The 144,179-nt window shown below is 31.7% G+C and overlaps 14 protein-coding genes across 18 annotated transcripts; 7 read left to right on the forward strand and 7 right to left on the reverse strand.

Annotated features, from left to right (window-relative positions):
• Positions 1–670: 670 nt before the first annotated feature.
• LOC123198563 (mitochondrial outer membrane protein porin 2) lies at positions 671–3,948 on the reverse strand. Its single transcript, XM_044613260.1, has 6 exons — positions 3,763–3,948; positions 3,568–3,635; positions 1,852–1,962; positions 1,682–1,768; positions 1,389–1,597; positions 671–1,291 (listed from the first exon to the last, which is right to left on the reverse strand). The coding sequence occupies exons 1-6, from the start codon at positions 3,809–3,811 to the stop codon at positions 985–987; spliced, it is 831 nt and encodes a 276-aa protein (XP_044469195.1). The 5' UTR covers positions 3,812–3,948; the 3' UTR covers positions 671–984.
• Positions 3,949–7,472: 3,524 nt separating this feature from the next.
• On the reverse strand, positions 7,473–8,187 carry LOC123198584 (60S ribosomal protein L26-1). The gene has a single exon (XM_044613295.1). It carries the CDS (start codon positions 8,099–8,101, stop codon positions 7,661–7,663), a length of 441 nt encoding a protein of 146 aa, XP_044469230.1. The 5' UTR covers positions 8,102–8,187; the 3' UTR covers positions 7,473–7,660.
• Positions 8,188–11,385: 3,198 nt separating this feature from the next.
• LOC123198905 (BTB/POZ domain-containing protein At3g49900-like) lies at positions 11,386–14,220 on the forward strand. The gene is made up of 4 exons (XM_044613710.1): positions 11,386–11,587; positions 11,775–11,844; positions 12,054–12,569; positions 13,295–14,220. The coding sequence occupies exons 1-4, from the start codon at positions 11,448–11,450 to the stop codon at positions 13,961–13,963; spliced, it is 1,395 nt and encodes a 464-aa protein (XP_044469645.1). The 5' UTR covers positions 11,386–11,447; the 3' UTR covers positions 13,964–14,220.
• A 4,069-nt stretch (positions 14,221–18,289) lies between these two features.
• On the forward strand, positions 18,290–25,806 carry LOC123199669 (adenylyl-sulfate kinase 3). Its single transcript, XM_044614702.1, has 8 exons — positions 18,290–18,451; positions 18,695–18,972; positions 22,232–22,372; positions 23,920–24,069; positions 24,164–24,282; positions 24,365–24,449; positions 24,564–24,610; positions 25,015–25,806. Exons 2-8 carry the CDS (start codon positions 18,747–18,749, stop codon positions 25,111–25,113), a joined length of 867 nt encoding a protein of 288 aa, XP_044470637.1. The 5' UTR covers positions 18,290–18,451; positions 18,695–18,746; the 3' UTR covers positions 25,114–25,806.
• Positions 25,807–37,279: 11,473 nt separating this feature from the next.
• LOC123199679 (peptidyl-prolyl cis-trans isomerase CYP65) lies at positions 37,280–43,704 on the forward strand. The gene is made up of 11 exons (XM_044614713.1): positions 37,280–37,650; positions 37,744–37,806; positions 37,906–38,009; positions 39,129–39,220; positions 39,320–39,409; positions 39,514–39,589; positions 39,688–40,061; positions 41,307–41,563; positions 41,721–42,009; positions 43,085–43,195; positions 43,288–43,704. Exons 1-11 carry the CDS (start codon positions 37,523–37,525, stop codon positions 43,495–43,497), a joined length of 1,794 nt encoding a protein of 597 aa, XP_044470648.1. The 5' UTR covers positions 37,280–37,522; the 3' UTR covers positions 43,498–43,704.
• A 7,114-nt stretch (positions 43,705–50,818) lies between these two features.
• LOC123198710 (protein SHORT-ROOT-like) lies at positions 50,819–53,033 on the forward strand. Its single transcript, XM_044613467.1, has one exon. It carries the CDS (start codon positions 51,320–51,322, stop codon positions 52,817–52,819), a length of 1,500 nt encoding a protein of 499 aa, XP_044469402.1. The 5' UTR covers positions 50,819–51,319; the 3' UTR covers positions 52,820–53,033.
• A 2,000-nt stretch (positions 53,034–55,033) lies between these two features.
• LOC123199412 lies at positions 55,034–61,744 on the reverse strand. 4 transcript variants are annotated; one of them, XM_044614412.1, is made up of 4 exons: positions 61,226–61,744; positions 60,084–60,669; positions 55,335–56,191; positions 55,034–55,215 (listed from the first exon to the last, which is right to left on the reverse strand). In XM_044614412.1, exons 2-3 carry the CDS (start codon positions 60,636–60,638, stop codon positions 55,346–55,348), a joined length of 1,401 nt encoding a protein of 466 aa, XP_044470347.1. In that variant the 5' UTR covers positions 60,639–60,669; positions 61,226–61,744; the 3' UTR covers positions 55,034–55,215; positions 55,335–55,345. The 4 variants fall into 4 exon arrangements, with proteins under 4 accessions (XP_044470347.1, XP_044470345.1, XP_044470348.1 ...); XM_044614410.1 differs by having other exon boundaries at positions 55,034–56,191; positions 60,084–60,690; positions 61,226–61,743; XM_044614413.1 differs by having other exon boundaries at positions 55,034–56,191; positions 60,084–60,586; positions 61,226–61,742.
• A 7,979-nt stretch (positions 61,745–69,723) lies between these two features.
• LOC123199739 (ADP-ribosylation factor-like protein 8a) lies at positions 69,724–74,020 on the forward strand. The gene is made up of 7 exons (XM_044614792.1): positions 69,724–69,850; positions 69,949–70,127; positions 71,694–71,775; positions 71,875–71,907; positions 72,036–72,157; positions 73,354–73,515; positions 73,689–74,020. The coding sequence occupies exons 2-7, from the start codon at positions 70,090–70,092 to the stop codon at positions 73,804–73,806; spliced, it is 555 nt and encodes a 184-aa protein (XP_044470727.1). The 5' UTR covers positions 69,724–69,850; positions 69,949–70,089; the 3' UTR covers positions 73,807–74,020.
• A 6,011-nt stretch (positions 74,021–80,031) lies between these two features.
• LOC123199737 (pentatricopeptide repeat-containing protein At5g67570, chloroplastic) lies at positions 80,032–85,793 on the forward strand. The gene is made up of 9 exons (XM_044614789.1): positions 80,032–80,609; positions 80,701–80,892; positions 81,374–81,455; positions 81,572–81,763; positions 81,851–81,964; positions 82,261–82,354; positions 82,432–82,589; positions 83,833–84,270; positions 84,788–85,793. Exons 1-9 carry the CDS (start codon positions 80,059–80,061, stop codon positions 85,601–85,603), a joined length of 2,637 nt encoding a protein of 878 aa, XP_044470724.1. The 5' UTR covers positions 80,032–80,058; the 3' UTR covers positions 85,604–85,793.
• A 137-nt stretch (positions 85,794–85,930) lies between these two features.
• LOC123199740 (50S ribosomal protein L7/L12-like) lies at positions 85,931–86,908 on the forward strand. Its single transcript, XM_044614793.1, has one exon. It carries the CDS (start codon positions 86,160–86,162, stop codon positions 86,676–86,678), a length of 519 nt encoding a protein of 172 aa, XP_044470728.1. The 5' UTR covers positions 85,931–86,159; the 3' UTR covers positions 86,679–86,908.
• Positions 86,909–88,653: 1,745 nt separating this feature from the next.
• Positions 88,654–93,292, reverse strand: LOC123199738 (telomere repeat-binding factor 2-like). Of its 2 annotated transcripts, none has more exons than XM_044614790.1 (7): positions 93,126–93,292; positions 92,382–92,550; positions 91,867–92,171; positions 91,334–91,418; positions 90,632–90,715; positions 89,652–90,026; positions 88,654–88,931 (listed from the first exon to the last, which is right to left on the reverse strand). In XM_044614790.1, exons 2-6 carry the CDS (start codon positions 92,529–92,531, stop codon positions 89,673–89,675), a joined length of 978 nt encoding a protein of 325 aa, XP_044470725.1. In that variant the 5' UTR covers positions 92,532–92,550; positions 93,126–93,292; the 3' UTR covers positions 88,654–88,931; positions 89,652–89,672. The 2 variants fall into 2 exon arrangements, with proteins under 2 accessions (XP_044470725.1, XP_044470726.1); XM_044614791.1 differs by having other exon boundaries at positions 89,652–90,023; positions 93,126–93,290.
• An 11,781-nt stretch (positions 93,293–105,073) lies between these two features.
• On the reverse strand, positions 105,074–111,362 carry LOC123198518 (probable amino-acid acetyltransferase NAGS2, chloroplastic). Its single transcript, XM_044613202.1, has 10 exons — positions 110,905–111,362; positions 110,719–110,806; positions 110,410–110,618; positions 110,085–110,236; positions 108,493–108,913; positions 107,373–107,470; positions 106,976–107,087; positions 106,720–106,879; positions 106,180–106,252; positions 105,074–105,541 (listed from the first exon to the last, which is right to left on the reverse strand). Exons 1-10 carry the CDS (start codon positions 111,253–111,255, stop codon positions 105,391–105,393), a joined length of 1,815 nt encoding a protein of 604 aa, XP_044469137.1. The 5' UTR covers positions 111,256–111,362; the 3' UTR covers positions 105,074–105,390.
• Positions 111,363–126,766: 15,404 nt separating this feature from the next.
• LOC123198834 (cysteine-rich and transmembrane domain-containing protein WIH1) lies at positions 126,767–128,438 on the reverse strand. Its single transcript, XM_044613621.1, has 4 exons — positions 128,285–128,438; positions 128,048–128,115; positions 127,843–127,975; positions 126,767–126,949 (listed from the first exon to the last, which is right to left on the reverse strand). The coding sequence occupies exons 2-4, from the start codon at positions 128,100–128,102 to the stop codon at positions 126,904–126,906; spliced, it is 234 nt and encodes a 77-aa protein (XP_044469556.1). The 5' UTR covers positions 128,103–128,115; positions 128,285–128,438; the 3' UTR covers positions 126,767–126,903.
• An 11,100-nt stretch (positions 128,439–139,538) lies between these two features.
• LOC123199637 lies at positions 139,539–141,345 on the reverse strand. Its single transcript, XM_044614667.1, has 3 exons — positions 140,711–141,345; positions 140,481–140,614; positions 139,539–139,934 (listed from the first exon to the last, which is right to left on the reverse strand). Exons 1-3 carry the CDS (start codon positions 140,958–140,960, stop codon positions 139,818–139,820), a joined length of 501 nt encoding a protein of 166 aa, XP_044470602.1. The 5' UTR covers positions 140,961–141,345; the 3' UTR covers positions 139,539–139,817.
• Positions 141,346–144,179: the final 2,834 nt, after the last annotated feature.

Here is a 144,179-nt window from a genome sequence, read left to right on the forward strand (position 1 = left end):
ATATAGATGATATGTTATTATATAATTGAGTGATTTGAACTAAAGATAAAATAATACATAATTATATAATAATACATCATTTGTGTATATAAATTATTTATCAAAAATAGATACACATAATATTACTCTTTATAATTGTAGGGTATGGGTTGAAAATGTGAAAACATAAACTTTTTTTTCCCCTCGACAATCATCAGAATAATATTATAATTTAATAAAATTATATATATCAATTTTAATTATATAAATTAATATATAAATATGTACTATTATATTATATAATTAAATAATTTTAAATTAAAAATAATGTAATAGAGAGAGAGAGAGAGAGAGAGAGAGATTCGCACATATTGTTTATTGTAATTTTTTAATTTTTTTAAATTCAGGCTCAATTCCTAATGCTGGGCCCGTAATTGCAGGGCTCAGGCTCTCAAGAGAGGGGAGTCTCCTCCCTGGCCAGCCCAGTCAAGGCTTGACCTTCCCGGAAAATATAAGTTGAATGAAACGTAATTTCCCTACATGAAGATTGAAATGTAATTAGATCAAAGAAGAAACTTCAGTCTGAGGTATAATACAATTTCGATACCTTTATCACAGCTGGACTGCCAGTGACGAAGCACAAGCATAATTAACAGTTTTCTCATCAATTAAACCATTCTTGCAAACTGCATAATAACAAACTCAACTGAATTACTTCGTAATAAACGTCATGGTGATGGACAAATTTCCCACTCAATCAAAATAATTAGCTCCTAGGAAAATAGAATGTGTAAATGTAAAAATGCCTTCGCATACTATCAAGGGAAATGGAAATGGGACTACCAAAGACCCTACGCATCAAAACAATTCATCCACAGTCACGAAGAACCTAGAAGCAAATGTGTCTGTGGAGCTGCTTATTGACGACACTTCTGATGGAGTATCACCATCAAATGGGAAAAGGTATCAAAATGCAACAGTGAATCATCGACAGGTAGAAAACCATCAGGGTTTGAGGGCAATGGACAGCCCAAACCTGGGATTTTTTTCCAATGCCTTGGTGTCAACCTCGCTCGAGATTGTCAATATGGACTTTGGTATGACCTCATGCTGCAGCAGTGCCCCAAGCTTTCCATGGTTATTGAGCTTTGCCTTCACCACTGTCAGGTGATCAATGGCATATGAACCTCCAACTGTGAAAGTGTTCTCATTAGTGGAAAACCTTCTGGTAATCTCTCCCACAGTAGCACTTTTCTTCAACTGATCCAGATGATGTACATATGAAGCTCTTATTGTATCTCCCTTGTCACCACTGAAGAAAACAAAAAAGGAAACCCACTTATTAAAACATCCTGTATATAAATGGACCTACTAATAAAATTGACTGATAAATGAATTAAAAAGCTTACAGAATTATTGAAGCACACGAATCTGGTTTGCTCACACTAATGCCAGCAGTGTACTTTGTAAATTTACCAGAGGTGGTATCATAGCCTGCCTCAGCACCAAAAGCAATGCTTGGAGTACCAATGGTGGCAGTCACATCAATGCCGGGCGATTGATTCAAAGCAACAGCTGTTGTGAAAGTGGCATGATCATGGAAGTACTGTACTTCCAACTGCAAAATATATAGCAGACATAAGTTTAGAAATCCATAATTCTCTTTATAGCTTTCAGCTTAAGAGAGAACAGAACTTCCTACCTTGCCTGAGTTGTAATCAGGCACTTTGAAAGATGCAATGGCCTTCGTTGATGGAAGGATCTCAGCGAAAGTTAAAGTTGTTGAGATCTGCCAGAACAAAGTGAAAGTGTAAGGAGCTAACTACTAAGCTCAACACAAATTTACTGAAATTTTCTCCAAAGAGAACTTACGTTTGACCCAGTGTCAACTTTGATATCAAATAAAACATTTTTGTACTTGTACAATGCTGCAACATCACCGGTTGAGAGTCCTCCTTTGTTCACTGCAGTTGATGTGAGGGCCTGAAAAAACAGAAAAGAGTGAATCAAATTATAAGCAAAAGCTAGCCAAGAGACATAAAATAAATAATTAATGAAAGGTGGATGTGTTACATAAGAGGAGTGCATGACCCATAACTCATTCAAATGTACCAAAGAAAGCCTCAGAAACTTCAACAAAAACAAGCATAGTATTTTTATTTTCCAGTAAATATGAATAAATCTGAAGATATACAGCCACTTCAGCCTTCTGCTGACATTGTACCTCATATTTTAGAACAAAATATAGGAGACAGTTAAAAACTTTTGAAAAATAACATGCTGCCAGAAAGCTCAGAGGTAGAAATACTGAGCTATGTTAAACATTCATTTACAAGTGATAACAATCATATTAGCATGTCAGAAATGGTTCGAATCCCTTTAATTTCCACCATTACACAAACCACATATTGTATAAATCCAAAGTTAAAATAAAAGTAAACACAATGGAATTCTAAAGATTGGTCATGACGCACAGGAAGGAAAAATCATGAGTTAGATGCCACATTGAGTTCCTATAAACTATTCAAATGGTAGCCAGATCCCTCTATGACTTACTTTTAAACAATTCAAAACTAGCTTCGTCAAAAAATACTTAAAAATAGAGACAAATTTCTTTCTATAACATAACTCCACAAAAACCACAAAGGTGGGAAACAATAAATAAATAGAAACCAACATCCGCATAAGTTGTTTTTCAAACCAATATAGTAGAAATAATAATCATTAATGAATTTAAATTTTATGCACCCCATTTTTCATATCATTAATCATCTCCTTAATTCTAGCCAAGCCCACCAGTTTTTCCTTTTTTTATTTTTGCTCTCTTTGGCTGTCTTGCGGTCTATGTTAAACTTAGACAAACCACAAACACTGACTTTCTTTTCATAACCAAACCATCATAATTATCTTTTACACTAACCTTGAATCTTCCCTAAACTTTGTGATTACTCTAAACACCAATAAAGCAACATAACACCCAATTTCCACCAAGCATCACTGCTCTTGATTCAGTAATTGCAACAAACCAAATCACAGTACAGTGTGCAAACACCCTCTTCCATATAAACACTTCAATTGCTACCAGAAGCACTTAGTAGTAAAGTTTGTCTACAAGGATATATATTCTCACTCCTGAGTTAACTAAAATAAATCCGGAATGTATTTTATCATCTGTCAAATACTACAAAAAATATAGTTTCACTAACAAAGAAAATGCTAAACAAAACCATTCAGCAAGTGACCAACCAGTCAAATAACTTAACAGAAAAAAAAAAAAAAAAGTGCTTTGCCAAAGAAACGAAGAAGATGTTCAGTCCTTTCACAAACAAAAACTCAAACTAAGCAATATAGCGTGTAACTCATCTCATCTTATCAGAATCGCAAATATATAACCAAAAACAAATTAGATCAGTTTCTTCCACTGCTTCATGATTTACAGACATTTATTCATAATCAATCACGATGAATAAGATATTCATTTAATACAAACAAATACATGAACAGAGCTTCATTTTACTCTGTTAATGAATCAAAATATAACTAAAAAATTAATCATTAGATCAACAATCGAAGCGTTACACAACATACCACTCCGGACTCGCTGAAAGTGGAAACACTAAGCTTCTGATCGGCGTTGTAGTCTCTCGTCAAAAGATCTACAAAAATACAAAAATATACACAGATATAAATTCCAATTTCCAAAAAAAAAAGTAAAAGAAAAGCAGAACACGACATAAAACGAAATCAAATAAGTCGATGAAGAGAACAATCGGCGATTATTACCTTTGGCTTTCTTGCCAATATCAGTGAACAGGCCTGGTCCCTTACTCATGATTGATTAATAGAGAGAGAGAGAGAGAGGGATCTGTGAGCGGTGGTGCTGCGAGGAGGGAGAGGTGAAGAGAAATAGATGGTGTTATTGTGTTTATTATTTTCCGTTTTTCGCCTGCCGTGGCCACGAATGCAGGAAGTCAAGTGTTGTGATTGCCTGTAACCGTTTCTAGAGTAACAGGCGCAATTTTGAGGGTTGATCTTATTTGATGTCGAAGTGGAGTGTTGGTAAGCGGGTCCTACACTCGTAATTTTGTGACATGCAATTGAAGGAAGACCGGAGCCAGACGGATATTTTGTGTAATGACCACACGAGGGCTCGTGGCATCAAACGAGCTTTGACTCGGCATTTTATTTAATCGAAATGTTGACCATACGTTCTTTTTGGAGACCCATTAATCTAAAAAAAAAAAATTAAAAATTTTATTATTTAAAAAAGAGTAATATTATGTATATAGAAAATATGTATAATTTTTTATATAAATGATAACGTATTATTATGTAATAAGATAATTTAAAATTAAAGATAAAATAATATACAATCTCATAATAATATATTATTGTTTGTATACAAAATTATATATATTATTTATTTGCATAATTTTATTGTTTGAAAAAATTTACAATGACTACCCTTGACCTATTAATTAACCACAAACAACTAAGTTTTAACAAGTTATCGATATGGATTTACGTACACAAAATTAAGTTTCATGTAAGAGAATATTGGTGATTGAAATTAGCTATTGTTGATGTAAAATTTTCTATATAAATTAAAAGCACATCATATTGGATCAGAAGTACATAATATTGGATCTTATGTAAGATTCAATATCCTAAAATAGTTTAATATGATTTGACTTTTGATTCAAAAGTCTATATCTAGATTATATCATTTGGATATCTAAATATAATATTAACAAAGTGTTTAGTTGTATAGCACAAAGAATTTTTGGTGTAAGTACAAAATTGAAAATTTATTTATATTCTAATTGTTTATATTAATAATATAACTCTAATTTAATACAATGATTTTTTTATATAGTTTTTTCGAGTATGGATAAGAGTTTTGAAAACTTTTTGTCTTTTTGCACATAAAGATGACACATGGAGACTTAGTGTAAATTTGCAATGAGTTGTCATGTTAAAATTTGTGTCAAACATTAAATGTGACAAATACTTCCGATATGTGCAAGTGGCATGATTCATGTCACAAAAAGTGTCTTGATGAGCACATTTGTGTGAATCACCAAATTAAAGACACGATTCATAAGTTTAACTCAAATGGTGAGAATTGTTTCTCACTAAAAGTTTATTTGTCCAAAAAAGTACAATGATGATTATTTGTTGTCATATTTATCCTAATTTTTTTTTTTTGTAGTTTTTGACATTTTAAAGTCTTTTGAAACCTTAACACGATCTGTTTGTTAAATATAATATCAAAAAGTTATTTGCATTCATTATTATGAAAACGAATTTTTAACTCCAATTATTTGTATTTCCACTAATATATTGATTGAGAGTAGTTTCTAGGCTTTCTTTTCAAATGTGATAGATTTATGATATTCCATGAATTCATGCAATATGTTGTTTATTACACATTAATGTGTACAACTTTGAAAAATGTTAAATCCTCATGTGTTTTAATGTGACAAAAAAAAGAAAATGATTGAAATTGAGTTAATATTGTTTAAGGTATAACATAAGTTATGATCAAAATGTGTCCAAGTATGAAAATGCTAGAATTGGCATAGAATGATAGTTCCACAACTAGAATGTATATATCACTTCATAAGGGTTGATCGTTCCACTAAGGAATGACCTCGTTTCATAGTGAAAAAGAAGATTGTACATAGAACATCGGTTCCAAAAGATTTCGAGGCAAGCCATTCAAGCAAGCCGTTCCACATCACTCTTAAAAGTTGAAGAAAAAACTAATGTTTGTTTCATTCACATTACACTAGTCGCAATTCAAGAATGAGAATGTTTCATTCACAAAGTATTGATCTTTCTAAAAGGTTCCAAGTTGTTCTGTTCAATAATGAGTCTATTCTCACGCTTGCTCAAAATTCAAAAAATTGGAACACTCATTCCATAAAAGATTTCAAAAGAAATTTGATCGTTGGAGAGCTGATGAAATTCCCCTTTTTAGAAAAGCAAAATCTTATAATTAGGACCACTTGAATTTTCATTTCTAATTACCGGAAAAAAAAAAAAAATCTTATAATTAGGACCGCATACCACAAGAATCTCTTGCAAATTCAGTAATCTTTTTCATAGTCAATGACTTTATTTTCAAACTAAAGTTAAAAAAATGACTTTATTTTCAAATGTTATTAATTGCATGCTGGTGAAGTTTGCTCTAAGTTGCAATGTAAAAAAATTTACAACTTTTTTAACTTTTTTAACGCAAATCAGGGGTTAAAACAATTCAGCTTTATACCAAAACCCTCTAAACCCCATATGAAGTTTTCAATTATAAAACCAAGATAAATTTGTGATTTGCATCACATTCACCTTGTGGCTCCAAGATATTGTCAAAGGTATATAAGTAATTTAAGCTGTTACATTAATATTATGACTTAAAAAATCAAACTACTAAAAAAATATTTTCTTTTTAATATTTTTATTGTAACAATTAAATAATTTCTCAGAATGAAAAAGTGTGAGAAACATTCGCTTGTACACTCCTCATAAGGTTATATTTAATTATTAACCTAAAGATTGCTAATTCCCAATAATAGACCTCATTCAAGAGATTCTAGGAAAGTTTACTCACATCCCAAATGAACTAATAACAGAATATCCATATTATAGGGCTAAATAGTTAACTAAATTGCACCTGCATTCATTGAGGATTAAATGAAACCATTTATGCAAGTTTCTATACATAAAAAGAATATATGGGTTTGAATTTCAACTCAAAGGCCGCCAACAATTTTTTTAAGTAACAAGAAAACTTTACTTGAGCCGGATTGCCCTTTCACACTAACCCAAACACACAAGGGAAACCCCTCGAAGGCTGCCAACATTATTCACAATAATCCAGGAAAGCTAACCTAAAGCTTAATCCAAAATAACTTCACAAATGTGGTGATGGCAAAAGAAAAGGTACCATGCTAGTACTCAACTTTAAGTGATTGTTTTGGCAAAGCATGCATTAATAATTTCAATAGGAAATGGACTCAAGGGATTTTACACATAATCAATAAATAATGTCAAAACATAATCACAGCAGCTTCATTCTCACTTACAAGTCTATATTTGCTTCATCAAATAAGATAATCACATTATGCAACATATATACATTGAATGTAATGGCAATCAGAAAACAGCAAAATGTTAAATTCAAAGTAACAATTTCTTGAGAACTTCTAATTACATAAACATCTAGGATCCTTCATCAACAAATTGCTGTAGTAGAGTCCACAACCGTGTACAATTTAACCCAAAAATGAAAACCATCATTCCTCACACCAACATAATTTTTGACACAGAAAACAAATTACCCTGTTACTTATATTCTAAATAAAACTAAAACTAACTTCATTTCTGAATTTCCAAGTACTAGAAAGCACTCAACACAACACAAACCATAACCAATAGTACTTAAGAATCACACTATATGTCTGCATATTCATCGAAACACATAACGCAAGAAATTCAAAACAAGGCATTGAACTATTAAAACAACGACAAAAATTCCCATTGAGGTCAATTTAATTTCTAGGATAAGACCCAATATCCGCCGTAAAACATGACATAATCATAAAATATCTTAATAAAAGTTCCAAAACAAAGAACTTGGTAAACAAAAAAGGGACAAACTCTTCCTTGAAAGGCATCATAATCAGTCAACGCTCTGCATAATATCTTCAGGGGTGAACTTGGTTCCCTTCTCCTTGTCAGCTGCTGCACGACCCTTGGCCTTGCGCTCCAGCAACGACTTGCGGTCCTTGTCCAGTCTGAGTTTCGTGATAACAACCTTTGAAGGGTTGATTCCAACGTTCACTGTAGACCCGTTAACTTTCTCGCGAGTGATGCGCTCGATGTGGATGACCCATTTGCGCCTATAGACTTGGACCACTTTGCCCTCGCGACCCCTGTAGGTTCCACGGACAACCTGAACCTCATCGTCCTTACGGACGGGCATCGATCGAACGTTGTACTTCTGGCGGAGGTCGGTGGAGAGCGGGGCGCTCATAATGACACGGCGCACGCTTGAGGGCGCCGTGAAGTGTGCCTTTCGGTTCTTGCGGCGGGAGGAGGACACCCGGGGATTGTACTTCATGGTTGCAGATGGAGTCTAGGCTTACCTGATGCGGGGAAATGGAAATTCGAAGAGAAGCGGCTCTAACAGAGGCCGAAGGTTAGGGTTTGTGGTGAATATATAGGGGTTCAAAATTGAGGAAGATTAGGGACGCTAGGGTTTTGTTTTTGGGCTGGGCTTACTATATAAGCCCATATTGTTACATTTCACAAGACCCAACCCAATCATGGTTTTTTAATCTGTTTATTCGGGAATAATAGTGTAAAATAAAAAGATAGAACTTTAATAACTCTTATAATTGAAGAACAATGTTATGTGTACTCCGTTTTAAGTTTTTAATTAACTATTTAAATGTATATTATTATATAATTGAATATTATTTTATTTTTAATTTAAAAATATTTGATCATATTATTATATATTATTTAAGTACCTAATTAAATACTCAAAACTAATACTGGATTTAAGTCAAGTTGAGTTCAAATCGAACTTTGAACTCAGTTTGATACGAAAATAATGTTATTTTGATATGTATTTGTCAAAAACAACATTGTTTAAATCAATTCATATTAAAAATTTTTCAAGTTTACAAGTTTGCTGAACCGAACACTTGAAGCTCTAGCTCAAACTCAAATTTAAAAATATTTAACTCTCAAATGAGAACTTAAGCTTGAGTTTACTTGAATTGAGTTTATTTTTTTGAATTGAACTCATTTTAGACTCATTTGAATCGAATTTTTTTTCAAACTTAAATAAACTCAATTCGAATAACCTTTTTTTCAAATTCTTCATGGTGATTGGGTGATTGTCCTTCGTCATCGAATTTAGAAGATGGGTGGAAGACGCTAATTGATGGCTGGGATGGTGGTGGGCGAAGACGCTAAACAAATCCTATAGGTGAATTTTAAACTTTTCAAACTTTGAAAATGATATTAGTTTTTAAAACCTTTAGGGGGGAGAGGAGTACGGGAAAATTATATTAACTTTTAAAAAATTAAAATTTAGTGGTGAAATAATAATTTTACTTTCATTTCAAACTAAAAGTTATTAAGATATTAGTTCATAGATGAATATTTTAAATTTTTATCTATTATAGGTATGATTTTGAAATTAAGTTAAAATTTGAGTGGAAAATTGTCCTTCGCCCAACTATAAATAACTACAAATTATAAAAAAAAAAAAAAAATAGAAAACAAAACTTATTTAACATGTTTATGGGACATATTTACAGTCCGCTAAAATTTTAGATTTCAAAAACTTTTATATAACAAAATTTGCCTTCTATCTTTTGTTAAATGTTTAATAGCCTAATATTTCAACAGATCTATAAAAATAGCTTCTTATATCGTAATAATAATAATAAAATTACGTGTACTTATTTTTTATACATAATTTAAGTATATAAATAATATATCATCATATAATTAGATAATTTTGAATTAAAAATTAAATAATATCTAATCATATTATGATACATAATCTATATACCCAAATTATATATATAAAAATATGTACATATAACATTACTTATATCATAAATAGAATTCTTTCACATGGGGTAAAAAGTGAAACCATCGATATTTTGTAGTTTTAAATTAGAGGTAAAATAACACTCAATTACATAATAAAATATTATTGTTTACGTATATTATTTATACATATAATTTTATTATTAAAAATAATATTATACAATATTAATTATGACTTTTAAATATAATATTAATTGTCCCTTTTATAACTTTTAGAGAGCATTTGAGAGTTGTTATAAGATTTCTTTTAATAATATATTTTGTATTACAAATATTATCTTAATTTATTAAATAATAAAATATTTTAATAATTTAATAATTTAATTTCATCAATAATAAAAAGTTTTGATAATATCTTTTATTCCATTCCAAAACATCTCTAATCATATTTATATCAATTTTCACTTAAAGTTAATAATTACTAAATCTAAAATTTATATCGGATATAATATTTATCTAATATATAATATAAAGAACAATGTTACGTATATGTAAATATGCATTTACATAATTTGATGATAATATATAAAATTTGATATGATTTAAGTCAGATTAGTCTTGAAAGTAGATTCAGTTCAATTTAGTTTAATTCGAATTTAATCTAAAAGATTTAGTAAAATCAAACTAAAAGGTGGTTAGCTCAGTTCGATTTGAGTTTAACTAGAATTTGAAGTTTGAATCAGTAGTTTAAATTTGTGATTCAATCCAGTTTAAATTCATGATTCAAATAAGCTCAAATTCGTAGTTTGAGTTGACAATTCAAATTTATGACTTAATTTGACTTAAATTCATTGTTCAAATATATGATTTTGAATATTTTTGAATAAAACTACGTCATTTTCTTAATAAACTATAAATTTAAAATATAAAATTGAGTTGTAAATTCAAATCATAAATTTGAACTATTGATTCAAACAATAAATTCAAAGTGAATTAAGCAAAAAATTCAAATTATTATTTGAACAATAAAATCAAACTAAATTTAAATCATCTTTAATTTTGACATAATAAATTTTATTTAAATTAAATTCAAATAAAAAATATTAGAACCCGATCTTGTACACGCCCCTATAAAACCCCGACAGGTATGTGTTACAAAGTCACACTGGCTTGGAAAAAGAACGCAACACTTGTTCATTAATTTCAGCGGCCTTATTAATATCTAGAAATGTGACACATGAATTTTCACTATCAGGAGACTAAATTGTGATGGTAAAAAGTCAACCGCCACTTTGAGGAGGTAAATGGAACATGGATTTGTCATAAATCTTATTAAGGTACGTACCCACACATACATACAAGTACTCACATAACAATAATATTATACATAAATTTTTTATGTATAAATAATAATATATTATTATATAATTAAATATTATTTTATTTTTAAATTTTAATTATTTAATTATATAAATTTTAATTTTAATTACATAGTTTTATTACAATTATAAACCCATTTCACATGAGTTATGCAAACATTTGAATAGAATCATATCCACAATTGTTAGGCGATTTTCATGCAAATGCTTGTCCTTTGAAGGCATATAATTACAGAGATTAAAAAAAGATTAGACTGATATTAATTAATTATTATCTTTTTATTACTTAATCGTAATCCAAATCTTAAATTGAATAATTTAAATCAGATTTTTCCTAAGAGAATTTTGGTCATGATCTACAGTAAATTCGTTTGAAGCAAGAGCATTGATGAGCAGCATTTATGATTCATCACATGCACCATTAATACACAGCAGGAAGAATTCCTCTTATCTTCTGAAAAACCCTAATGGTAGATAGAAAATTGTGAAGAGAAGGTGAGAGTGGAGAAATTTTGAGCGATGAAGCGTTGGGGAAATCTAGGCGTAGTAGAGACTATCTATGAAGAAGAAAATGAGTACTCCAACTGTACCTCTTCTCCTTCGCCATCTCCATCTCCTTTCTCTTCTCCTGCAACTCTTCGTTCTAGAGTTGAAGCATGGTAATGCTTTATTCATTTGTTTTTTCAGCTTTGTTTTTTCACCATTTATTCTTGGATACTTCATAATTCGTCAGTTTTCATCTGCTGAATTGATTTCCCTTGTGGAACTGATATATGAACAATTTCTGTAAATCTGCCTTTAAATTATATTTTCTTGGAAGCATTTCATATTTCAAGTTTGAATTAGGTCATTGGCGAGGGGGCGAAACACAGATGTGCTGATTCGAGTTCAAGGCACAAGCTTCCATCTTCACAAGGTATGCCTATTTTTCGAATCGGATCATTCACTCGGATCCGAACCAACCACATTAAGATGTATAGATTAAAGAATCGGTTTGAATATTGAAGGGCCGTCAGTTTCTCCGATATTTTTCCATTAAAACGTAAACATTCAATACTGCTTAAAGCAATTAATGCAGTATTTATTTTTTTAGGTCTGTTTTTTAATTTAATCTTTTTCTCATAGGATCCCCTGGCATCACGGAGCGTTTACTTGAAACGGCAACTAACGGGCGTCACCGACTTAACTCTCTCCCCACCGTTAAACATAACTGCTCACACTTTCTCTCTCATCGCTGACTTCTGTTACGGGGCCTCCCTTGTGATGACGCCGTTAAACGTGGCAGCATTGAGAACAGCTTCTGAATTGCTTCAAATGACGGAAACTAATGAGGACGATAACGACGACCTGAGGAAGATAACGGATGCATACTTTTGTCAGGTCGTTACTATCAACCGAGAGTACGCTCTGATTGTTTTCCGTTCTTGTTTATGTTTACTCCCGGAAGCCGAAACGGCAGCGTCTCTTGTCAGCAGATGCATTGAAGCTTTAAGTTTGACGGATGGGGGTTATAACATGGTTAACTTGTTTGACGACGTTGTAACGCTCTCCGCCGAGGAGTTTGAAATCGTAGCTGAGTCCTTAAGCGTACGTTTGAAGGGCCACGACGTGCTTTATCAGATCGTCGATCTTTATCTCAAGGTAGAAGATGAAATCTTCAGTTTTCTTTCATGCTCATATTTCTCTTCACCAATATATAGTTTTATCTGTGTGAATCACGTTACCTTGATGCAGCCAATATATATACAAAAGAGTAATGTACATTGTCCCACTCAAGGTTGCCTTAAAACATTTTTCCACCCTCACTTGATATAAATAACTTTTTCACCCAAAATTAAACAACCAAACAACAACATTAGGAATTGAGATTATCATTTTATCTCTATTACTTTATTTTTTAAAATTATCCTATAATTTTTTATTAACTTAAAATTATTTTTAAATATTTAAATAATATAAAATATTTCCTATTTCTTATTTCTTTTACTTTTATCCTATATATAGGACATCTTCATCGCGTGAGGTATTTAATTTTTGCAAATATGCGTGATTTTATAATATTTTTAGGGGTTATTAAAAATTTTAAAAAAAGTTTAGGGTCTTTAAAAATTTTTGAAATATCAATTTGTCTCCTAATAGTTTAAAAAATAATAATTATACTCCCAATAAATTGAACAAAATAATCAAAATTTTTAAAGGTTAAGTTTTTTATTTTCAAAATTGATAAATAATAAAATGAATATTTTACCTATATGCAGATAGTTATTTTGTGGTGTGTGTATATGTATACACACACACACACACACATATACATACATACATATATTCTCATGCTTTGATTTACCTTTTCATACTTGTTTGTCCAGGAACACTGGGGGAAGATACCTGAGGAACATAAAACCCATATATGTTGTCACATAGATTGTAGAAAGCTCTCATCTGAGCTCCTCTTACACGCCGTACAAAACCCTAGAATGCCACTGCGGTTCATAATCCGAGCCATGCTGACGGAGCAGCTCAATACACGCCGCTCTATCTTTTCAGCGTCTTTTAATCACGATTCTCACCGGCATCGTCAGTACTCCAGAGACCCTATAACGCTTGGTGCAATTCTCCAGCGGGATGCGGCTCTTCGCGAAGCAGCCCAACTCAAAGCTGCAATGAACGCCACAAGTTCGCGTATCAAAAACTTGGAAAACGAAATTAATGGAATGAAGAAGCTGTTGATTGAGACCGAGAAGGAAAGAAGTGAGTTGAATAAGGTGAATGAGCTCCTGGTTGAGCCTGCAGAGAAGGAAAGATGTGTATTAATGTCAAGCAGGTCTGCGAGTTTTCATCTTGTGAACGAGAACTGTAAGATTGAACGAGGTGAAAGAGGATCGGTTTCTTCTTTGAACATTAGGTCTTCATCGTTTGAGGGTTCACGCAATGGGACTCCAAGAATGAAGAAGAATATTGCTCGGAGGTTGATAACGGGATTAAAAGGCACTTTTCGGGGTTCTAAACATGGCTCTGATCAAAACGAGATTTCGTGAAAAGTGAAAGGTGATAAAAAAAAAGAGATATTGAAGCTCATGCATGGAGATGAAATGAAGAAGTTATGGTTATGATTATGGAAGATGTTCTTGTGTAATTACCAATTTACCATTCTTTTCCCTGAATTTAATCGGATGGATAGATGTAGGTATCAAGTTCTCTTTGTGGACAGAATTAGTGTATGAACTTTTTATGTAATTTTACCTCGGATTAAAATTATAATTCCATAGCCCAAGTGGAGAGTTTGAGTGGCTAATCGTGGAGTCTCTTAGTAGTATGATGGCTTGTGAGACTTTTGAATTATATAATTTAATAATTGTAAAACTAATAACTAAATTTAATATTTTATTTGTTCGGTATAATTGGTTTGTCTCTGAAAAGATAGTCCAATTCAGATGAAGTTTCTCGTTACATAAAAAAAAAATTATAGTTCTATAGATAGAGCATCCTAGGTAAGATATATATTGTTGCATTATTTCAAAAATGCACCTTATAAATCATATATTTATACAATTTATTAATAATGCTATTAATTTAATGTGAATTAATTTACTAAATCAATTTTCATAGAGATTTGGATACAAATTTAAGATTTCAATTCTGTATCTATAATATCACATGTAATTTATGTACTAATCTATATCGTGACTATATGATCAAATCTATAAAAATATGATTTTAAATAGAGTATTATTATATATGCAAAAAATAAATATACATAAACAATAATATATTATCATATAATTAGATGTTATTTTATCTTTAATTTAAAATTATAATTATACAGTGACATAATTGCACTTATTATTTGTATACATAGATGTATAGTTTTAAATATAATAAAAAAAATTATATTTAAGATATAAAACAATAATATAACATGATTCCGTTAATAAATAACATCAATGGTCTATTTGTGCATCAAGTCTCTGATTTCTATCGGTTGGGTACAAAGTTTAAAAGTGGTCCTATTGCACAGAAATTAAATTTGACCGTGACACAAGATTCCACCAAGCCCAAGCCCAAAATTATAAAATATAGACAAATAATAGATATATGATAATGTCAAACGGCAAAATTATCAATCAAGCATATTTATATTGTATTATATAGTATGTGCTATTTCATTAAAAAATGATACAAAGTATCAGCACGTGATCAATTTGATAATTGATACACATAAATCCTCTTAATCCCTTAATCCCGATTTGCAATATGGTTAGAAGCAGGGTTGAACTAGAATTGTGCTAGCTTGAGCGCAGAAGTTTTTTTATTTTATATTTAGTTATTTTAATAATATTTTATCGACTGAAACTTAATTTAAAAATATCCAATTTCAAGGGTTTAAGCAAAAATATCCAATTTTTATGAACTTAAGAAAAATGTCTCATTCTTTTTTAAATGTCAAAAATACATTTTACTACTTTTTTATAAACTGTCACATTTATATCATTTAAATTTTCAATTTTATTCAATATCTGACACTGTGGGCTGGGTGGTAGGAGGCAGAACTGATGCCTTGACCAGAGCAGGATCAATGCTGAGAGAACCAACGTTAGGACAAACTAATGCTAGTTCTACTGTGGAGGAAAATCTGGATGAAGAAGATGTGATCAACAATCCTGTATAGCAAACGATGTCCTTATGACAGTTTATGCCCTCTTCCTCCAGAGTTATAACGAGAGGGAAATTAACATCATACTCTCAATTAATTAAATGCATTAAACTTCTACCTATGCAATCTTTGTGACTTTATTAATATTTCTCATGAATAGCTAGCAATTCCTTACATTGAAACCGGTGAAGATAATTTGTATATCAAACCAAACCAATCTCGGATGTCTCTTGTACGCCAACACAACATTCGTGGAAGTGCACCCAACACTACATCCGCCCAACGATACAATATGTCCAACGTCTCGTATATCTAAAATTGTAATTTTAATGTCAATAGGTATTTCAAAAGTAACAACCCTATTTAATCACTTTTATTTTAATTATAAAAATTTTACTTTACAAGTTACATAAAGATACCATTACTTAGAAAGTGAGTGAAAACCCCATTAAACCATATTGTTTAAGGGAGTCTGTCTTATTGATTGGGTTGGACTCCAGACGCATTCGAGTGAGGTTATCATTATAAAATGATGCATCATCTACTATACTCGTACTCCCTATAGATATGCATTGAAACCATCTATATGATCAACTAATTGTAATACTGGTTGAGAGATTTTTTTTTCTTAAATCACTCTCTGATAACCCATAGTGAAGATAATACAGTAGGGCTAACTTGACTTATCTTCGTCATTCTCTTGCGAAGGCCTCTGCTTGAAAACTTTACTAACATCTTCGTAACTGATTGACTTCTTCCTATCAAAATATGTATATCGGAACCTCTGTGTGTCATCTGACAAAATATACTTGCCAACATCTATCAATCGACAAAATCGAAGGGCTCATTATTATGGCAAACTCATTCAGGCTAAAGTTGACATCAACTTCATTCATCTTGAACCATAACTCATTCATCGAGTTAACGTTGTTGACAACTCTTAGAAGGAAGGAGTGTACCAATACTCTACTAAATCTGTTATCTTCGAGATCAAGGAAGTGGTCAATTTATGTGCTATAGAACATTTTCAACTACCTCTGTATTAATATTTTCCTAACCATGTCTATCGTATCTTTACACTTGCATTGATTAACTTGGACTTTAAAGTGTTGATCAATGGGGATTGTCATTTCACCCTTTGCCTCATATATTTTTCTTTTCTATAGTAGTCTTTAAAAGACAAACACAGTAATTACATCACTTATATAATAAAAACGAGGTCAATTATCAAGATAAGTATAATATTCAAAAAAACGAATCTCAAATTTGAAATCTACATGTCTAAAAATTTTAAAATAAACCTCAAATTTGAAATATATATGTCCAAAAACTCTAAAATGAAAAAAAATTGACCTCAAAATGAAAAATATCACTTTGCCCTCAAAATGGAAATTATCATTTTGCCTTCCATCTCCACCTTGAGAAATCATGTGGTAGGAAACTTTTAAAAATGACAGATTGCCACCCACTTTGTGAATTTGCATGGTGGGAAAACTTTAAAAAAGCACAATTTCCCCTCCACCACATGTTATCGCAAGCTTATTGTTTGGAAACTTACACTTTGCTCTCCAACCTTGCGAATTTATCGATTGTGAAGGTTTGAAAAATTCACATCACCTCCCCATCTGCAAATGGTGTCGCCTTATGAATTCACAAGGTGACACCGATTTATGTAAGGTGAGATTTCTTTATCCAAACTTCGTTTTTCAATTCTGATTTTATCATAAATCAACTCTATACTTTAACACAAAAAACCTAATAAAATTGATCTAAAACACTAATGAATCAAGTCATTTCATCAAATCGTTTAATTAAAATAATATTATTTATCCAAACTTACAAGATGCTAGATTAAAAAAAAGTCGACGGATTTTGACGCAATTTCATTACGAATATCTTAATAATTTAAAATAATATTACTTTAACACAAATAATATATTATACCGTATTTCAAAATTTTAATTTTTTATATCGTATATCATATATGATGTCATATGATATTGTATAATAAAATTTTTAAAATAATAACAAAATATTAAAAAATTATAATTATAATATTATTATTTAACAAAAAATATAAAAATACATTTTAAAATTTTAAAATTTCTTAAATTAGCCTTTTATCACATCATCCTTTTTTTAAAAGGTGTATAAATTTACATTGGTAATATATATCATATTGTTTAATAAATTTATTATAATAATAATTTTTTAATATATATTATTTTTTATTTATATTATATTATATAATATAATTCATATAATTTATTCAATAAGCTAATAACCATAGTTAAAATCAATATTTTTAAAACCAAATCTGTGATTGAATAAGTTATCTTACTAGTTCACGATTCGATTGATCAACTGAACAACTAACTAATTTAATTTATTATCAAATTATTATATATTTTTTAAATAGTATCAAATATTTTAAACATAAAATATAATTTTAAATTATATGATATAAATTTGATTTTTTTATTTTAAATAATTTTATAATCTAACAAATTTAATTAAATTTTAAATAAATCAATATTTATATATAAATTTATTGAATCTGGATTTGGTTTAAAAAAGCGGAGTAGAATATGAATAAAAAAATTCATTCCAATAATTAAAGACACGCATTAGTGGGGCCAACAACTGCCTCCACGTTACCAGTCGAGTCGACAAGCACTTCCATTCCATATGGAAAATATCATCACTGCTCGGCTTGCTCATCCAATCAATCAATCATAAATCAAACCTTTCTCTCTCATATTCAGCTTCCGGTCCAATTCCAAACACCACCACAAGCCGCCTCAAATTCATCTACCAAATATTCTGTACACAAAAGAACAATAACCAATCCATTTCCTCCAACGTACAACAGGTGACCTCCCAGATACTGGACTTTTGATCATTTTCATTTCTTGACTACGATTTTTGAGGGAAAGAAATCTTTTCTGTTACTGTTTTTCTCTGTTAAAACGTGACAGTAAGTTTGTTAATGGATTTAGCTGTTCAAATTTCAACAGTATCATCAACAGTTCTTCAACCAACCTCTCACTTTTTCCACCAAAGCCGCTGCACATTCTGCTGATTTTTTATTCGCTAAATTTTCTCGTCTTTCTAGTCAATTTGTTGTAATAGGTAGATTTCGTTGCGTCCGTACGTTGATAGACTCTATGGATATCGCTGCGGTTCAAGGAGTGCGAGCTTGGTGGCCCTCGATTGGTGGACCTTGGCCGACGGAGCTTGAGTCTAGACCTGCGTCGAAGAAGGTAGGGTTTGCTATGGCTACTCGGTTTGATCGTGTTCGTTTTGTTAGATTAAGGTCGGGGTCTTCGAAGCTGGTCCAGGCAATGGAGGAGTCAACGGCATCGGTGATCAATGAATCCACTGCCATTTCTGGTATTGCTTTAAGCTTTTTTTCTTTGATTTCCTTTTTTAATTATTTATTTGTTTGTTTTCAGTGTTAGATTCAAAAATAGGGAAAACGTTAAAAAATATTTTAAGGTCGTGGATGTTAACTGGCCTCGGTGATGTTTGGATGCCGATAATCAAGGTCAGATCATTAATGCAGTTGTGGTGTTAAGATTCTTAAGAAGCTTGCGTTTCTTAGTTGCCTGGATTTTAGTGGGATAAGAGTCTTATCTGAGACTAGTTTGGCATTGAGTGGGGGTAGACGTGCTTGTTTTGTTGGGCAATGCTAATTTTTAATTGTACATACTGCTACAGATAATATATAATTTGCTTAAGTATTATTTTATTTTTAATAATAACAAATTACATATATATTTTTTTAATTAAAAATATATATTTATTAATTTATTTTATTTTGTATGAGTCATATATATATATATACCTTTATTCAAAGTGTATATACTAGGTTTTATCAAATTTTGTTGGAGTGGTTGTGAACGGTATCTTTTGCAATTTTGTTACTGTATATTTGACCCTACAAAAGGAACATTAACAGTCTGCTTTTCAACCATTTATTTGGATTTTATTGGAGTAAAAAAAGGCTCGTTCTCATTTATGGTATAGTAAAATTTTAAAATTTTATTTTTTAATTTTTAAAAATTTAAATACTCTCTATTTTTATTAATAATTTTAATTATAGATAAGGATAAAATTATTATTTGTTAAATAATTTTAAAATATATAAATTTTATCATATTTTTCTTTCCAAATTTAAAAATTTTATAATTTTTTTTCACTTAAGATTTGAAAAGTGACAATTCTCCCCTCAAGTCCCTAGATTTTTTTCTTCTCTAACGATGGCGACGACGACAAGTTGAAGAAGAGACGACGACATCTCCGACATCATCACCGTCTCTTCCTAGATGAAAATTTGTCAATGAATATGTCATTCGTCTCTTCGTCAACAGATCTCTGCCCAAAAAGAGATGGTAACAATGTTGGAGATTTGTTGTCTCTTTTTCTCTTTTTCAGTTTGTCATTGTTGCCAAAGAGGGAAAAAAGAAAACTTAGAGATTTGGGGAGGGGGAGGGGGAGGGGGGGGGGGGGGGGGGGGGGGGAAGGTCACTTTTTAACTTTAAGTGGAAGAAAATTGTGTGATTTTTAAACTTGAGAGAAAAAATATGATAAAATTTTTATTTTAAAATTTTTTTTATTAAATAACAGTTTTATTCCTAATTTTAACTATAATTTTTTATAAAAATTAGTTTATAAATAAATATTTAAATTTTTAAAAATTTAATAATGAGATTTTGAGATTCCACTCAACCTTTGATAAAAACAAGTTCTTACGGCCTTTTATTGGGCTGCATTGGGCTTGACTGAGTAATACGTCAATAGTAGATAGCTACGGGCTATGCAGGTAGTCCGGCTTTACTTATCTTACTTTTGATTTATTACAAAAGCTTGCATTTCTGTTGGACTGTTTCCGGTCAGTCATTTCACCCTATAAGAGGAATACTAACAAGCTGCTTTTGGACCATTTATTTGACTGTAATCGGGGCAGCATTGCCTATTTGCCTTTGCTAACATCCTAAGAGTAAAGGCAAAATCACTATTTCCCATGTAAGGTTTGATGAATAGACTTCTTATATTTTAAGTTTGAAAAATTCATTTTTCCACCCTATGTCAAAGTCAACTGTTTATTATAAAAATTAAAGGATATTTATATTATTTTATTCAAATATTATAATAAGATTAATTTTACTTCCTTAGTATTACCAATGAATTATCTTTAATGTAAATTACTTTATTTTTTTCTTTTTTCTCCTCATTTTCACTTTCGCGCCATAAGTTTTTCTTTTCCAATCATTCTTGACGTTTCCAATGATACAATAAACATATCACCTTTTATCCTTAAATGTTTTATTTTTCTCTTTTTCCTCCCCATTTTGGTTTCACCCCTACAACTTCTCTGGTCGAGAATTGCACCATATATATCCAATGATGAATATTGCTAGAGACTATTAAATTTCATTTTTCTTTTACAAATTTTGATTAAAATTAATATAGGTTAAAGGTAAAAATATATGTAATAAAATTTTTGGGTAATTCTTATTTAGCTTGAGTCTTTCTTTTTTTCAAAGATTTTATAAAAAAATTAATAGTAAATAAATTTAACAATCAGGTTAAAAAATATATTTTTTAAACTAAAAATACGACAATCGGTATGTCATCAGACCTTGGGTGGGAAATAGTCATTTGGCCTAAGAGTAACTAGGAATGGACTACAGGTAGCTTGGCCTTACCGGTTTTAATTTGGATTTATTTTCCGACTAAAATAACTTATTTATAGAAAACTAGTATTCTAATTAAATTATTAAAGTTATATATATATATATATATGAATAATTATTAAATATAAATAAAAATATTATATATATGTTTACTACAACATTTTTATTAACAGTGGTCAACTACAATCATGCTACTTGATTTGCGATTTTATGACATCTTTTTAAAGTTAGGCGCAGGCTGATTAATACAGTCTCATCAGTCATAAGGCAGAAGCAAAGATAGGCTGTTGCACATAAAACCAGCCAATTATAACATCTGTAAAGTACTGTCAATCAGGATTTCTTTTGCTTGCTTGTATTGGATTCACATTATTTTATGCTCTTACGGACTGTATATGTTATTATCTTGCGTTCTCTATTTAAGAGAAGCACCTGTATTATAGGAAGGTATTCTTTGTTTTGTCCATTGAATTAATGTTAGAGAAGTGAAGCTAGAAGAGGGCACTTCATTTGATTCTTGAACAAACTCTTCTGAAATTTATTTAGCTTCTGCATTTGGATGAAAAGTATGCTTAGATGATTAGGGATTTCAAATTAAAAGGTTTATGCTTCTAGTACCTGCAGATATACGTGATTATTATAGTTGCTATTATTGTGGTATGCCTGGAAATGTTTTTGAACAATTATGTGCCTCAGGATAGCTATTGGGACTATTTTGTATTGCATCTTTTGGTTTTACAGGCTGCATCTGGATATTTGGGGGTTTAATTGCTTGTATCTTTTATTTTTAGTCTTTTAAAATTAAGAGATTTGCATAAATGTTAATTACTCTTTTTATGAAAAGGATTACTTAATAAAATATAAACCACGGTTGTAGAATTCTGGTCCAGAAGTGTGAAATTTTTGCTCTCATGTGCCTTTTTAGACTTCTAACTTTAATCATATCTAACTAGGTAACAATCTAAAACATATATCTACTGTTGGAAAGTCGACAAACATCTTGTGGCACAAATGTTCGGTGGATAAATTTGATAGGCGAGAGTTACTTCAGCAGAAGGGATGTGTTATATGGATTACTGGTCTTAGCGGTTCAGGTTTGTTAGATGTTACTTCCAATACATTTTATGTGTATGAATTAATATTCGGCATCAGTAAATACATATGACCCATTAATTATTCTCATGATTATATTTTTATCTCATTCTATTCGATCTGACATTCTAAAATAAAAACAACTTTCTCCGGACAATTGTCTTAGGAAGTTTCTTGATACTCTGAAGAATTTGATAGTGTAAAAATGATTTGTCCTTAGTATTCGATTGGTTAATTTTGCATTCATGATGATCCTAATCTTGCCTCTGGAATTGAGCAATGGGAAATCTTTAAGAAATTTCCCCCCACTTAACATCAATTTTGTTTCTTTGGTCTTATTATTTTCTTTTGTATATTTTTATATATCTATTGGTTTGGTGTTCTGTTCTATGGGAGCTTGGAGGGAGTTGTAACTGAATAACCATACACATCAGTTTCACTTACCTTTTCCTCTGGCAGTGGCATAATTCATGATTATTCATAGGCTAAGTTTTCCGGTAATAATGAATATTTATCTATTAGAGGTTTTATATGATGCATTTTTTAGCAAGTCTACCAGAAAAAAAAAATATAGCTGTAGATTGATTATGCTTGCGAAACATTTAGATGCTAATTAAAGTGTTATTTCTAATTGTATGCAGCAGATTCTGATAAAGGAAGTGGATAGCTTCTGATTAATCAAAAGATGATCCTCACGAAAATCTTAGGCAATTTAACGAGAATGATTAACTGTTCTGGTTAGGTTTCTGACAATGTTGAATAGGATTTTTTATATGTTTTTCCATTAGATTAGATTCTTATAAAATATAGGGAGAGGATGATAATAATAATAAAAATAAGAATATATTTGATTAGGATTATACATTTAATTATATTTGATTAAGATAATATTTGAATTTGAAGATTAGGATATTGAAATCGTAATGATAGTTGAATTGAGTAAAGAAGAAAAATATTGTCTTTTTGAGTTTAGGGCAATTGGGACCTATTTGTATTAGAGTAGAAGTTCTTAGGTTCTAACAATTGGTATCAAAGCATTGAGATTTGGATAATAATTGATAAATGATGGAGAGTTGAGTTGGTAGCAGTGAAGAAGTTGAACCATGAAATCCATGTTGGATACCCGACCAATTCATTTAAGGCAATGAAATTGTGTTTGAAGAAATGGAGGACTTGTGTTTGTCACCACCGTCACCATTGTCTAAGGAGGTAGTCATAAAAAGGAGGTGATTAAGGAAAACAAGGAGATTGAGACTTTACCAGCATCGTTGATCGATGAGGAGGAAACCATAAAAATGGAGGTGATTCTGAGGAGGAAGACAATATAATTGAGGCTGGATCTGGAGTTTTTGGTGTGTTGTAGATCTTAACTAGTAACCAATGAAAGATAGAAGTTAAATATGGAATGACTTCACGTTCTCAGTTAGCAAGGCACAATCTTCTTCTTCCCATCCCTTTGCTTCAACCTTATTTGTGCAACTTGATGTTTATTCATCTCAATTTCATATATTGCTCTCTCTCTCTCAAATATCTTGAACGTGGATTTCAGGAAAAAGCACTTTGGCATGTGCTTTGAGTCGCGGCTTGCACTCAAGAGGAAAGCTAACCTACATTCTTGATGGTGACAACTGTCGGCATGGACTCAACCATGACCTTACTTTTAAAGCAGAAGATCGAGCTGAAAATATACGACGGATTGGTAATGTTACTGTTCATTTCTTAAATTGGTGTCCTTAAAATTGCTTTCTTTATTCTTTTCTTACTGTATGTTTGTTCATATTGTAATATTTCAGGAGAGGTAGCAAAACTCTTTGCAGATGCTGGTATTATTTGCATTGCCAGTTTGATCTCTCCTTACAGAAAAGACCGAGATGCCTGTCGTGCACTATTACCAGAAGGAGAATTTATTGAGGTATGGCACTGGGTTCATTTATGCCTTGAATGGCAGGCAGTAAATGGATAATGAGACAGAAAAGATGCACCTTTTTTTATAGGTGTTCATGGATGTCCCGCTCCAACTGTGTGAGTCGAGAGACCCCAAAGGCCTTTACAAGCTTGCACGAGCTGGAAAGATCAAGGGTACTTTCTAATTTGTATATAATTTGTGGCATTCTTAATATTGTTTGTTGTCTTCTGAGTTGTATTGGTTCTCAACTGTAAAATTTATGATGTAATTGTTTTGCAAATCTGTAGGTTTTACTGGGATTGATGATCCATATGAACCGCCATTGAACTCTGAGGTTTGTGTTGTTAAGAATAATTTATGCTAAATTAATTGCTTAGTTCCAATCAATTTACAAGAAAATACTTGATTTATGTAGTTTGCTCGTTTATTTATGCCCATGAGACACGATAAATAAATTGATAAAGAACACCAGTCTATGGTGATAGACTTGATATCAATTGATATGAATTTTAAAGAAACTATACGTTAAAAGCTAGATATTAAGATTGTAGAGTTTCAGACCATATAAACCTTATCATGTTAGATGTGTCTGATGTTGGCAAACTTTCATTCATCTATGCAAAATCTGAAGCACCTTTTCAGCCTAGTGATATTACCATAAATCACTTCAACTTCTACCAGTCATGCCTTTCTTTTCTCAAAGTCAAGTAATTGACATTAAGTGTTATCAATTTGCAGATAGTACTACGACAGAAGGAAGAAAATTGTACTTCTCCATGTGAAATGGCTGAAACCGTGATATCTTACTTGGATGAGAAAGGGTACCTTCAAGCCTAATTTTGTGGAAAAGGTATGAGCATCTGTAACAATACTTTGATCGAAGCCTCAGATGATGGAAACTGATTCTTTCCTAAGGTAACAAAATCGCTCCTGCATTTGTACTTGAACCATTTATGTCTTCTTAAAGCTTCATAGTGTATCTTGTAATTCAGCTACCAGATGATTAGGCTGATCCATGGGATCGGGAATAAATTTGGAGTAATACTGTTTGTACAAATAAATAAATTTATTTATACGAACTGAGTTGATTGTATCTGACTAGTAGATTTTAAATTAAGAGAAAAAATAAACAATCACAACATCTAATAAGAAATTGTCACGTTAATTTGTATAGATAAGTTTGTACAGTTTGGTTGTACCAACTTGACTACGTGATATCTCTTCCACAATAAGATTTGTTTTAGTCTCTGGTTTGCATTAATGCTTGTACATAAAGCTGTCTTTGGATTTGTAGAGCGGTATCAAAATACCAGTGCTTGTACATCAAACCTACGTGGACTCAGCTGGAAATGACCCAAACGACCAAGTCCTTTCATTTTTGTGTTTATCGTTCAGGAATAGAAAATTGCTGTTATCAATGTAAGTGAAGCCCCGGTTAATTCAATAGTCTAGAGCTTTCATTTCATATTTGCTTACTACGGTGCTTGTGATTTTTAGCATATCTTCTGTTATTTAAATTTCTTTCATCTCTCTCTCTCTCTTTTTAATATAGTTTAATTATATAAAATCCAATAAATAGAGATGACAACGGGGAGGTGCAGAGAGGGGATCTCAATCCTCATTCCCATCCTCTTAGAAAATATGAATCTTCGTCCCAGTTATGGGGATGAAAATGATTATCCGTTCTCTCACTGTGAAGAAAACTTCCATCCTCATCCCCTCCCTGTCTCTATGGGAAAAAATTCTTTCTTCGTATATGTAAAGAAAAATTTCTTTTTTATACCCTTTAAACACAATATAAATATATTAAATAACAAAATTAAGTAAAATTAAAATCAATCCACTATTTCAAATATCACAAAGATAATATATTAACTACTTTAATATGCACAACAAAAATCTAAATAAATTTGAAAAATATAAAATATATAAAATTATAAAAATATATTAGTATTTTAAGTAAATATATTAATGTAAAGAGACGGGGACGGAGGCGGGGTGGGGAAGAGAGACTTGTCCCCTATTACGGAGATTTTTTTCATATTCACCCTATCTTCTTTCCCGTTAGGCTTAGGTAGGGTTGGAGTCCCTAAAATCGAATTGAAATTGCTATCTCTACCAATAAAGAGTTAGAATATGAAGCTTACCCACGAGAACCAAAATCATTGGATATCCAGCTGTTGGTTCTATGTCCTAATCAGAGTCAACCAATTTTAGTTTGGGTACCCAGCTTTTGGTTTTATGTCCTCCCCAAAATCGACCAATTTTGGGTTGGTTTTAGTTTAAATTTTTATGGAACCAGTAGGTTTTGGTTCTAGTTCCACCACCAAGGAATTATACCTGAGACCGGACCTATTTTTTAAAAAAATTTTGTTGAATCAAAACGCATATTATTAAACACCTTCATAAGCCATGGTTCCACCTCTCATGTTTAACTTTAGAAACTTTCACTTTCTTACTGATGCTAGACAATACATCAAGTGTCATGGATTCTTCTTCTTCTTCTTCTTCTACTCAGGTATGATGTTTTTCTTAGTTTCAAAGGAGATGATACTCAGTGAGAAATTTACCTACCTATATGTTAGGAGATTTCTCTATTTCTTCTAAATGCAATTGAATGGTCTAAGATTTTGATAATCATTTTCTCTAAAGCTTATGCTTCTTCCAAATGGAGTCTCGAAAAGAAAAGTAAACAGGGATGTTTTGAGATTATTTATTGAGCATAAAATAGAAAAAAAATTCTAAACAAGTCAAAGCTTTTAAAATGTTAACTGGGTATCTAGAATCAAAATCGAAATCGAAATCGAAATCGAAATCGACAGTACGAGTAGGTTTCAGATAGAAACCTATTCGTACAAGTTTCGATTATGATTCCTAAATCTTAGGAATAGATGGGTTTCAATTATTGTTCCAGTTCCAATTTTCTTAAGAGGGTGGTGATCGGACCTGCCGACCCTTAAAAAATGCTACTTAAAATTGATGAGACCAAATCTAGTATATAAAATTATTGTCCTTAAACAATACTAGACCAAAATCAGTTGGTTCAAAAGCAGACATATCGCATGTGCTAGGGCCCCAACATGTCTCTCACCGTTCACAAAAATGGGACAGCACAGAACTCTGCTTTTGCATCCAAATCTAATACCACACTGTGTTGGAGCAAGTTTTTGTCTATCCGCATCCATCATTTAAAGGAAGTCGGAATATCCGAGAATAAAGCTTCTTCGTCAGCGTCTAGGGCATGTTTCAACTACAAGAAGCATGATAAATTTGGATTTAGTTATCGATCCTATAATTTCTGGTTTAGTGATCAACTTTACACTCTGGAATGCTCATACACTCATTGACATTGAGCGTTTTAGTATCTGAGATATATGTGCGAAAACAAATAAGACTTGAAGTCTTACTATTTTTATGATATGATAACCATATCCTAAAGTCTGACTAACATGTACATTGAGTACACTTTATAATAAGCATCTGAGATATTTTACTATTCTTATAATATGGTATCCAATCTTTCTATCAGATTTAAGTAAAAAAAATTCAATTCAATGCAATCCTAAGTAATTGTTGGGTTGATTACTGAATCTATTAAGTTAAAAGTTTGATATTAATATGTTAAAAGCTATATAAACCCATACAAAGAGCTTCATTTTTTTTCCATTAAAATTTCCCTTGAGGGTTCTTTTTAATTGTTGGAAACTATGTATACTAAATTGAATCACGTAAAAATTACATGTTAGAGAATTTAATAGAGAGAGATTTAAGAGAAGGATAAACCATCTAGTACATAAGCTGAAAACGTGATAACATGGGGCTGGTAAATGTGTTTAGAAATAAAGGTGACCTAAAGGTTTTTTATCTTGGTAATTTATTTTTTATTACTTATATTATTTTATTTAATTTGTTAATAATAAAAAATTATAGTAATATTTTATTATCAATAGTAATATAACAGATAATACATGTAATAATCTGATTATCACTTTTACCTTAGGTATTAAAAGATTACTTAGATAATCTTAATTTTATTATAATTATATTCTTATTTATTTATTTTTTAGGACAAAAATAACTTAATTTTCAATTAATATAACATGTAATATAAAAAAATATTTTAGAATAATTATATTCAAGGGTATTTAAGTAAAAAATTTACTAGTATTCTTTTATTATCTCTAACAAAACACAATAATTATTTATACCTATCAAATTTTATCAAATATAATAATCATTTATACCCAGTAATTCTCTCAGTAATATTATCAAACTAATCTTTTAATTTTGATAATAAAATATTATTCAAACCAAACGTCCTCTAAATAAAAATCATTATTAAGACGTGTTTAGTTATGATAACTTTTCATTTAAAAAAATAAAAAATAGATTACATAAAATACTATTATATAAAAATTATTATTATAGTGGATAAAATTAAATAAATATAAACAATTATTATATTTAATTAAACGTAATAAAAGAATATTATATTATTATTTTAATTACATGTCTTTGGATATAATTAATTTAAAATATTTTTCATATTATTTATTATATTAACTAAAAATAAATATATTTTTACTTTGTTAAATTAACAAATTAAGATAGAACTATAATAAAATAAATATTGACAATATTTTAATATCTAAAACAAGGTGATAATCAAATAACCTTTTATACAAACTCAAATTACATTGATAATAGAATTACTTAAATATTTTATTATCGAACAAACTAAATAAAATAATATCAGTAATAAAAATAAATTATTAAAGTAATTTTTTAATGTTTGAACCAAACACCCCTTTACTTATATCTTCTATTTTAGTTCAGTTTTAACTATGAATGAGTGGCACACCCAAGGGGGTTCATCTAATCCTCTTATGTTTTAAAAATGTGCAGTTACCCTCTTGATTATGAAAAACGAGTATTTTAATATCCTTTTAGATTTAAAAAACTATTTGTTCAATACATTAAAAATATAAAATAATCTTTAAAATCTCGTATCGATCATTCTTAGATTTCACTTTTTTTTATTAATCCCTTATATTTTTTCTTTTACACAATTTCATCCTTTTATGTTATTTTTTTAGATCTATTGTTATTATCAGCCAAACACAAATAAGGGAAATGATAGGTTTGTGGTTGGAAATATAAAAAGTGGACTCATATGATGCATTGCATTCACATCAATTTCCTTTGATCGGCATTTGATTTGAACATTCAACAAACTAGCTTCACTATAACCAAACAAATGAACCGACAATGTTGAATTTTTCTTATCCTCCTTCACACTTTTTATATAGCCATTATTATTGAAAGCAGTAATTGATGGCTCCATCTCATTTGGCAAAACTCTCATGCAATTCATCATTAATAATATAACATCAAAAATGTTAGACTAAGTAAAATAGAATGATCATTTACAATTGGTCAAAAGACTTATTTCCACCCAAAATTTAGTGTAAACTCAAACTCATATTTATTAATTTTTAAAAACTTAAATATTTATTCGTCTATTAAATTTTATTGTTATTATCATGGGTAAAATTATCTTTTAATAAAAATATTTAAAAAAACTAAAAATTTATCGTATTTCTCTCATATTTAAAAATCTAATAAATTCCTTCCACCCAAAGTTTTTTTTTAAATTTTCTCCTTAGGGTTTTTCTAGCCACCACTGAGTTCTCTCTTCCTCTCGACTTCTTTCTCCATGTTGGTCCATCCTCGACCATCACCAATAGACAAAATCAACTAACAAAGGCTCCCTTTTCCATCCTGACGAAGACATATCTTCATCGATCGCTTTCATCGGTCGAGGATGGGTGGGAATAGAGTCTCTACCGTCTCCAACCATTGGTAGTGTGATTGAAAAAATTCTAAAAAAAAAATGTTTATTTTTCAAACTTTGGACAAGAGAATCAGTTAGATTTTTAAAAGGGGGGCGGGGGAGAGGGGTGGATGTGCAAAACTTTTAGTTTTTAAAAATATTTTTATTAAATGATAATTTTTCTACTGATAATAATAATAAAATTTAACAAACGAGTGAATATTTGAATTTTTTAAAATTAATAGATATAAATGGTTTCCAACAAACCTTTGGTCCGATTAAATCTTTTGGCCTTTACAATATCGTCAAGACTTAACAGTTTTGTGATATTTCAACATGATGACAATGGTTAAGCCCATTCATATATTATTAATTTTATGGAAAATCTGAAATTTCCAATGAAAAGAACAATTTCATGATAAGAAGTCTTCCAACTTCCAAAACAAAATATATATATCAGTAGTTGAATTACTTTATATCATCACAGATGGAACCAAAAGGAGTCAAGAAAAGTTGACCCCCTTGAATTTAAAAAATTTGAATTACCCATTTTATATGAAAAATGAGTATTTTTATACTCATTTAATTTTAAAAAATTACTTGTTTAATATATTTAAAAATATTAAAATAATATCTAAAATTTCATTTTAACTATTCTTGAATTTTATTATTTCTTAATTAATCTCGTATATTTATTTTTATTCAATTTTGACTCTTTTATATTATATTTTTACGTCTACCATTACATATCATATATTAAAAATTTTAATTTTTCGTACCATCTATCATATTATAAGATATATTTTTTTAAATAAAATAACAAAATAAATTTAATTGCCACTCTATCATCTTAAAAAATTATATAAATACCTCCGAAAATTTAAAGTTCTTTTATATATACCTATATTACATTATCATTTCTCTAAAAAAACATATTAATTTATATAATTTATATGTATCATATTGTACCATATGACATATGTACTATTTCGTATTAATTTGATATATCTTATAATATGTATTATTTTTCATTTGCATCTTACCATAACATAGATTTAATGTATTATAAGATATTCCAAACTATGGCTCAAAGTGCCGGAGGATTAAATTAATGAACAAAAAATTAATATATACAATTCATTATAGTGCTTAGAAACCTTCCCAGTTGACATCGAATCACCTTCCTGATGATTTCTTTCGTTTCAAAGAAATAATATTTATCAGGCGAGGACGGTACACAGAAGGGATCGCTGAGTTGTTTATTATCCTGAATCTACATACAAAGAAATCTAAAAAGGAAAAAAAGGAAAAATGGTGAATGTAATCAAGAAAGGCATACCGGAAGATGAATCAAATGAAGGCAAAAACCATTTCTCCTCCTCGGCTGCTTGGTCGATGTGTTTGTATGGAAATGAAGCAGACGACGAGCAGCATAGTTATGGAGATGACTGCTGAGCTCACATCTTCAAAAATCGAAGAGAATCGCCGCTCTTGCAGACGCCATGTTGTTCTAAAGAACAATCCCAGACCGTTCACCACACTCGCCAGAAGCAGCGCCATACTTAGCTAGCTACCCTTGAAGGAGAAATCCGTTTGTTAAATAACTCAGAAAAAATTCTCTCTCTTATATGGCCGGCAGCAGTAGCAAACAAAAGGGTAAACCATGTGTTGTATATTCTACTTTTTCCTTTTTCATAACAACATCCCCAATCAGATGGAATGAAAAAAAAGGCAGGAGGCTGCTTCTGCGCTGGTTCCTTTTTTTTTTTTTTTTTTTTTCTGTTTTCTCTTTCTAAATGGAATGAAAAAAAATATTAATAATAATAAAAAAAAAGAAAGAAATGGTTTAGGGTTTTAGAAATATGAAAAATTTCAAAACATATTTTTTTTTCTTAAATTTTTTTAATGGACTAAAAATCAATTTCATATTTTAATTTCCTTTACAATATTAAATTCTAACTTTTATTTTGTCTTCTCTTCTTTCTGACATCTAAAACTTCTCTTTTCTTTAGTGTATTCAAACCATCTTTGGTTTCTCCAACTTTTGACGTATATTTTGAAAAATCGATTTTGTATATACTATTAATAGATTAAGTTGTTCGACTACACACTTTATTATTGCTAAAATGTTTCTCTATTTTTTTAAGAGCAATGTTATGTATCCATTTTCTGTACACAATGATGTGTCATCACGTAATTAAGTGATTTTAAAACATGTGTCATCATATGATAAAGAAATATCTAATCATATGATAACACATCATCTGTGTATATAAATTGTGTATCAAAAATAGATACACATAGTTTTATTATTTTTTTAATATAGATTGTTCTTTTTTAAAATAAAATTTGGTATTTATAAAAAAACTTATATTTTTTTATATTTATACATTTTCTCATGTTTTTGTCAAAAAATATGTTTCAACATTTTATTTTCCGTATTACATAAATTTTTTTTTTAACATTCAATCTTATTTGAGAGGATGATCTTTTCAATGTCAAATCGACTACACTTAACAAAAAAAAAAACCATAATATAGTCACAAACAGGAGATTTGAATCATATTCTCTCATACATATATATAAAAACCAGAGAGAGATAGTATTTTTAAGAATTATAAAGGATTAGTTAACTAGAGACAATTTTGTCAATAAAAAATATTTGAGCAATGTTATACGTTTACATTTTTCTATATATAATTTAAGTATACAAATGATATATTATTATATGATTAAATATTATTATATATTTAATATAAAATTATCTAATCATATAATAATATATTATCTATATATTCAAATTATATATAAAAAATATATATATAATTTTTTTTTTAAAACATATTTTAAATATTCAATAATTATTTACAAATATTAATATATTTGACTAAAACAAAAAAAAAAAATTGCTTGCATTGTAGCATTTAGTTAGGTATATTAACACTAAAAAAATAAAGACAAGGAGATTCCCTTTAGACTTTTGGCAAAGCAATTAATAATCAGGAATTGGTTAAGAAGGATATCTGAGGGGCCACCCAATCTTGTGGCAGTATCATGAGCAATTGATGAAGGCAACATTGGCAAGTGATAAGATCCTAAGGGCAGTTGGATATGCTGAGGGTGGGTTTTATTATTTATATTATTTTATTTGATTTATTATCAATAAAAAATGTTATGTAATTTTTATTATATATAATAAATAATATAAATAATAATTTAATTATTACTTTTATCTTAAATATTAAAATATTATCTAAATAATCTTAATTTTATTATAATTTTATTCTTGTTTATTAGTTTTTTAAAAATAAAATACCCTTAATTTTAATCAATATAACAAATAATATAAAATATAATTTAAAATAATTATACTTAAGTATATTTAAGTAAAATTATATTTTAGTATCATTTCATTACTTTCGACCAAATACAATAATTATTTATATTTATAAAAAATTATCGAATATAATAATCATTTATTTCTATAATCTTTCAATTAATCCATCTTTAATATAAATTTTTAATTATAATAATAAAATATTACTCAAACCAAATATCACCTAAATTTAATCGGTTAAAATCCCTTCCAATCTTAGGTTGCACTATCTCTGTGTCATTATCCTTCAAAAGATTTTATGCTTCCTTCTAATTCTCATGTTACTTCAATTATTTTACTTTTTATCATTTCCTTTTATTATTATTTCACTTGATTGTTACTTCATTGATACATCATTAGGATTTTATGGTCTGGAATCTCCTTTTTTAAAGGATAGCCCAGTGCTTCTGGCATTATCATAACTTGCAGGCAAAGCCAAGTATCATCTGCCCTTACTTTAGTTTTTGTTTTGCTTCCTTTTTTTTATGGGTATGTAATTAAACCTGACAAACAAGCGAGTCAAGCTAGGTTCATACTGAATCAATATGGGTGTAGATAAAATGGGTATGGATAAAAAATAAATCAAGTTATACGGATAATGATTTCTAAAACCTAGATCTAGTCCTATTGGTATAAGTTAACCTACAGGGTACCTACTAATATTAATTTTTTATATTTATCTTTTTTTATTATTTTAATGTATTTATTTTATAATTTTCAATATTTTTCTTTTCAAGTACATAAGTATTTTGTGAAAGAATAAAAATATAACTCAAATTATAAAAATGTTTTCTATATATTTGAAGAATTTTAGTATTAAACACGCAATGAATACTTATAACAATGTGTTTATTGCTTATGTTCTTTAAAATTGTTTTCAACATAATAAATTCTTTGATTTTAGATTGGATTTGAGTTTATTTTATGTCAAAAAAAGGAAAATACATAAATTTATGTTGGGTGTTTTGTAAGTTTAATATTAAAGAGGAAGAAGAAGATGAATAGAAAAAAATAATGAGTGACTTACAAGCATACCTATCCCGTCTGCAAAAATTTATTACCTATGGGTATAGGTCCAAAAATCTAAGATCCATACCTGATTTTAAAAGGGTTATCCATGGGTGATTTACTTGTTTTGTCAGGTATACGTATAATTATATATACACACACACAAAAGAAATAAAATGAACAATGTTATATGTACACTTTTTTTGTATATAATTTGGGTAAATAAATTATATATTATTATATGATTAAGTGTTACTTTATTTTTTGACCAAATGACTATTTCCCACCCAAGGTCTAAGACAAAAAATGTTTCATCTTCATTGCGTCTTTGTCTGGAGATGAAGAAATGTCTTTATTGACCAGTTTCTTCAATCAGTGATGACTAGAAATAAAGAGGACTAAAAGAGAAGCCAAGAGAGAGGGAAAATGTCGTTGTTGCCGTCACCATCTCCGACGGTCAACAACGGTGGTTGAAAAAATCCTAGGGAAAATTGTTGATTTTTCAAACTTTAGATTGAGAGAAATTTGTTAGAGTTTTAAACTCAATGGAGAAAATTTGATAAATTTTAAAGTATTTTTTTAATATTGTAATAAATAACAATTTTATCCTTGTAGTAATAACAAAAATTAACAGACGTATGATTATTTAGATTTTTGATAATTAATAGACAAAAAGTTAGGTTTGCATTATATTTTGGGTGGAAAATAGTTATTTGATCTTATCTTTAATTCAAAATCATCTAATCATATAATGACATATCATTTATGTTTATAAATTATATAAAAAAATACATACACATAATTTTATTAAATAATAACTTGAGACAGGGATATAAACACTCAATCATAATTTTCAGAAGTTGCTTCCATCCGTAGACTTTACTATCCAGTAGTTCGTCAGAAAGAAAAACAACAATTTTTAAATATTAAAACTTTACATGAACTTCGGCGGCAATAGAAGGAAGCCATCGTTCCCCTCTAACTCGTTTTACTCCAACGACTTTTTCCTCTTCTCTTTTGGCTTTGGCTTTTGCAGCTGCATCTCTAGCTTTTAGTCTTGCTAATGACTTTTGGCTGGCATCTCTTGCTGCCGCCAATATATCCACACAATCGGAGTTGAATCGCGTATCATATCGTATATCAAATATTATATGATATAATTTTTAAAAAATAAAATAATAATAAAAAAATTTAATTGACACATTGTCATTTTAAAAAATATCACAAATATATTTAAAATTTTTCATATATATCACTATTATATTATTATTTTCTTTAAAAATATATTAATCTATATCAGTAATACATATCATATCGTATGATATATTCACTATATTGTATTAATTCGATATATCTTATGATACGTATAATTTTTTACTTATATCATATTGTATTATAAGATATTAATAACTATGATCCACATCAGTCACAATGACCGCTTAGAGTTGTTGTTTGAACTGCAAATAAATTTAAGAACTCATATATAACTAAAACTGAATAGAACAAAGTGTGATGAAGCAACAACAGACATACAAAATATGGTATATACAGAGAAGGGACGCAACCTTCTTTGATTTCATATTGGTTGGAATTGAAAATTTGATTGGGTGAAAATGATTTTGTTTGTTTGTTGTCATTGCTGAAAAATAGGATTATGTGTAGTTGGTTATGATTATTGAATGCAAACAATGCTATACGTACACACTTTTGATATATAATTTATGTATATAGATAATGTGTTATTATATGAGTAAACGTTATTTTATCTTTAATTCAAAATCATTTAATTATATGACAATATATCATCTGTATATTCAAATTATATATAAAAAAATATGTATATATAATTTTATTGAATACATTATTTGCTTCTGCTTCATTTTTACATTAAGGAGACTGAAATTGGTTGTTGTTGGAGCTTCAATTAGCTGAAGTCAATATTTTATATTCATTTATGCTTGATGATGCAAATAGAAAATTACTGGGGTTATTAATTGAAGTAGTAAATTTTTTTCACCCTTTACACATATATATAATCACTTTTTCTCTCGTTATATAAATATAATAATTTTTTTAATTTAACTTTATCTTTAAAAAATAAAGAGTATGAGATTTAAGATTGACTAAATGAATTGGTTAGTCAAAAATAATCGACCAACCAAGCATGCAAACAACCAATTTTTTAAAAATAAAATAGTTGATTGTGTGTTCGGCAAGTTAGCTGGGTATTTTGTCAGCTAACTAACCTTTTTATTGTCAAAGTCGTTGAAAATTTTCATATTTTTATCTCATTTCAGCTTAATTGGATGAGTAAGTAAGTTTTATATTTTGATTGAGTGAGTTTATATTTGACTGGGTGAATACAAATCCTAAATGTATTTCAGATATTTTATATTTTAAACAATATATATATAATAAGGTAAAAAAGTGAGTGTATACAATTATATTTTTTAGTCAACTATCGGTTTGATTCAGTTATCAGATAATTTTGAATACTCTAATATTAAAATATATCATATAAAAATTTGGTTTTTTAAAATTTAAACTTTGTTTTTTTTATTTTAAATAAAAAATAATATTTTTTTAATGAAAAACCTGACCCAAACCACTTGTGTCACACTATTTTACCACTGACACTAAACAGGTTAAATCTTGAGGTCTAGTCTTATAACTATTGAATCAACTGAATCAAATAATTCAAAATTTTAATTTTAAAATATCAATGGAAAAAATTTGAATTTATCGTATCTTATATATGAGGAATTTCTTTTTTTAATATTCAAACAATAATTTCGCAGTCAAAGGTCGAAGTTTGGGCCTTAATCGGGCCTCATACGGACAACAGAGAATTTCGATGTTTCGTCTGAGGCATCCGCAGGCATAACCGGCGAATTCACCTTGGTCGCCCGATTCAATATTACATTCAACGGAGCTCAAAACCCAAAACACACATAGTTTAGTGAAGCAGAAATCCCTAATTCGACAAAGCTAATAGTATCAGCCATTTCTGATTGTAAGAGAAAGCAAAGATGGGGAAGAAACAGCACAGCAAGGACCGAATGTTCATAACCAAAACAGAGTGGGCCACCGAATGGGGCGGTGCCAAGTCTAAAGAAATCCGCACACCCTTCAAACGCCTCCCCTTTTATTGCTGCGCGTACGCGTTACTTATACACTCCTTCTCTCTTTATCTTTGTGTTCACATATAAGAACATGTGTTTATGGTTTGCTGGATGTTTTCTGGATGCAGGCTTACGTTTACGCCATTCGAGGATCCTGTGTGTACAGCTGATGGTAGCGTATTCGATATAATGTGAGTTTTTTCTATTATATATAATTTTAGATTAATTTGAGATTTTTTAGGTTTAAGAGATTATTTAGGTTTTAAGTTTGGGAATTTGTGTACTTACAGGACTATAACTCCCTATATTAGAAAGTATGGGAAACATCCTGTTACAGGGAGCCCACTGAAGCTGAGCGATTTAATCCCAGTTACCTTTCACAAGAATGCGGAAGGTTTGGATTCTTCTGCTCCATTTTAACAGTTTTTTTTTTTTTTTTGTTTAGTATTCGTCCATATGTTATATAGACATATATTGTGCTCTGCTTCAAGATGAGTTATTGAGTCCAATCAAGGATTTTAATTGACAAGTCTTTAGTTTTGACATTGGGCGTGTATTTTAGAGAAACATGCTCTCTCCAATGAATCTTAATGATTTGGATATTGCTCATGTGTGATTGTGTTTCAGAGTTTGGGTTGACAAATTGTGTAGGAAATTATCCTAAACTAGCTTGAGCTGTTTCTATTTTCATCATTCTGGTGGTGAGCAGATTTTTAGGATGACAAGTAAAAAAATTTTCTCCTAAATGAGTGTAATTTATAAACTATCGTACAGCCTTAAGTGGGTTATGGGGCATAGTAGTGAAGGTGATACAATGATAATCTTGAAAGACTAAACACTGTGTCGACTTGTTTTTTAGGTAGGGCAATTTGCTGGTGAAGTTAGAGCCTCTAAACTGTTGTTCTTGGATGAGGCCTAACAGGCTTTTGGTTTGCTAGGACTGCCAATCAAGTATTTTGGTTGGCTTTTGATTTTCAAGTGACATATTTTTTTTCCTGGGGGTAGAAAAGAAAATATGAGAGGAATCAGTACCAGGGAATTGCTGTAGTTCTTGGAAAAATTCCATTGTAAGGAGAAGTGGTATAGTGGAGGAAGATAAAGTGAACCTTCCAAGTGTAGTGAATTTTTGGCATTTGACTTTATGAATAATAGATATGTTGGTATTATCTGAATATTAGTTTTATTTGAATGAATAGAGAGAAGAGATCTTCAACAACTTTCTTGTTTGCGTATTGCGGATTTATGGTGTCTATAAGCTCATAGATATGCAATGGAAATTTTTGGATTGCTGCTTCTACTTTCCAATAACTGTTTTCTTAATGTTTTATTTGTTGGTAAAACTGTCTGCATTCCTAAACAGCCACAGAATACTTGAGTATGATGGTTATATGATTTCATAAACTCAATCCTACAGACCATGTGTCTTTTATCTTGTTTTTGAGTTTTATATTCCTCTAGTATACTACTATTGTATCTTAACAATATAAATTTTTTTTTTCCATTTTCTTTGCAGGAGAGTATCATTGCCCTGTGCTAAATAAAGTTTTTACTGAATTTACTCACATTGTTGCTGTCAGGACTACAGGGAACGTGTTCTGTTACGATGTATGTTTTATGGATTATCATCATTTTTAGTGATATTGCTTCAAGTTCTTGTATATAGTATGTAAATAAATTCTTCATTTGTTTACTCTTGTCTTATAGGCAATCAAAGAATTAAACATCAGGACGAAGAATTGGAAAGAACTCCTAACTGATGAACCTTTCACTAAGGAAGACCTTATAACAATTCAGGTAATTAGTTGTTCTGAACATATGATTTAGCTTTGTTGAGTGCATGGTGGTGGCATGAATTATATGGTTTATGAGGGCTTTTATTTTTATGGTGTGCTTTGCAGAATCCTAATGCTTTTGACAACAAGGTTACTCATGATTTTGATCATGTTAAAAAGGGTCTGAAACTTGATGATGAAGGTGAGCCATACTGCTTGCCACTCTTGTAATGCCAGTTTTGAATTGTTCATTTCTTTTTTTTCCTTAATGATTGCAACATCTTGTTTTTCATTCTCCAGAACTAAAGAAAATGAATTCTGATCCAACCTATAACATAAACATTGCTGGAGATATCAAGCAGATGTTACAGGAGCTTGGAACTGAGAAAGGAAAACAAACTGCACTGCTTGGGGGAGGTGGCAGCAAGGCCCAAAAGGAAAGAGCTGCTGCCCTTGCTGCCATTTTAGCTGCAAGATCACGCATTAAAGAGGATTCCAAATCAGATTCAAATGGAAATGCTAAAGTTACTCAGGGTTTCAGTATTGTTGATGCTGCATCGGCATCGGTTCATGGAAGAAGTGCAGCTGCGGCCAAAGCTGCATCCGGTGATAAAACAGCTGCCCGGATAGCCATGCACATGGCTGGTGACAGGGCACCTGTGAATGCAAAGCTGGTTAGTGTTTTTTTTTTTTTTGTGCAGAAATTCAGTTCTCTTTTCATTATTTTTCTTATTAAAAATAAACAAAGGTTCTTCTTCGACAAAACACTTTGGGTTAAAGGCCCAAATAAATGATTATTATGAATTCTATATCCAGTCCCTCCCTTTGTCCCAAGAGCTTACTTTCAAGGAATATGGTAGCCACATGTCAAATAACCAGGAAATACCAGGAAATACCAAGCAATTTCCTAGCAAATCTGGTATTCATCCACCACACACAACTCATCTAATGAGTATTGTAACAACTCCAGCTGATTGTATATATATTCAATGGTCTGTACAATCTTTCCAGCAAACATAGATTGCAAACAGAATAAACCAATTAATATGGCATCCAGCAATAGATTTAGAAGTGAAAAGAAAGTCTGGCAACAGAGATGCCAGATCCTCCTTGGCAATCAGCCCCTTTTTTCCTGATTCTTCTATATTTTTTCCTTGCCTTATTTCTCTTTCCTCTCCACACTTTTACCACTGTCAAACAGGCCTTTTGCATCTGCCCTTTTGTGCATGACTCATGTGCCCTTTTTTGGATGTTTGACACCTCATCAAAAGGCAAGATTCCCCTACTTTTAACCTTACCTCTTCTTATAAATCTTGTAATAGGAGGCCTAACAGAGTACACTCTTGTTTTTTTTAGAAATCACTGTTAATGAAATTGCTCCTATTAGCCATATCTTTGTAGTTCACCGTGTCCTCAGTTGTAAATAGTGTCATCCACAGAGAAGACTGTCTTTTAAGCATCAATCCTCAATTGCTACATGTTAGCTTACCTTCCATGTCAATAAGGTGTAATCCAACTAAGAAGACTGCCATTTTTGCTTGTGTAGGCACTTTATTTTATTGCCTGGACATAGATGAGTCAAGTCATTAAATTGTTGACTTATAATTTCTTGTAGTAATCTTTGTCATAATTTCACAAAATCTACAACTTGGGGCTACTGCAGATCCATGTGAGTTGAAAAAAAGCTTTGGAAACTACAATAAGCCTTTGTGTGTCTTAATACAGGGGCCAAGTATTGTGTTTATTACTGAAAGCCCCCTTTGGATACTATATCTCATAACTTTCTGGCTATGAATGTTATAGGATTTAGAAATAGCCTTCAGTTTAGAAGTCAATGAATATGTTGGGGAGGTTGAGGATTCTGGGTATCAAAAGGGGGAGAAAGCATCAGTGATTTTTAACATAAAGTTTTGTTGCAGGTGAAAAGTCGCTTTACCACGGGTGCTGCATCAAGGTCCTTCACATCTACGTCGTATGATCCTGTCACCAAAAATGAATTTGAGTATGTCAAAGTCGAGAAAAATCCCAAAAAGAAAGGCTATGTTCAACTACATACAACACACGGAGATTTGAATATTGAGCTCCACTGTGATATAGCTCCCAGAACATGTGAGAATTTCATTACACTCTCTGAACGTGGCTATTATAATGGAGTAGCTTTTCATAGAAATATCAGGTACAGTGACAGATACTCAATTAAAATTCATTGTAAGTTATTTTCAAGTTGTTTTCTTGGCCATACTTTTTTTTTAAAAAATAAAATGTATGTAATTTTCAAGTTGGTTTCTTGGCAGCACTTCATTCTAATAAAGTGTTATTATGTACCTCTGTAGGAATTTTATGATTCAGGGTGGTGATCCTACTGGTACTGGAACAGGAGGTGAATCTATATGGGGAAAGCCCTTCAAAGATGAAGTGAACTCCAAGTTGCTTCACTCTGGAAGGGGTGTTGTTAGCATGGCAAACAGTGGTCCACACTCAAATGGTTCCCAGTTCTTCATTTTGTATAAATCTGCAAATCATTTAAACTTCAAACATACAGTCTTTGGAGGAGTTGTTGGTGGTTTGACTGCATTGGCAGCGATGGAGAAGGTTCCTGTTGATGACAATGATAGACCTCTGGTGAGTTCTATGTCTAGCATTAATCTCTGCAAAACTATATATAATGTAAATCTGTATCCATAGTTGTCAAAGGCATGCCTCAGGCATGCTTAAGCGACACTTTACTCAAGGTGACCTGTGGTTCAAAGGCGATCACCTTTAGTGCTTTTTCGGTGCCTTGGGAGAAGCTTTAAGCTTCGAAAAAGCTCACTTTATTATCATGTACATTTTCTACAACTAGATTATAGGGTTATCGACAAATTCTGAATAATTTTTGGCATAGTTTTAGGCTTTTAGGCAGGTTTTGAGCAATTTTCGGCCTGATATGAGGGTTATTTACAATTTCTAAAGTCTTTGGTGATGTTCAAGGTTGTCGAAGAAATTACTAACAAGTTCCAAGGTCATCGAGAGGTTAACGGTGAGTTCTAAGGTCGTTAAGAGGTTGTTGGCAAGTTCTAAGGTTACCAAAGAGGTTGTTAAAGAGATTTATGGTCGTCGAATAAGTTTACTAATCCCTTATAGATGGTTGTTAGAGAAGTCTAGACATGATAACTAATTATTGTTAGATCTATGACTATTGATGCAATTGTCGGTCAATTTTTTATTGTTGATGTAGTAACAAATTATTTTAAATTTAGTGGAAATGAAGAAAATTAATGGAAAATTTGAATCGCCTTTGGTAAAAAAGCGACACCTTTGCTTCGCCTTTTTCGCTTAAGCAATAGGACCCCTTATTACCTTTTGGCGCTTTTCGCCTTTTACAACTATGTCTGTATCTAATTTTTAGTGCTTTCTGTTTTACAACTTAATGGCAGTTCCTAAGTGATGATAGTTGTCATGTGTATTTAGGGAATGTTGTGTTAGGAATTGGCATTTTATTTGGTAACATTTGTTATCTTGAAGGTTGAGCATCAAACTAGCTTCAACTTAACTCAAAGTTGCATGTCTAGAAATACAAAGTTCATGATTTTTATGAAGATATTTTAGTATGTTCTGATCGAATTATCTACTGGACTCTGCATTATTATAAAATTAGTTAAATTAAATTATTGAATCCTGCCCTCACCGATATGTTATTTTCCTCTCTTTTGTGTAGGAGGAAATTAAGATAACCAGTGTAACGGTGTTTGTCAATCCTTACACAGAGCCTGATGAAGAAGAGGAAGAAAAGGCCAAAGAAGATGAAAATGCTGAGGACGAAGATAAAGTTCGTATGGGGACTCTTTTAAATATCAGTTGCTCTTAGAAATTGTTACTGTTTCCCAGATACTAGCTGATCTTTCTCTTGGTGCATTTCAGGATAAGGTTGGTGCATGGTTTAGTAATCCGGGTACAGGAGCAACGGAAGCTGGAGCAATTGGTGGTGGAGGTGTGGGGAAGTACTTGAAATCAAGGAATGCACCAGTTGAATCTGCTGCAGATGACAGAGGATCAACTGAAATCGTCGTGGCTAAGAAAAGGAAAGTGGGAGTTTCAACAGGTGAATTCAAAGATTTTTCTGGTTGGTGAGATTTCGCAAAACCTTGTACCATATTTTCAGGCTGTGAATACTATTAAACTGGTATTTGCCAGTATTGTTGCATAATTTTTAAGCTGGGGAAGAAGGTAACAGAAAAGGCTGCAGTTTTTTTTACTTTTGTTGTTTGTACAATGATGCATTGTGGCAGAATTTGCTTTAGGTTTTTTCCTGATAAATGCAGATGTTGTTCAAAGAAACACTTTTTTCCCTGCCCCAGTAATAATTGATTCCTTTACTTTTTAGGAGAAATAGGTTTGGAGTTCCCAGGCCTTTGGCCCTTTTCTGGTTTCTCTTTTTCCCTCCAATTAACTGAAGGGTTTCTGATAAATTTCTTTAGAAACAGCATTTCTGTGCCCTGGAATCTAGGTCTCCAGCTGTTTCCGCTTCCACCCTCTTTTCTCTCTCTTTCTTGTTTGTCAAAAGTCTGTTATTAACTGAACTAATGGATGCTGGGGGATTCTTTAGAACGTTGCACTTTCAAAGGTTCCATCTGGTTTCTTCGCAAGTTTGTTAACACGTTCAGCCTCATTTCGTACTCTTGCAGAAATGTTTATAATGCAAATGGTATTAACAGTAGCATTTTTCATGTAGAAGAGATGAATTAAATCAATCAATCCATGGAAATGTGAAATGGTGGATAATGGAGGAACTTTTATTCTCTCTTCCATTTAAATTAGACTTGTGCAACGTGTAAAGGTACAGTTTTGACCTAGCCTTCCTGGCAATACTCAGTGTATATATTAGAAATTTACAGTAACAGAACTGCAAAACCATATCAGTAAGCTTAACTACGACTACTCCGATCTGCCTGATTAAGATACCAATGAAGTTTCCTCTAAACGCAAATGAGTAAACTTCATATATAAGAATATATGAGGTTAAATGTTTTTTAAAAATATTTTAAAATTTTAATTTTAATTTATTTAATTTAATTATTTTGAAATGGATCATTAAATTTGGGATTTAACTTGTTTGATGTGAGTGAGTCTATTCAAACAATAATTTAGTTTGGGTGAGATTTTTTATTATAAAAAAATGTATATCAAAAAAGTTATGAGAATCTCATCCACTCTGATAAAATTTTAAATATAACAATCAATATCATATTTATTATATTAAATAAATATAAAATTTAATTTTAAAATACCATTAATAAAAGTATAAATCTTCACTTTTTTATATTTGAAATCTTCGTCTTCGTTAGGGTTGGATTCGAACTGAGCCAGCTCGAATTTGAGTTCGGCTCGGCTCAGTTCGAGCCCGAAACGAACCGGACTCTGCTCGACTCGATCTAGCTTAAGCCGAGCTTGAGCTGACTAGGGTCGGTTCGATAATTTTTTTTTTAAAGTTTTTATACAAAACGATATCGTTTTGATCCATATATATATACAAAACGATACCATTTTGATATGAAAAACGAACAGAACCGAAAACAAGCCGAACCAAGTTTGACTCGAATTGAGCTTGAACCGAACTCAAACCAATCATAAAAAATCCGAGCCGAATCAGAGCTGGCTGTGAGCCGAGCTCAGCTCAGCTCAAATCCAGCCCTAGTCTTCGCCAGTCAAATTATTTTTGAAAAGCAAACATACAGAATATAATCGCTTCATATGATGATATTCTTTTCTTGGGAATCGTATCTCATAAAATCTTCTTCAGGGGTCCTGCACCTATAATCCTATCTGGCGCACAAATGCTTTTGTTTGGGAGGAAAAACTTATATTTCACCTAAATTTTAGTCTAATGTTGAAAATAATATCTATAATAGATAAAAAATTAAATATCTATTTATTTTTAAACAATCATTAAATTTTCTATTAAATATAGGAGTAAAACCGTTATTTTACTATTTATATTAAAGTTATATAATTTTATCGTTCTTTTTTTTATTTTAAAAATTCACTTTTATCCCATATTTAAACTTTGAAAAGTAATTTTTACCTCTTAAATTTCTAATTTTTTCCACTCTCTCTTGGACCATTGGCTACTATGTAACTGGAGGGAGAGTGACAAATGTCGTCCAAATCTGGACGACAATTGTCCTCCTTGGATGACTGTTATCATCTAGAGGTCTACCTTTAAAAGAAAACTCTTTCGCATCGGTCTACCGGTGTCGTAGAAAGTGGTTAGATTTTAGGAGAGAAAAGTAAATTTTTTAAAACTTAATTCAGAAGAAATATATTAGTTTTTTAAATTAAAAGAGGAAAATAAGATAAAATTTTAATTATTTTAATATTATTGATAAAATGATAAATTTACCTTTTAACCTTAACAAAAAATATGTAAATGTGTCTTATCAAATTAAACTTTAGATAAGTATTTCAGATTCTTATCTATTGTGGGTATCCTTTTGCGTTACGCTAAAATTTGGGTGGAACATTGTCCTTTTCCCTTTGTTTGGCAACTCATTGGGGGTGATTTCGGATGTTCTTGGGTGACGCACAAGCAACGCAATTGGTGACGCCAGTTGGTTTTTGTGAAGTCCGACGGCGGCTACTTCATTTCAGAAACGATACGGCTTTCTCATTTCTAAGATGAGGATCCAAGTTCCCAAGTTAAAATGAAATCCACTTATTTCAGTGTCAGATATAAAATAATTCTGATCCTACTTCTGTTAAACCCACGGTGTTAAAGGCCTTATTATATGCAATGTTTTTTAAATTACGCCGGTGATTAAATCAATTATTTTATTAATTTAAGATTAAGTCGGTTTAATTAAAAATTGATTAGTTTAATTTATTATTAAATTATTATAAAATTTTTAAATAATATCAGAGTAATTAATAAATTTTGTTTTAAAATTTACAAAAAAACAAAACCAATCAAGATATCTAGATCTATGAGAATTGGAACATATATTTTCTAATAAATGATAATTATTCACCTAAATTTAATAAAACAATGAGATAAAAATAATGTCTCAATCTCATGATACAGAAAAAAAAATATAACGAGATACTTTTTTTCTCTTCTTTTTCATTTTATTTTTAAACTTATGTTTTCTTTATAGGCCCTCAGAAATTCATTCAATCTAATCTAAAATAATCAAATTATTAAAAAATAATTAATTTTTTAAAAAATACCTTAAAAATTACTCAAACTCAGTTCTGTTGGTTTAGACTAAGTTAATAAATAAATTACTTTTTAATATTAATCAGATCAGACTTGAAGCTGATTCCCAATTCAACAGAAGTTCTGTTGGTTTAGATTAATTTTAATAAAGGCCAAACGACTATTTCCCACCCAAGGTTTAGCGTTTTCTCAAATGTCCCCCCTTTAACTATGAAAACACCAAACACCCACCCATGACCGGTTAGATTTAACAGAACTCTAACGCCTAAAAATTTAATCTAATTTTCCCCCCTAAAAGTTTAAAAACTAACATTTTTTCCCTAAGCTAAGTTTGAAAAGATTGCATTTTCCCCCCTAGGGTTTATTTCCAAACCCTTCTCCGTCGCTTTCTCCGGTGCTATCACCGGCCGTCTTCCCCTCCCAACGGTTTCTCTTCCACCGACGACCCCTCTCAACTCGACCTCAACGCATCCGATGCAGAGAGAAGCCATATGGGAAGACGATTGTCTTCCCAGATGAAGACGACTCGTCTTCCCAGAGGACGACGAGTCGTCTCGTCGTCTTGTCTTCGTCTGGGAAGACGTCGTCTTCCCAGACGATGACGACGACTGGGAAGACGAAGAACTTCGTCTTCCCCGACGAAGTTCTTCGTCTTCCACAGCTTCTCCGACTCCGATTGGAAGTCCAAATGTGAGGAAAGAGATCTCCGGAAGGTGAGGATGCTTCGGGAGGGAGAGACCGTCGGCAATGGAGCCGGAGACCATCAGTAATGCTTCGGAAGGGTGAAACTGCGATTTTTTAAAACTTAGGCTGGGGGGGAATTTTAGTTTTTAAAGTTTAGGGGGGCAAAATATATTCTATTTTAGTTTATTTTTAATATTCTAGAGAAAATAACGATTTTACCCTTATCACTGTTAGAGTTTTGTTAAATCTAACCGGTCATGGGTGGGTGTTTGTATTTCCATAGTTAAAGAGGGGACATTTGAGAAAACGCTAAACCTTGGGTGGGAAATAGTCGTTTGGCCTTTAATAAATGCATACTATAGACTTTATACAGAAGCTCATGTGGGATGATCACAGACTCTACTCTTTACATAAAACACAGAAAAACACTTGTATGTATTGTACATCCAAAATTATATCATGTCAGTGCACGGTATACTTCACCAAGCTTCTTTCCTTGAAAGTGATTCATTGAGGTCATAGCCATCCCATTAGTTTTTTCCATTCAAGGAACTCATTGTCTTCCTAGAATTTACTTCAAATGGTAAACTAAACATCAAAATTCACTAAGAAAAACTGGCATTAAATATTCATTCGTTCTAAGTAATATTTTCATTATTTTAGTAATAAATTATCTATACAATTGTTAAAAATAAATAATTTTATAATTTTAACGAGAGAAAAATAATTATTAAAAATTTATTTTTGATCATTAAAAAGTTTAACAATAAAAAAAAAATTATCGTTATTTATTATTATAATTTCTCCCTTTAACAGTATTCTCATAATTAATATTTTTAACAAAAAAAGTTATAACGACATACGACAGTATGATTTTTATTGTCGTTTTTTAGTAGTAAAAACTAAACTTTTACCAATTATTATTTTTTATTTATTTTTAATGAAAGTATAAAAATCAATCACTAAAATTATAAAAATAATACTTATAAAGATTAAATATTTATCTATTTGTTATTTTTCTCTTAGGTTTTTTTTTTTTGTATAGTGATAATTAAACAACTTTTCCGTATATCCACAGCTGAATTTCTTCGACATCGATTCAACATTCATTCATGCCGTTAGATTTATCTTTGAATACACGGATAACTCTTTCGAATACTAACTTCCGGTTTCAAAAAAATCAAAGTTTTCAATATTTTCAAGAGTTTAAAAAACCAATCACGGGTATCGATTTTGTTCTCCATGACATGGTTGATAAAAGAAATCTTAATTTCCATTACAATTAGGTTAACTGCTCCATGTAGGACCTCTCCCAACATCATCAATGGATTAAAAAAGAAGGGCTGCAAGTAAAAAGTCAGTCAAGGAAAAGGAGAGGCAGAGGCCTCGTGATTAATGGGTTGTCGATTGATTCATTGATAACCTTTTTTTTTTTTTTTCCCTTGCAGTTGAGCTAATAATCTTTTCTGTGATATATGGAGGTGGGGTTGCTGTTGCAGACTTGCAGTCAATCAAAGGTGAAAAGAGATAAAGAGGTAAAAAAAGGCCATAAAAGAAACTATATATTTAAAACATCCCTACAAATACTTTTCAAATTAACTTATGGAGTTTAATTTCTTCCTGTTCTCAGTTGATGGTAACACTTTGATTTCTCATTTATAATCATTCTATCCATATACTCATTTTAAGTGTACAAATGAATATACACTTATGTATATCATCACGTGATTGATTATTATTTTATTTTTTAATTCAAAATCACATATATAATTATTTATATACTCAAAATGAGAATACATAATTTTATTGTTTTGAGCATACAGGAATATAATTAGACTACCGTTTGAGAATAAAGTAAGCATGAAGAAAAATATTACAACTAAGTTGTATGTCATGCATCACGACCACCCCAATCCTAATCAGAATTTCTATAATGGTTGAGGCAGTGACATCCCATGTACACATTTTAATTTAATAATCCTTAATTGAATCAATGAAGGGACCCAAAACACTATCGAATGTCCCTGAATTAAAGCCTTGAAAGTCTGTCTTTTCGTGTTTTTTATTTAGTAATATTGATTACGTATGCAATTAACATCATAGAATAGTATAATAATTTGAATGATGAATAAGTAATATTTCAGCCTGTAGAACCCTTCAATATTTTTTGAAGGAATATTTTGGGAATTGAGTAACCCAATTTGCCTTTCATCCAAGTAAGTAATTGTGCCCTTTCTTGAAGATCATGGAATAGTACAACACATGGAATTCTTCCAAATGATTGATGAAGAAAACCAAAGGCAAAGACCAAGGAAAAATGAAAAAATAAAAATAAAAAGATCTCATGGAGCTATAGTGTCATCCAACAATAAATATATACATTGATAAAATCTGATAACTAATTGATTCAAAGTGTTACAAGGGAATAGGTTGACTCGAAGAATGGGAATGCTAAACATATAAAAGGATGGCCAAATATAGACTTCTCTTTCTAAAGAGAATTGAAGATGAAGCTTGAGGACAACAAAATAGAGACAATAGACACTCAAGTTGAGTTGTAGTGGTAATCATTTTGACCCAACTTAACTAAAAGAGGTGCATGCTCAAGTGGGGTGAAGAAGAACAAGCCATAAATTGCATTGTGGCATCTAGAGAAATGGCCTTGTTTTGTAGCTGTAGTTGGAGATTATATACATTAGGGTAAAGTTTGAGTTTGATTGGTGATAGTTATGAGAATTTGTGGGGAAAAAGAAAAGTAGAAAAAGCATGCCCTAGAACTTAGAGAAAGGCAGATTTTGGTATTAGAATAGAAGATTATAATATGGAATAATTGATAACATGCCATGTATGGGTTAGTCTAATTTTGTATAGAAAAGTGAAAAAGGAAGGGAAATTTTGACAGAGTTTGGAAAGGGATTAGGAGGCAAGGAATGTGAATGAGTTGTGCTGAGGTGATGGTCATGGCCATGGTGGGTTTCATTCTGATGATGCACGCCGGCAGCTTTACTCATGTCTTTCTCTTTCTTCATATACAATATACCCATTTGGCACGCCTGCTCCCACTATAACCTATTATTATAACAATCTCTTTATCTGTTTATAACTAGCAATACATATATATATATATATATATATATATATATATATAATATCATCACAATATGATCGAGTGTTATTTTATTATTAATTCAATACTATCTAATTAATATTTAATTATTTGATTTAATTTTAGGGATTAACAAAAACTAATAATATATATATATATATATATATATATATATATATATATATATATATATATATATATATATATATATATAAATATATATAATATCATCACAATATGATCGAGGGTTATTTTATTATTAATTCAATACTATCTAATTAATATTTAATTATTTAATTTAATTTTAGAGATTAATAAAAATTAATAAAATATTAAAACTTCAAAAAAAAAATTTGAGTTCAAATTTTCATTCATATATTTATATATACACTCAAAAGTGTACATGAAAATTTTATTGCTTTTATAACAGCGAAAAAGCTAACCCACTAACCCATTTGCTGATCTCGACCTTGTTATCTTTTTCTCTCTTTTTTTTCTCTTTCATCTTTTGTCAGACTCATTCCTATTTCTAAAACCCCAACTCCATGGTAACTTTCCTTGCTACGTCTTTCAGAGAACCCTAGATTAGTTAATTTGCCTAACAATTTATTTTTTTATAAGGAAAAATGAAGAATCCCAAAAGCTAGAAAAAGAAATCCCCAACCAACCCCACTTCATTCTTCATCGATTACACAAAAAGAAAAGCAATGTTTTTGCTATCTTACTTGTGGATTTCCATCTTCCACCCTTCTTATTTTGTGTTAATGAAAAAACCTAAACTAAAATCCAATTTTGAGATCCTCCTTTAATCATTTCTCTGTCCCAGTTCCACTGTTAAAAACTCACAAACCTCAGCCTTTCTCTTTTGTTCAAATCCCCCGGAAAAAAATAAAACCCTTCTCACTTGATCAAAACTCTCTCTAATATTGATGTTGCTCTCTTCGGGTTAAATGGATACTTTGTTTGGGCTTGTTAGTCTTCAGTCTGATCAATCTTTCAACTCTAGCAGAACCTCAAGTAGCTCAAGATCCTCTAGACAAAACAACCACAACAATTACTGCCAACAAGAAGACGAAGAATGCTTCAACTTTTTAATGGATGAAGAAGACTTCTCCTCGTCTTCTTCCAAACACTACTATCCTTATCATCAACCCCACCCTTCTAACACCACCGCTACTCCCACCACCACCACAACTAACACTAGCACTCCTACCCATCAACTCTTTGAAGCCACTGACTTCTCTTTCTCCCCTTCTCGGGACCTCAATTTCGAATTTTCTTCCCACTGGGCTACCGATATTCTCCTTGAGACAGCACGCGCTGTTGCCGATAAAAACAGTGCTTGTCTTCAGCAGTTGATGTGGATGCTTAACGAGCTCAGTTCTCCCTATGGTGACACCGATCAAAAGCTCGCTTCTTACTTTCTTCAAGCCTTGTATAATCGCATAAGAGATACTGGAGACCAGTGTTACCGTACTTTAGCGTTGGCGTCAGAAAAGACTCGTTCTTTCGAGTCAACAAGAAGGATGGTGTTGAAGTTTCAAGAGGTAAGCCCTTGGACTACTTTCGGTCATGTAGCTTGTAATGGTGCGATCATGGAAGCCTTTGAAGGGGAAAACAATTTACATATTATCGATATTAGTAACACATATTGCACACAATGGCCTACTTTGCTCGAAGCCCTTGCCACTCGAACGGACGAGACCCCCCACCTGAGGCTAACCACTGTTGTGGCTACAAAATCGGCTGGTAGTAATTCTGGTGCTGGAGGTTTAGCCACTGTGCAAAAAGTGATGAAAGAAATAGGCAACAGGATGGAGAAATTTGCTAGGCTTATGGGTGTCCCTTTTAAATTCAATGTTATTCACCACGTTGGTGATTTATGCGACCTAAATTTAGGTGAACTAGATATCAGAAACGATGAAGCTCTTGCTATAAACTGTATTGGTGCTTTCCATACAATCAGAGCCGTTGATAATAGTAGAGATATTCTGATATCAAATTTGAGAAGGCTACAACCAAGGATAATCACTGTTGTTGAAGAAGAAGCTGATCTTGATGTGGGCAGTGATGGGGTTGAATTTGTTAGGGGTTTTGAAGAATGTGTAAGATGGTTTAGGGTTTACTTTGAGTCGCTAGATGAAAGCTTTTCAAGAACAAGCAATGAACGGTTGATGCTTGAGCGAGCAGCCGGGCGTGCGATGGTGGACCTGGTGGCTTGTCAACCAGCAGAATCGATCGAACGGCGGGAGTCAGCCACGCGCTGGTCGCAACGCCTCCATGCAGCAGGGTTTAGCCCTACCATGTTCAGTGATGAAGTGTGTGATGATGTACGCGCCTTGTTGAGGAGGTACAGGGATGGCTGGTCAATGGCACAGTGCCCTGATGGCGGAATTTTCTTGTCTTTTAAAGAACAAACGGTGGTTTGGGCAAGTGCGTGGCGGCCATAATTGCTTGATTTGATGTTGAAAGATTGAAGATTGAAGAAGAAAAGATTGATGAAGATGAAGATGAATCAGTCGTGTTTTATCAAGTTATAGAGTGATTCAATTCACACGTGTGGTATGGTTTTTTTTCTCTTTAGCACGTGCATGCATGAGTTGGGTTGGGGATTGTTGAGTGTGTTAATTGATTAATATTAGAAGAAAGATTATTTGATGATGAGTACGGATGCAAGTATCAGTTTTCTTAATTTTGTGATTACTTTTAATTTCAAGAAAATTCATAGGTTTAATTTAAATTAAGACTTAACCTTCAAATATGATTATCAACATCTTCTGAAGTACTCTCTCTCTCTCTCTATATATATATATATATATAGGCAATGTTTTTTTCTTTTTTAGTAACTAAGGAATTCAGTCTGGTTTGGTCAGATGGATTAACCTCGAAATACAGTGATCAGACTCACAATTATTGTACCAAATAAGTTAGGGAGATTTTCTCTTTGAAAGTTATAATATTTTATTAGTTTTGCTAACTCTTAGGGTCTATATAGAACAATATTATACGTATACATTTTTTATTATACAATTGTGTATACATATAATATGTTATCGTATGATTAAATGTTACTTCATCATTAATTTAAAATCACTTAATAACATAATAACACATAATCTGTATATATAATTATATATTCAAAAATGTAAATACCTAGTGTAGATACATGAGACGCCAATTGCAAATGGAGAACCCCGTAAAAAGCAATTTTGTCGATAGTGTTATAATGGATGTTGTGGCCACCACCACCCCCTATCCATCTCTTTCTCTTTTGAGCTTTGTGGTGCCTCTCAATCCCTCCCTCTTCACAAGCCCCTCCATACCCACAATATTACTTTTGGAAATTTGGAGGTATCCCTTTTCAAATTTATATATATATATATATATATATATATATATATATATATACACACACACACACACATTTTTTAAGCATTAGATAAACAATAAAACTAAACATACATATTTTTTATATACAATTTACATATATAAATGATGTGCTATTCTCTTATTAAATAATTTTACATTAAAGATAAAATAACATCTAATCTTATAATAATATATAATATATGTATTTAAATTATATATAAAAAATATATACACTTAACATTTCTCATTTATAAAAGATAAAGGTAGATGGGCAGGAAATAATAATAGCCATATGTACATACATGAGTGAAGATTGAGATTGGTCGATGGTGGAGCAGCAATGTTAACAGGAGGAGAAGGTGAACTTTTTGGCCCACAGAGGAGTTAGGAAAAAATTGGAAATGGAATAGTGGGAACTGCTTTTTATGCTTCACATCTTAATCTTTTGATAAGACTTGCCCCCCCACGTTAACATTTATTTTAAAAGGAGTTGGCCCATCACTTCAGGCTTTTCTTGCCCTGTTGTTGTTGTTTACCATTGGCGAAGATTATAATGAATGCATGTCTATTTGTATGGACCAAATTTGAATGCCAACACGTTGAAAAAGTTTGATGCCCACCTTTTGAATCTGCTCTTACGTTATCTTCATTTCAAATTCATGGCTTTTCAATGATAGAATCTCTCTATCTGGGCTCAAAGTTCCTGGCCCAACTTAAGACCACTGGGTTCAGGCCCATCTACATCATTTTCATAAAATTATGAAGAATTTCTTAAATTCTCTTTCGAGAGAGAACTGACCATCCCAAGTTGATGAAATTTTAGATCTAGTAATTGATCTCATAACTATTATATTAGGTAAGTCAAAAATTTAATTTTAAAATATTATTAAAAAAGATTTAAACTTTATTCTCATATTTGAATTTTTATTCTTTTATTATTCAAATTACCTTTGAAAGCAATAAGGACTATGTAAGGTCTAAGGTCATTGTCTAAGGGAGTCATCATGATTTGAACAGTGTAGTAACATGGCAAAAAGGGATTGGTTCATTTTCTTTTAGTTCCAAGGCTAAGAAATTAAGATTAAATCATTGTGAATTTGTCTTTTGCAATTGATCAAAATTCATCTTCAAAATTTTCAAAAATCCCTATTAAAATTGACTATAGCTTCTTCTACTTGGCTGTTTTGTTGAATGGCAGTTTAACCAAATCCACTAAACAATCAATAATTCAGAAGACTGGAACAACAGTTAGGATAACTCAACAATATCAAATCCATCCTGTCAAAATATCAATGTGGTAAAGGGAAATTATTATATCATACAATAAAATTATTTTTTTAAGTACAATTTTCAAACAGATGGGCTGTTTTCTCCATAAACATTGAACTAATATAAAAATTGCCAGAGAAAAGAGACATGTAAATCCCCTGGCTGTGCTTCAGACCCAACAATGTAATCCAGGTTTGCTCTGTGTGACCTAAAAAGCACTAGTATTTGAGAAACAAGACACAACTATGGTCTATGAAAATCAGTGAGAGAATGAACAAGGAGCATTTATCATATACAATACACTAAAATTATATCGAAAAAATGTACCTAAGATCAGATCAAAAACTCCATCTTAGAGGAAGTCTCCATTTTTTATGCCAATATATTGACACTCTTGACCATAAAGGGAAGCCAAAATTGTACTCCAGTGGTCGATCAGCAGGTCCCCCTACTATCAAAGGTAACCAGACGTATCTTGAGTCCCTCAAGTCAGCTGGATTCCACCGATCTGCCATGAAAATAAATGAACCTGGAAGCCCTGGCACAGGAATCACATATGTGCTTTGTGCGAAAAATGTAGTGAGCCGAAATATTTTGTTCCCTCCAACGCATGGGTTTCCCATGAATTCCCATGGCCCCATAATGGACTCAGCAGCATATACAATCGCTTCATTTGGGGCCCATCCGCTGCAGCCTGATGTGATCATGTAGTAACTCCCCTCAAATTTAAATAGAGCAGGGGCTTCCCGCCGCTGTCCCGCAAGAATCCTTCTCACATCATTTGTGACATCAAGGTAATCTGTTGTTAGCGGTCCAATGTGGAGATCACTATTGTCATCCGTGGAATAGATAAGATACGCCACACCATCATCATCTTTAAAGATTGTCATGTCCCTGCTGTCAAATCCATGTGGCTGCTTGCTATAGAGATAATCAAAAGGACCAGTTGGGTAATCACTAATGGCAACACCAACGGCAGCCTTAGTGTAGTTGCAATCATCAATGTGCATCCACATTACATACTTTCCTGTCTTCTCATTGTAAATCACTTTTGGCCGCTCAAGCACATTTGATTTGTGGAGATCATGTGTTTCATTTTTCTCTTCTGCTGCCAAAACAATGCCCTCATTTGTCCATGTCCATAAGTCCTTGGAGGAATAGCAGCTAACTCCTATTACATCAACCTAATTCAAGAGAAAAACTAACCAAATCAAGTTCTTGCAAGTAACCAACAGAACTTGCAGTTAAATAAATTCCAGGTGCTCACCAAGGTTTGCAGTTGATAGATAAACAAGGAACTACACATCTGAAAGAAACTAAAACACCAATGCACTAATAGTTACATAACATACAAGCTGATATCAGTGGATACTAGAACATAATGTTAGAGCATGAAATTAAAAAAAAAAAGAAGCATAATATGCACTTAATCTGAAGCAACTGAAATGACAAAAGATGCTATATAAGGTAAATCCCCGTTAGGGAAAGAGTCTATGTGAGGAAGAAAGGAAGAAAAGCTAGGCTGTGGGGTAAAGCAAATGGCCAAGTGGAGGAGTTGACTAAGACCTAAAGGCCATTGGGAGGACCAGCAGCAGACAACCTAGAGGAGTCAGAGCTCAAGCCATCAGAAACCTGGACCGCTGAAGTCTTATATGCTGAGTTGGCGGCTGCAAAGAAAGTTGAGAGTGATGGAAAGATGAATAAGATGGAGGAAGTGAGAGGGAAGAAAGGCAGTTGAGTTTTAAAGAAGAAAATGGGAGAAAGAGAGACCCAACCTATCAAAAGCTGGTGAAGGTGTCCTGGTGTTTCATTTTCATTTTCTGTGTTATCCTTTTGAGTTGTGGGAATCATTGTAAACAAACATTGCAACTTGTATTTCATGGTTATTGTAATACAATCAGTTCAGATATCACAAGTGTGTTGATTCAATCACTATTCTCTATTGAGTACTGTTACTTTGCTATTTACAATTAGTCCACCGTAAACATAAATGGTGTCATTTTCAAGCCCTTCAAGCCTTGCTTCAACCTTCACCAACCAGCAGAAACAGAAGGGGACCAGGAAGCAAGCCCAGCTGCAGGTCCGTAACAATCCCTAAGGAGATGCAGAAATTGCTTTGATTTATTGGTTCAAGAGTTTGTGCAACAAAACAGAAAATATCTTTACCAGATTATCAATATCAATAACATTTAGCTTCTTCGGGAACATTGTACCACGGTATGTTGATGAAACTAATCCCTAAAAAGAGAATTAAAGTGCAACTAGAAGAAAGAAAAACTAGAATCAGGATTACTGTTGGAGACAGCCTTTGGACCCATGAGTTGGTTGAGAGTTGATTAAAGCTTCAACGACACCCTCTCAGTTGAACAATTCATTGGATGGTAAAATCATCATTTGCACACCTAGTCATAATCTTATTGAATTTCTTAAACTAATATAACAGTTTATATACCCTATCGTCTCCCCAATAAAATTGGAAACCATAATCATGCAAAGCTCATAAGTCCATCTTTTTGAAAATTTGATAATACAGTTCACAAACTAAATTAATGCACATTATAAATATCAACCAAGAAAATTTCTCAGAATCCAAATTCCCAAATAACTTATTTCCTCATACACACCATGGGCAGAGACAATGTTGCTTTCTATTCTGATAATTTTAAACAGCATTTCACAAGGCTGCATGTGGGTTTCTTTGTTCCTTGGATAAGAAAGCGAAAGAAATTGTATTAACATTGTAAAGATCTACAAAGATGTGAACAAGCAGTTCACAAAAAATTAGAAGTCACAGATCAGCTATACATTGGTATACTGAACCATCCTAATCCAAATGACGAATAATTATCCTCTCAATGCTAATAAATTTAAAAAATCTCACTTTTCATAAAATAATTTGTGTCTTTGAGCACATATGCACAATCATTTAGCTTGCATATTATTGATATAATGAGAAAAGAATCTTAGAATAGTTTTCTCCAACAGCTGACATAGCTTTGGTCCATCTCACAGCACAAATAAAAAAGCATTTCTCTTGAACTTGATTCAATTAATTATCAGCAGTTTTAATTGTACATCACTATATATCAAATCGCTCATCTTAGACTCCATATTCATCAACCCAACTTGGAACTAAACCTAAACCTGAGACCATGACCTTTCTGATCTCAAACAGGAGCTAATTAAAATTACAACTAAATTTCAACACAGTTCTATGAAATAAAAATATAGCACTTCAGCCATAGTTATTGAGAAAACAAAAAGGTTTTCATTGGTGCTTCCTTACTAATAAGATGTCTTCTGGTGTATAAATGATAAATACAGCAAATTTTAACATTATAGATTTTTCTAGGAGAGTATCAGCCTAGTGATACCATCTAATGCGGTAAAAGAAATAAATCTCTACGTAATCTCAACCATATTATCATTTTTGTTTAACAGAAATTGCACGCTTTGTTGTTACAAAGATTTACAGTAAAAAATGCATATATCAGCAATACAACAAAGCATGTCATGGTAGAATGCATGCTGTAAAGAATGGGTACGAAACATTAAAAATAACATGTACATTGTAAATAGCATGATGTGCAGTGTCATGAATTCAGACAACTTAGACGGCATGCTGTAATAATTTGTACAATATCTCATCACAAATCTCAGATATAATATGTACAATGTCAACTCCCAAATGTCATAAAAGAATTTCCACAAATACTAATTTTGTTCATCAAAATTTTGACTAAACTCAACAAGGGTAAGCAGGGAGCAGAAAATATGGCGTTCTTTTCATGATCTCAATGTCGACATATGATCTGTAGGCATGTGTTGTTGGAAAAGTCAGGACTACTTAAATCTGTGGATTGGTGATTCATCAACCTGTTCTTTGCAGTTTTACAGATATCACCACTTTCTTAGAATCTCATCTATGTAAATATGGTGTTAATTCTAATGTACCCTCTACAATTTTAGTAAAGCATTCATCGTAGGTAAACCAGAACTCATGTAACACTTCAAACTGTAGTCCAGTAACTCCTTAAATCAATATCAATGATGCACTGCTGCAGCTGGCATCACATGATCACATCCAGCTATCATAGCAGGTCAATACATTGAACATTTGCACCATACCAAAGAAGGCTTACTCATGAGAAATTCCCACCATGTAATTATTCCCACAACACAGAAATTATCATGAACAAGCTCATACGCATTGCTATCATTGAACTTGACATCCAGATATCCCCTTTTTAAGAAAAACTTATTACTTTGCTAGAAATACAATCAAAAGAATGTACAGTATAAAGTTACTCTTCTTCAACAGGATTGGTACTAAATTAGCTTTGTGCTACTGACTAAACACAAAGAGAGCATGGAATCCATCCGGAGGAAAGCTCCAGACAAATAAGCAAGTGAAGCCCTCAAGAAAAGACTTTAAGGAAAGAAAGGCATCTCATAAGAATTCCCAACATGGTAGCTCCCCCCTTTGCAAGAGATATACCTAATCTGGCATGCGACGCGCTCATTTGAAAGTAACTTCTAATTCTAAACAAGACCAAAGTTCTCTCAAGAGATACCAGTTCATTTATAACCATTATTTGGGGAAAAATATCTCCTCAAATATCTCTTAAAGTCCAGGTCCTTTCAAATGTAAGAGTTTCTCAGACAAGAAAAGTGCCAACTTGAGAAGATAAATGTACCCAAAGCCATAACAAATTTCTAGATGAGAAATAATCATGTTAAATTTCGTACAATTTGAAGAACCTCAAATTAAACCATCAAACTATCAATTAATTTCAATAAACACCAAACAAAAAGTCCAGGATTTTCAGCAAGTAACCATCTCATACAACACTATCTATATGAAGCAATAACTCCTTCAGAACTTACTAGATTAGCAAACAGAATCCAACAATTGAAATTCAAAAGTAGCATCAGTAAAATTATGCAAAAGCATGCTGAAAGAAATCCAGTGAAAGATACAGACTATAGGAAATGTATCACAAAAGTTTAATGACTAGCACATAGGATCAAGCTTTACTTGACAAAAAGAAGATGTATTTAAAATAGATAACTAACCCGTGCTGGTCCTTTTTTGTGAGCATGATATGTGGGTCCATCTTTATACTCTCCATACCAATAATATGTCCTTGATCTCTGGTCATATATCATACCCCCTCCGTGAGCTTGAATAGGAGCTCCCTCAGTATCCAACCAAATCCTTCCCGGATAGTAATAGAAGCTATGATTCCCATTGTCCTTCATTGGATCTATAGCAGTTTTCATATCAGGAAAAAACACATGTCTAAGCTGGGAATTCTCATCAAGAAATTCATCAATCAATGTGGTTGTCCGCTTAGGTCTTCGCTTTGCAGCGCGTGGTGAGCGTTTTCCTCTAGGTGGGGGAATTTGGATATTCTCCTCTTCGACCTCTACTAGTTCACGAAATAATACATGTTGACTTTTGCGCAATTGGACTTCCCCACTTACCCCATTTTTGTGGGTAGCAAGGGAGTAAATATGAAGCATAAGAAGAAGACCCACCAAGCTCCAGACCACGGTAGACATTGAACATCTGCTCCCTGCATTGGAAGGGAAAGTGGTTGGTTTTCTGTATTTGTTCCTCATCCTCATTTTTCTCTTCCTTTTTATCTCGAAGATAATGCTGCAATTAAGAAAATGCAACCTAGGAGATCCAGTAAACCCGACCAAACATAAGTCCCAACAATGCGAATCAACATTTTTTTAAACAAAAGTTCTCATTTGAAAACTTCAAAGACCAGCAAAAATCTTTGAACCAAATTACGAAAAAAGAAATCATAAATCACTGAATAAACTGTAATTAAGTCCTTAAAATTTTCAAATTCTAATCTTTCCTAATTAGCAAGCATAGCATAGTCGATAAAATTTTAATTATGCCCATATTGACTTCAAAATTAAAGAAAATAACAGCGAAAACAAAACGTGAAAAATGAAAAAAAAAAATTCAACCTGGCTTCATATTTTCCCATAAACAATAAACTGAGAATATAAGAGCACAATAAACCCAATTACAGAAAGCCAACAAGACCTCCAAAAGAAGGTATGATCAGAGTGATTTTAAACAACTGTCAAAACTAAACCAGCAATGAACAAAAAGAATTCAATCCAGATCCAGTGGAAAAGCTTAATCAGCCCATATTTAAGAAAAGAAAACCAATAGCAAAAGTCAGTCAACTTACCTGAGAACACCTTAACCATGAATTGAGCACCACTATTTCCAGACATGGGATTCCGCGTTAACACTCACTCGGAGTCAAAACAAACTGTATCATTTGATTAATTCAACAACTGGGTCAGGTAAGGAAAGAAAGAAAAAAACAGTGCAATCTCAGAAAATGAGAGAAGAGAAGTTTGTTGAGTTGTAATTTCAAGTTGAAGGGATCCGATAGGCGATGGCAACGATGATTGTGACTTGGGACCAACGCTGTTCTTTCCTAACTTGAGCGTTGGGTACGCTAGAATAAGTATGCGGTGACTTGATTTTCAGACTGAATCCATGGCTTCCTTCCTTATAAGGATTTTCAGATTTTTTCTTTTTTCCTTTTTCAATTTTTGAGCTTTTGTGGATTAACTTCAAAATGGATGAAATTTAAGTAACTTTGATTTAAAGAAACTCTTTTAAATTTATTATAAAGATTATTGAGAGAAAATTACAGCAGCTCACAAAATGAATCAGAAAGAAAAAGGGGGGAATCGTTTTAAAATTAAAATCTCTCTTTGGCTTCTGGATTGAGAAATAATTTATCATAAATGTAAATTAAATTTGGATAATTTTATAAACTCTCAAATCTTCATTTGCATAGTCTATTCTCAAACTCTCGACCACAAACTTTTAAAAACTTAAATATTTACATTTTTATTAAAATTATCATATAGGATAAAATAACTTTTTAAAAATAAATTAAAAAATTATAATTTTATCTTATTTTTTTTATAATTTAAAAAATTAATAATTTTTTAATTTAAATTTTAAAAAGTTAATATTTTATTTTAGAATTTTTCTCCCTTCTTCGGTCACCTCTACTCCAATTGAGACCTAACCTTTTCCACATATCTTTCAAATTCAATCGCTCTAAAGATATTATTGACAAAAGAAGATAATTCATTTTCGTCTAATAAAAAACTTTAAGGTAAAATATTAATTTTTTAAACTTTGAGTAACAAAAATTATTAGTTTTTTAATCTAAAAAAAATAAGATTTTTTTAATTTTTTTAAATAACAGTTTTATTTTTAATTTTTATTAAAAATTTTAATAAAAGAGTTAATATTTAATTTTAAAAAATTTATAGAAAAAGTTTGGTTCAAACCTTAGGTGTGAATAAGTCTTCTGGTTTTTTCATCAAAGCCGATTGTTTTCTTTTTTTTTTTTTTTTTTTTCAAACAAAATGTCCATTTTAATATGAAATTCTAAGTGAAACTTTAACCACCACCGCCAAGAATAATGGCTCTCATCACTTCATTAATGTGTATTTTTCTTTTTTGTCTTTATTTGTTTATTATAATATTTTATTAAATTTCATATATTAATAGTATCAAAGTCTGGATCACGGTCTTAATCAAAATAAATATTTGACTTTGTATTATATGAATAAATAAATATTATAAAATTATTTATATAAATTAAGATTATAACATTTGGTTAAATAATTTTAAATAAAATAAATAAATAATTACGCTTTTTAGTCACAAATGGCAATATTAATCTATACAAATAAATTTATATAATTTTTATTATGCATAATTTTATTCTATAAATTAACATAAAATAGAGAGCATTAGGAATGTGTATAATTCAGTTTAAATTATAAAAACTAAACTAAATTTTTTAAAAATTACGGTTTAGTTTGATTTGGTTTGATTTACGTTGATAAATTTTTTAAATATAGTTTTTAGCTTAAGTTACAGTTTAGACAATTTTCAAACTAAACTAAATTATAAATCGTATTTTTTTAAAATACATATACATAATTAAGTGTATAATTTATTTTTTTATATTTATTTTATCAGTTTTTTTACATGTGTATTATATATATTTTATATTTATTTTACATACTTCTATTATATTATATAAAACTATAATTTAATTAATTTTATTTAGAAGTAAATAATTTTAATAAGTTTAAACCGTAATCTATATCAGATCCAATCGTATTTTTTTAGTTTGGTTTACTTTGAAATTTAAAATAATTTAATTGGTTTAAAAAAATTTAAAATTATTTTTTAATTTGATTTGAAAAACTTTAAACCAAATCAAATCAGAACGTACATACCACTCAGGAGTACTAACATATAAACCGGGTATTTAATATATAACTAACAATACTATTAGTTTCATCATTAGTTGCTTATATTGAATCATTAAAAGTGTCTCTTGCCATTGTGTGCAATAAGTGAATATATTCTAATATAATGCTTAATAATTAATAATGATATTATTTTTCAAGTAATATTTTTAAAAATTAATTTTATAATTTATATAAATAAAACAAAGGATATCTATACATTTTCATAATTTGTCCAATAATCAAAATGATTCCATTTATTATTATTATTTTTTTCATATTGTCAATGTAAAATGACAGTATTCACTTTCCGCCTGATTAGAAATGCTACCATCCAAAGACTTATTACCACCTAAGGTTTAGTTTATTTCAAATTTTTATTCGTAAAATTTTAAAATTTTAAAAATTTAAATATTTATTTGTCATTTAATTTTATTTAAATTTTTTTTTAGATATAAAAATAAAATTATTATTTTATCAATAATATTAAATCAAATAAAATTTTATTTTATTTCTTTATCTTAGTTTTAACAACTTATAACTTTTCATAATCTAAATTTTAAAAAATTATATGTTTCATATTTTTTATTTTCTCCTCTGCCGATCGTTCTCCAACTAACCATACCTTCTTCTCTACAATGCTCTACCTCTTGGACAATTGACTTCCCATGAATTGAAAATAGTTGATCTGTGTGTTGTCTACGATTCATGCCTTCTTTGATTGTGGCCTATAATCGAAGATGGCAACCTTCTTCGATTCATATGTCGTCTTCAATTTACAAATTGAAGTTGGTCAAAAGACTTAAGCTTCGATTCTTACTTGAATAATAACCATAGAATGGTCAATTTGTGGCCAAAAGTGTTCGATTCATGCATCATCTTCAATTTGTCAGAGGTCGATCTTCCAGGAGGTGAAGCATGGCAGAGAAAAAGGTATGGTTGGCACCAAAGGAAAAAGAGAAAACTTTTCAAAACTTTGATTGAAGAAAAATTATAAGTTTTTAAAACCAAGGTGAAAAAATAAGATAAAATTTTATTTGTTTTAATATTAATAATAAAATGATAATTGTACTCTTACAACTAATAAAAGACTTTAACAAAAATTAAATAATAAATAAATTTTTAAATTTTTAAAATTTTATGTATGAGAGTCTAAAAATAAATTAAACTTTGGGGTGACGATAAGTCTTCTGCCAAAAAAAAAATTATCCATTTCAATTGAAACAATTTAGTTATAAATTTGTATAAAATATTTGTTAAGCATGGAATAAGTAGACGTGTCATTTAATTATTGGATTAGTTGACCAACTTCCAACATCAACAACAAAACATTCATTATGTTACACCTCCTACTGAGGCTGTTGGGAACGCAGCTTGTACCAAAATGGTGATTAGATGGCGATTCAACAACTAAATTTTGGGCCGACCCATTAAATTGTAAATGCTAATTAATTAGGGGATTAACAACTCTTAAAACTGGTAACACTTGTTTAACTTTCCATGTGGGTGTTATTTATTATGTTTTGTTGTAAGTGGGTTTGTGATCAATTATAGGATTCCCCGTTGCCATGAATAATATAGTTTGAATTAGAAAACTCCACTGGACTTAAGTATGTTAGTGAAATCTATTTATTTGTTATATTTAACTTTTTGTATAGGATGTGGTGTACGGTTGTGCATGGTAGGAGTATACACTCGTACATAAGCTGGAAGGATAAGTTTGTCACTGGTTGTGATGTATGACTATGCATGAAGAAATGTACAATCGTACATGCAAACAGTTATAGGATAAATTGTGTCTTCAAAAGTTGAAGGACATGATAAGAATAGTTAGAACTGCTTGGATGACCATGCATAGTAGATGCACGGTTGTGAGTGATGCTATTTTATAAGAATTATATAAAGAACAAAATTAGACGGCTAAAACATAATGCGTTCTTAATTTCACAAAATTTCCACAAGAAAAGAGAGAAAGAAAACATTGGATAATAAAAAAAGAAGTTTGATCGTCGAGAATACCTAAGCCACATGAAGATTAATTTTTTGTTATATGATATTTCTTCGAGATTAAAATATAGATTCAATGTCTCCTTAAAAAAACCCTCAATGCATGCGCTGAAGTTCGCCAACAATCGAACTAAATTGGATTGAACACCAATTCAATCTTATTGTGACTACAAATTTAAATTATCATTATCATTTATTCGTAGAGTTATCTAAGATTATAACTCTCGTGTTCGATAGTATTGAATATTTTATTGATCCAACATAGTCTTTAAAACATATCTCAATATAGATAATCACTACTTTTTTGACAACTCTCTTTAAGAACTATGATACGTTCGCATCAAGCTATAGTGATTTTTGTATAAGATAATCTAATAATCTTAAGTTTAAGGATCACATATATCACCACTTTAAGAGTCTTATAATCGGTTAACATATACTGAATTTTTTGTTACAGTTCAACCACTTTAAGGATATATAATTAAATTGTGCATAAAATATAACCCAAAGAATCGCTATTTTATTAATTGAAAAATTATTGCAAATAATTACATCAAAAGTGCACTATTAATTATTAGTTCTGGGACACTATCTTTAACACTTTTGTATGCTTGATTTGAACAATTAAGGGAAGCTGATCAAAGATAGTCATGAGATAATATTGATCTGAGTATCAAGGAGGTTGCAGAGCTTCAGCAGGTGTAAAATCTGAGAGACGATTTGTTCGAGGAATGTTAACCACTAGTGTAGATTTGTAGCAGTTATGCGGGCTGAGGGAGGATGTTTCTGACTTTTCTTTTGGTTATAGTTATAAAGAAGAATGGTGGGTTGAAGATGATGTTGGTGTAGAAGCAAATTATACTCTCTGGCAATTGTACCGCTACCAGTCGGAATTGAGGGAGGGCGGTAAAAGTAATTTTTTTTATAAAAGGAGTTTAAGATTACAATAAAATTATAAGTAAAAATAATATGTATATATTATTATATAAATAGATGTTATTTTATTTCTAATTTAAATTTAATCAATTACACAATAACAGATCATTATTTATATATATAATACTATTTTTATGATTAATGTGGCTGCAAGAGGGAACATTTTGGTTTAGGCCAAAAAACTTATTCCCACCCAAGATTTAGTGCATCCCCTAGGGTTGGATTCGAACTGAGTCTGTTTGAGTTGGAGCTCGAACTCGGTTCGAACAAGCTCGAAATGAGCCAACCCTAAGCCAACTCGAGAGAGCTCGAGCCAATGTTTTCGAGCTTGAGCCGAGCTCGAGCTCGGTTCGAATAAGCTCAAAATGAGCCAACTTGAGAGAGCTCGAGCCAATGTTTTCGAGCTTGAGCCGAGCTCGAGCTTAATTGTCAAAGTTTGTAAATTAAAATTTTTGATACAAAACGACGTCGTTTTGACTAATATGTATTAAAACAACGTCGTTTTAATAACGAATACTCGAATTCAAAACGAATCGAATTGAACTCGAAAGAGTTCGAGCTCGAGCATAATGAGCTCGAGCTATATTATTATTAAGTCGAGCTAAGCTCGAGCTCGGTTCGATTCGAATCCAACTCTAGCATCCCCAAACTCTTACTTGTTAAATTTTAAAAACTCAAATACCTAATTATTAGCTATTAAAGTTAACAGAATCAATTAATTTCATTATAAATTATCAATTTACCATTTTTAACATTTATGTATATATACTTATAGAAAATAAAATTTTATTGAAGAAGTGTATTATTTAGAAAAATGACATTTTCCCCCCTATCCTAGAGTTTCATTTTTTTTTCAAAATTTTCATCTTAAGCCACCCCTCAAAGTTGGAAATATCGCACTTGCACCCCTGTCTTCCACCATTTTCTCCATTCATCTCTGACAACTTCTTCATTCATCTCCGGTATTTGAGTTTTCAAAACTTTGTAGGTGAGAGGAAGGATTGCACAAAACCTTGGGTGGGAATAAGTCTTTGACCTTTGGGTTAATGTTCTTAACGGAACGCATGTTTCTTTATTGATACGGTGTGGTTTGAGTAATACGTACCGTATCATTCACAAATAGAATGCATGCCATGAAGAGTTGAGGTATTTCTTCAAAGAGTAAAGAAAGAGCAACTGGTTCACCTTCTGGTGCTCTGAAGAGAAGGAAATCAACAGCGACAAATAAAATCCGATAGCTCTAAGGTTTGTTCCTAGGTAACGGTTATATTATTTTTCGGTTAATGGTTCAGATCTCACATAAAAGTCGGCAACAGTTGCTAGATGTTTTTCTTTTGTTTTCAATATAAAGGTTTGTAAATGTATGGTTTGTTAGTGTGAGAAATAAAATAAGATTTTCCCTTCTCTGCTTGCATGCATATAACTCAGTATAGTAGATTGTAAAGGTGTTAAAGTATGGTGAATCTGAACGGAGTTAGCTCCGATTTGAAAGTTGGCTTGACTTGATTTGATTTGATTTAAATTCATCTAATTTGAATATAAACTAAGTTTAAGTTAAAAAATTCGTCTCAAATAAAAACTAAGTTGAACTCGAGTTATAAAAAGTTCGATTCAATTTAACTCGCAAGCTAGATAGATAGGTCAATTCAGTTTGAACTTAACTTGTGACTTGATTTGAATTATGTTAAATAATTATTAAACAACGTCATTTTATCAATAATCTTCGAATTCAAACCATGAATTTAACTCATATATTTGAACCATGAATTTCAATCATAAATTTGAGTCAAACTTGAATCGAATAATTTTTATTCAAACCACCGTTAATATTAGCTCAATGAATTTGAATCAAACTATTTTTCATTAGATTAATCTTAATCAAAAAGATGTTTAAACTTAATTCAATTTGTATTTATCCCTAGTTAAATGACCAGTCTGTGGCCAAACTTGACTCTCATAATTTTGTTACGAAAAAGGGATTGTGTCTCACCCAATACAACTTATTAAAATTATTTCAAAATTATAAAAGAATTAATTAAAAATTAAAAAATATTTAAAAATTATAATTTGATAGACCGATTTGTAAAAGTATACAAGCGGATCTATTAAAATTCATGGGAATATGACCTAGGGGCCATGACCGTGTCCCAAACTTTGTATTGTATTTGGGAAAAGGACTATTTTCCACCCAAATTTTAGCCCAATCTCAAAGCTATACCCATAGGAGATGAAAAATTCAAACTTTTACCCATGAACAAACTATCATCCAAAATTTCAGTTAAAGACAGAGGTAAAATAGTTATTTTATCTATAAACTTTGAACTTCAAAATTTTTATCATTTCCCCCTCTAGGTTTAAAAACTAATATTTCAACCCATCCTCAAAGTTTGAAAAGTTTAGATTTCACCCTTAGGGTTTGCTTCTTTCTCCGGCCACCATCAACGACTGACTCTTTCAACTAATCTCTCTTATCCGGCTACAAAAGATGACGAAGGACGAACCTTCGTCATCCAGATCTGGAAGAATAGACGAAAAACGACGCTTTATTGTCATGTATAAACAACGCGATGAGCGACGATAGATGACGAAGTGTCGTTGGGTCATGTGACGAGGAGATCTTTGTCTCTTTATTGCACCATCACTTTCCACCAGGAGAAGGAGAAGGTTGGAGTTAATTCCGAAGACGACGTCGGAAGATGAAGTTGAAGAGTGGGGGGTGAAACTGTCGTTTTTGAAAGTTATGGGAGGCGGTTGCATTTTGAAAAATATGGAAACCCTAGGCTTGGGGGTAAAAATATTACTTTTCAAAATTTAAAAACTTTAGGTAAAAGTGAAATGTTAGTTTCTAAAATCTAAGGGAGATAAAAAATAATAAACTTTATAACTTTTAATATAAATAGTAAAATAACTATTTTGACACTCTCTTTAACAAAAAAAATTAACAAAAATTTGGTCATAAATGAGAGTGAATTTTTCATCTTTTATGAGTGTAACTTTGAGATTAAACTAAAATTTGGATGAAAAATAGTTCTTTTCTCTTTGTGTTTTGATCGAGCTGACCCAACGCATGAGCTGCACCCTGGCCTAAGCCACTACCAACTTTAACTACAAGTCACCAATATAATTAATTTTGTATATATCTCTTTCTTAGTACTTTATTAATATCCCTTTCAACACGTGAAATAATGAGTGTGGGTCATTGCTTCCGAGTTCAGTCGTTTTCACATGACGCCTTTGTCACAGCTGGCTTTACCACTTAAAAAGGTCTCGAGCATCGTCCATATTTAACCCAACATCCAATCATTACCTCCCACGTTTCAGCGACATCTTACTATTCTCACCATGATTGGTCCGTTCTTTTTTACTCCTATCAAATGACCGTGGGTCCAACTCGGTCGGCCTTTTCGAAATTTCGAAAATTTCCTCCTACGTGTGGAATCTTCTCCTCTTAGTTACGCAAACGAACGCACACTCTTGCTAAACTAACGCCACCAGAAAAATCAGGACCGTTTAAAGAAAATCCAGTCAGCACTGCCACGTTGGATTCACTTGAGATAAACGGTCAAATTCTGTAACAGGTTTGATTTTCCTCTAATTTGAATCACCCAAATAATTACTCCCGATTTAACTGCTTGGTCATCGCAGCGTTGAAAGAATTACTTCCATATTCTGTCAGTTTGTGGTTGGTAGGGATACGGGCAAATCAGTAGACGCAACGCCAACGAAGGTTCGTCTCCAGAAGAGTCCAACTGAGGACAACAGTCAGAGGCTTAGATCTCTTTATCCCTTTGTCTTGTGATTTTCTGATAATCAAAAAATGGGATTGTTGGAAGCGTTTCTGAATTGGCTCCGCAGGTTACGACGTTGAATTCTTCTTTTTATGTTTTGTTAATGGAGTTTTTAATTGCAATGCTAATGTCAGTGTTAATAATTAGATACTTATATTAGAAGTGGAAGCTCACTTTTTATGTTTAATTATTCTTCGTATTTTATTTGAGCAAGTGCTTTTGGTTTATAGCAACGCTGGTGATAATTATTTTTTTTTTCTTGGTTCTTCAATACGCTTGCTTTTTTTTGAATTTTTTTTTCCAGGATATCAAACAGAATTTCCTTTTTAAAATCCTTTTTTCAAATGAATGTGGTTGTTAGTTTTGCTATTGGCCAAAGAACGTGTAATTTGTTGTTATGTTTATTGGATTTAACTTTTAAATTTTTTAACCTAAATTGAATATACGTTGTAGTGGAATGGCTTTGAAGATGATATGTCAGTTAATAGACAGGGAAAGAGATTTAACTGACACAAAACATCAAATGGTAGGAATAATTTAGAAGCAAAAAGGGTCAGTTATTGACTTGCACTTCCAGCAGAGAGGTTGCTACAATCATTTTCAATATTTGATATGTAATCTTGGAAATAGCAATTTAAGGGACTGACAGTTAGGAAACCAGGTTATGAAAATTTTGTATTATTAAAGTCTTAACATGAATAAGTTTGATTAAACAGGTTCTTTTAGCATTATATGACATGTTCAAGAAAATGCTGTATTCAATATCTAACAAATGTTTATGGAATACAAAGGTTTCATTTTGTTCTGTCTAGGTGGATGAAAAGATTCTACGTTGGTTGTTATGATAGATATTAAATTAACTTATTAACATTTTTTTAAGGTTCATCCTGATTTATGTATAGTTTGTTAAAACATGTTTTTAAGTTAGTTCTTTTCATGTTAGAAAAATTTGCTGTAGTGTTGATGGTGAATTTCCACCTGAAGTTATTTCACAAAGAAATGGTAGAAGGAAACTGATTTGCATGACTGCTTTCTATGACGTGCAGTTGTTACATCTATTTTTACTGCTTCTCTGATCTGAAATATAACAAACATGCTTATTGTGCTTAATAATGAATTATGGCTTTTGCCTGAAAAGTTAACATTTATATATATACTTGTATTTTAGTTTGTATAATGGCAATGCATGCATCAATGCATATATTATACAATTTTGGATAACAATGGGAAACAGAATTCATTCTGATGATTGCAATACAGCCCAAGAATTTGGAAGAGGAAATAGTAAAATACAATGTTATTTAGATGAATGGGTTGCGTAGGGGAATTATAAGTTTTAATTAAGCTTACAAGTTCTTACCTCTGTAAGTGGCCTTGTTGTTTGAACTAGAAACTGTTTACTTTTTGTGCGAAATTGCTTTAACTAGGGTGTATGTAATAAAATTTTTTGAGTGAATACTGCTGATTTTGAGGATACCATTTTTTTACAAAGTTTTTTCAGTTTTCCTTTTCACACCTGGTCTGACATTCGGGCTAATATTTTCCCTTTTTTTGGTTTTACCATTTTCTTTTTCTTGTTGACAATGGGCCATGCTCACATTACGATGTCATTTTACTCTGTTTGTGGTTGCAGCCTCTTTTTTAAACAGGAAATAGAGCTGTCCCTGATTGGACTTCAGAATGCTGGAAAGACCTCACTTGTAAATGTTGTTGCTGTAAGTGCATAGTAATGGAAATTATGTTACTGTGTGTGTTTCTTTTTCCTTTTTCCAAGACTAATGCACAAAAAATTTCCTTTATTATCTTGTTTGTAGACTGGTGGATACAGTGAGGACATGATCCCTACGGTGAGTAATGCCTTATTCTGGCTACTTATTATGCTAAAAAATAAAAATTTTCACATTTTATTTCTATGCATTCAATGTTCTTTAACTTTTAGAGGCAACATTAAGACCATTAATGTCATAATTTTCAGGTGGGATTCAATATGAGAAAAGTAACAAAAGGAAAAGTTACAATCAAGCTATGGGATCTTGGAGGTCAACCAAGGTTCCGCAGTATGTGGGAGAGATACTGTCGTGCAGTTTCTGCTATTGTGTAAGGACTTAATTCCTTATTTCAACTATTTTGTAGGTTAACTGTCTACTCTTATTTTTACTGTAGCCAATTCTTCTAGTTCACACTTTTTCCTTTTTGTTCCCTTCAAATGCTACATTTTTGCTGAATTTTTGGGCTTACCATGGTTCTGAGCTGGACGTTAGAGTTGTACTTGTTATTATTTCTTTTTTCTCTTCTTCTTGCCTAAATTCTTTATAGGGGTAAAATTTATTTGTGCTTGTTTTTTGGCACAATTATCATTCATGTTACAGAGAGATTTACAAGTTCAACAGAATTTGTTTTATGTTGTCATCAGTCATGATGAGAGGTTCATTTTTCCTGCTATCAGTTTTAAGCACCTTGTTTGATTTTTAAGAATCTATTTACTTGTAAAATATATTATATCAGTATTTCAATAGTTAATTAAGATATTGAGAGAGGGAATTCAGAACGTGAATGCATCTATTATTGTTTGTTAATATGGTTGACTTCTTTCTTCCTCTATGAGTTCTGTGCAAAACAGTGTTCTTGATCATTGTTTTTTGATTCATAAAACTCTTGACGTTTTATGAAAGAATGGATCAAAGCTTGGAAACTGTGATTATTGTTTGCTAGAGATTAAACAAGTTTCAATTTACACTGAAGCTAGTATGGTTTTGACTGGATAAGTGGAAACTTTACATATTTGGGTGGAGAGTTATCAAATTTTGATTTACACTGCTTAGTCATCATTCTGTCAATTTAGATATAGGAGAAAGCTAAGCTAATGCACCTGAAGCTGGGGAAAAAAATGTGTTTTTTGCATTGTACTGATTGAACTGATAATCACTCGAGCCTCAGTGAGCTCTTCCATTCTGAAAGCTGTTTCCTCCCATGAATTACTTTTAATATACTGAATTACTGATGGGACAAGCAGCCTTGTTTCGAAAGATATTCTATGGAAAATTTACTAGTCACAATTTGTATCAATGAGATTACCAACTGGTGACACTTCTGGAATCGTGGAAAGAATAGATGCATGAGTGAATTTTCTCACTTAGACTGAACCTTTTCTGTCAGTCAAATGTGAGGCAACCAGGTCGAATGAAACTGAATGCTACAATTCTCTCTAAATTTTATTCAGCATTGAAACAAGTCAATCAATATTTAACTTTATGTCAATTAAGGAAGCTGTTACAACCTGAACTTTCCTGCAGTTATGTGGTTGATGCTGCTGATCCTGAAAACCTGAGCATCTCGAGGAGTGAACTTCATGATTTGCTTAGTAAACCCTCCCTTAATGGCATCCCTTTGCTGGTGCTAGGGAACAAGATTGACAAGCCAGGAGTTTTATCTAAAGAGGCATTGACTGATCAAATGTAAGAAGCTTTTCTTTTTTCTGCTTTGGTAATGAGAATTTTTAGGAGTAAAATTACAAAGATAATGAACAGTGGTGAATGATTAAAATTTTAAGAGAATTTTCAATATCATATCATCTTTTCAAAAGTATAATTTGCAACATTTAGGGACTAAACAGGAATTAAATGTACAGGGGATTGAGATCAATTGTTGACAGAGAAGTTTGCTGCTTTATGATCTCATGCAAGAACTCGACAAACATCGACTCCGTTATTGATTGGCTTGTGAAGCATTCCAAATCAATGAGCTGAAAAGGCCTAGCATTCTTTCATTCTTTTTTGTGCCTTTCTGTGTGATAATTCCAGAAGGGTGAGTTTCCTGGTTGTTAAATTATTGTCTCTTTCCTCAGGAGCTGTTGTGTACTGTATATTAGATATATTATTCCTAATTATTGGCTTTGTTGAGGGTAGAGCTTGTATGAGGCATTTAGGTAATGCATTTGAAAAGTTTAATTTTGTTTCTTAAGTGGTTTTCAAGTTTTTTTTGCCTTTTTGTTAGTAATTCCAATCAAGGTTTTACAGACGCTCGAACTTAGACTTTCTTCTTAAAAGTTTTAATGTTTTATCAATTTTACTAATGTTTGATATATCGGTTTTCATGTTAGTGTTAGGATTTCAAGTGCAAAATATGAGACTTGGATCTTATATTAGAAAGTAAAGGCAACTAGTATAGGTTTTATATGACATTGGGCTCTTCCATCTCAATAGTTAGCTTTTGAGATGTGGTTCTCCTAAAGTTCTTATTATTTGGTATCAAAGCTATCCCCATATCTCCCGATTGCAGTCATGCGATGCAGGTTATGACATTAGCATTTTAGTGTTTGCCTGAAGCTAACAAGGAGCTAGTGCACAGTCAGCTCGTGTAGGTGTTATGGTTGCGCAGTGTGGTGGGATATTAGGATTCCAAGTGTAAGGTATGAAACTTGAATCTTACATTAGAAAGTATAAACAACTAGTGTAAGACTTATATGACTTTAGACCCTCCTATCTTAATAACTGGTTTTTTAAATGTAATTCTCTTAAAGTTCGTATCAGTTTATTGTTTTATAGTCAGCCGCTGCAACAAAGTTGCATTGCTAAAAGTAAAAAAGTCTTCCAAATGTGATAGACTACTATAATACCATTTGAATTTTAACGTCAGTTTGACATTAATTGTAATATTATTGAACTTTACCCTCATTTTCATTTTTATACATCCGACAAAACCTTTAAATATATTGAGAAATATTATATGTATATATTTTTAGTATATAATTTGAATATATGAATGATGTTTTATTATGTGACTGAGTATTATTGTATCTTTAATTCTAAATTATCTAATTACATAATGATATATCATTTGTGTACATAAATTATGTATTAAAAATATGTGCATATAGTTTATTCAAATATACCTGGCCTAGCTATTCCCATTCTTCAATTTGTCCATGTTATTACTTTCAATACCTTCCTTATTCATACCACCATCCCACTCCATAAATTAATTAATTTTACAATCGTAGGAGGGTTTACATGATTTTAACCAATGCTCCAGTGAATATATAAATATAGCAGACAATCCAAATAATGTTCATTCTACTTTCATTTCTAGCTTTATATAAACCCTAGCATCATCCTTCATCGGTTTACTCTCATTTCCAGTAAGATTTCTAGCAAACTTTCACTGAAAAATCATGAAATCTAGCAAGAATTTCATTTGACTTCAGGTATGTAACTGTATTTTTCAGTTGCTTATTGTTTTTATTAATGATTGATATGAATCTTAAGGTAGATTTTGTTTGAAGTCTAAAGAGTCAGTTGATAAGAGTGCTCTGACCTAATAAATGTATTTTTGTCTGAGTAATGTTATATGTATAAACACTTCTTGTTAACATATCTATACAAGAAAATGTAACAATACGTGATTATATTATTTTAAAGTTAAAGTTAAAAGAATAAGTAAAGAATCACATCACTTAATCATATGTTGTCATTTTAGTATGTATAAATAAATAATAAGATTTCTTTGTATATGTAGTTTTATTCATTTAAGCCTAGTGGACATAAGTGTAATTTATCATATTATTGTTGAAAATAGGGGTTAAGCAATTTTACATATTTCACATTATAGGGGTTATATGATATTTTTTGTTGTATGGGTTGTGGTGGTATATTTGATGACAAAGCGGCTAAGATGATAAACCCTAAAAATTTACATGTGTAAAAAGTGGCTATATGTGGAAGGAGATGTAATTAACTAAAATAACTACTTATTTTTTTGTTTTTTATACATATATAACTACTTTTTTCTACTATACATATATAATTATTTTTTAGTCTGACTCACTTTTTAGTTTGACTTTTCTTTTAAAAGGAAATGAGTCTTCGATAAAAAACAATAGTGATACAAAGTTGTGGTCCACTTCCAACAACATTCTAATAGAAAAAACAAAAGAAAGTGGTTAAAATATTAACTAATTAAAATTATAAAAACTGTGAAAAAATAAAGTCAAAAACAATTTAAAAAATTAAATTTAAAATTTTAATAATTAATAATTTCAAATTGGTTGGTTGTTAGTTAACCAATTTTTATCAAATAAATTGGGGGTCGACGCTAATTTTTTAAATAAAAAATTAGCGTCGGCCAACCAATTATTAAATATTAAAAATGGTTGGTCGGCCAGCCAATCATCTGACCAACCAATTTTTGAAAAATTTAAAATTGGTGAAAATTTTTTTGCTATAACAAGGTGAATGATTTGCTTTATGGGTTGGCTAGATGGGTGAGTAAGTAATTTTTTGCCTTACTAGGTGAATGATTTTATTTTATAGATTGACTAGGTGAGTGAGGTTTATGTGTTGATTAGGTGACTATAAATACTGAGGGTATTTTGGATATTTTATATTTTAGGTTATATATGTATAATAGAAAAAAAATGGCTCTATATATATAGGGCTGGACTCAAACCGAGCCCGTTCGAGCTCAAGCTCGAGCTCAGCTTGAATGAGCCAACCTTACACGAGTTCGGTCGAGCTCGAGTTACTCATCAAAATTTTTAATTAAAAATTTTGATACAAAACGATGTCGTTTTGACCAATATATATTAAAACGATGTCGTTTTTGTCCAATATATATTAAAACGATATCGTTTTAATAACAAAAAATAAATCGAATCGAGTTTGAGTTTGACGTTCACGAGCTCGATGAGCTCGAGCTCAGTTATATATAAACTGAGTTGAACTCGAGCTTGACTCGGCTTGAATTCAACTATATCCTAATATAAAAGGTTTAAAAAAAGATTATTTTAATTAATATCCTAATAGAGGGTTAAATGCTACTATTATTTAAATTCTATGTATTTTTAATGAATCGAATTTAGGGATGACTACAAATATAATAAACAGTTTTTTTTCTTGGTGCAATTGATCAAAATGTTTAAAGTAGTATTTTTTGTTAGATACCGAGGACAATGGACATAAACGGATAACAATATGAGGACATATATTGGAAAATAAAGAGTGGTGATTATCGAATAATATTCAACATGCTAAGAATTACTGGAGTCAATAACCTCTCATTGGGTATAAACTAGGGATAGCAATTTGGACCCGACTTTAGGGGCCTCGACCCTCTCTGACCCTAACGGGGAGGGGATTCTCCGATAAAAACGGGAAAAGGGGCGGGAAAGGAGAAGAAAAAAATCTCTGTAATTGGGGACGGGGATACATATGTCCCCGCCCCGCCCCTCCCCTCCCCATCCCCTAAATCTAATATATTAATATAATAATTTCTAAAATATTAAGTTCTAGAAATTTTTTTATTATAATTTATTAAAACTATAACTTTAATTTTACTAATTTCTAAACTATTAATCTAATATATTAAAAAAACCCTAGAATCTCATTATCATAAAATGCAAATGTACCAAATTAATTATATTTCAACTTCAAAACTTAATTAGAATTAAAATTTTGGGAGAATATGATTTATTTTATTTATTGAAATACATAAAGGAATTAAAATTTATATTTACGGGTATGGGGAGGGGATTTTTCCCCGCGGGGACGAGGAGGGGATGGAGAGGAGATTTTACTTTACGGGGAGGGGACGAGGATTATTTTTTATCCCCGTAACGAGGACGGGGTGAGGACAGGGATTGATATCCCCTACGGGGACGGGGACGGGGATTGGGATTGATATCCTCTACAGGGACGGGGACGGGGATTGATATCCCCTCCCCGGCCCTCCCCATTGCCATCCCTAGTATAAACCTTAAGCAGAAGTGCATGCACATAATTATAAAGGTTAAAAACTCTATCAATGAACTATGATATAAGATTTAAGATGATCATAATGTCTTATTTGTTAAAGTCTTAGCTAAAAATATGACATAATTGACCCATTCTTGCACTGAAAGAGGGAAAAATTATTCTTCATTTTCAATTCTTTTAGAAACTTTATGTCATGGTATGATTCAGAAAAAGTGGTGATTATTCAAGACTGTATGAAAAAGAAGAGTGTAATGTCAATATTGGTATTGATTTAAAGGATTTTGAAAAATTACCTAGTTTAGAGTTGTTGATTGCTAAAGATTGGGTCCGTGCAATTTGATCGCTTATATCACACCAAATATAAGATTTTATCATATTGCACCTTGTCTAATGGGATTCCACTAAGTTACATTTTTGTGTATGTACAATTTGAGCCAAATTATACTTAAAATAGTGTAATTTCAATTGTTAGAGTCATCGAAATCACACATGTTTTATGTGTTTTTTGGTGGGAAGTGCAATCCAACACTAGGTTTGGTTAGAAGGTTATAATTGTTATTTCACAATACTATCCAAATGTTTGGTTTTCACTAATAAAAAAATATATTGGTTATTTATTTATATTTTGTTACTTGTATTATTTTATATGATTTATTAATTAATAAAATATTCTAATAATAATATGATAAATAATACAAAATATAATTTGATTATCATTTTCACTGTATTAAAAAATTATTAAGGTAATTTTGATTCTATTAGAATTTTATATATACTTATTCATTTTTTAGGATTGAAATACTCTCACTTTTAATTAATATAACAATTAACATAAACAATATTTTACCATAGTTATATCCAAAGATATTTACTTTATTTTAATATTATTTTATTATATTTAACTAAATATCATAATTATTTACATCAAATATTTATAGCTAATCATATCAAAAATAATATATATTAGACTTGGCAAAAAGGTGCGTTGAGACGATGTGAGTGCGGTTAAAACGGGTATGGATGAGTATATGAATAATAATTTCTAAAATCTATACTAGATATGGGTCAAACTGTAGGATACTCGTTAATATTAATTTCTCATTATCTCTTTTTTGTTTGCATTATTTTAATGTATTTGTCTTAATTTAAAAAATTTTTTTAAGCACATTAGTATATCGTAGAGGAATGAAAATTTATCTTAAATTATAAAAATGTTTTTATAAATTTAAAGAATTTTAACATTAAACATGAAATGAATATTTATAATCTTCAACATAATAAATTCTTTCATTTTAGGGTGAATTTGAGTTTATTTTATATCAAAAGAAGGAAAAATATATGAAATTTGTATTTGGTATGTTGTAAGTTCGATGTTGAAGTGAAAAATGAAAATAAATAAACAAAAGGGTGATCCATCGGCATATTCGACCCACCCGTAAAAACTTATTATCCATGGATGCGAATCCAAAAATTCAAACTTATACCTGTATTTAGACAAATTACCAATGGATTACATGAATGCCCACTTGTTTAATTCTGTTTGGGTAATCACTGGTAATTTGAATCTATCGTTCGTGAATCAAATTTTAGTAATTGAAGTTACCATGAATCTATTATTAATCACCCTCTTGATATTTATATTTAGGGAAAAGGACAATTTCCCATTTAAGTTTTATTCTAATCTTAAAACATACCTGCAATAGTTGAAAACTTCAAATATTTATCTATGAATTAACTTCTATTAAAATTTTCTTTCAGAAGAATAGGTAAAATTATTATTTTCTTTTTAATCCCTAAAATCCTATGAATTTATAAATTTTTTTTAATTCGAAAAATTAACATTTTTCCTGTAAAATTAATTTTAAAAAGCGATATTTCCTCTCATTCAAATTTCCCTGTGAATTACAACCACTCTCTCCCTCCCAACGTTGGAAAATCATCGGGAATTTTGAATGGGGGTGAAAATGTATTTTTCTAAAATTAATCACAAGGAGAAAAATGTTAATTTTTTAAACTAAGAGAGAAAAATGTTATAATTTTTAAAGATTTTAGGGTTTAGACTCTAAAAGAAAATTTTAATAGGGATTAGCCTATGAATGAATATTTGTATTTTTTAACTGTTGTAAGTGTGTTTTTGAGATTACACTAAAACTTTGGTGGGGCATAGTTCTCTTCCCTTATATTTATAAGAATTGGACGATATTACAGAGCTGAAACCCAAAACCTTAGCCATATTTTGCTTCTCCCGCCATGGAAGCGCAACCAGTGCCTCTTCAATTCCCGACACCCGCACAATTTGAACCCAACCTCCATAAAATCAAACAAAGGCTTCTTAAAAATGGAGTCTTCCCCACCCCCAAAATCCTCAGAACTCTTTACAAAAAAGAACTTCAAAAACATAAACGCAAACAAGCCAAAATCCAATCCCAATCCCTAACCCCACCACTCACACAGTCCCAACAACAAGCCCTGGCGGAAGAACAACACTTCCATGCTATCAAACGCGAGTACAAGCACTTCACCAGATCCCTAGCTGCAAAAACCGGGGACCCACATATAGGAAAGCCCTGGGAGAGAATTGAGAGGCTCAGGTTCAGAGAGCTCGCCTCGGAAAGCAAAGAGTTTGTTGGGCATAACTTGAAAAAAGAGAATTTGAGAGAATTGAAGGAAATGTTTGAGAAAGATTTGAAATGGGTTCTTGATAACGACATTGAAGTGGAACCAGAGAGTGAAACTCGAATGTGGAACCCGGAAAAACGGTGGCGTAATGAGGCTGAGGCTATTCGAATTCTTGTTGACAGGTTTTGAGTTGGATCTCATGGTTAATGTCTAACTATGTATTGTGGTTCTTATCATAATCTTTATCTGTTTTGGTTTTGTTGGTGGTCTTAGGTTGAGCGAAAGAGAAATTACTTTGAAGAATTGGAAGTTTGTGAGGATAATGAAGCAGTCAGGATTGTTGTTTACAGAGGGCCAGTTGCTGAAGATTGTACAGGGGCTTGGAGATAAGGGAGGTTGGAGACAGGCCATGTCTGTTGTTGAATGGGTTTATAAACGTAAGGAGATGAAACATTCAAAAAGCAGGTATAATTTGGTTATTTATGTTGGTCCACAACTATTAGTTATTTGTGTTAGTATTTGTTGTTCTAAATTATGTCTAAATGAACACTGAAAGGTGACATTTTGAGACACAGTGTAAAAATGAAGTATAGCTATTTTTTGTGAAACTTCAACGGAACTGATTGTTAAGCATAAAATTTTTAGTCAAGTAAGTGGTTTTTCAGTCTGTAAATATTTGTACTTGTCAACACTAGAGAGAATAGATGTAAAGGCTCAACATGGAGTTTGTTGCTTTGTTGATGCAAGCACTGTTTTTTAATCTGTAAATTGTACTCAGATTCTGGGGCAGTGGTTTTGTGGTTGACTTTTATTAACTAGCTCACTGCACTAATTGCATTTGCATGGTTTTATCTATAAATTATTGTGACTATTTATATATGCTTGAAAATATGTCTACTTTCAAGTGTTGCCCTGTTATCATGCAAGAATTTAATTGCATTTGCAGGTTTGTTTACACAAAACTTTTGGCAGTTCTTGGAAAGGCTAGGAGGCCACAGGAAACGCTTCGCACTTTCAATCTGATGCTTGTAATCTTCTGCTAGTTTTGTTACTTCATACATTTAATATATCTAATTAATTGAATTGTTTTTTTTAAGTATGTCTACAGTGTTACTAAATTGAATCTCACACTCTTGTCATTCAGGAAGATTGCAATATATATCCTGATATGGCTGCATATCATAGTGCTGCAGTTACACTTGGTCAAGCTGGTTTTCTGAAAGAATTGATTAAATTAATTGAGTGCATGAGGCTGAATACTTCCAAACGAGTTAAAAGTATGCGCCGCAAGAATTGGGATCCCATCCGTGAACCTGATATAGTTGTATATAATGCTGTAAGGGAGTATTACTACGTTTTGACTCATTTCACTTTCATTGGTACAGAACTGAATTAATTCATTATCAACCAAATTGCATTTCAGGTATTGAATGCGTGTGTTCCTTCTCATCAGTGGAAGGGTGTGTTTTGGGTCTTCAAGCAGTTGAGGAAGAGTGGTCTGAAACCTAATGGAGCAACATATGGACTTGCTATGGAGGTAAACACTGAGTCCATCTTTCTTAATTAAAAAGTGATCTCTCAAGTTTATTGTTTGATTTTATTTGTAAAGTGATTTCTACTTTTGATAGTTGTATGCTCTAATATATTGTTTAATTTTAAGCATGAAGAAATTGCTGCAAATTAGACATTACATTAATTTTATTGAAGCTGTTTGCACTTGCAATTCATGGAAAAATTAGGATTGGTCAGTGTCTTGAAAGACTTTCTAATTGCAAAATATTGTTTATCAAAATATATTTGTATTCAAGTCTTACAGGAGGTACTTCTTGAAAGGTAATGCTGCAATCTGGAAAATATGACCTTGTACACGAGTTCTTTAGGAAAATGAAGAAAAGTGGAGAAGGCCTAAGGGCACCTGCATACAGAGGTAGCTTTCTGTCTTCCTTTTCTTGGACAGCCATTGATATTTGGTTGCTCATACCAGTTTAATTTGTGTTTTTCTAGTTCTTGTCAAAGCTTTTTGGGAGGAAGGTAAAATTAATGAAGCTGTGGAAGCAGTCAGGGATATGGAACAAAGGGGAGTTGTTGGAACTGCTAGCGTGTACTATGAGCTTGCTTGCTGCCTTTGCAATAGTGGGAGGTGGCAGGAGGCTATGGTTGTGGTGAGTTTCTTTGTCTTTCTACAAAGCTTGGTTTTATTGTGATCATTATTTGGTTTCCTTTATATTCGTGAAGGTTTTAGTTATGAATATTACTCTGGCATCACTGACATTATCTATAACTGCTGTCCTTTTCCTTTTTAATCTGATTTCTTCATGTATAGTTTAGAGCAGTTCCTCTTTCTTTATTTCTTTTGTTTCCTCATTTTTCCAGGTAGGTAAAAGAAGTGTGTTTCCCAGTAGAAATCACACTAATCATACTTAATCAGATATTTATCATCAATATTGAAATACAATCTTGTAAGCTTATACTTGTAACTGCTTTAGTTAAAAAGGATATTATGTGATCTCTTTTTTTAATAAGAAATGACGAAAATATATTATATTAATAAAAAGAGAGGTCACACCATGTGGACCAATTAGAACAATAACAAAGTAAAATGATATACAGATTTCTGTTGCTGACCGTGCACATGAGATAAAAAGATCGCTGTACTTAATACAACCCACAGCTGCAAACCTCTTCTGAAGATTAACAAAAAAGAATGACATGTCCTGGTATTCCTTTGATGAGGCCCAAGGGAAGCAGAAAACTTAGGGTAAAAGATTTAGAAGACATCATTTTAGTGAAATTTCCAGCACTGAGTACCACAGTTACTATTAGTATTAGTTTCAGTATTACTGACAGAAATATATGGTAAAGAAACGGCTATAGTTGTAGCAGGTTTCTTTCTGGGGAAGAAATAGCATGTTTCTTTTTGTGGCAGAGATGTAGGACCCATGTGGAATGAGAATCATCCTGATGTTGCTTGTTTGGTTATTTGTATTTCGGTGGTTTACCCATGCTCTACTGATGCTGGATCTTAGTAAATGTGAACAATTGACAATAGAATACATTATCAGTAATATGACACATACAAAATTGGGTTCCCAACTTTATATGTGTAGTAATACCCCTACATTATTTCATGGAGATTTTTGTAAGTTCATTGAGAAAGAATGCCTGCCAGATGGATTAATCGATGATTTAGTTTAGCATTGATAGTTGTATCTTCTACTTATGCTAGACATGCATAAAAGTGACTGAATGCAAGAATAACTGTCAGAAGTAACACTTACTCATTTTACTTGCGGTTTGAGTTTTTTCATCCAACAGTCATTTGTGGCCTCTATATGCATTGTGTAATTGATATTGACTGTAGATCTGGAACATTCAACTTTCTTTAAGTCTAAGACATGCCTGCAGGTTGAGAAGATGAAAAGAATTCATCATAGAAAACCTCTAGAAATTACCTTCACTGGCCTAATAATGTCTTCCTTGGATGGAGGATATGTTGATGACTGCATATCTATATATAAACACATGAAAGAGCATTGTGAACCCAATATAGGGACTGTAAATACCATGCTTAAAGTTTATGGCCAGAATGATATGTTTTCTGAAGCTAAGGAGTTATTTGAAGAGACTATGAGAGCTGATTCTGGTTGTTCCATGCCTTCCGGGAGTAATGAAACGTCCCTTAAACCCGACAGTTACACTTATATCTCAATGCTTGAGGCATCTGCTAGTGCACACCAATGGGAATACTTTGAATATGTGTACAAGGGAATGGCTCTCTCTGGGTATCAGTTAGATCAAACTAAAAGTGCCTGGCTACTTGTTGAAGCATCCAGAGCTGGGAAAGTAAGTTTTGTCTTCTTTCTTCTTGAAATAGTTTTCTTTTCTTCTTTCTGGTAGAAATATTAATTGTAGCAGTTCTATTCGGGCCTTTTTCTAAAATGATGAAATTCTATTCCACCTGGCACCAAAAAGGAAAGGAAGATATGTATCTTGATTTCTTTCTCTAGTTATATTAGTTGTGCTGCATGTGAATTTCCTCATGAACAAATTCTTGGAAATATCAAGAACTTGCTTGACTTTCATGGTACCATTTTTCATTTTGATTTAATGATCAAATTCAGGAAATTATGTTAAATATTATTTCAATTTGAGATTGTTAACTGCAGTGGAAACCACTCTGAGGCAGCCACTGAATACTTACGAGCTTTCATTTTAGAGCAACAGTTTTAATAGGCTACGTGGCTTGATGTTTCATTTAGGATTTTCATATTATCAGTTGTGTTCTCATCTTATATGTTGTCAGATTGTACTCAAAGAGGAATGGAGAATTGTAGTTAAGGTTGTTTTGTTTCCAATGTAGTGCCATCTCCTAGATCATGCTTTTGACACACTTTTGGAGGCCGGAGAAATACCTCATCAAATGTTCTTCACTGAAATGCTGATTCAAGCTACTGCTCAAAGTAATTATGAGAAAGCTGTCACCCTTGTCAACACCATGGCTCTTGCGCCATTCCAGGTTGGTGAAAGACAGTGGACTGACCTTTTTGAGAAAAATGGACACAGGATTGATCAGGAAACTTTAGAGAGATTGTTGAAAGCACTCAGTAATTGTGATGTAGCATCTGAAGTCACTGTCTCTAATTTGTCAAGATCATTGCATGCTCTTTGTGGATCTGGCAAACAGATACACTCATCAAATTCCACCTGTTGTGGTAGCCATGCCACAGATATTTCACCATCGGATGGCAGCAATAGCAGATTTGATTTCAACAGAACAGAAAAAGCACCAAGTTCATCCATAAGTATGACGGTTGAAAGTGCCAACGCGGGTGCTGACCCTTTTGTTCACAGAACTGAGGACGCAGCTGATAAATGTACCATTAACCACCACAGGAGGAACGGGGAGGATGTTGATACAGATGTGGTGACAAAGTCACCTACCCTCAGTTGTAGCAACAACCAACTATCTAGCGCATGCATTAGCCTGGACAGTTTTGCTGATGATGCAGCATCCAGTGCATACCTGGATAACGAGCTATCAAGTCTGTATCTTAACAGGCATTCCATAGAAAATGATGAGAGGGAACGTGAAATGCCAAGAAATAAAGTGGTTGATGCTCATGGTTCAAAGCTGCCTAATGCAGAGGAAATACTAGAAGCATGGAAGGAGAGCTGAAATAAAGATGGTATGTTCTTTCCCTTTGAACTTGGGCAGAAAGAGTGGGTGTGAATCAGTTTCACTTCATCTGGGTGAATGGAACTGCAACCGTAAATGACCATCCCAAAGATATTGATGAAATAGCATAATTTATGTCTGTACAAGATACTTTCATGTATATCAATGGTCGAGGTTTGTTGATGAACCAGACAACTTTTTGCCTTTGGAATTTAGTTACATATAAAAGTACAATCGGAAATTTAATGAGCGAAGAAAACATCAAACTGTCAATGAGAATATATTTTTGAGTATATAATTAAATATATAGATGATATATATTATTTTTAATTATGAATAAAGTAATAGATGCCCAGTAACACGAAGCATTAATCAGAAAACTAAATTCCTAATTAAGAGATTTAAAGTTCATAATTAAACTTTTTTTTTCCATTTCCCTCTATCTCTAAACCCTAATAGAACCCCCACCCTGAACCACTTCATGTGCTATTAAATCTATATCTTAGAACACTAAAACGCGGACAAACCCATATGCCGAATCTCGCCTTCCTCCACTATGTCCTCGGTAACCACGAAAATTTCCTACAAGTCCTTCACCAGGTTTATCGCGACACTAAAACTGACCCAACCAGTTTCCCCTTCTTGTTTTTGGTCTACCGCCGCTGAAACCCGAACTCAGAAGCTCGAACGCGTAGCCGACGAACTTCTAGACCTCACAAAGCTTGAACGATATGACTACTCAATCTTGTTCCGTCACAAGATGGGTCTCAACCGATATGGCCCAGCTCTGTACGGGCCTAGCTCGCCCGGAGCGGCAGCCGCTGGATCCGGCCCAGCTGAGGCCAAGGTCGCCGCGGAGAAGACGGTGTTTGATGTAAAACTTGAGAAGTTCGACGCGTCTGCTAAGATCAAGATAATAAAAGAGGTGAGAACGTTCACAGATTTGGGTTTGAAAGAAGCTAAAGATATGGTGGAGAAGGTGCCTGTTGTTGTCAAGAAAGGAGTCACCAAAGAAGAGGCCGATTCGATTGTTCAGAAACTTAAAGAGCTGGGCGCTACCGTGGTATTGGAATGAATTGTTTATTTTTAGTTGAGTGTGATTTTTGGTTTGATGTAGAATAATCATTGATCGTCTTAATGATATCAACCAAAAAAGAAAAAGAAAGAAAGAAAGAAAAGTGGAAAATTACTTATTTTCAGTAATGGAATTTTTTATGCGCCCTTTATAGTTTATTTGATACTTCATTTAGGACTCTTTTAATTTATGGGATACTTTGCAATTTAATTTAATTTAGTATTCTTTTATTTACTTTTCCATTGAGTTTAGAATTTCTCCTGACTAGTTTAAATAGGGTTTCAAATTTTTTGTTATTATAATTGGACATTTATTGATGGTTTGTGTTCAGACCTTATTATGTTATAGTTCCCACCTCAATCATCCTATTCTAGCCAAGCTGTTGAGACTTAATTGCATCATCTATTCTGCTATGTCAATTTTGTTGCTTACGTTTTGTTGGTTTAAAGGAGTAGCTGAATTTTGGTGCTTATTTATTTGTATTATATTTACAATAAAATTATGTGTACCCACTTTAAGTATATAAATGAGTATTATATATTTGATATGTGTTATCAAATGATTGGATGATTTTAAATTAAGGATAATGTAACACATAATTAAATGATGACATATCATGTGTACTAAAAAATGGATACACGTGACATTATATTTATGTGCGTTTAGAGTTGATAGTGTCTAGACAAACGAAATTTTGGGAGGAATTTGATTTGGGTTACTAATTTATATTGGTAGCTTAATTTGGGTTAGTATGTGATTAATGTTATCCTAATTACCTTTTGAAGTGGTGCCTTTTAGTGAGAAATGAACAATCCAAGAGTGGCTTCTTTTAGTTTTAAATGAGCACTTCATGGAGAAGTTTGGCATATATAATTAATGCTGGGGTTAGTTTTGCTAGTTGAAAGCTCTGTTTCTGGAAAATTCTTTCTTTGATTACCTTGGAACATAGTTTTGCTAAGGGGCTGCTTTCAAATTCTTCCCTAACGTTTGTTGTTTGATGCTTTGTTTGCATTCTTTAACTGCACTGATGTAGAATACTTTGTGATTGCAATAAGGTTGAGTACCCTGGTAAGAAAAAGGAGGTCATGACTTTGTAATTGCACCAGAGCTTGTGTTTAATCTAGAAATAAGATTGATTCATGTCATTCTGTAAGTTATCATCAGCTTATATGATCTGAAGCTAGAAGATACTACTTGGCTGTTGCCAGTTTGAATAAAGTCTTTATGGACATGCGGGGGTAAGAATAAGAAAAATGAATTTGAAAGATAAAATTCTTTTTGTTTTTTCTTCACATGATTTTTCATGAGAATAAAATGACTAACAAATTTCTAGACTGGGTATTGCTATATTGCTGTGAGTTTCTTGGTTTGCAAAACTGACCTTGAGCCAAAGAGGGAAAATGGGTTGAGGCAGAAAGACAGGCTATATTATTACTTAATAGAAACAATAAACCATATTTCAAAAGTGTGCCTTAAACTATGAATATGTGTTTGTTTAGGCATGGTGAGGGTCGCTTCAGTTAATGAGGTTAGTAACAGTCGCTTAATTTCAGTTTCAGTCCACAGGATCCCTGCATTCCAATCTAATTCTTCTTGGTTGGCTTTAGTTGCAGGCTAGATGTCTTAATTATATGGGCCATTTACACTCCATCTTATATGATTGAACAAAGTTTTTTCCGTTCTTTGGAAAGAAGGGAGGGCTTTTAGATTCTGGCACTTTTGTGACAATTGACAATAATAAAGAATTGAAAGAAATATATTATGAACTGACTAGTGTTATGTATTAAGATAATATGTAATCAAATATGATTTGATACACTTTAAAAAAAAAAAAATGTAATAAAAAATATATAAAAAAATTTTTAATTTTCAAAAATTCTTTTTAAAATTTTTAAAAATGCCATATTAATTAAAATTTTTATTATTTTATTATATTATTTTATAAAAAACGTGTCGTACATACTTATTTAATACATAATACAAAAAATTTGATTTTTGATATATGAAACAGTACATGATTAGACTACCATTCTCCTCATCACATAATATAATAGTTGGATTGTATATCCATCTCCACGCTAGACGCTGATTTTAATTTCTTTCACATGCCCCATCAATTTCAGGATTTACAAGCCTAACTTTATACATCACACAGGCACTATGACAATAGATTTTGAGCCCCGATGATGCTTTCAGTAAATTATTTGAGCTGCACCCTCATCTGTCTTCAAATCCATTTATGCATTGAATCATCTGCAAAAGTTTCAAGGACATCAATAAGATTGACAACTATTGATTAATATTCTGTCACCTACAAAAAAAAGAAGAGAGGTTAGCAAAACTGATTGAACATTAAAACTTCAGGGGAGGAGTAGTGACTCGAGTATTTGTCACATTTGTAAAACCTTTAATCTTCAACAAATGAATAATGGGGGCTCAGAATAATTAAAATAGCACACAGTGGTTTTAAAAATATGAAAACCAAGGGTGTTAGAAGTGACCTGCGGATACATGCTATCTTTCTTGGCTCTAGGTTTGAGAGTCAAATGTACCAGAGGAACGCATCAAGGAGAGATTTTTTTTAACAAAACATTTAAGACGCCTAAACTTAAAAGCTTACAGGTTAAGGCGGAAAATCTGCTATCAGTGTAGATATGAAGGAGTTTTGACTTTTAAAATCAGACCCGATAATTGTGAAGCCACGGTGACTATAGGTTCACAGAGACAATGAAAGTGAATAGAAAATTCAATAGCTAAAACCAAAGAGATTTTCAAAAGATTTATTTATGCATGCAAAATTGTATACCAAGTAAGGCATAAACCATTGTGAGACTCCGTCCAAGTCAACACCAACGCCTCTCACTGTACTCACCAGATTAATTACCCAAGACTCCAAGCAAGGGGTCAGGGTCCTCCAGATATGGCTTCTGCATATATGATTATCTATTGATAGTTTTTAATAGAGGCACTTACAATTGCAAAAACTGAAGGACTTCACCAGGCTCGAAGTGTCCTACATTTCAGTGCCTTCATTGCTGCTTGTGCAAATACTTGTGCTGCTTCGGCTTCGGCTTCCGCTTTCTCTGCCTCCCTAGCAGCCTCTTCAGCCTCTGCAATTGCAACTTCTGCCTCTGCTACCGCCTGTGCAGCAGCCGCAGCAGCCTGCTGTGCTGTCATGCCCCTCATCCTTGACAGATCCGCTTCAACCTGGGACTTGGTAAGAATCGTGATGTCTTTTTTATGTGGCTTGGGTGAAACCTTTCGTCTTCCCTCCAAGAGTAACTTGGGAGGCCTTTTTGCAACAGAAGCTGCTACACTGGGTGCAATACTGTACTTATGCTTTACCTGCTGAAACAAAGATAAAATAATCCCTAATTATATTGCATATAGTTTTCTTTTCAGTACATATCTCCCTACTTTTTATGATCCTAAGCTGACATGTACTTCACTTCCTGCCATGTAGACACATCCAAATTGGAACAACCAAATCTACATTTAAAGGTACCCATGAGAAAAGTAAAAATGTGTCTCTTTGGGCAATTTCCGTCTCTTTCATTGTTATGTTTCTCCACAGTTTATACTCAGTATTATCCATTCTAAGAATGTCATTGAGATATTTATAACCATTTTCTGCATGCAGCTCTTGAGGTATCTGTCATTGTGGACTCATGGTTGGGAAAAGAATCAGGCCAACAAATCACTTATACATTATAGACCTGCTGTGGTACCTTGGAAAATACAGATATCAACCATAATTTCATCGGCTTGGAGTCCACAGAAGTAACGATCAAGGAACGTCATGGGCATATCAATGTTTATCTAAATTTGGCCGAGTGTTTACCTTGATCAATTAATGTGAACTACAGTTTCACCATATTCAAGGCCATGGATCTTACAATCAGTGTGCATCATGGGATTATCACTTTTCATCTATTACTTGGCCAGGTGATTACCTTCATCAATGAGCCATTTGCTGTCATAAGCTTTAGTTTTGTTGTCAACAGCTTTCTGAGGTTTTCAGGTGCACAGTATTGCTTCTACAAAAGAAAATTAACAATGTCAAAATCAAATAAAACTATTCAAAAACAAAGATTTATACACCTAAGCAATTATTGGAAGTGCTCCGACATTTCCTTTCATTCCACTCTAAAATTGATCATTGAATGAGTGATACTCACGACAACTCTCACAAATACACAAAATTGCATGAAATTTGAAGAAAATGAAAATTTGATTAATGTTTTAACGGTCTCCAAAGCAGTATGATGTTGCTATTAAAATTTACATGAGTTTTCAGTCTTAGCTAGTTGGAAATAGTAACACTATAATGAATGAAGCAGCAATCAAGACCCTTTAAATATATATATTTAAAAGGATTGTAGAGAAAAAATTTCGATCTTACAATAGTTCTGTGTAGGTAGCATCAGTAATCCTGTTGTGGGGGAAATCTTTTGCAATATCTCTTTTTCTGGATAAGTAACCAATTTAAGAAAAGAAGTGGTATAATGGAGGAGATCATTTCAATAAAGAAATTGAAGAGAAAATCTTCACAATTTTAAGCAGTATAAGCACAAAAAAATTTCCTGCACTTCAATAAGTTTAGTATTTGTCTACGAACATGAAAGACTAGCAGAACTCATGCTCAGGTTTAATACCTCTATGTAATTAGCAATTGAAGCCTTATCAGAACCATGTGGCTCCTTCAATTTGGCAATTGCCTCTAATATAAGTTTGTCCAACCTACAATAAACAGACAAGTCGACAACAGAGTAAGTGAATAATCATGTATTATGCCACAGCAGGATAGCATGACTCATAGTGCAAGACTTTTATGGTCTACAAACAATTGAAAACATCCACTATTAATTAGTGAGAGACTTGCTTTTTTCCTGATATTTCTTAAAAAGTACTATGCAGAATATAAAATTGTTCAAATCATCTGACTTTTCAGGGGATTATTCTTAGTCACTCAAAGATTTAGAGTGCAAACTAGTGCACAATTGTAAAATCAGTAGGAACGCTAAAACTAATATAATGTTGTTAGAGTAAAACAACCATTCACTTCCATACTTTTCCAAGATAGAACCCCAGCTTAATAAGAATAACTTTTGAATAACATGCCATGCACATAACATCCAAGTTCATAAGAAAGCAAGAGCAATTCTACATATTGGTAAAGGATGTTAACCTTGCAACAGCTTCTTTGGAACCAGGGGGTCGGAATGTTCCTCCAGATATTGCTAGAGGCTTAGCATCAACAACTTCTTCATGATTCAGAGGTAAAGTGCTCAAAGCCATGGGATTATTATCAAGTTCAGGTGTCAGCTGAGTCTGACCATCATGCTTAGGGGTCATCTGAGTCTGAGCATCATGTTTAGAGGTCAGCAGAGCCCGAGCATCATGCTTGGGGGTCAGTGAAGTCTTTTTAAGTGCAAGCTTAGCCTTCTGCCTAGATCCCCATATAGCTGTGACATTTATATTTCTCCATTTATCCTACCGATGGAAATCATTACACAAATTACTATATCACAATGGACCATATAACTTTAGTATCAAACTCAGCACAGAGCCCTGCTTTCATGCATAAGGATGCAAAAAACAAAATTCTATTAAATGAGAAATACCAAATCATCTGATAAAGAAAAGATAAAATGCAGTTCCTTTCTCTAAAACTGAAAAGTACCTCTAAAGATTATTGCATACCTTGAGATCTACATTTGAACGTGACTGTAAAACAGCACTAAACTCAGGATCTGAAAGTATAGTTCGCCATTTGCCAGTCCCATGCTTAAGCACTCCAGCCTTGAGGGCTGCTTCTTCTTCGGCAGTCCACTTCTGCTTTGGCGCGCCCATCAGTCCCCTCACTAAACAACTGAATTCTTCCAACTCTTAGCACATCAACCAACTTATAAATAGCCAAACTCTTAATAAAATTAACGCCATTGAACCCCAAATATACTAACTGAAAGCAATCAAGGCACTAAGAGCTTAAACCAAAATCATCTTTCAATCTACATAAGAACCTTTTAAGCTAGTTTTGAAAGAAGGGAAACGATTATACACACAGCAAACAACTTCCCTGAATAAAACACGGCACAAATTTGTTATTTTGCACAATCCAAAGCAGAGAATTGAGGGCATAACACTGTAATAAGCATAATAAAATAATTTTCCCGGTAAATTTTGTAATCATGAGTAAAATCAGCTTAATCAAACTAATAACAACCACGAAATTCATTAAATTTACAAAATGAAGATGATTATTGCCAAAAAGCGGTGCAAAATCAGCTAAAGTAGGGAATTTATGTCTGGAATGGAAGAATGGTAGTTCTTCAGCAGCCTATTTGACATGAACAAGAGCAAAAATTCAGCGAAAACTCGTCCGTTTACATTGATAAACCTGATTCTAACAAAATCAACGAAATTAAGAGAAGATCATACACATACCAGAACTGACTCAATCGTGAATCAACGCATGACTACCGATGAAAGAGATTTCCGGTGAGTTTGTAGACGATGAGTACGACGAGATTTCAGACGTTGCTCAAATTTCCATTTTCTGACAATTTTTAAGCAAGAAAGAAAATAATGGAATTCACTGACGTGGTCTTCGTCCGTAGAAATACTCCCTTTATTATTTTTCCTTTTTAGAAAAAATCATTTTCTACCCAATTTGTTTATCAATTTAAATTAACCCAAAGATGTTATGTGCCTTTGAAATGAATAAAATTCAGATAATGACAATATGTTACCATTTTATTTCTAATTTAAAATCTATTAATCATCTATAGATATATAATTATTATTATCAAAATTGATACATATCGTAAATACGCAAATTTAATGAAAAATGTAAACGAAGGTGTAGTAACGTCTATTCCATACGATTCTTTTTTGTGTTAGATGTATGGTGATTCATGTGTGGGTTCAAGTATTATCACTGATAGTCGGAGATGGTGGTGAAAGAGAGTAAGAAAACAAACCTTAAATTTTAAGAGGAAAAATGTTATTTTTTAAAATTAAAAAATTTTAGACAAAAGTGAAGTTAGTTTTTATAACTTAGGAGGATAGGGAAAACTTAATAAAATTTATATTTTTTAATATTATTAATAAAATAATAATTTTACCCTTATTTCAAATAAAAATTAATGCATAGGTGAGATTTTAAATTTTTCAAATTCTATGGGTGTGCATTTGTTTTGGCATTAAAACTTTGGTAGAAAATACTCCTTTGACCTTAATGAAAAATGTAAACTAAGATGTAGTAACATAATCAATTGATTTATTTTACTGTAAAAAAAAAAGCATAATCAATTAAGAGTATATATACAAATTATTTGTACAACTTTATAAATATATATATATCATGATGTGATTGATAATTTTAAATTAAAGATAAAATAACACTTAATCATGTGATGATATGTAAATTTTTTTGATTATCGAAATCTCATCTGTATTGATTGGATAAATAAACTCATGATATAGTAATTGAATTTATAATCTTTATATCAAATAAGTTAAGATTTTATAAATGTGATAGAGATTTGAACTCAAACTTTTTCTTTAAAAATTTTAATATTTTACTATTTTTTTAACTTTTAGAATCCTATATAATAATATATAATTATTTATATATAAAATTGTATATATTATTTGTATATATAATTTTATCAAACAATTAATGTGGATGTTACATTTGGTTATATGATTGTATTTTCAACATTTGTAAAATTACCTATTTATTGAATTTTTAACTTTTCATTTTTTGGTAAGTGATTTTTAACAATTTTAATGTCAATGTCATGTTGTGTCAATATAAACAATTTTTCCACCCACCGAGGCATGTTCAACGACCCTTCTTAAGTCATTTATCATTAGACGTTTTACGGAAGGTCAAAAGATTTATTCCCACCCAAGATTTGATAAAATTTTAAATTCATGCCTGTTAATCGTTTTTTATGACAGAATAAAAATATTATTTTTTAAACTTTAGATAGAAAAATAATTATTAGATTTTTAAATTAAAAAAAATGATAAATTTTTAGTTTTATTAATATTTTAACTAAAAAAACATTTTTATTTTTAATTTTAATAGTGTATTTTAATAAAAAGGTAGATATTTAAGTTTTTAAAAATTAATAGGTATAAGTTTGAGATTTCATCAAACTTTGGGTGGAAACAAGTCTTTTGACCTTTATGAAATAGTTTAAAGCACATGGACATGAAAATAGGATCATATCCTTCTAAAATTCATCAATAAAATTGTGCTAAATTTAAAATTTGTTGTTCATATAATAAAAGAAACTAAATGAAAATTAAGTATACACGATCAAGTATAATATATTAAAGAGAGAAAAAAAATCTTCAACTCTCTTTACTTTTCAATCAAAGGAAGTGTATAGATTGAGTGGATGGGAGCCTCTTTATGGAAACTTTTCCCATATAGTATGACATTTTAAAGAGGTGGAAAGTCGATTTCTATGATAATGACTTTTGAGTTTTTATCATTTACAAATAATTATATTAATTTTATTAAAAAAAAATTAGTGGAATGAAAACTAAAGTAGAGAAATGTAATTACTTGGCATTTTGTAAAATAAGATTGAATATGTTTAAACTGTTTCATTAAAAACTTTATTAGAAAAATTTAATAGATAAACCTTACTCAATGAAAAAAAGTACAATACACTTTTTTTTTTCAACATGTTACACTTTTCAAGGATTTGCTACCCTGTGATGAATACTCTCCATTTTGTAGTATGATGATATAGATTAATATGGTTGTTTATTGAGTCATTATGTATCATTGTTAGATAATAATTTTTCAAATGTTGATGTTGGTAATATTTTAGTGAATAAGCTTGCAAGATTTTTATTAGAGTATATTGGGTTGACGTCAATCTTTCAACTCTGCTACAGTTTGAAAATGTAAAAGAATTTTGGTGAAATATGTTTGGTTCTCTCTTTAATGTATCATTCTCTAATTTGAATAATATAAGTTGCATTATTTTTATATAATATGGAAGAAATGTCTTTTATAGAAGAAAGACTACACGTATTTAAGATATAATGGATGATAAAGCGTAATTATATGCATTCTCAGTTGATTTCATGAAACGCTAGAATCTCTTAATGATTAGAAGATGTTCCAACTAAAGTTTATTTAGTAGAATGTCATGATATTACTATGTCATTATAAGTGAAGATTTTGTCTACCAACAGATCTTATGAGGGTAAACAAAAAAAAAAAAAACCAACATTTAAATATTTAATCAAACTAAGATTTTTAGGTGATTTAACAAAATAAAATAATTTCAAATCTCTAGTTCCACATAAGTAACAAAATATATGTTTGATTCTGTTTCAGTATTGATATGTTGGTGCAAAATTAAATCAGATCAATAAATTCACTAAAAATGATATATTTAATCTAGTGCATTGTGTCAAATATAATAGAACATCAATAACATTAAGAGTAGATGCTTTACAACCGAGTATCTTTTTATTTTCTTCTTTAGGATAAAAAAAATCTTTTTTAAATCAAGAGACCAAATAACTATTAGAATGCTCAAAAGATAAAACTTATCCATAGTAAAACATTTCTATTTGAACAATACTTATATGCAAGCTGAGACAATATTTCAGTTTCCCTAAATTGTTGGACAATATTTCATTTTCCCTAAATTGTTACTCTTAAATTCATTTTCCAGTATCCAAGAGTTTTTATGAGCTATTCGAAAGCTTTTATTAAACTTATGTTATTAACATATACTGCTATAAAGCAAGTTTCGGCGTGACCTGTAAAAGTCATAACCCTTTTTGTTGGGTTTTATACTTTCGGGTAGTGACAAGTCTAGGTGGACGTGATTCAATCCATTCTCGCTAATCAAACACTTTTCAATGTTTATGATAAAATATTAGAAAGGCTAAAAGACTTATTCCCACCTAAAGTTTAGCTAATTTTCAAAAACACACCTGTAAAGCCCACTCATAAGCTGTTAAACGTAACCAAAACCATTAATTATAGAGGGTAAAACCATAATTTTATCATTAAACTTTAAATATTTATATCATTTTCTTTTTTAATTTGAAAAATTAATAATTTCTCTTGAGGATTAAGTTTTAAACAATTATCATTTCCCCCTAATGGTTTGGAAAACTAATTTGGCCAATCAATCTATTGAACGGTGGCAACTCTCTCTCCCTCTCTAGTGATGTGTCTCCCTTTTTTACGATAAATCTCCCAATTGGGTCTGGACAACGAAGGTTCTCCTCTTTCATCGTCGACTCTATTTCAGCCCTTCCAGGATTTGTTTCATTTCTTTCGGTGGGTTCTTCTACTGCATGATTCAAGCGAAGATGAAAGGGCTGACGACTCGCTAAAGCAGAGATGAAGAGCCACAAAATTCACCAAGAGGAGAGCAACAATTAGCTAAAACAAAGAGGAAAAAAGTCAATGATTCAACTGAAAATTCAAAGAAGAGTCGACGACGATAGTGGGCTAACAAAGAAACCCTACAAATGGCAAACGGGGGAGAAAAAACCTTAGAAATGGCAAATAGTGGAGAAGGGAGTGTCAGTGGCCAAACATCACAAACCCTAGAGCTTGAAAACTTTGAAAATTTTAATTTTTTAATATTATTAATTAAATGATGTTGATATTAACAGTAACTTTTAATAGAATTTGGATAATAGGTAGTTATTTGAGTTTTGGTAACCTTATATTTTTGGAAATGAGTTAGACCTTGGGTGGGAATAAGTCTTTTGCCCTATCAGAAAGATTCGAAACGGGAAGCATCTTTAACAACGAGAAGCATAAACATTAGCAACCATTTTAATTTTGTAATTATTTTGGAAAACATCAAATAATTTGTATAATTTTATAAATAAATAATAATATATCATAATGTGATTGAATTATTTTAAATTAGAGATAAAATAATACTCAATCATATAATGATATATATATTTTTTTGTTATCGAGATCCCATCTGTATTGATTGAATAGATAAACTCTTGATATAGTGATCAAATTTATAATCTTTGTACTAAATAAATTAAAATTTTGTAAACGTGATAAAGATTCGAACTCAAACTTTTTCCTTAAAAATTTTAATATTCTACTATTTTTTTAACTTTTAGGATCCTATATAATAATATATAATTATTTACATATAAAATTATATATATTATTTGTATATATAATTTTATCAAACAATTTATGTGGATGTTACATTTGGTTATATGATTGTATTCATGTTGGATTATTTATAATGTTCAACATTTGTAAAATTACCTATTTGTTGAATTTTTAACTTTTTGTTTTTTCGTAAGTAATTTTTAACAATTTTAATGTCAATGTTATATTGTGTCAATATAAACAATTAAAATAAACATCGAATTTGCCGCTTAAATTTTTTTCGATAAGATTTCTTAACTTTTACTTTTTTAAGCAAATGATATTTTTCATTCAAAAAATGCTCATCATCCTATTTCTTTTCATTTATAGTAGTTTTCACAGATTAATCTTCTCTTATATTTCAAAGTATACGAATTAAGCTTAATTTTTCTGTAATGAATAAGATTTAAAGATGAAAAACAGATTAATTTTTGATATAATAATTGATATTTATATACGTTTATACATTTACAAAATGATGGACATAACTAACACAGGATGTGTGGGTTGTGCCGGGTGAGAAAGGGTGTGCGTCTCTTCGAAACGATACGAAAATGAGTGAAAGGGCGGGCGTTTTCTCAAAGCGATGCATTTTTTTGAGCAAGTGCGAAAATGTACGAAAATGTAAAGGGGTGCGTGAAAGGGTACGGGTGGGTGGAAAGGAAACTTTTGAAATGGTGCGTGAAAGGGTACGGGTGCTGGTGCTGGTGCTGGTGCTGGTGCGGGTGCGGGTGCGGGTACGGATGCGGATGCGTGAAAGGGTGCGGCAACGCTAAAGGGGTGCATGAAAGTATAGGATCGAATGACCTAAGAGGGGGAGTGAATTAAGCAATTTAAAAACAATCTTTACCAAATTAAAGAATTAAAACAATTTATTCAAATAAATGAATATTGCCTATTTTTAATCCAATTTATGAGAATAACAAAAATATTTCAAATAATCAATACAATCAAAATAACATAATATAAAGTATGAGTTAAAGGGAGGTGAAAATCAAACACGCGATATATAGTGGTTCGGCTCAACCCAGCCTACGTCCATTTCTCCAAGTTTTCTCCCTTGGAGTATTCCACTAATTCTTGGTTGACCAAAATCTCAACCAAACTTTTCTTCACAACCAAAATAGCTTCCAAGTTGCTATTAACTTTTACAAATGTTAAACCTCAATTTCTTTCATTAGAGATTTTCTAACCTCTCTAAGAGTGAACCTCACTCTTTTATAGCACGAATTTTAGTACGAAATTGAAATATGATCTCTCTTAAAGAGTGTATATGAAAGTTAAAGCTTAGTATAATCCACTGCAAATGAAATTACAAAGTGTATGAGCAAGAGTTTTGATTAGAGAGAAGAATTTGTAAGTGAATAACTCAAAACTAATTTGCTCTCAAATATATGAAAGTTTTTTGGTGGCAAAAGTTCTTTTCGAAAGAATTTGATTGGGTTTATATAGGGGAAAATGATGAAAGTTACCGTTGTGCACAAAGAAAAGCCATTTTAGTTTTTCAAAAAATGCACAATTCGATCGACCGGATGTAATTCGGTCAACCGAATGTGATGTGACACTCCCATGGTGCCTACGTGGCACTAGCTGTTAGAAAGTTTAAACCAAAATTCGATCGACCGAATTTATGGAAGCCAAAAACATGGCTTCTGGACAATTCGGAAGCTGCCATCAAGGAATTCGGTCGACTAAATTTATTGCATTTTACCTCCTAAATTTTCAAAAATTACAATTTGACCCCTAAAACTTTGAAAAGTGACAATTTAACCCATTTATGAAAATTCTTTCAAAACCAACTTTAAGATATGAAAATGTAGTTCACAAAACTTCATCATTTTAAATGATTTAATAAACTTTGGTGAAAAAATTGGCTTAACCAAATAAGTTTGAAAAATGACATTTTAACCCAAAATGTGAAAGATATGAGAATGGGTTTTCAAGTGAGCTATCACATGCAAATAAATGTTCTTATCAAAACGAATGCTCCAAATTACAAATATATCTACCTAAAACTTGAGTTTTACTTCAAATCTTCAAGAATTCTTCACTTGGGTCTTGTTTTTATTTTCATCTTGAAACTCCTTCAAGTGCATTAGATGAATCCTTGCAATCTAAGCTCACACTCAAGTAAAATCATTAGTTAATATGCTTAAGGACATATTAGTTTGTTATCATCAAAATAAGAGCATAATGACTCCTTGAGTCAATAGAAAGTATAAAGAGGTGCCTGAAACTATGAATAGGTGTCTGAAATTGTAAAGGGGTGTGTGAAATTGTGAAAGGTTGAGTGAAAGTGTAAAGGGGTGCGTGAAAATGTGAAGGGATACGTGAAAGTGTAAAGGGGTGTATGAAAATATAAACGGGTGCGTAATAATAATAATAATAATAATAATAATATATAATATAATATAATATAATATATATTTACATTTATAATATATTATATATTATATATAAAGGGGTGCATAGAAATGCAAAGGGACGCACCCGTTTGCATTTCCCCGCACTCTTTTATATACATAAAAAATATATTATATTATTAATATATATATATATATATATATATATATATATATATATATATATATATATATATATATATATATATTTTTTTTTTATGTTCTCATGCCTTTTATAATCTACGCACCCCTTTTATATTTTACGCACTCGTTTGTATTTTCATGCACCTGTTTGTATTTTGACGCACCCGTTTATATTTTCACGCACCTGTTTTGTATTTTTATGCACCCGTTTTGTATTTTTATGCCCTTTTATTTGTATTTTTATGCCCCCGTTTGTATTTTCACGCACCCATTTGTATTTTTACGTAACCATTTGTATTTTCACACACCTCTTTAGTCTTGCCGCACCCTTTCAGGTTATGATGCACCCTTTCAAAGTGTCGCACCCCTTTAGCATTGCCACACGCTTTCACGCACCTCTTCAGAGGTTGACACACCCCTTTCAGAAGCTGACATACCCCTTTATGCATGCATACACCCCTTAAGAGAATGACGCACCCTTTTACGATTTCACGCACCCCTTTAGAGTTGACGTAACTTTTTACGATTTCACACAGTCTTTTACGATTTTGACGCACCTTTTCGGAGTTGAAGTACCCTTTTACGATTTCACGTATCCCTTTACAATTTCACGCACCCCTTTGGAGTTGATGCATGCCCTTCATATTTTCACGCACCCCTTTAGACTTTCATGCACACCTTTGCATTTTCACGCAATCCTTTACACTTTCACACATTTTTGCACCCGCTCAAAAAAATGCACCGTTTTATATTCATCATTTTGTAAAGGTATATAAATATCAATTATTACATCCTAAATTAATCTATTTTTCATCTGTAAATCTTATTCAGTACAAAAAAATTAAGTTTAATCCGTATACTCTGAAATATAAAAGCTTAATATGTGAAAACTGTTATAAATGAAAAGAAATAGGATGAAGGGTATTTTTGGAATGAAAAATACCATTTGCTTAAAAAGGTAAAAGTTGAGAAATCTTGCCTAAAAAGGTTTAGGCGGCAAATTTGTATCATCATACTAGTGTATTATGTCAAATATAATAGGACACTAATGACATTAAGATTAAATATTTTACGATTGAGTATCTTTTCATTTTATTCTTTAAGATGAAAAAAATCCTTTTTAGATCAAGAGATCAAATACCCATTAGGATGCTCAAAAGATAAACTTTATCCATATTAAAACGTTTTCATTTGAACAATACTTATCTACAAGTCAAGACAATATTTTAGTTTTCTTAGATTGTTAGACAATATTTCATTTTCCCTAAATTGTTAATCTTAAATTCATTTTTAAGCATCCAAGAGTTTTTATAAACTATTCGAAAGTCTTTATTAAATTCATGTTATTAACATATACTGCTATAAAGTAGGGTTTGACATGACTCGTAAAAGTCATAACCCCCATGGTTGGGCTTTTTACGTTTGGGTAGTGGCAAGTCTAAGTGGACGTGATTCAACCCGTTCTTGCTAATCAAACATTTTTTACAATGTTCATGATAAAATACCAAAAAGGCTAAAAGACTTATTCCCACCTAAAGTTTAGCCAATTTCTAGAAACACACTTGTGAGGTTTTAAAATCTTAAATATCCACTTATAAGCTGTTAAGCTTAACCAAAATCGTTAGTTACATCATTTTATTATTAAACCTTAAATAGTTATATCATTTTATCTTTTTAGTTTAAAAATCTAATAATTTCTCCTCAAGATTAAGTTTTAAAAAATTACCATTTCCCCCCTGAGGGTTTGGAAAACTAATTTGGCCAATCAATCTAGTGAACGACAATAACTCTCTCTCCCTCTCTAGTGATGTATCTCCCTCTTTGACGATAAATCTCCTAACTGCGTCTAGATGACAAAGGCTCTCCTCTTTCATTGTCAACTCTATTTCAACCCTTCCAAGATTTGTTTCATTTCTTTTAGCGGATTCTTTTGCCGCATGTTTCAACTGACGATGAAAGAGCCAACAACTCACCAAAGCGAAGATGAAAAAGCCGTGAAATCCACCAAGAGGAGAGCAACAATTCGCTAAAACAAAGAGGAAAAAGTCAACGATTCAACTGAAGATTCAAAAGAGAGCCGCAAAAGATAGTTGGCTAACAAAGAAACCCTAAAAATGGCAATAGTGGAGAAGGGAGCATCAATAGCCAAACGTCAAAAACCCTAGGGCTTGAAAACTTGAAAATTTTAATTTTTTAATATTATTAATTAAATAATGTTTTTACTTTTGATATTGACAATAACTTGTAATAGAATTTAAATGATAGATAGATATTTAAGTTTTTGTAACCCTATGTTTTTTGAAATGTATTAAACCTTGGGTGGGAATAAGTCCTTTGGCCAATCAGAAAGATTCGAAACGGGAAGCATCTTTAACAACGGGAAACATAAACATTAGCAGCCATTTTAATTTTGTAATTATTTTGGAAAACATCAAATATTTTTGTTTAAAAAAACTACAGGGCAGAAAACAATTAGGTGACGGACTCCGGTTTGAAGATGGCTCACTCTCTGCAACGTATATGGAGCCAGGGTTGCTCTGTGCGCACAGTTCTGTGCCCTCTCTCCTGACCATTCTCTGCAGATGCATTGGTCGAAGTCAAGCCCAGCGAGATCGGCATGGTCTCTGGAATTCCCGAAGAACATCTTCGTAGAAGGTACATCTCTCTATTCCTTCGTCTCATTTTGATTCACCATTGGCATACTTTCGATGTAACAGTTTTTTTTCTATGAGAAAATTGGTATTTATAAAATGATAAGATGGTCGATGGATTCGGTTGATTAGGGTTTTTGAAATTCTCAACTCTTTATTCCCTCTACTCATTTTGATTCACTATTGGCATACTTTCGATGAGTAACAGTTTTTTCTATGAGAAAATTTGTATTTATAAAATAGTAAGATGGTAGATGGACTTGGTCAATTAGGGTTTTTGAAATTCTCAATACAGGTACATTAATTACGGCTTTTACTTTTGTTCTTATGAAGTTAATATATTGTGATTGATTGATCGTGTTATGAAGATTTTCTCTTCATGTTTGGATACATATGGCAATGGCAGGTTGTAATTTACTCCCCTGCTAGAACTGCTACTCAGCAAGGATCTGGAAAAATTGGAAGGTGGAAAATCAATTTTATGTCCACACAAAAGCATGGATATTTTGTTTAGTTGTTATTTTTTAATCTCAAGTTTACTAAAGACTATTAACTTAGTTGGGGTTAAATTTACTGGCATGGTAAAATTAGATTATAGAATTAGAAGTGGCTTCTCCAACATGGTTTATTTCGATATAATCTGAATTCTTTTATTTTCAATAATACATTTTTGTGGGGACCTTTTCTTATAGGGTTGATAGCTGAATGCAATCTCATTAGGTTCTGGCTGGCCTACTGGAATGGCCTTTGTTATAACTTTTAAGACAATAGAAATGTCTAGCTACTTTCTTTAACTAGGAAAGTCAAGCAATTCTTTTACTACTATAAGTTCTTTGAAACCTTTTTTTCATGAGTTTTGGTGAAATGCTGTAGGTGGGAAAATCCATTGATGGGTTGGACATATACAGGAGACCCATATACCAATGTAGGTGATGCTGGATTGAGTTTTGATGGTGAAGAAGCTGCAAAGGCATTTGCTGAGAGACTTGGTAGGGAGTACGTGGTATGTTTTGTTTGATTTTTGGATTGAGTTTTTGTATTACTCATTTTGCATGATAGTGATAATAATAGTATAGTTATAGATATTGACATTGATCTTGGGGATGATATAAATGATTGAGAGGAAGATGTATGTTTTTAACTTTTTTTTTTTTTAACTTTTGAATGATTGAGAGTAAGTTGTATCTGAAATGTTTCGGTTGTTTCAATTTGATTAATGGTTTTAAGAGTCAAAGATATGTCAAAGCAAGAAGCATAAATGATTTTCTTATTGTAAAATTGGAAATTTAATATATAACTACATAATTTTATTTATTTTTTATTGCATTATTTTGAAAAATGAAGTTTAATTCTAATTTTTTAATTTATATTCTTCTCTTTTAACTAAGATGATAACAATTTAATAAGATCTTTTTTTCATTCCAAGTTTGAAATTTCAATGACATTATATTGAAGTAAAAAATAAAATGAAAGATATAATAAAAAATTAATTTAATTTTGAAAATTTTATGGAAAAGATGCATGTTATAATATAATATATAATACGAATAATTAGATTTTAGATATAAGATATGATATAAAATTGGACTATTATAATGCCATCCATATTTTGTGTATTTTTTTAAATCCATGTTTGTCACTCCGATATTATTAACAGAGAAGCATACAAAACATACCCCTCCGAAGCTATCGAACTCAGGCTCAGTATACGAACTTCAAATTCCAACCCTATTTATTGGAAATTATAAAAACATCCCCTGATTGCGTGTGAATTGAAAACAGAACAATCAGACTGAATTTACATCACACCCATTGATCCAATAAAGAAATGTAAAAAATGGTAAATAAAACTTTGTATGAAAATATGCCATTTTTAGATGTTAGTTTCTGTCACACTTATAAAACTTTAATTTATTTGGTATAATGATTGTAAGTCTGATTATTGTGTCTTGAGTTTACCTATTTGACAAATACGGAAAGAATCCCAGTCACCCAAAAAAAAAAAATCACCTGGGATTCTCTGAAACAATCAAAATAATTTTAATCTTATTGGATCACAACAAAGCAAACCCTTGTAACCTTAAAAATACAACAAAATTGGGTACAAAATAACATCTAGGCTATACATACATAAATGCTACATTTCCTTGATAAAACTTTTGCGATAATTGACCTGCAGGTATACCATCCTTTGATGAATTGAGATAATCATACTCAGCTAGAACTAACCATTACAAGCATGAATATGATCTTCAAAACAGTAAAATCAGGCAAACAGTCTAAGGCACCCTCTAAAGAACTTGATGCTCCAGACTTTGAAAAGACTCATCTAGTCATCGAAATGCCCCATCAATGGTAATTCCACTTCTATCAGGTAGCAATTTCTTCATATAATACTTGGACTTACGGGACAGATTGATCCTTTTCCTCCTTTCTTGAGGTATCATTTCAATGGAACATTCCTCGAAACCGCGACTTTCAAACCTGCAAATGAAAATGTACATTTAGATTCTATATTGCTATGCACCCAAAAGCTGTGATCTTCATGTAATGGCCATAAATTGACCAAATGACCAACAATATTTTGGAAAGCACAAAATTCATCCTTTTTGCCAGGTATTTTAATCAAGGAATCAAATTCTACACCTTCCAGCCAACCAGATTCTGTGATCACTCAACCAACCTCTTGGGGTTACTAGTTACTAATTTTCACTGAAGAAAGGCAGTCGTCTAAGTGTGTGTTTTTTCATTTTTTTGATAACCAAGGACATCTCTATATTGGTTAGATGGGTAAATCCGAGATACAGTGTTTAGACCCACAACTATTACATTAGGCAAGTCAGAGTTTCACAAGGTAGAGGCTCAAACCCAATCTTCTTCCCTGAAAGTTTTGGCGCTTCACTAGTTTTGTTAATCCCTGAGTTCTAAAAATGTATTTTCGTCTTCCTTTTTCCTAGGCATCAAAATTAAAATAATTTCAGTAAACTAAAAAGATCCAGTGTAAAAAATATGATGCAACATCCACAAGGTCTCAACTAAATTTTTAAATTTTTATACACACACACACACACACACAAAAGGAGCAATGGATTATCACAATTATTTCAAGTTAGGTATCAAACCAATCTGCAGTACGAGTCGTCAGCAGGAAGAGCATGTCCAATCTGAGAGATGATGCCTTCTTCTCAATATAATCTGCAGATATTTGATTGCAATTTAAAAAGTATTGTCCATAAAAGCTGCAAGCAATATAATAGAAGACATAAAAGATACTTATGGGTACTCAAATATAGAAATTTAAGAACACATCACATAGGCGAAGGCAGTTGAGGGGATGCTTTATGTTGTATGCCTGAAAATTGGGAAGCAATTGCTAAGCAATCACATTTGCTTCTGTTTGTTTGGGAAATAGACACATAAAGAACACAGAATTGGAATTACTGTCAGAAAGAACAAAAGCTGAAAAGGTACAAAGTTTCAGCACCACTTCAAACATCTAAAAATATACTTGATAAGATAAAACCAGCCAAGCTATTTTCTTTTATCTAATGAGGTCCAAAATACTAAACAAGAAACCAAGCTCATATTCAATCTAAGATTATACGTTTCGAACTTTAACATAAGCGCAAGCAATATATTTTTATGATAGACTAAAATCATACCAAGTAATTTATCACCCTGTCCTTCGCCATGGCATTCAGGAGAAACTGCAATACAAGCAACTTCTCCACACTTTTCTTTGAAAAAAGGAAATAAAGCAGCACATGCAATAATCTGACCCTCCCGTTCCACGACATAGAATGAATCTAGTGCTTTGAGTAGCTATTAACAAAAATTGAAGTGAGAAACTCTGCCCAAGGAAATAAATTATACCCAAGTAAAGTCAATTTGGTATTTAGAAAGAATGGGAGTACTAACCTCTTCATCACTCCTTCGGATCAATACACCAGATTCTTCTAGAGGCTGTATAAGATGTCTTATTCCAGATAGATCTATCAAACTAGCCATCCGTGTTCCTTCATAAAGATCACTAAAATAGACAAATAAATGCCCAAGTCAATGAAAGAGATGAAAAACAGTTCATAAACAGTACAATCATAACTCATGCCATATAAGAATGACTAGGCTATTTAACACCTATTCACTAATGAACTTCTAAATGTAGGCCATTCCATGCATCATGAATACAAGGGTTTCTCTAAAAGAAACTGCTATATTATTGACAGTGAAGTGTAACACAAAAAGAAACCTTAAAATTGTAGTGAGATATAAGTTTCCTTTCAGACATTAATCATTAGAAAAAAGAATTGCATACCTAGCCACCATTGTCCCCATTCCATCTCTCTTAAAAAGTTCCAATAATAACACTCCACCAATGGTGCCATCTAACAAATGAACCCTTTGAACACCTCCCTGATCACAATGAAATATATAGAACAGACTGGGTGTGTGCCAGTAACCCAATATTAAAAAATTGAAACTTTTAAGAACTAACAGAAATCACAAGCAATTTTCAGAGATGCCAGAATTTACTGAGCCATTTTCTTAGGGAACTTGACACCACAACAAAGCACTTAGAGATAATGATGGCATTCAGCAACCTGCCACTGGAGAAAAATAAATTCTTTCATCCATTTATTAACAGGAGGATGGACCAAGAAAACAAGAGATAAATAGTAGCTCCTTGAACTTTGCCAGATTTTGACAGATATTAGCTCTTTCTCAACTTCATATTTTCAAAATTCAACATTCAACATTCAACATTGTCATACCTACATTTTGAAATTTAACAAAACATGACCTCAATATCTCCTACAGGCTACAAAGTTATACACCTTTAGAAAGTTGTTTCAGTAAATAGCCTTAGATCATGTGTTTTAGAACAAGATCCTTCTCTTAGAAACACAGTAGCCTGACAATCTCCTTTATATTAGTCATTATTTCGTGTCTTTTCTTTCCTTTTCCAACACTGCAATAGTTTTTTAATCTTGCATATATCATATTTCTTTGATTTCTTGATACAAACAGATAATGTTTATATAAATGTTCCCCTTAACTAAAAATGAGAGTTGTCTCTTTGCAAATTGTGGCTATTAGCAGCAAATCAGCAGAGTGAATAAGCAGAAAGGTCAAATTCATACGCTTCAAGTTAGAAAAACCAAACAAAACTCTAGGAGTTGAAAGACATAAAAAGGGCAAAGTTAAAGTTAGACTCAGATTTCAAAGCAAAAATTAAATTCACCTCACTAAGATTTTGAACAAGTTGTACCTTGCACCAAGAACTTATGACATAAACAATCATGAGACGTACTAAAGAGAAACCCATAAAACAACAAACAAGAAGACAAAGAGAAATCCATACAAAGGCCTCTACTTAGAAAACAACCTTATTTAGTAAATTTTACACAGAGATAACAGGAGTATCATGGACTTACTCTGCAAACAAAAACTGCAGCAGCTAATTCTGAAAGGTAGCTATTTAATCGACTAAGCCGCTCTTGACCTCCTATTGCAAAACCCTGTTCACCAGACCCGAGTCCATTGCCATTATCAAAACCAACCCCATTAAGAAAAGTTGCATTATGTGTTTCACTGGGACCTTTCCCATTTTGATTAGCATGGAGCCTTCCAATAGAATCCTTCCCAAGCAAAATCAAATCTTCTTCACCAACAGCTTTCACATAGTTAGCAGCTATTTCACTTTGTTTTGCCCGTTCACGGATTAACATGTCTGCCTCATGAAGAGGCAAGAATCGAATAAGGCGTCCACTCTCATCCAGAATTGGGCCATCTATAATGCAGATAAGCTTATCTGCTCCAATTGCTAAAGCACAAGCTGTAGCTACTTCATATGTACTGAAATTCACCAAAGCATAAGATATTAGCAAATAATATGCAAGTTTGCAATTATCATAATCCAAAAACTTTTTTTGTCCCTTTTTTGGTGGGGTGCATCAGGAGGGATCAAGAGATGTAAAGGGTCATAAAACAGAAGAACAATTAAATCAAAATACCATGCCGCACCAGAACTCAAGCAGATCAAAACATATATGAAAAGGCTCTGAAATCACACAAACCTTAAGAAAGCAAGACAAATCAACCATACCATCTCCTCTGAAAATTGTAGATGTTAAAGTTACATCTTTCCAAAAACCCGAATCTAACCATTGACTTGATAATGTCTAAAAATATATTTAACCATTGACTTGATAATGTCTAAAAATATATTTAACCATTGACTTGATAATGTTTAAAATTATATTTAACCATTGACTTGATAATGTTTAAAAATATATTTAACGAAATTAGAATCTGTAGATTAGAAACCATGACAGACTCATTTTTCCAATGGCAAACTTAATCAGATTACTCAACTGACTCAAGTGCCCTTAATTAAAGAAAAAATGCCAAAAACACAAATCAGAAAATCTCATTTAAGGTGCCATTTTTAGCAATTAATTCCCAATGAGGAGATAGGGTTGAAAGAAGGTTATAAACAACAAAAAAAAAAATAGGCCAGACATATATGTGCATATAAGGAAGAAATAATCAGTAAGTGGTAACCAGTACAAGTTAAAGAATAAACAGATCTTCAGTAATCAGTAGGCTTGCAAACAAGTTGGGCTCAACTCGATTATTGTTGAGCCAAGCTTGAGCTTGAGTAGCTATAGTATTATGCTCGACTTGAGCTCGAGCTCACGAACTCACAACTCAACTTTAGTATAATATCAACAAATCCTTAAAAGTTTAAAATTGATAAAATATATGAGTAACGGGGTTTAACATAATTTCTTGAATCAAGCATGAGTCAGCAATTCCCATCTCTAGCTTGAGCTTGCAACTCCCGAGCTTGAGCTCAAACTCTCCATAAACCCAATCAAGCTGAGCTCAACCTAGCGATACGTAGCTCAGCTCAGCTCAATTGCAGCCCTACTTATCAGATCATGGTAAATAAAAATAACTGAAATTAGCAATCAAATAATCCAAGTTACTGTGAACAAAGATCATCACAAACTATATGGCATACTTGCAATTCAAAACTTCTCCAGAGCTGGAATATCCAAGGTTGCTTAATATAACTAAACAACCAGCATCAAGACGCTCACGCATGCGAGTGACATCTACTTTCTTTACTTCGCCTGTTGCTCCATAATCAACACCATCAACAACTCCTCTTCTCTGAAAAAGAAATTAACAGAAACCACAGTTACAACAAAATTAAAATAATGATAGAAAATCACATATAAAAGTAAGCAATTAGACCACCGATCCTACTATAGATATTATTAAAGCAAAACTGACTACATTACTCAATCATGCTGAAGATTATATTCAAAACAGTTAATTCATACCTTGGCTGCAAGGAAGTTACCACTAGCTACACTGACACCAACTTCATGCCAACGACTACTATCACCATGCCGGCGGATATTGCATGTTGGGGGTCCAGGAGAGAGTTTTGCCTCTATCATCATACGAATCCCCCCAGAAGCTTCCATAGCAGCCGCTAGTGATTCAGAATCAGTAATCCTGTATCGGCCTACATACATAGGTTCATGCCCTGCAAAAACAGGCCTAGGTGAGCTATATCCATGGAATTTCATGGAACCATAAGATGAATCATAACTCATAATAATTCAAACATGAGGAATTTCACTTGCCTCTCTCAGACAAAAGTTTGTCAATTTGCACATGAGTCCCCGGAACAAGAACAAACCTTATCCCCAAGTGATGAAGAAACGCAATATCCTGCACTCACAATAAAATAAACATTAATAAGTAAAACCACACCGAACAAATTTCCTGCCATTTCCCACAAAACCAAAAGAGGAAAAAAGAATAATTGCCTTTAAAATAGGGTCCAAATAAGAACTAGAAACAATTTCACCAGAAATGATAACAACAAAAGTGCCCCCTCTATGAGCCCACAAATACGGCCACGCTTCACGAAACCACTTAACAAACTGCTGGTCCTCCTCACGACTATCGGCATCTTCACCATATCCAATCTCTGATTCGCTAAAAACATGGCATTGCTTTCTCAAAAACCTGGTTTTACCCAGAGATAAACCCTCGGTGGGTCTCTTTCCAAATTGAAATATCTGAGCGGGTAGTTTTTGGTAATTAGCACAGCGTGTGCGTGGAAAGAGCTTGGCTTTTGTGGGAGATGAGTATATAGAATAATAGGAGAGGGCCATAGAAGGGCAAAATTGGAGGGAAACTGTGAGAAGTGGGAACCGCCACAGTGTGTGTAGTAGTTGCAGATATTTCGACTGTTGTTGTTGTAGTTTTGAATTTGGTTACTGTTAAGACTCTCGCTGCCCTACGGGGTTTAGCACATGGTCAAAGGCAAAGCTGCGCTTTTTGACCGAAATTAGTCAAAGTAGAAAAACTGACACGTCATGCGGTGACCTGTTTTGTCGTTTTCTACGATAAAATATTACTTTTAAATACATAAATTATATTTTATTCATTAAAAAAAATCAACTGTTAAAATAAAACGTTGCTTTCATTTTTTAATATTTAAAAATAATTAAAAAAATATAAGAGCAATGATTTAAACCACAAGAGTAAAATTATATATAAAAATAAATTATATAAATTTATATATATAAATTAAAATGATAGTTCAATTGAGTTAAATTTTTAATTTAAAAAAATATGTATCAAAATTAAATCAATTTAAAAATTAATTTTATTTTATTATTTTTTTTGGTTAACTGGTTTTGAAATGAATTTAAAAAAATTATCTTATTTTATTATTTTTTCTAATTTTTTTAAAAATATATCCAATATTTTATTCAAATTTTTAAAAACTAGTTCAATTTAGTTAATTGGTTTTAAAAATTAGATAAACCAATAATCAAACTAAAAAATTGATTTTTTTAAATAACATTTTTTTATTTAAAAATTGAATTAATTCAATTATCAGATAATTTTAAATACTTTTAATGATAGTATTTGATTTGGTAAATTTGAAATGATTAACTTAATTACAAACTATCAAGTTAGTTTATTTATACTCATAATTTTATAGAGAATGCAAGAGGGTACTATTAGATCATATAGTTTGACGAGGGGTCGGAGTAAGTCTATGATCGGCTTGCTTGTGAACCATTGCCACGTCAACAAGGTCGCCAACTACAACTTGGATTCCTCCAGAGATTTTACCAGTGAGGATTTTACTTACCAGAGACTTGAGAAAAAAAAATTGTAATCCTTGTCAGACAAGGCGGGCGTCGGCTATGATAAGACCCACACGTGGTGGGGGGACGTGGACAACGACGGCTATGATCTGGGGTTGGGAGCAATTAGAAGCGCGGGAGAGAGGGGAAAAGCAGCAAAGCAATTGAAGGCGAGGAGCAGAACAAAAGTGAGATAGGACTCTGATGCTACAGTAAGAAGAAAACAACAGGGATATTAATTAAAATAGATAAAATTTTTTCCGCTTATACATTTTTAGGCAAACGCATAGTAGTTTTATTTTTATAAACAAAACTTTTTATAACTCCAAAAATACCCTCCCAGCCCTGTATACGTAGGCGTTGGAAGGAAAACTTGAGTGCGTGAGTGCGTGCAGAGTGCGCGCGGTGCGTGCGTGGTGCGTGCGGTGCGCGCAGTGCGTGTGGTGCGTGAGCAGTGCACGCACCCTGATTAATATATATAAACAAAGTGTGAGGGTGCGTGCGCAGTGCGTGCAGTGCGCGCACCATTTCTTTTATATATATATATATATATATATATATATATATATATATATATATATATATATATATATTAAATAATATAAATAAATATAATAAATAAATATATATTAAATATTATAATATTTAATATAATATATATAAATAATAATAATAATTTTTAAATATATATATTATATTATTATATATTATATATAATATTATAATATAATAAATATATATAATAATATAATATTATATATATAAAATATATGTACAGTGCGCGCACTGTGCGAGCACTGCACACTCACTGTGCGCGCACTGCACACTCACTGTGCATCATATACAGTGCACGCACTGCATTCACACTGTGCACACCGCGCGCACCACGCACTCACGCACTCTGAGCGCACTCCGTACGCACCCACACACTCCGCGCGCACTCTGCACGCACCCACGCACTCAAACCTTTCTTCCAGTGCCTACGTATACAGGGCTGAAAGGGTATTTTTGGAGTTACAAAAAAATTTGCTTATAAAAGTAAAACTACTGTGCGTTTGCCTAAAAAGGTATAAGCGAAAATTTTTTTGCCTATTTTAATTAATATCCCAAAACAACAGCAAAATGGTAGTTTTAAAAAAGTAAAATAATTAGGAGAACAATGACAATTTTAAAGAGGACAATTTATCTCTGTCCAACAAAAATAAATGTTGATCTTTGCGCTTTAGTTTGAAAAAGAAGAGATGTGAAAAAAGCAATCAATAATTAGAATAAAAATGATCATAAGAGAAAGAGAGAAAAATATTAACAGAGAGATAATTATTTTTTAAATTTTAAATAAAAAAAAATTATTAATTTTTTAAATTAAAAAAGAAAAAATATAATAAAATTTTAGTTTTTTATAATATTTTTAATTAAATAAATTTTTTATCATTAATTTTATAAAAAAATTTAATAAAATAATGAATATTTAGGTTATTAAAATTTTATGAATATAAATTTGGAAATAGGTTCAACTTTGGTGAAAATAAGTCTTTTGACCCTTATCAAAATAATAAAAATTAATATATATATTTTAAATATATAAAATAAATTTACAAATAATATATTATGAGGTGATAATATAATTTTAGATTGAGAGCGAGCGGCGAGGGGAGAAAGAGAGCGACGTCGAGAATGGCGTCCAAGTAGGACTAGCAACAACTTAAGCAGATAAAACAACAACAAAAGTTCTGCCTAGGAACATAAATAAACAAAGCTGAGCCTTCCAGAGCACCTCCACAAACTGGGAACCTTCCTCCGAAACACCATAAAAGCTCCCTCCGCCCTGTACTACGCCACCTTTGGCCGTCAACTCTAGGCCATGAGTAAGGACTTGGATCGTCCTTGGGTAGGTGCAGTAATTGCTGATAATTTGTTTGCCTCCATGGTTTTGCTGCAGGTAAATCCATGGCATTGCTGACATGGTTGTCGCCATGAATCAAATAATGATAACGATACAAAACAAAGTAGTGAGCAATTAGTTTTGCAGAAGAGAGACACGTAGGGTTAAGAGGGATAGCAGTTTTGTGTTGATTGGATGATTGTGAAACGCGGCGAAACTATAGTTGAAGTAACTGGCAAGAGATATGGACATGATATACAAATAATAATATATTAATATGTGATTAAAAATTATTTTATTTTTAATTTAAAATCACCTAATAACGCAATGACATATCATCATCGTTTGTGATAAATTTATACTTATTATTTGTCTATATAATTTATAAGAACATTATGTGTATAAATTATAGACATAAACTTATATATAAATAATGATATATTAATATATGATTAAGTATTATTTTATTTCTAATTCACAATCACTTAATAATATGATGACATGTCATTGTTTGTAATAAGTTTGTATTTATTATTTGCCTACCTAATATTATCATGTAATTTAGAGGAAATTTTATGAAAAGACCATCGAAGTTTATGTATCTTCTAAGTAAATTCATAAAGTTCAACAGAATTTCCACTAAAGCTTGTCCTCGGCCTAATAAAAGTGAGATAATTGGAAGAAACGAAGCCTGGAATTGATGTGAGTAGACAGAGCATGGCGATGAAAGGAACCCGCTTTCCGGGAAAGTTCAGTTGACAAAGATAAAGAGACATTTGTTTACAATCAAGTTTAGAGAAGATTGATGAGAAAGTTCGGAGCAGTGTGTGGTCGGCAGAGATCCGTTCATAAAAAGGTTAACCAAAAAATAAGACAAGGGAAATTTTAAAAAATGGCCAACATGCCCTCCCATCAAGCAAAAATACCCAAAATCACTATTTTCAAGCCAAAATGCCCAAAATCACTGTTTCAAAAAAAAAAATGCCTATGACTTTTTTTAATACCAAAACTACCCTTCCCCTCATATTTATATAACTCTCCCACTTACTATGGGTTTTAATGTAATTTTGATAAATATGAGGGGTTTTTGGATATTTTACATTATAAAGGTATTTTGATATTTATTTATTTATTTCAAACTTTTTCTAAAATGTCAAAATTACCCTTCCCTTCATTTATATAACTCCCCTCACTCATTATAGGGGTTAAAATAATTTTAGATAAATATGAGGGGTTTTTGGATATTTTACATTGTAAAGGCATTTTCATTTTTCAACTTTTAGAATTCGAATTTCAGTTCCGTTTTTTCGAATTTCACCGTTTTACGATATATCGATTCGTATTTTTTAGATTTCTGAAGGATTTTCCGTTTGTCGCCATTCTAGGGTTTTTCAACTTTTACAATTCGAATTTCAGTTCCGTTTTTTCGGATTTCATCGTTTTACGAGATATCGACTCGTATTTTTCAGATTTTCGAAGGATTTTTCGTTTGTTGCCATTTTAGGGTTTTTCAACTTTTAGAATTCGAATTTCAGTTTCGTTTTTTCAGATTTCACCGTTTTACGAGATATCGACTCGTATTTTTCAGATTTCTGAAGGATTTTTCGATTGTTGTCATTCTAGGGTTTTTCAACTTTTAGAATTCGAATTTTAGTTCTGTTTTTTCGAATTTCACCGTTTTACGAGATATCGATTCGTATTTTTCAGATTTCCGAAGGATTTTCCGTTTGTTGCCATTCTAGGGTTTTTCAACTTTTAGAATTTGAATTTCAGTTCCGTTTTTTCAGATTTCACCATTTTACGAGATATCGACTCGTATTTTTTAGATTTCTGAAGGATTTTTCGATTGTTGCCATTCTAGGGTTTTTCAACTTTTAGAATTCGAATTTTAGTTCAGTTTTTTCGAATTTCACCGTTTGACGAGATATCGACTCGTATTTTTCAGATTTTCGAAGGATTTTCCGTTTGTTGCCATTCTAGGGTTTTTCAACTTTTAGAATTTGAATTTCAGTTCTGTTTTTTCAGATTTCACCGTTTTACGAGATATCGACTGGTATTTTTTAGATTTCTGAAGGATTTTTCGATTGTTGCCATTCTAGGGTTTTCAACTTTTAGAATTCGAATTTTAGTTCAGTTTTTTCGAATTTCACCGTTTGACGAGATATCGACTCGTATTTTTCAGATTTTCGAAGAATTTTCCGTTTGTTGCCATTCTAGGGTTTTTCAACTTTTAGAATTTGAATTTCAGTTCTGTTTTTTCAGATTTCACCGTTTTACGAGATATCGACTCGTATTTTTCAGATTTCTGAAGGATTTTTTGATTGTTTCCATTCTAGGGTTTTTCAACTTTTAGAATTCGAATTTCAGTTTCGTTTTTTTGGATTTCACCATTTTACGAGATATCGACTCGTATTTTTCAGATTTCTGAAGGATTTTTCGATTGTTGCCATTCTAGGGTTTTTCAACTTTTAGAATTCGAATTTTACTTCAGTTTTTTCGAATTTCACCGTTTGACGAGATATCGACTCGTATTTTTTAGATTTACGAAGGATGTTCCGTTTGTTGCCATTCTAGGGTTTTTCAACTTTTAGAATTTGAATTTCAGTTCTGTTTTTTCAGATTTCACCGTTTTACGAGATATCGACTCGTATTTTTCAGATTTCTGAAGAATTTTTTTATTGTTTCCATTCTAGGGTTTTTCAACTTTTAGAATTCGAATTTCAGTTCCGTTTTTTCGAATTTCACCGTTTTACGATACATCGACTCGTATTTTTCAGATTTCCAAAGGATTTTTCGATTGTTGCCATTCCATTGTTGCCATTCTAGGGTATGAACTCAAATACGATACACATCCATATATAACCACAAATAAAGTATATCATATACATATGAACATACACTAAATATATACATCTAAACATAGGAATAACTATAAATATACATCCGTGAGCTACTCGATACAATGAAAATACAACTGTGTCGCTAATCGTCGACGCATAGAGGTAGACGACTCTCGGGGAAAAACGTAGCTCCGTGCCAACGCCAAACACTCAAAAAATCGCAACATAAAGACGCCACAGTCACCGGAGCCCAACCCCTGCTGAGGGACATCCGACGCTCGATGTAAAGTGAGGGGATCACGTCGTGGAGTCCTCCTAGAAGCTGTCCAAAAAGTCGTTGCCTCTAATAACGCGGGAATAAAGGTCATGTACGGTCGCATGCGCTGCTCCAGAGTCCCTATATTCCCCGAATATGAAACATCTGAATCGTACACCGTAATCGACCACTCACGAAAATCTATAACTCCAGTGACCCAATGTGCATTCTCGAAGTTTATAGGGATGAAAACCTATAAACAATGAGACATTTTAGTTACTTATCGTTGTCGTTAACCAATTGAATATAATAGAAATATATATAAACTCTACCTGATCGACCATCCCCCATGGTTTGTACAACAATCCCGGGGTGTACGATGTATCAACCATCCTCGTGAAGAGCCCCGAAAACTCAAACTCTCCAATCGGTGTGGTCTGCCAACTCTTCCAGGCCATCTCAATATGGCCTCCGAAGAATGTGTGGGCAGTCGTCCAACGCTGTGAGATAGTCGACTGGTGATCATCCTGCTGCCGATGTAATAAAGCCAAAAAGAAATCCACATGCTAAAATAGTATAAACAAGTTCACGTGTTAGTTATTAATAAATATATCTAGCTTTTTATCAAATTATATAGTATAAACAACTCACATCGTCAGTCAACCATTCGCGCAACTCTACAACAAGCCTCCAGAAGCTGTCCTTTGACTTCGACCCGATGAAGTAGACATCATGTGAGTCAAAAGCCGCGGCGCTGGTGTACCACGTGAGGAAAGATTCCTCATGCTCAGAGGCAGAGGATGGAATGGCCGTAGGTCGCCGTTTCGCCCTCCCTTTGAGTGGATTCGTATACGGGGTGCGAACCAGCGGACCCTTCCGGACGATCCGACCATGTGTTGTACGAATCATCTGCATGATCTCAAAAAAATAATTAATTCATCATTCATCTTACGTAACAATTAGTATTAATCGATTTATCTTACCTTCTCCACGTATGCGGAAGGAGGTTTAGCTGGAGAATCTTGAAACACGGTCAAGTCCACCACGCGTGCTCCCTCGGCAGACTAGAAAATACAAATTTTGAACATCTCAATGACCAGTATATACAACTATTTATATACTAAGTATAATTGATATACCTCAATAGGGATGGCCTCAAAATCGTCCTCCTGGAAGTCCTCCTCCTGTGAACCAATATCCACAATTTTTTTGGTCGAGCTCGGGATATCAGCAAGTAACCATAATCGCTCGTCCTGAAAAACAGTCAAAACATCATTAAATAAATAATATAATTGAAAAGACAGATCAATCAATGACAATTTAAAAATAAAGTTAACCTGAACTTCCGGGGAAGGTGTTCGGGGAGAACCCTCGATCGATGCAACAGAAGGACTAACAGGTGCGTCCTCCGGGTCACTACCCTAAGATATTAGTAATAATAACTTAATTAGTGACATTTCATATATAACAATACTATAATATAATAATGACATTTAACAATAAATATAAATTTGAACTATCATACGGACCTCGTGTGGGTGACGGGATGGTATTGCGGTATCAACAGGGGATATCGGTGGGATATCCCCGTCCCTCTCCTGTGCGAATGTAATAATAGTTGTCAGAATAATAACACTGTAGACATTTTATGTAAGTAATAAATTAAAAGTGGTTTTACAACCTGAGCGACGGAGGCTAGATATGTACGCGTGATGATGTCCTCCAAATGAGTCATACGATCCTCTAATCGAGTCATCTGGGAAGAGACATCGTCACGTAATCGGGTCATCTGGGAAGAGATATCGTCACGAAAACTTGATATCTCACGTAAAATCGTAGCACTCCAGTGTGCTAATGTAGCATCTAATGTAGCAAAACTGGGTGATACGAATGGGGGACATTGCTCGGTGGCATGATGGGTGGAATCGTCCTGTAGTCCAGGGTGGTCCTCCACTGCAGGATGGTCTGTCTGTGGACTCTGAACAACAGGGGAACATATCGACTGATCCATAACAGGATGCTGAATGGGCTCCTCATGTGTCTCAGAAGTCTCCACGGGTACATCTGAAGGGTCTGAGAATGGAGAAGCCCCGTCTGTAGTAGCGATCGGAACCGAAGAAGATGAGAAAGAATCAGCATCGGGTAAACCGGTGTACTCATGAATCTCAGCGTACCACGGTAAACCCTCCTCGATCGATGATGGCTCAAGAGGGAATGTAACATCCTCCTAATGATGAAGATATATAAGTCAAAATAATTGTAACATATAATGAATTAATCGACTTATTAATTAACTAGTACATACCGAATCACCACTGAAAATACGTCCTATATGAGTCCAACTAGGGACGTCTCGCATACGCCACCTCAATATCTGGGGGGACGAATAGAGATCGACAAGATCAATCCAATCGTGTAACGTCTCTAGAGTCTCGTATATCCAAAACTGTAATATAATCATTTACGATGTAAATAAATCAATTTATATTTTTGTCAATTAATATATATAAATGATAATATAAAACTTACCTGAAATGCGAACGGAAATCCGTAAAGGTCGTATTTACGGATTTTTGGCATCCGTCCAGAACAGACTCTCTCACTCGCCTGTGACATAGAATCGTATGTCATCTGCCACACAACAACACCCCACGGGTAGGAATTAAACCCGTCCAAATGATCAACTAACTGGAAGTAATCCGTGGACACCTTCTTTCGTCGATCATTCCCCAACAAAACAATGTGAAGAATATACAACAAGGCCATCTTGACAGCGTCAATATTGTCAGCCCCCCATGGCCTCGACAAGAAAATACGCTCTAAGTCGTGATACTGCACCGTCGAAAAACCTCGAAAGTAAGTATCTCTGATCCGATGTCCGGAAGAGCGAGGCATATATGAAGAGACATCAGTCCGTCGACTAAACGATAGACCTGTGACTAGTGCAAACTCGAACGGACTAAATCTGACATCAACCCCACTAACCCTGAACCAAAACTCGTCTCTAGCAGAGGGTCGATGTAACTGTCGGAGTAGAAACGCATGAACCAACATCTCGGAGAATTTGGTTTCGGGTAAATGAAGGAGATACCCGAAACATGTCCTCTCAAATAGTCGTAGCTGATCTGGGGTCAATGTAGCACTAATCCGAGATAATGCGGCACGCTGTGCACGACATATCGCCTCTGCCCTGAAATGTCTGGTCTCGTCGGGGATTCGCAGCTCGCTGTCAACCCGTTTTCTTTTGCGAGAAATATCCTGAGACAATGGAAAAAATTCGTTAGACATGAGTAAAAACAAATATGTAAACAAATGTATACGTGGAAAAAACATAAAAAGATGAAAAATACCAAATAATCAAAAAGGAAATGACAAAACTTAAAAAACAAGATTTAACTACCTAATAACGGAATTGAAATTTGAATTCTGAAAATTGAAAAACCCTAAAATGGGAACAATCGAAAAATCTTTCGAAAATCTGAAAAATACGAGTCGATATATCTAAAAACAGTGAAATCTGAAAAAATAGAAATGAAATTCCAATTTTAAAAGTTGAAATAACCTAGAATGGCAACAATCGAAAAATCCTTCGAAAATCTGAAAGATAAGAGTCCATATCTCGTAAAACGGTGAAATCCGAAGAAACAGAATTGAAATTCAAATTTTAAAAGTTGAAAAACCTTATAATGAGAACAATCAAAAAATCCTTCAGAAATCTGAAAAATACGAGTCCATATCTCGTAAAACGGTGAAATCCAAAAAAACAGAATTGAAATTCGAATTCTAAAAGTTGAAAAACCCTAGAATGGGAACAATCGAAAAATTCTTCGGAAATCTGAAAGATAAGAGTCCATATCTCGTAAAACGGTGAAATCTGAAAAAACGAAATTAAAATTTGAATTCTAAAAGTTGAAAAACTCTAGAATGGGAACAATCGAAAAATCCTTCAGAAATCTAAAAAATACGAGTCCATATCTCGTAAAACGATAAAATTCGAAAAAACGGAATTAAAATTCGAATTCTAAAAGTTGAAAAACCCTAAAATGGGAACAATCAAAAAATCTTTCGAAAATCTGAAAAATACGAGTCGATATATCTAAAAACAGTAAAATCTGAAAAAATAGAAATGAAATTCCAATTTTAAAAGTTGAAATAACCTAGAATGGCAACAATCGAAAAATCCTTCAGAAATCTGAAAGATAAGAGTCCATATCTCGTAAAACGGTTAAATTCGAAAAAACGAATTGAAATTCGAATTCTAAAAGTTGAAATACCCTAGAATGACAACAATCGAAAAATCCTTTGGAAATCTGAAAGATAAGAGTCCATATCTCGTAAAACCGTGAAATTCGAAAAAATAGAATTTAAATTCGAATTCTAAAAGTTGAAATACCCTAGAATGACAAAAATCAAAAAATCCTTTGAAAATCTGAAAAATACGAGTCCATATCTCGTAAAACGGTGAAATCTGAAAAAACAGAATTGAAATTCGAATTCTAAAAGTTGGAAAACCCTAGAACGGAAACAATCAGAAAATCCTTCGAAAATCTGAAAAATACGAGTCTATACCTCGTAAAACGGTTAAATTCGAAAAAACGAAATTGAAATTCGAATTTTTAAAGTTGAAAAACTCTATAATGGAAACAATCGAAAAATTCTTTAGAAATCTGGAAAATACAAGTCCATATCGCGTAAAACGGTTAAATTCGAAAAAATAGAAATGAAATTCCAATTTTAAAAGTTGAAATAACCTAGAATGACAACAATCGAAAAATTCATCGGAAATCTGAAAGATAAGAGTCCATATCTCGTAAAACGGTGAAATCCGAAGAAACGGAATTGAAATTCGAATTTTAAAAGTTGAAAAACCCTAGAATGGAAACAATCGAAAAATCCTTCGAAAATCTGAAAAATACGAGTCTATACCTCGTAAAACGGTTAAATTCGAAAAAACGAAATTGAAATTCGAATTTTTAAAGTTGAAAAACTCTAGAATGGAAACAATTGAAAAATTCTTCAGAAATCTGGAAAATACAAGTCCATATCTCGTAAAACGGTTAAATTCGAAAAAATAGAAATGAAATTCCAATTTTAAAAGTTGAAATAACCTAGAATGGCAACAATCGAAAAATCCTTCAGAAATCTGAAAGATAAGAGTCCATATCTCGTAAAACGGTGAAATCCGAATAAACGGAATTGAAATTCGAATTTTAAAAGTTGAAAAACCTTAGAATGGGAACAATTGAAAAATCCTTCAGAAATCTGAAAGATAAGAGTCCATATCTCGTAAAACGATGAAATCTGAAAAAACAGAATTGAAATTCGAATTCTAAAAGTTGAAAAACCCTAGAATGGGAACAATCGAAAAATCCTTCGGAAATCTGAAAGATAAGAGTCCATATCTCGTAAAACGGTGAAATCCGAAAAAACTGAATTGAAATTCGAATTCTAAAAGTTGAAAAACCCTAGAATGGGAACAATCGAAAAATCCTTCAGAAATCTGAAAAATACGAGTCCATATCTCGTAAAACGATAAAATTCGAAAAAACGGAATTAAAATTCGAATTCTAAAAGTTGAAAAACCCTAGAATGGAAACAATCAAAAAATCCTTCGGAAATCTGAAAAATACGAGTCCATATCTCGTAAAACGATGAAATCCGAAAAAACGGAATTGAAATTCGAATTCTAAAAGTTGAAAAACCCTAGAATGGAAACAATCGAAAAATCCTTCGGAAATCTGAAAAATACGAGTCCATATCTCGTAAAACGATAAAATTCGAAAAAACAGAATTGAAATTCGAATTCTAAAAGTTGGAAAACCCTAAAACAGAAAAAACGGATATAAAATTCGAAAAGTACACAATCAAAAACCCTAGATAAGAAAAATTCAATTTACCCCCTAATGAAAACTGAAACTCTAAAAGGTCCACTGTGTTCTAAGGAATTTCCCCAGCTTCCCAATATTTTAAAAAAGCTACTTTTCCCCCCCAAAAACAGCCAATCTTGGCTGAACGTAGGATGCACGATTTTGACGTGGGAAACACTGTTTCCACGTCGGACTGCCGATCTCTTCGACAGTCATTTTCGGCCAAATTTTGGTCGTTTCAGCCTCCGATTTTCACATAAATCAAATCTACACGTTGTCTAACACAAAACCCCTCAATCAATTCAACAAAAACAACCAAGAATCAAAACATTTTAAGCATTATTCAAACCGTAAACCCTAAAATTTCAAACCGAAAAATCTCAATCAAATCTCAATAATATGAGCAATAATTTGATCCAAACAAGATTAAGGGAGATATACTAACCTTCTTTGCCATTCGTGGGTGCCGGAAATCAAGAAAATCGACGGAAATCGACGGAAATCAGATCGCCCGTGGGATGAACGTGGTGACGTGAAAATGTTTTGAAATTTGAGAGAAATGCACAGTAAATTCGTTAATATTAATGTGGGAAATAGCAATTTTTTTACTGTGTTATATATATGGACATTTTCGTAATTTCGCAAAACTCGCGTTGACGGGATAAATTTCAAAAAAACCCCACGTGGGCTAAGGATTTCCCACGTCACCCCAATTGTTTTAAAAAGCTAAGTTCCCCCCCTAAATTAGGCTGAACGTGGGATTATTGATTTTGACGTGGGAAACACTGTTCACAGTCGGATTGCCGATCTCTTCGGTAGTCATTTCCGACCAAATTTTGGTCGTTTTAGCCACCGATTTTCACATAAATCGAATCTACACGTTGTATAACACAAAACCCCTCAATTAATTCAACAAAAACAACCAAGAATCAAAACATTTTAAGCATTGTTCAAACCGTAAACCCTAAAATTTCAAACCGAAAAATCTCAATCAAATCTCAATAATATGAGCAATAACTTGATTCAAACAAGATTACGAGAGATGTGATAACATTATTTTCCATTTTCGGTTGCCGGAAAGCAAGCAAATCGGCGAAAATGACGTTCGCCGTGGGATGCGTTAAAAATTCGAATTTTCTTTGAATTGTACAGTGAAAATTTGCTGTGTTTATATATGGGGGCATTTTTGTCATTTCACAAAACCTGGGCATTTTTGCTTAAACCTGAATTTTTTGGACAATTTCGCTTAGACCCCTTTAATTTTGCCTAATTTTTAAAATTTCCCATAAGACAATGGGGTCAGGTCGACGTGGGTTTCTTATTTTCATATGGCTCATGAATGATAGAAGGTGAAGATAGGAAATATTTTTTGATTTTCTGAATGAGTAATTTGAGTGATAAAAGATAAAAGATAAAACATTTGAGTAATAAAAAATAAGACTCTGTGTAAAAAATTATGAGTTTAAGTATCTTTTGATAATATATCAAAATCAAACTCTTAACTTACTTGATTTAATGGTTATGAGATCAATAATTAGATTCAAATTTTTTTCTATTTAGTATAATTAGTTTTGATCTAATATAACAATTCAGTTCGGATGAGGTTTCTCGTGACAAAAAAAAATTGATTAATTATTAACAGACGTTAACGAAAGTAACAAAATTTGAGGGGCTTTGTGAAAAGGAGCAAATAACATTTTCTCACCCATGGTTCAGCTTATAAAATGTTCCATCTCTTTTCTCATCGAAAATCAAATTATATTTAAAAAAAGACTAATAGCGTAATTGCATAAAGGCAAAATAGTAATTTTACTATTTATTAATTTTGAAAAAACAAAAAAATTCATGAAATATTATTTTTTATGATGATGTAAAATATGAACGTATTTTATGGATCACCCATACAAGTTTAATTTTTTTAGCTCAAACATCAACAAATCATAATATTTTAGTAGTGATTTGATAAAAAAATCATGAAACGATAATTTAAACTCTGTTTAATAATTAATTAGATATTTTATATTTGATAAAAAATTCATGAAATATTATTTTTTATGATGATTAAATCTTGATTATATATTATATTATATTTTGTTTAATAGTTAATTAAATACTTTATATTTGAATTATTATATTAATTTTAACTAGAATATCTATAAAAAGTGTTAAAATTATTATTGATATTGTCATATTTTTAAAAACATATTATTGACGATATTTCTTACTAAGCCCATATATATATGTTCCATATATTTTTTGTATTCGAATTTTATGACTCTTTATTTACAAACATATTTTTATCATTTGTCATATTATATTCGTATAATTTTCGTGCTCTTTTTTTTCTGTTCCCGTATTTATTAAGTAAACCCAAAATCAAGCATAAATGAATAACCCTTTCTCACTCAAAATTAAACTCGTTAATGAAGCAACAATATTAGAAATTGAAACTACCATTTTATCCTTATTATTATATTTATTAAAATAATCATATAATTTTAAAATAACAAAAATTAAAATAAATTCTTGAATATCTAAATTATATAAGAAGTTTTCTAAGGATTAAAATTCTATATTTAAAACGTTTGAGTTTGTTAGAAATTTTTTTTTTGTTTTTTCAAAATTAATAAATAGTAAAATTACTATTTTGCCTTTATGCAATTACGCTATTAGTCTTTTTTTAAATATAATTTGATTTTCGATGAGAAAAGAGATGGAACATTTTATAAGCTGAACCATGGGTGAGAAAATGTTATTTTTTTACATTATTTTACATTATTTTTTTTTAAAATTATGAAAATGTAAAATATGCGTTAAAGATTTAGATAACCAAAAATTGAGTTTTTTGTTTTATATAATTATGGTATTACGGTAATTAATTAAAAATATAAAAGACATTTTTCGTACTTTAAAATTTTCATAAAAAAGGGAAAACGTTTAAAAAGGTGAAAATATATGTTTAATACGGGAAATATATAAAACACTTGTTTAATACATTTTAGATTCAAAAATTCAGATCGACGTGTTTAATATGTAAATTAAACGGAAACACGAATTAAAAGTGAATAATATATGTTTTTACTAAGAATTTGAGTAGAAAAATGTTATTTACTTATTTATGTCAATTAAGGGTAGAAAAAAATTTTAAGGCCAAACCTTCTAAGAAAATTTAAATTACTCTAAATTAATTAACAAGTTTTTGAGGAGAAAAAGTGGATAAATTTAGATTATCATGAGAATGTAAATACAAATCATTAACTTGGGTGCAAATTATGGCCCAGATTAAAAGAGTCATGTTGGGCTGATGCCCAAAATTTCAAGCGATACAACACTGATTTCATCAATTCGAAAAAAAGTAATAATATTATATAGATAATTTTATATTATATAATTAGATTAATAAAAGTTAAGGAAAAATAATATTTAATCATATAATAATATATTATTATTTATGTATAAAGTTATATGTAAAAATTGAGCGTACAATTTTATTGTTAAAAAAATCCGCGGATGAGATTCCCATCAATAATTTGTCAATTAGATAATGGGATAAAGTGTTCATTGAGCACAATATCATATGAGGGCCAAAAGGAATCACATGCGATAAAATATAATACCCGTTTATAATTTAAAATTATTTAATCATATTATAATATATATAAGTATATATATATTTATATATCTAAAATAGTTCATATAATTTTATTATTTTAATTAAGTTGTAATTAATACAAACTCGGTGTTATTATTCTCATCTAAAACAGGAAGATAATTTGCTATAAACATATAACAGAGACGGTGAAGCTTCTCCTCAGATCAAAAGCAAGCGTCGAGAAGGCAACAGCAGCACAGCGCCGCTAAACTGCACATGCAAAACCATTTGTCATTTCAAGAAAAAATATTTTAACTAAGCCTCTTCTCCAAAGAGGTCAAGTTTTCCCAAAATGTGAAGCCCGAATTCTTACAATTGTAATATATAAATAGATTATATAAATTTTATTATACAAATTAAAATAACAATATTTGATTAGATAATTTTAAAATAAAAAAAAAATAATTATATTACTTAAATACAAATTATTGTCTTAATTTGTTTGTATAAGTTATTTGTATAAATTTGTATAGATATGTACATCACACAAATTTATACTGACAAATCATCAGTCAATTTTTGATTAGTCGATGATTTGTCCTCTTTTGAGAGTTGGGAGAAAGCATTGGTACGGTGATTGACTAGCTTCAGCTACCAAATAAGTAAAAGAGAAAAAAGCAAACCCTAAAGAGGAAAAAGTTTCAAATTTTGAATAGAAAAATTATTAATTTTTTAAATTAACAGAGAAAAATTATGAAAAATTTTTAGTTTTTTAAATATTTTCAACTAAATAATGTTGTTATTTATAAGAAAATTTTAACAAAAAATAAAATTACACCAACCGTTAGGTGGGATGGATTAAGTATTTGGCCTTTGTTCAAGGCAATTTTTTCAACCTAACTTTTTGATAAACTCTCCCCCATTAAGGACCATTCTCAGTTTTTTATTTTGTCAATGCAACTTTATTATAGGGAAAAGCGTAACCCTACCCAACATTACACATTCAAGGCCATTTTCATTGACAAAATCTGAACTTTACTGATCGTATCATATTGATCTTCCCATTTCAAAAGAGATTTTCATTCCTAAACAAGAGAGAATCCTATAGCTTGGCTTATGAAAATAAATTATGGTCGGATATAAGAGAGAGAGGATAAACATACCATCCTTCAAGAAAACCAGTTTCTTGCCGGCGAGGAGGCTGCTGCTGAACGTACTGAGGAGGATAAGCCCCCTGCGGAGGATAGCCTTGAACTGGGTACCCTGGTGGAGGGTATGCATCTTTTGGTGGGTACCCTACAATTTTTTTTTTTCAAAAAATCAGATTTTTCTGCATCCGGATCTTGTATGGCTTAAAAAAATACATACCTTGAGGAGGAGGTACCCCAACCGGAGGCTGCTGCTGATGATCGTAGTAACTCATTCTTTGATTTTCTCTGTTAAAAAATTAAAACTATAACTCAGAAAAGAAGAATAAAATTGCGTTGCCTTGTGATGAAGAAATCAAACGATGTAAAAGAACTGGGATGTATAGGGAGGGGAATTATGATAAAATCGGCAAGTGCGAGCTCAGTAGAAGCTTCTCTGAAGAATATAAAACATTACCAAACCGACAGTTGAGGCTTTAAGGCTGAGAGGACTGGCCTTAATTAACGCGCTTTACAGCTTTGGCATTAACAGAAAAGGTAAAGATGGAAATAAAGTGTTAAAGAACAAACCCAATTGTTTAAAGAAAGAATCTTGAAATACTGTTTTGTTATTGAGTTCAACGCTCCTTCTGTTCTTCTAGAGCTGTATACTGTTTATACGCGGACAAGTATAGTTAGGGTTATAATATCGTTCACAAAGACATTGGGTTGATATCGGTCAATTGATAAAAGTAATGGATTTTTTTGGTAAATTCAACTGAATTTTATTGACACAATTCATATCTTTGTATCAACTTATTTACCAAACTAGATTAGAAAAATTTATTATAAAAAACTATGATTTTAGAAAATAATATTAATAGATATGTAATTAAATCGAGATTTCCTAAAAAAATAATTATAAAAACTATTTATTTCTTAAATTAAAATAGAACTCTTTAAAAACTTAATAATTAACCCCATTATGTTAGGAAATTGACTTTAATTACATTACTCAAAAACTATTAAAAACTTGAATTAAAATTTAACTAAAATTGTCTCACATAATTTAGGAATTTCACATGCTCATGTCTCCACATCATCATGTTATATCACCTTGCTAGGTCATGCTATGTTTTGCCACGCCATGTAAGCTTTACCGTTCATGTCATCTACATGCACATGTCTCTATATCATCATGTCATATTACATTGTCAGGTCATGCTACGTCTTGTCATGTCACGTAAGCTCTACCGTTCATGCATCCACCTTTCCTCCCTTTTGTCTTGTGTATTTAACATCATTAATATCTTTCACCCTATCGCCCTCTTGGTTTTCGGCTCAAAATTTGATTGTATTAATACAACTTATGATGATGATCAATGCAATTTAGAGCTATTCCCTCAAAACTAATTCACATGCATCTTTTAATAATGATTCTACAAGAATTAATGAATCCCTAGCCCTAAGATTGAATGCTTCAAGTTCAAAAGATGGTGAAAGAACTTTTTTTTCTGATAGATTTCTTTACTAGAACTTCTAATGATGAGGAACCTGCATATTATAAAGAAGCTAAGGGTTGTCAAGAATTGAAAGCAACAATGTAAGAAGAAATTGAAGCTTTGAAGAAAAATGAGACTTGGGAGCTTGTGCCAAAACTAGAATATTGCAAGTTAGTCACTTGCAAATGAATCTATCGACTAAATAAAAAATTAGATGACACAATTGATAGACATAAAGCTCATCTAATTACGTACAGTTTCTCTCAAAGCTATGGATTAGATTATGAGAAGACCTTTAATCTAGTGGCAAAATAAGTAATTGTGAGAGCAATTTTTTCACTTGTTACCTTTACAAGTTGGGAGTTATGGAAACTTGACGTGAAGAACACATTTTGTTACGGTGAGCTAGATCATGAAGTATTTATGGAACAAACCCAAGGTTTCATCTCTGAGCAATTTCCCCATCATGTATGTTGATTAAAAATTGTATGGTCTCAAACAACCACCACATGCCTAGTAAGGTAAAGTTGTTTAGTACTTTATTGTTTGTGGATTTAAAGTTTCTAATTCAGATTCTAGTTTATTTGTAAAATTATAATTAAAAACGTGTTTGCTAGTTTTATTATATTTGGATGACATGATAATTACGGGAGATAATGAAGATCAAATTTCTCAGTTGCAATCTAATTTATTCATTTGGTTTGAAATGAAAATTTTGAATGAGATTGAATGTTTCCTTATCCTAGAAGTGGAGAAATTAGATCAAAAATATTTTATATCTCAAAGAAGATATGGTCAGAGTCTTTTAGAGTGTTTTGGCATAGGGGAATTGAAGGAAATGACTACTCCTATAGACTCTTATCTCAAGTTGAAGAAAGAGAAAGGGAATTTTGTTAAAGGATGTAAGAAGGTTTTGACTAACTTGTTGGTAGTTTAATTTATTTAACTATCACAATACTAGATATCGCATACTCAATTGGTGTTATCTCTCAGTTTATGTAAAGTCCAAGAGCTCCTCATTTAGATGCTGCAAAAAGAATCTTATGTTATGTAAAAAGTTCTCGTGCACATAGTCTTTTGTATAAGAAAGACAACAATTTCTTGTTGAGAAGATTTATTAATGTAGATTGGGCAAGTGATGCAATTTTTCATCATTCAACTTCAGGGTATTATTTCAGTACTAGTTCAATTGTTGTTTCATAGTGTAGCAAGGAGCAATCTACTATTGCTCTTTCCAACACTAAAACCGAATATATGGCAACAACAATGGTTACACAATAATGCATTTAGTTAAGGTGTTTTGATGAATGATTTTTTTTGTAAAGTTGATTATGTGGTACAAATTTATTATGACATTGAGAGTGCAATTAGACTTACTTCAAATCTAATTTTTCATGGCAAACAAAATCTATTAAAGTTCATCACCACTTTGTTCAAAAGAAAGTGTTGAATCAATAAATTGAGTTGAAAATAGTTCCTACCAATAATCAAATTGCAAATATGTTTACAAAAGCTTTAACAAATGCTAAATTTGAAAATTTCAGAGTTGTTCTTTGAGTTGTTGATGGTAAGTATGTATTAAAGGGGAAATATTACAAATTAGTGCAACTTACACGTTATCATTGTTCAATATTACTAAATTACTCTTATATTTTTATTATTTTTGAGTTATAGCTAAGTCAAGAGTAAGATGTCAAATAAAAGAGTATTTGACTTTTATTCTAGTAGAATTTTGTAAGTACTGAGTGTTTATTCTGATAGAATTTTATGCAAGTGGTGGGCGTCTTTTAGGAAAGTTTGTTATGTCGAGTCTATAAATTGAAAACATTGCATATATATTTATTCATTCTTCAATAAAATATGTGGCCTATTTTTTAAATATCAATTATCTCCGTAAATTAATTTCTATTTTTTTAATTATATTATAGACCCAATTATGTATACAAAAATATATAGTTTTATTATAATTATATTGTAGACCCAATTTTGTATACAAAAAAACTCTTAAAATTAAATTATGTATTATTTTTTTATATTTTTTCCAAACATATTCAATTATATTTATTAAAACAAAACATTTTTACAAATCTTTCAATGCTTAACAAGTCAAATCAAAATTTTTACCATAGTAATTTTTCTTTTAGAGAGAAAAAATTTCGTGTCTAGGTTGCTTTATTAATTGATTAACTATTTCTTTTGAAAAGGGCAAAAAAAAAAAAGGATATTAGCAGAGAAAGATGATTAAGAGACAAATCATTGTTGCTTTAATATCTAAAAAGAAGAAATAAAAAAACTACTATTTTGAAGAGTTTATAGAATAATAAAAATGAATCAGTATAAAGCATAGGGTGCCTCTACCATATTCCTTTTAAATAAAAGTAATATATTTACTTTTTTTTTTTGTATATAAATATATACACATTTATATATGTCGTCACATAATTAGGTATTGTATTTTCTTTAATTTAATATCACTCAATCACATAATAATATATATAAGTATATACATATTCATATAATTCAAAATGAGTACACATAGTTTTATTGTTTAAATAATATAATAAGAATATTCATTTAAATATATAAATCAATAATAAAATTATGTGTACCTATTTTAGATATATAAATATATATACACTTATATGTATCATCATGTGATTCAGTGATTTTGAATTAAAAATAAAATAATACCCAATAATGTGATAACACGTATAAGTGTATACATATTTGTGTATCCAAAATAAGTACACATAGTATTACTCATAAATGAATACGTATATGATGTGTCATTATATGAATTGGTATAACTTTATCTTTAATTCAAAATCACTCAATCACATAACAATATATATAAGTATGTACATATTTGTGTATCTAAAGTGAGTACACATAGTTTTATTGTTTAAATAATATAATAAGAATATTCATTTAAATATATAACTCAATAATAAAATTATGTATACCTATTTTAGATATATAAATATATACACATTTATATGTGTCATCATGTGATTCGGTGATATTAAATTAAAAATTAAATAATACCCAATCATGAGATACTACGTATAAGTGTGTATACATTTATGTACCTAAAGTAAGTACGTATAGTATTACTTATAAATGAATACGTATATGATGTGTCATTATATGAAGTGGTATTATTTTATCTTTAGTTCAAAATTATTTAATCATATAATAATATATCAGATGTATACATATCTATATATTCAAAGTGTGTTATGATAATATGGGGGGTTAAAAGGAAGTTTTAGTGATTTGCAATATGTGGAATGTTGCATTACAGCTTAAAATACAATTGCTCAAATAAATAGTTTAAGATAAAAGCAATTGAGATTGATACCTCCTTTTATGATATAGATAAAAAATTATGAGTAAATAACATTTCTTCCCAACCCAAGGTTTGGTCTACAAAACGCTTTCCACCCTTTGTTTGCATAAATAATATTTTCTACTCAAACTCAAATTCTGTTAAAAAAATAACTACTTAAGGGTAATATAGTAATTTGATTATTAATTTCAAAAGTAAAAACAACAAACTTTTATCAAATCCAAAGGTTTTAAACGAGACAATTCAACCCTTTAAAACACTATTGCATTTTATTCAATTCTTGGGGTGTAAAACTGTCGTTCTTGAAATTATTGGAGAACAAATAATATTTTAAAAATTTTCAAAAGACCCCCAAACTTTTAAAAAAATCATAATAGCCCTCTAAAAAAATTTTTAAAAATTTCTATTAACCCTCTAAAAAAATTTCACAAAGACCTATGATACTTTCAAATATTACAAGTTACACCTTAATATATGATTTTATGAGAAAAATATCCCTATCTATAAAAGGAGATGAAGAAATGATGAGAGTAAAAAGAAAATTAAGTGGATTTTTATATAATTTAAATATTTATAAGACTAACTTTAATTTTTGTTAATTTATGATAATTTCGAAAAATTAAATAGTATAGAAAAAATGATAATTTAACTCTTTAAACTATTATTTTATTATCAAAGTTTAATTTTTAGCGGGAAAACATTATTTATACTTTATTTTTTGGGCAAAGGACTATTTCCCACCAATTTTTTAGGTCATTTTCAAACTTATACTCACGGGAGATCAAAAACCATTTTTCTCACTCATGACCAAATTATCATCTAATTTTTCAGTTAGAGACAGGGGAAAAATCATTATTTTACTGTTTATATTAAAAAGTTATAAAGTTTATTACTTTTCACCCCCCTTAGGTTTTAGAAACTAACACTTCACATTTACCTAAAGTTTTCAAACTTTGAAAACTAACATTTTCACCCCAAAACCTAGGGTTTTCATATTTTTTAAAATATAGCTGCCCCCCATAACTTTCAAAACTAGTAGTTTCACCCTCATTCTTCAACTTCATCTTCTGACGTCATCACCGACCTCTTCCTTCTCCTGGTGTGACGGCGATGGTGCGACGAAGAGATCTCTGTCTCTTCATCGCACAGTGAGACGAAGATCTCTTCGTCGCACTACCATGTGACGAAGAGGTCTCTCTTCGTCTCTCCACCCAAATGACGAAATACGATGCTTCGTCATCCTTCGTCGCTCGTCGCATCGTCCAGGTGCGACGATGAAACATTGTCCTTTGTCTGTTCTTCTAGATCTAGACGACGCTTCATCGTCCAGATCTGGGTAACGAAAGGTTGTCCTTCATCGTCCTTTATAGTCGGAGATGGAAGATCAGTCGAATGCATCGGCCATTGGTGGTGGCCAGAGAAGGAAGCAAACCTTAGGGGTGAAATTAAACTTTTCAAACTTTGAGGATAGGTTAGTTGTTAGTTTTTAAAACCTGGAGGGGGGAAATGGTGAAATTTTAAAGTTTTAAGGTTGTAAAAATAAAATAACGATTTTACCCCTGTTCCTAACTGAAAAATTGGACGGCAGTTTAATTATGGGTGGGAAAAAGAGTTTTTGATCTCCCGTAGTTATAAGTTTGAGATTGGCCTAAAAAATGGGTGTGAAATAGTCCTTTGCCCTTTTTTTTTAGTAGGAAAATGTTATTTATCCTAACTAAAAGTAGAAAAGGGTTTCAAAGTATAACTTGGGTGGGAACATGTTATTCACTCTAAAATTATTAAAGTATGAAAAGTAGCTTTCACAAATAAAAGTGGGGATATTAATTATTTTTGCTTTTTTTTTTTTTGTCTTTTATACATATGTGGTCATTTTTTTTTATTATACAAATATAATCATTTTTTATTTTGACTATGTCTTTAAAAGAAGAAAAGTCACCCGATAAAAAACAAGTTGAAAGTAGGAGTCTAACTGTAGCAAAATATCAGTACAACAAAAACACAGAATTAAACCTTATAAGCATTCTGATACCGGTCAGATTTATTCAACCCACACACAAATCTTTTGTTCCACCATTGATTATAACGAAGAAAATCCACCTGCAAAACAATACAAGGATTGAAACTGCTGTCAGTAAGAAGTTCTGCTTCAAAATGTTATCTATTTCAAACAATGATAAAGGTAACACAAGTCTTGAAGGTGTTCATATATTAACAGACAAACCGAAAGCTTCTGCAGATATAAAATATTTTCCAAAGAATATCTAGAAAAATTAGTTAACTTTCCCCCTTGTTTGAAAATGTCAATGCGTCAGATTTTGGGTTTTGGGTTTGGCCGGATGGGTTGGCCGGACTGCCAAGTTTGCATAAATTTATTTTTAAATATTATTATAATCAAGCTTTGAACAACAAAATTTCTGGAGATCTGATTTGATCCAAGCATAACAATTGTAGTAATAGTTGGAGTTGACGTGATATATTCAAACCAAGAAACACATTCCAACACTGCATTCCATGTATCCTGAAGGGAGTCAGGATTTGTGTCACATAGAGACAACAGAGTTCGCAATGCTTCTACATTTTCACTACACATTTCCTTTGGTGCATGCAAGAAAGTAAATCTAAAACAAATTTAAAAGCAAAATTTCAACAGCCAAGTCACTGGCCAGCCTGACCTGTCCACGAACGGCCAGTGACGTGGCTGTACCGTGAGTTTTGTTCGTCTTGGCTGGGTGAGTTTGAATTTCAACAGGTATTTTGGATTTTTTATGTTTTGGGTTATATATGTATAACAAAAAAAACGTGGTTACGTTTGTATATATACAAAGGGAAAAAGTTAGCTAAAAAATTAATATCCCAAAATTAACCCAAGTTGCATGATTGAATGGTTGTGATTTCCTGACAATACATCCACAATCTGTTAATTAATTACTTGGTTTTTGACAGCTGAAAACCACAATTCATCCACCAAACAAATTTTGAGATCCACGGCAATGTATGAAAAGAAGGGGAAAAAGGCAATTGCATAATTGATCAATTATTCGACCCAACAATGTGCCATGTTTAAATATGTAGTGTTGAATGTGACACCACTAGCCTTTTAAAAAGGCAATTGCTTTCAAAATAAGTAAAGGCTAAAGGACTTATTCCCACTAAAAGTATCTTGCTTTCTCAAGTTTTCACTTCTTAACTGTGAGAATTCCAAACACTCACTCATGAGGGATTAAGTTTGTTAGTTTCAAAGACAAAATTATCCTTTCATTTGTAATATTAAAAATAAATTAAAATTTAATCTCCTTCTTCCCTCTCCCCAAAAACAAAAAAACCCTAAAAACTAAAAGTTTACCCCCTAAGTTATGTTTAAAAAAAATGATATTTCTCCCATAGAATTTAGTTTTCAATTTTCGACATCAAATCTGGTGTTATTGTCGATCGGCGAAGAGCTTCGCATTCCCAATGAAGCTCTTCGTCTCCCTAGCTTCATTCAACGTCGATCAAACATTTAGCTGAGAGAAGAGAGATTGCGGGAGGGAGAGGAACCTTCTGGAGGGAGAGACTACCGATAATGACATTGAAGTTTGAAAACTAAACCCGGGGGGAGGGGGGGGGGGGTGGTGGAGAATGCCATTTTTTAAAACTTGGCCTATGAGGAAAATGATTAGTTTGTAGGATTTGAGGGGGAAAAGAAATAAAATTTTAAGGGGTTCCGTTAATTTTAACCGCTCATGAGTGGGTAAATGAGATTTTCAAAGTTAAAGGCTGAAAACTGACATAAGAGGATACTTTGGGTGGGAAATAGTCATAGTTGTTTGGCTATACATAAATTTGTGAATTGGTAATTCTGTTAAAGTTTGATGAGAGGGCGTGCAGAATCTCTAATTTGGAAGGCAATGGTCCCTCTATCATAATTAATTCATCAATACCTCACTTTAAAGATTAAAGCTGCAACTTTTCGCTTTATCTCCTAACATTTTGCAGTTTCTCGAGAGGACGCCAGTTTTTAAAGCTTAAACTTCTTAATGAAGATGAAAGCAAACGTTTGTGAATTCTAATTGCTTACTTGAGCTGTTTCTCTGCAGTAAAGCAAATTTAATTAAAGTATGTTTTCAATTGTATATCAGTGATTTGAAGTTACAATGATTTATTTGACGTGGGACTCATTAGTTTTCAACACCTTCCCTTAAACACAACTACCTTAGGGTGTTACCCCCACCGTTTAGTGGGGTGCATTACCAATTGCTATCTAGAATCACTTTAGGTTGTTAGACATATCTATTTAGTTTGATTTATGTTACAATACCTTCCTTCGAATGCAACCACCATAAGTTATTAGACCCACTGTTTGACCATTTGGTTTAGGTTACAACACCCTTTCTCAAGTGTAAACACTATAGATTATTAGCCCACCGTTTGGTGAGTGTGTTATCACTTGATATCTAAGATCACTATAGACTATACTTATCCATTTGATAGTGGGCGCATTACCACTTGGTATCTAGGATCACTTTAGGTTTGTGCCTATCCATTTGGTTTGGTTTTGGACTCTGATGTCAGATAAGAATATATTAGGCTACTTATCCATTTGGAGGTGGGCCCATTACCACTTGATATTTAAGAAGACTTTAGGGTGTACTTATCCATTTGGTTTAGTTTTGGGCTCTGATACTAGGTTGTACCTATCCATTTGGTTTGATTTTAAACTCTGAAACTATGTAGAAATATATTGGATCTAATATCATGTAAAAATGATATAAATTAATAGTATATAAGTGTGTAGATTAAAACTCATATTACATAAAACTAATTAGGTTATGTTAAGATTCAATCTATCACACTTATATACTATTAATTTATATTATTTTTATTTGATGTGAAACTTTTTAATCTCCAACATCGCTACACATACCATTAATCTTACGATAATTATGTATATTTTAAGAGGATTACAGATAGTACTTGTATGCACTTGTTATCATATATGGATGATATGTTAGTCACAAGATCTAACATGATTGAGATATAAAAGGTGAAAGAACAATTGAGTTTTTAGTTTGTCATGAAGGACATGTTAGCTCTTAAAAAAGTTCTTGAGATTGAGATTATGAAAGACAAAACCTAATAGAAAGTTGCACCTCTCTTTAGAAAATTTCATTGAAAAGGTATTGAGTGGGCTTGACATAAAATTTGTCGAACCAAAGTCTTTGCCCCGTGCAGCTCATTTCATATTTTTAGCAGACTAATGCCCTAAAACAAATAAGGATATGCGGCATATGTCATAGATTTTGTATTCCAATGAAGTTAGAAGCATCATGCAGTTGATGTTATGTACAAAACCTATCATCTGTGTGTTTGGAGTATTGCAATGCAATGTAATGATAGTTTGACATGTTTTGCGGACTATGTAGAAGATCTTAACAAAAGAAGGGGATGGGTCGGGGGTGGTGGTGGTGGTGGTGGTGGGGTGGTCAGTTGGAAGGCGACTCTTCCACCATTGCTCAGTCTAGCACAGAAACATAATACATGGCCATTGTAGAGGCTTTCAAGGAGCAAATTTGGCTCGAAAGTTTTTTAGAGAGATAACATTTTAGGTGCATTTGGTTAGACAACATTAAGGATTATTCTGACAATCAATCTTTTATTTTGTTTGGTTTATAAGTAAAAAAAGATTTAGATGTCATTCTATTACCAATGGTGATGTGACAGGTAATATAAATAACAATCTAATTACCACATCCACCTTAAGTATTAAAAAATTATCGAGGTAATATTCATTTTATTCTAACTATATCCTTATTTATTAATTTTTTTAGGGTAGAAATAATCTCATTTTCAATTAATATAACAAATAACATAAAAAAATATTTTAGAATAATTATACTTAAAAATATTTAAGTAAAATAATATACTAGTATTCTTTTATTACTCTTAACCAAACACAATAATTATTTATACTTACTCAGTTTACCAAATTTTATCAAACATAATAATAATTTATACTCAATAATCTTCAAGATAATTCTCTAATTTTAGTAATAAAATATTTTCCAAACCAAACGGCCCATTTAAGTACACTTCTATCATTGTCTATTGTGATAATCGAAGTGCAATTCACTTAGTGAAATATTAGATGTATCATGAGACAACAAAACATATTAATATTAGGTATCACATTGTTCGGGATGTGTACGCTATGGGAGATATTTCCATAAAGAAGATAGACATAGTCGACAATCAAAAAAGTTCAAGTATTGTTTGAACTTAATTAGTATTCAATGTTTAGATTTTCCTTCATAGGTTCTTATAGAAGAGGTGGAGAATTATGTTGAATGAAGATTAACATACTTTGTGTTTGCGAAATCATGATAAGGTCGAAATTGTTGTATAGTTGTGACCTAAAGCTATAGATGGGTTACTCGAATGTTGTGGTAATGTAACATGCAAGCAAACAAAAGTTGGATCAAAGCATGTAGAGAGAAAGCATGTTGCAAAAGGGTGAGCTAAGAAATCAAAGAACAAATAAGAGATATTACAATGTAAACTCTCTTTCGCCTTGTAATCTTCTCTAATATAATGAAATTTTTTTCTTGTAACAAATAACCTCATTTAAACTGGACTATCTCTTCTAGATTGAATCAATCACATCAAATAAATAAAACTCTAGATACAGTAGTTAGTCTCACAATCACTGTATCAAATAAGTAAAAAATTTAATTTCGAAATGTCATTAAAGAGAATTTAAATACGCTTATGCATGGAACCCCTTCGCTAGCACATATTGCCTGTATTGTATTTCTTTTGTTATTTCTTTCTTGGCTCCATGATAATATAACAACATTTTGCCCAAACATTTGGGAAAAAGTTTTCAAGATATCATGAAACACAGATTTTGATGGCATCAAAAGTATTTTCAAACATACCCGCAAACTTACATTGCTCAAGATAAAGAAGCTAGACTGTCTCCAAATCCATGCGTTACATCTAACACAAACCCTAACACAACCGTTTTCTACTCATCCTAACAAATTTATATCTATAAAAACATAAAACAGAGAATGAAAATTATCATATGGGTAGAATGGTTGTTGTTTAGTTTTTATTGGTCAGGAGAGAATGACAGAGCGAGACACAGAGGAGTTTGGCGTGTAGTGAAAAGTGAAGTGCTTTCAAGTTCCAATTTCTGCAATGCTCTGTAAGGCTGGCTTCCACTGTCCACCGCTACCACCAACTCCATGATGCCTTCCCCCGACTCTGTTACTGCTTCCTGCTACCCCCACCTCCGCCTGCATAATATCCAACACTTGAATTACACCCCCAAGCTTCTATTTTGTAAAACTAATCACTTTCCTAATAACGCTACTAAGTAATTAAGGTATCAAAAAACAATGAATTACTTCCACAAACATGCCTCGACATTTGTAGTTGAAACAATAATATTTTGAATTCAATCAACCATAGATAAAATGACACTTTTTGGATAGTAAAGATACTTTAACGGTGCCCAAGGGGTGGTTTGGGTGGGACTCTGAGACGGAGATCTTAGGTTCAAGTCATTAGACTAGAAATTTTATTTGTTTGGTGTAATCAGTTCAACTTCGAAGAATCTGTTTGATTTAGCATCTGGTTCGGATGGGGTCCCTCATTTGAAAAAACATAAGCTTTAATGGGTTGAATTGGCAAAGAAGAGCAGATGCCCTGCTCCTGTTAAACGATATAGAAAGGACCCGAGGCACAAATCCAATCTCAGCACTTGTTCATATTCTTAAAAACAGTGCTTTTAGTTTAATTAATTCACAGTAAATTTGTTTTTGGGGGGTCTTTTTACCTACCCTAACATAACTGCACTTCTCAGTTTTCGAGTTCCGGGTCGGGTTTGGTTTCGGAAGACGCCACTCTGGACCTCTCTCCTTGATCAATCTCCCAAGTTTCATGCACTTCTTTGCCGCAAACTCCTTCAATACATCTGCACTAAGCAACAGGCCACAATAAAATAATAAAAAGTTTAAAACTTTAGTAGAAAGCTATAAGAAAATTTGATCTTGTGTGTTGATAATTTTACCTTCAAAGCTGAGGAGGCGATAAACATTTCCGATTGAGAGAGTGTCATCAGGCCTCAGGAGCTTGAGTTGCTTCAATGGCAAACCATTCTCTGATTTCATCGTGGGTGAAGTGACAACAAGTGCTACGTAATGGCCTGGGTTGGAGTTCATAATCTCATTAGCGCTGACGGACCAATAAATCCTCTCGATCTTGCTCCCCGGATGTTGAATCACCACCGTCGCTGCTTCCGCCGCTTGACAGTTCCCCATCTCCGACGTCGTAGCTCAACCAAACTGACCACAGTTTAATTTATGTATGCAAATACCTAACAAAAACCGAGTTCTGAGACTCTGACGCCCCTCAGAATTCACGTTCACCTATGTAAGCAGGAATCCCGGGATGTGACCAAAGAGAAAAACAAGAATCGAGATGATAAAAAGAACTGAAACACCTAGCTCATGGAATTTCTCTAACTCCAATGACCTACAGACGATGTCAAAATGATATCTAAACTACTGTTTTCAGTTTTGATCTTCAACTTCAAGGTTGAAGCTAGAATGTCTGAACCTGTCTAGCCTATAGCTTGAAGTTGAAACAGAGATGAAACTTTTAGAGAGAAACGATGAAAAGTGAATTGGGTTAACCTTTGTTATATATTTATACTATATTTTATATATATACACATATGTATAATAAGCTAGAAATCAGCTTACTGCTGTAGCGTAAACAGAGTACGAGGAGACGTGTTAGGTCTGCAAATTTGCGAAGATCACCTGGGTTGCGTCTAACACTGTAAAGGTGTTGAAAGATCATCCGAAGGGGAAGTTGAGTGGTAATGGAAAATATTTGAAGTACAAAGAATAATAATTTAAATTTTTTTTTGATGATATTTTCAAATTAAAATTTTAATTTAATTGATATAATAATTATAAAATGGGTTATTAAATTTGTACCAAATGAGATCCGAAGTAAAAGTTTCTCCCAAGAAAACGAAAAACCTAGCTAGCGTGGGGACTCGTATTGGGATCTTTAATGGCCTGATCAGAAAGGCTGAGAGTTAAATGCGTATTAAAATGAAAACGGAAAGAAATTAATCAGAAATCTGAAATGTAAAAATTCTAATTTCACACCGAGTGGGATCTATAGGGGATGATGGTTGTGGGCTGAAATGGTGGCGGCCGGTAGGTTTAATTACGGGTGTGAAAAGAAATGAAATTTTAGGTCACCAGCCTCACAAGATCAGCATTATCTCGTTTGAGTGGAACTTTTTGAATTCAGTAACCAATCTTATAATTATTAAACCGAGACGATCAAGAGTATCTTACGAGGATTTAACCTAAATTCTCATTTTTACATCGTATCTCTCTGTCACTCAAACTACTGTACATACTCACGAGATCCGTATTTGGTATTTTACCAACGCGAAGAATTGAATTCGGGATGTGACTCAAAGGGTGGAAGATTCCATTTCCATGCCTATGCATGGCCTATGCTGCATTAATCACATCTTTGTCTCTCTATTTTATTTCCCTCTTTTAGCTTCACCTTGCAGGCTGCTGTCACTTCTTCTTGCCATTGTTGTGTAACTGTGTATACAGTATCCATTGTTTGTTTTTTCCTCCATATTTGAGTAAACATCTGCAATAATCATGCAAAAAGGGTAAACAAATTTTGTGACTCCTGTCAAATCCTTTCATGGAGACCTAAATTTAAACATGAAATTTGATAAATGAAAAATCCAGAAATCTGAATTCGGGATATTTTTGTATTTGTACAATGGACAATGCATATGATTTTTGTGTTGCCCTAACGACAACCTATAGATAAAAGAGTAATATTATGTGTATAATTTTATATATAAATAACGATATATAATTAAAAATTTAAAATAAAATAATATCTAATCATATAATGATACATCATTATTTATATATAAATTAATCTATGAATAGAAAAAACAAAAAGACATTTCTGAATATGGGCTAAATATCTGATAATAAAAAAAGAGGTGGAATGGCAACTAATTCTTTTGTCAATTTCGCAAGTTGTGGAAGATGTTGAAGCACTAACGAAATAAAAATGTAAGTTAGGCAAAAATGCAAGATGAAGCACTAACAAAATATCAAAGTAATCAAAACTAGTGAAATATTATAATTTAAAAAAATAATTTGAATTCAAGTCTTTATTAGACCTAATAGTTTATGTCATTGGGTCATGATCGTATCGTATCAGTTTAAGTTTTGTATCAGAGATTTTTAACTCTAATATGATCTGAATTAGAATAATATTTAATAAAAATAAAAAATAATATAAGTAATTATAATTATATAAAGATACAAATACATGTAATTTAGAAAAATGTTAACTGTTATTGATATTATCTTTCAAAAATTCTATAATTTATTCATAACAAATTTTATTAAAATAACATTTTTTTTGAAATATTTCAGTCAATTCAAATCATATCCGGTTACTTTTGTGTAAACTCTAACACTATCCGATTTAATTTTAAATCTTGTCAAGCTGACCTGAACTAAATTTCAAGTAAAAAAAATTTAACTCTAATTCGATTTTTTCCGTATGATCTCAAATTAACGAATCATATTGAAAATTGTCAGCTTTAGTTTGTATCACTCTTATAAAACATGAAATTAACTCTTAAAAAAAAAAAAAAAAGAAGTTAGGCATATTGGTTATACTTGATCTTTTAAAACTGAAATCACAAGTCGCACACCAAATGGAGGGATGGTGGTCAAATCAAACTCAAACATTTATTAATGCAAAGGTAAGATGGATTTGGAATAATGAAGTTGTACCTAATTAGTGGTTGCAATTGCAGTAACGATTACAATTGAATCACGCAAAGTTGACATATCCATTCAACTTTCTCAATGTATATCACATTCTTGTCAATATCTCATAACGAAAAATATTGTGTTAAAAACACTAGTTTTAATCAAATAGAAGAAAAAAAAACCAGGGAAATTATATTAAATATCTATTTTATCCTTTTATTAAGTAAAAATACTCATTTCTCTTATTCTTAAGTAAAAATATCCATTTTTCCTATTTCTAAGTAAAAATGTCCTAATTTTTTTAAAATACCAAAATTACCATTCACTCTCATTCTCATTACATGCGCTTCTTATATCACATAAACACTCACTTTCACTCTCATTTTTATTTAATATCAATTATTACTGGTTCATTCGGAAGGAAGAAATTCATATTTCTAAATTGAAATTGAAAAAAATTAATTTATGAAAACTACATTGAAAATAACATGTTAAGAATAAATAGATATATTGAAATACCCTAGAATGTTAATGATAAAAAAATCACTCGAAAATCTGTAAAAACAAATATGAATTTCAAAAACTACACATTCAAATGGCTTAGGAACGAGAAAACCGAAAAATCGATCTGAAGTTTCATAATTACATCATAAAACGTGTTTAAAAAAGCACAAAACTAAAGAGATAAATGTC

The sequence above is a fragment of the Mangifera indica genome, chromosome 16, assembly GCF_011075055.1.
Source record: "Mangifera indica cultivar Alphonso chromosome 16, CATAS_Mindica_2.1, whole genome shotgun sequence".
Classification (NCBI taxonomy): Eukaryota; Viridiplantae; Streptophyta; class Magnoliopsida; order Sapindales; family Anacardiaceae; genus Mangifera; species Mangifera indica.

Bases quoted from the DNA above. Each gene is read 5' to 3' on its own strand.
- LOC123198563 (XM_044613260.1), bottom strand. From the start codon at position 3,811: ATGAGTAAGGGACCAGGCCTGTTCACTGATATTGGCAAGAAAGCCAAA. The intron at 1,598-1,681 runs GTAGGAAGTTCT...TATATTTTGCAG, and splicing joins CTGATTACAACTCAGGCAAG to TTGGAAGTACAGTACTTCCA. The intron at 1,292-1,388 runs GTAAGCTTTTTA...TGTTTTCTTCAG, and splicing joins TCGTGTGCTTCAATAATTCT to TGGTGACAAGGGAGATACAA.
- LOC123198584 (XM_044613295.1), bottom strand. From the start codon at position 8,101: ATGAAGTACAATCCCCGGGTGTCCTCCTCCCGCCGCAAGAACCGAAAG.
- LOC123198905 (XM_044613710.1), top strand. From the start codon at position 11,448: ATGAAGCGTTGGGGAAATCTAGGCGTAGTAGAGACTATCTATGAAGAA. The intron at 11,845-12,053 runs GTATGCCTATTT...TTTTTCTCATAG, and splicing joins CAAGCTTCCATCTTCACAAG to GATCCCCTGGCATCACGGAG. The intron at 12,570-13,294 runs GTAGAAGATGAA...TTGTTTGTCCAG, and splicing joins TCGTCGATCTTTATCTCAAG to GAACACTGGGGGAAGATACC.
- LOC123199669 (XM_044614702.1), top strand. From the start codon at position 18,747: ATGGATATCGCTGCGGTTCAAGGAGTGCGAGCTTGGTGGCCCTCGATT. The intron at 24,070-24,163 runs GTAATGTTACTG...GTAATATTTCAG, and splicing joins TGAAAATATACGACGGATTG to GAGAGGTAGCAAAACTCTTT. The intron at 24,450-24,563 runs GTACTTTCTAAT...GCAAATCTGTAG, and splicing joins ACGAGCTGGAAAGATCAAGG to GTTTTACTGGGATTGATGAT.
- LOC123199679 (XM_044614713.1), top strand. From the start codon at position 37,523: ATGGGGAAGAAACAGCACAGCAAGGACCGAATGTTCATAACCAAAACA. The intron at 40,062-41,306 runs GTTAGTGTTTTT...GTTTTGTTGCAG, and splicing joins CACCTGTGAATGCAAAGCTG to GTGAAAAGTCGCTTTACCAC. The intron at 43,196-43,287 runs GTTCGTATGGGG...GGTGCATTTCAG, and splicing joins ATGCTGAGGACGAAGATAAA to GATAAGGTTGGTGCATGGTT.
- LOC123198710 (XM_044613467.1), top strand. From the start codon at position 51,320: ATGGATACTTTGTTTGGGCTTGTTAGTCTTCAGTCTGATCAATCTTTC.
- LOC123199412 (XM_044614412.1), bottom strand. From the start codon at position 60,638: ATGAGGATGAGGAACAAATACAGAAAACCAACCACTTTCCCTTCCAAT. The intron at 56,192-60,083 runs GTTAGTTATCTA...CTCTTGAATTAG, and splicing joins ACAAAAAAGGACCAGCACGG to GTTGATGTAATAGGAGTTAG.
- LOC123199739 (XM_044614792.1), top strand. From the start codon at position 70,090: ATGGGATTGTTGGAAGCGTTTCTGAATTGGCTCCGCAG. The intron at 71,908-72,035 runs GTGAGTAATGCC...CATAATTTTCAG, and splicing joins GTGAGGACATGATCCCTACG to GTGGGATTCAATATGAGAAA. The intron at 73,516-73,688 runs GTAAGAAGCTTT...TTAAATGTACAG, and splicing joins GAGGCATTGACTGATCAAAT to GGGATTGAGATCAATTGTTG.
- LOC123199737 (XM_044614789.1), top strand. From the start codon at position 80,059: ATGGAAGCGCAACCAGTGCCTCTTCAATTCCCGACACCCGCACAATTT. The intron at 81,456-81,571 runs GTAATCTTCTGC...CTTGTCATTCAG, and splicing joins GCACTTTCAATCTGATGCTT to GAAGATTGCAATATATATCC. The intron at 84,271-84,787 runs GTAAGTTTTGTC...TTTCCAATGTAG, and splicing joins AAGCATCCAGAGCTGGGAAA to TGCCATCTCCTAGATCATGC.
- LOC123199740 (XM_044614793.1), top strand. From the start codon at position 86,160: ATGTCCTCGGTAACCACGAAAATTTCCTACAAGTCCTTCACCAGGTTT.
- LOC123199738 (XM_044614790.1), bottom strand. From the start codon at position 92,531: ATGGGCGCGCCAAAGCAGAAGTGGACTGCCGAAGAAGAAGCAGCCCTC. The intron at 92,172-92,381 runs GTATGCAATAAT...TTCCATCGGTAG, and splicing joins GTTCAAATGTAGATCTCAAG to GATAAATGGAGAAATATAAA. The intron at 90,027-90,631 runs GTAATCACCTGG...TCTTTGTTTCAG, and splicing joins CAAATGGCTCATTGATGAAG to CAGGTAAAGCATAAGTACAG.
- LOC123198518 (XM_044613202.1), bottom strand. From the start codon at position 111,255: ATGGCCCTCTCCTATTATTCTATATACTCATCTCCCACAAAAGCCAAG. The intron at 110,237-110,409 runs GTATGAATTAAC...TTTCTTTTTCAG, and splicing joins GTAACTTCCTTGCAGCCAAG to AGAAGAGGAGTTGTTGATGG. The intron at 107,471-108,492 runs GTAAGTCCATGA...CATTGTGATCAG, and splicing joins CTGCAGTTTTTGTTTGCAGA to GGAGGTGTTCAAAGGGTTCA.
- LOC123198834 (XM_044613621.1), bottom strand. From the start codon at position 128,102: ATGAGTTACTACGATCATCAGCAGCAGCCTCCGGTTGGGGTACCTCCT. The intron at 127,976-128,047 runs GTATGTATTTTT...AAAAAATTGTAG, and splicing joins TGGGGTACCTCCTCCTCAAG to GGTACCCACCAAAAGATGCA. The intron at 126,950-127,842 runs GTATGTTTATCC...TTGCATGTGCAG, and splicing joins ACTGGTTTTCTTGAAGGATG to TTTAGCGGCGCTGTGCTGCT.
- LOC123199637 (XM_044614667.1), bottom strand. From the start codon at position 140,960: ATGGGGAACTGTCAAGCGGCGGAAGCAGCGACGGTGGTGATTCAACAT. The intron at 140,615-140,710 runs GTAAAATTATCA...TGCTTAGTGCAG, and splicing joins TCGCCTCCTCAGCTTTGAAG to ATGTATTGAAGGAGTTTGCG. The intron at 139,935-140,480 runs GTAGGTAAAAAG...GATATTATGCAG, and splicing joins AGAAGTGCAGTTATGTTAGG to GCGGAGGTGGGGGTAGCAGG.